Genomic DNA, 143,075 nt, shown 5'->3' with positions numbered 1-143,075 from the left:
GATAAGAGTAGTTACCTTTTTTCCAAGCTGCCATCATCCTTTGTGACACACCCAGGGGAGAGGAGAACAGAACTAAAAGGAGTGTTTCAGGAAGGTTTGTGGGAATGGTCCTGATTTATATTAACTGATAGAAGAGATGCGGAGCATGCTAGCTCCCTAATAACCTTTGCTGTGTCCAGAGCTCCCAGCAGCATCTGGCTCTCAGGGAAGTGAGTATCCTAAAGGGGAACGGCCTTCACATCACTCCCTCAGAATTTAAAGGGAGACATAAAAATTAAAGTTACATTCTGGCTGACTATCTGGGGGGAAGTAGAATGGAGATTGGTTGAATTATAAGAGTAATATCTTTTTTTTTAAGCCAAACAATATAAAAGTAGAAAATGACAGTCCCCCCTGCTCCTTGTCCCCCCAGTGTTCACTGTTGCCACTTTGGTGCCTCCCAGATGTTTATCTCTCCTCAGACATATCCACACTTTCATATAAAAACATTTTTTAAAATACAATGACCGTATTTTTCACATTGTTCTGAAAATTGTTTTCCCCACTGTGCATCAGGATGTCAACCATGAAAGCACATATAAAGCTGCTTTATTGTTTTTAGTGGCTGCATAAGTCGAAAAGTAGAGTGTATGGAAATTTACATAATCAATTTTCAATTGATCATTTAAGTGATTTCCATTTTTTAATCATTATAGGGGGTGTTTTACTTAACATATATTTAAAAAGTTTTTTGGTACAATATACACAATATTTGCTTCCCCCGTGGCTCAGCTAGTAAAGAACCTGCGTGCTAGTGCAGGAGATGCAAGAGACATGGGTTCAATCCCTGGGTGGGGAAGATCCCTTGGAGAAGGAAATGGCAACCCACTCCAGTATTCTTGCCTGGAAAATTCTATGGACAGAGGAGCCTGGTGGGCCACAGTCCATGGGGTCACAGAATCAGATATGATTGAGTGCATGTACACGCGCACACACACACAATATTTACCATCTAAACCATTTTTGTACATGGTAGTGTTACCATATACCTTGCATTTATGCTAGTGTTTCTGCCAGATACGTGCTTAGAAATGAAAATACTGGGTTCAAAGGATATGTGCATTTCAAATTTTGATCTTTGTTTATTGGTGGAAGGTTTTTAAAATTAAAATATAACTTAACATAATTGGTTGAATATTATAAAGGAAAACAAAACCCCCAACCTCCTAAGCTATAAATTTTAGGTCTTTGGAACTGAGTCCATTGTCAAAGGCCTATAGATAGGCTTCAGGAATTCTGTGATATTCCGTGAACTATGCAGAATGGGGTACCAGTTCATAAGTTTCCTTTTCCAGGAGAGGGGCCATAACTTTTTATCAGATTCTCAGCACATTCTGTGACCCATTTAACAACCACTGCCTTAAATCAATATCTAATTTTTCAAATCAATAAATGTTTTTTAAATACCTACAAGCTGCCTAGGACTGTACTAAGTTTTACATGCTGTACGAAAGACATAGCAGATATTCATCCTATTTAAGATACTTTTTAAAAACTGTGAGATAAGGCATAGGACAGCTGGAGGACAGTTCTAAATTAGCATCTAAGTGGATAAATAGAATGTGTCTTGTTCAAAGCCATTAGAGAAATGGGAAGTAAGAAATGGGTCATTTGTGGAGAAGGAAATGGCAACCCACTCCAGTATTCCTGCCTGGAAAAGTCCATGGACAGAGGAGCCTGGCTGGCTGCAGTCCACGGGGTTACATGACTGAGCATGTGTGCATGAGGGTGGAGGGTCACGGGTTGGTAGCAATAAACTGGTAGAACTAAAAAAAAAAAAAAAAAGAAATGGGTCATTTGGTGACTGCTGTTAATGCAGAGGTTTTTGTGGATGACCAAGCAGGAACCATGGCTTTTTTTTTGGTTTAAGTTTATTTTCTTACTTATTTTCATATTTATTTATTTGCCTACATCTGGTCTTAGTTGCAGCATGTGGGATCTAGTTCCTTGACCAGGATTTGAACCCAGGGCCCCAGCATTGGCAGCACAGAGTCTTAGCCCCTGGACCACCAGGGAAGTCCCAGGAACCATGGCTTTTTAGTGTCCCTTGTACCTGGCTCAGGGCCTAGAACATAATAGGTGCTTTAGTAAATGCTTAAATGAACAAGTGAATGGAGTAAAGGGAGTTATAAGCTTGGTAACAAGGTTAGTGGAGAGGGGTCCAAAAGAATAGGATACATAAGAGAGAATTTCTTTTAAAAAGAAGCACCACCGCTTTGGAGCTAGAGCTGGCAGGGATTGGAAAGGGGCATTTTAAAAACAATATTTATTTCTTTACCTCTGGCTGGGTGTTGGGTCTTAGTTTCAGCATGGAGGGGAGGTCTTGGTTGCAGCGTGCAGGCTTCTCTCTGGTGGAGGCGTGGGCTCAGTAGTCGCAGCGCACAGGCCTAGTTGCCCCAAGGCATGTGCGAGCTTATCTTAGTTTCCTGAGCAGGGATCGAACCCGAGTCCCCTGCATTGGAAGGTGGATTCTGAACCACGGGACCAGCAGAGAATCCCTGGGAAGGGGTATTTTGAAGAATAGAAAGAAATAAACAGGATAGTTCCTTGAGGGCTTTTATACTGAGGAATTTATTTTGATTCAGGTGTCAGTAGTAAGTCATTGTGACCTAGTGACAAAAGGATTTTTCAAGAATTAACCAGTGAGCAGGGTAGTTGGAAGCACGGAGGCCAGCCAGGACTGTTGTAATTCAGATAAGAAGGGAAGAGAAAGAATTAAATTCAGATGTTGTTGAGAAGTCATTAGCAGTCTGTGGTGTTGACTGAATGTTGGAAGGTGGAAGTGAAGAGTTAAGAGACCAAAGTCAGGTCCCAAATCTCTGAGCTTAGAAACCAGGAGGATATTTGTACCATCTGTAGAAACTGAGGGGCTTCCCAGGTGGCTCAGTGGTAAAGAATCTGCCTGCAGTGTGGGAGATGTGGGTTTGATCCCTGGGTCAGGAAGATCCTCTGGAGATGGAAATAACAACCCACTCCAGTATTTTTGTCTGGAAAATTCCATGGACAGAGGGGCCTGGCGGGTTACAGTCATGGGATCACAAAGAGTTGGACACGACGGAGCGACTGAGCACGCCTGCACGTAGACACTGTAAAGTTGAGAAGATGAGTCAGTTCGGAGAGATGGAAGAGATACATGCAGGTTGGGACTGAAATATCTTGACAACAAAGAGGAGGTGTGCTGTAGGCAGTTCAAGGTGGAGTTGGATTTCATGGATAAGGGTTTTAAAGGAAATGGTTTCTCTCACAGCTGACCTGACTCACCTTCGGTTCTACCTTCCCCTAGATCAAAAACATCCTGCTCTCTTTCCTCTTCTCCATTAAAGTCCAACACATTCTTCCATCCCCAGCTCAGATTCTGTCCTCTGTGCGTAGCTGTCCCTGACCACATTTGCTGGATAAGTTCTCTCGTGGTTCCAAACTCCTCAGACATCGTTCTTGCTCCCCTCATTGTTAATTAGACCTTTGGTGCACACAGGACTCAGCTGTGGAGGACAGCAGGCTGTTGCTATTGTTGAGTCTGACTAAAGAGTACATTGGAATTCTTCATACTTTCTACTTCTTTTGTGTGTTTGAAAGTTTCATAATAAAAAATAAAACAAAGAAAAAAACTAAAAAGTTGCCAAGCTGAGATTCAAGCTTGGACTATGGGACTCCAGAGGCTATGATCATAATGTTGTTATTGCCTTCTTGGAATCTGTTAACCACACCGACACACAGCAATCAAAATCAATCACAGAGTAAAATCAAACACAAGAGTAATTTTATAGAAGTACTAATAATTTTAAAAAACCAAACACTTAAAAAAAAATCAGCTCTATTGTAACTGTGTTTGAAGGATTTTTCAGTGTGGGCTTGGCTGAGTGAGGCCTCTGAAAAAGAAAGTCCAGCAAATTCTCCAGTTTCTTGGCAAAGTTTCCTCAGTTTTGTTGCTCTGATCACTTTATAGAACTGTATTAAAAATTAGGGTGGTCATTCTTTTTTTCTTCAACGTTTTATTTTATATTGGAGTACAGCTGATTAACACTGTTGTGACAGTTTCAGGTGGACAGCATAGGGACCCAGCCATGCATATACATGTATTCGTTCTCCTGCAAACTCCCCTCCTATGCAGGCTGAGGGCAGTCATTCTTGAACATGTTGGTTGCCCATTTGGTGTACACGGATGTCTCTAGAACTGTATACTGGGGAAGTTTCCATGGTGACTTGGGCCTCAGAGGAGTACGCTGCCGCTAAATGGTTGTAAAAAGCCATGCTGGTCCCTGCTGTGATGGAGGGATAATTTATAATAAGGAAGGTTATAAAAATGAGGTCATGAGTGAGGCCTTAATAAGTTTGTGGTTGGTTGCCTATACTTTGAATCCTCATAGCATCTCGGCAAGGTAATTTATCGTCATTTTATAGAGAAGAGAAACCAAATGTCTGAGAGGTTAAATAGCTCACTTGAGTCATGTATCTATAATCAGTGTCAGAACTGGTATCATCCAACTCCAGGACCTACCATCTTTCTGTCTTGCTGTGTGTAATAGGGGCGGTTGCATGTAAGGTTTGAGGCCGAATTGTATTCCTGGCTGGAAGGGTAGATTGGAAGGCATCAGCTTATAAGGCAGCTGAGGTTATGGGAGTGGTTGAGGATTCAAGGGAGACTGTGAGGAAAGACTGATGAAAACTGAGGACAGACCCTGGGTTGGGTTCCTGAGGAGGGGGTTCAAGTCCTCCACTTTTGCAGAGCAGACTCTTTACTTTTTTGTGGCCATGCTGAGTCTTAGCTCCCAGACCAAGGATTGAACCTACACCTCCGGCAGTGGAAGTATAGCACCTTAACCACTGCCAGGGAGCTCTAGAACAGACTTTTGCAGTGAACATTGGCTATTTGTATCTTTCTTTAAAGATTGATTTATGTATTTTATTTTTTCGGCTGCAGAGGGGCTTCCTATCGCTCCAGTGGCTTGTCTTGTTGCAGAGCACAGGCTCTGGGCAAACGGCATGTGGGCTCTTCCTGGATGAGGGATTCAACCTGTGACCCGTCTCGACAGGCAGATTCTTAACCACCGGACTGCCAGGGAAACTTGAACATTGGTTATTTGTAATCTTAAATGTTATTTCTTGTGAACTCTGGCTTTGATTGCTTTGGTGACCCAATTTTGTCTGTTGGAGGTAGCTCTCAGTTCCTGACCTGGAGGTGGTGTGTTGTCTTTGCAGATTACCTAAAACGAGATCTATGGATGATCTTCTTTCTGCCTGTGACACAAGCAGCCCCCTGACGCGCACATCCAGTGACCCCAACCTGAATAACCACTGTCAGGAGGCCAGAGCAGGCCTGGAGCCCTGGCATGGCAATCCCGAGGCATCGCAGACTGCCTTCGTGGAGTCTGGGGCCGGAGGTCCCCAGCAGGCTATAGGGGAGATGGCGGGTCCTCCCTCGCTGCCCAGCAGCCAGAAAGACTACTTGAGCAATAAACCTTTCAAGAGTCACAGAAACGGTTCTCCAGGTTACAAACCGCTTGGTGCCACAGTGCCCCAGGAAACGAAGAGCAGCACTTCTGAGCCTGAGACCAAAGCCCTCACAGAGACTCAGGCCCCAGCTCCAGGCCCTCCTGCCCAGGACGAGCTGGATAGGACTTCGGATGGCACAGAGGAGCCACCTGAACGCTGTCCTGAAAAAGCAGCTATCCACACACTCTCTAAAGTCGTCTCGGACAAGCGTGAAGGAACCGGTGACTTTCCTGAGTCCTCCCAGAACCCCCTCCCAGGGGCCCTCCAGCAGGCCCAGCTGGACTCTCTGCTGGGCATGCCCTCCAGACGTGCCCCAGATCATGGTCTGGGCACCCTCTGCAACCCACCGAGTGCTACCTGCCAAACTCCTCCAAACCCCAGTGCTTACGTTCCCAACCAGGACCCCCCGGGGTGTGCAGCAAGTGTCGCCCACCAGGAACCGCCTAGTTCTGTGCTAGATACGATTCACGGGGAGGAAGACACAGGCAAGAGAGGGAATCATAAGAACGGGCAGTTACTGGAGAACCCCCGCTTGGGAAAAGTGCCATTGGAATTGGCCCGAAAGCCGATTTCTCAGAGCCAGATCAGTGAGTTCTCTTTCTTAGGGTCCAACTGGGACAGCTTCCATGGGATGGTGACTTCACTCCCCAGTGGGGAGACCACCCCTCGACGGCTGCTTTCCTACGGCTGTTGTAGCAAGAGGGCGAGCAGTAAGCAGACGCGGGCACCGGGGCCCTGCTTTGGGGGCCAGTGGGCTCAGAGAGAAGGGGTGAAGTCGCCGGTCTGTTCTAGTCATTCCAATGGACACTGTACTGGTCCAGGTGGAAAAAACAACCGGATGTGGCTGTCCGGTCACCCAAAGCAGGTCCCCAGCATGAAGCCTGTCGCCCTGAGCTGCCCTTCTCCAGTGCCTCCCCTCTACCTGGACGACGATGGACTCCCCTTCCCCACGGATGTGATCCAGCACAGGTTACGGCAGATCGAAGCAGGGTACAAGCAGGAGGTGGAGCAGCTCCGCCGACAGGTGCGTGAGCTTCAGATGAGGCTGGATATCCGCCACTGCTGCGCCCCTCCAGCGGAGCCCCCCATGGACTATGAGGACGACTTTGTAAGTACTCACGGCCTGCCCCCATCCAGCCTTTCACCCGCCCCACAGCCATTCACTGGGTACTTGCTGCGTGCCACTGAGTTAGGGGGTGGGCTGTAGGATGAGAGACCTTGCTCTGCTCTCAGGGAGCTCACAGTCTATTGGGAGAGTCAAGCCCACCATTAGAAGGCTGTTCTTAAGTGACATGATGGTCGGAAGCGTCAGGTATCAGGGGCCATAGGGGAGTCAAAGGTCAGGGAAGGCTCTCCTAAGAAGATAGTGCTTGAGCCGAGTGCTGAAGGATGGGTCACTTTTAGCCACACAGACAGTGAAAAAGGAACCCCATTTCCAGAAGCATGGAGGTATTCCAGGGGGTGTAGCTTGAATAAAGAGGTGTATGTGTTTGCACATGTGCATGCATGTGTGCACACTTGTGCTGGGACTGTGAGGGAGGGAGTTAGTAGTGTGGTGGGAGGTGACATTGGGAAGTGGGAAGGGATTAGAAAGCTCAGCTTGAGAGCTCGTTTTGTGTGGATTCTACCTTCAGGGCAGTAAAAGTTTTGGCTAGTGAGTCGTAGGATCAGAGTACTGCCCCAGAGGGACTTCCCTGGTGGTCCAGTGGTTAAGATTCTGAGTTCCTAGTGCAGGGGGCCTGGATTACATCCCTGGTCAGGAAACTAAGGGCATGGCTTGTCCCCCTCCAAAAAAAAAAAGAGTGCTGAAAAGAGTACTACCCTAGCACCAGTGTGTCAAGTGGATGAAGCAGTTGAAAACCAGGGAGGCTGGTTAGGACCTCTTGGAATAAGCCAGGTGAGAGATGACGAGGCACAGCAATCCTCAGGGAGCTTCTTGGAAGAAGCTCTAGAACATTCCCAATTGCCTGCTGCATACTTCTCTGCTGGTGGGATGGTCAGGGCTAACAACTTATTTCTTACTGTTTAGAGTGATGGTTTAGAACAGGAGTCAGCGGATTTGTTTGGTAAAGGGCCAGATAGTAAATAATTTAGGCCCTGAGAGACGTATCGTCTCTTTACAGCTACTAGGCTCTTCTGTCAAAGCGCAGAAGCAGCCATAATGACCATATGTTAATGAATTGAGTGTGGCTGTCTTCCAGAGAAACCTGACTTACAGAAGCAGGCAGTGGGCCAGTTTGGCCTGTGGGCCAGAGCTTGCAAACTCCTGGTTTAGAATGTAACAGGAGAAATATTCTTTCCATACTGTGATGCAGCATGTTGGTCAAGAGCATGGGTCTGAAGCCAGAATGCTAGGTCCAAATCCCACATTTACTGCCTATCAGCTCTTAATTCTCTCTGTGGCTTAATTTCCTTGTTTGTAAAAGTGGGGATAATAATAGCATACATTTATAAGATTGTCAGGAATTAAATAAGTTCCTGCATGTGATCGGAGAAGGCAATGGCACCCCACTCCAGTACTCTTGCCTGGAAAATCCCATGAGCGGCGGAGCCTGGTAGGCTGCAGTCCATGGGGTCGCTAAGAGTCAGACACGGCTGAGCGCCTTCACTTTCACTTTTCACTTTCATGCATTGGAGAAGGAAATGGCAACCCACTCCAGTACTCTTGCCTGGAGAATCCCAGGGATGGGGGAGCCTGGTTGGCTTCCATCTATGGGATTGCACAGAGTTGGACACGACTGAAGTGAGTTAGCAGCCTGCATGTGATGTACTTAGAAACGGTGCTTGACACATAGTGAACAATAAATGTTAGAGATGATGAAGGCGCTGGTGGTAATGCCTTGGCTTTTTCTTTAGACGTGTTTGAAGGAGTCAGATGGCAGTGATACAGAAGATTTTGGCTCTGATCACAGTGACGACTGCCTTTCAGAAGCAAGCTGGGAACCTGTTGATAAGAAAGAGACTGAGGTATGTCCAGGCAAATACGTGGCAGGTCCTTCTGCAACGTAGGGAGTTTTCATAATTTTCAGAGACTAGTCACATGTTCTCCCCCAGTTGACTCTCTGTAGGCAAGTAGTAGCCACCTAGACCTTGTCCTTTTCTTCCAGGATGCTTTCCTTGCTGCAGTGTTGCTGGAATTTTTCCTTTTGCCCTCTGTTAGGTGACTCGCTGGGTTCCAGACCACATGGCATCACATTGCTATAATTGTGACTGTGAATTCTGGTTGGCCAAACGCAGACACCATTGCAGGTAACGTGTTTTGTGTGATTCAGTAGGGCTTGAAAGCCATAGAGAGGGACGTAGATACGAACTAAATTGAGTTAATCTGATAACGGAGATACCTTTATAGGAACTAGTTTTGTTTTTTCCCAACTTTTCTTTTTATTTACTCATGTAAGGCCTTTTAGAGTATGATTCATTCCCAGTATGTCGGCATCTCTGATGAACTCTTCCTTCTTCATGCTTTGGCAGAAATTGTGGAAATGTATTTTGTGCTGGCTGCTGCCACCTGAAGTTGCCCATTCCTGATCAACAACTCTATGACCCAGTTCTCGTCTGTAACTCATGTTACGAACATATCCAAGTATCTCGGGCCAGGGAACTCATGAGCCAACATCTGAAGAAACCCATTGCTACAGCTTCCAGTTGAATGCCAGAGGAGAAGACCTGTCCAGTTTTAGCAGGTTTGAAGGGAGGATGTGCTTCAGGTGTAGTTTTTGAAGGTTCCTTGGTGTGGCTCATGAAATCACAGAGCTCAAAGATACAGTCTTGAGAAATCCTCCTTGGTACCATGAGACTGGAGCAGAGGAATTCCAATCTGGCGGGAGTCCTCTCCTGGTGAGACTCTCACCTTGGGAGTAATGGTCCTGATCCAGACCCAGAGTCTGGAAGCTTAACGTTGAGTTGGTGACTCCAGTTTCTTTCTCCTGGGGTCACAGGATGATGATTTCATAGATACTGCCTGGTGATGTGTGCCCTAAACAGCAATAGAAAGGCATATGTATAACCAAACTCCAAGTGATAACCAGATCCATCTCTCCTCCACCTTGAAAAAAGCGGATTATAGTATATAAGATAGGAATTCCTATCCTATTTGAAATGAACTATACCCTGTACCTCTGTGCTCTGTGTCTGTGCATGAAGGCTCAGTCTTTAGAGGCACTCCCTCTAGTTGCATTAGTTCTGTCTTTCTGTGGAGTTTGGTTTTAAAGACCGGTCCAGCTAGTGGAGGTTTTGCTGTATTTTTCACTTGGCTCATCAGCCAGCATCAGTGAACATTCAGTTTAGGGGGACAGTTTTAGGGAGTGAGACAGACCTTTTCGGGAGCAGAGAAAACTCTGCTGATGTTCAGTTCTGGCAGACATCAGTTATTTGAGCTGTGAAGGCAGTAGTCTTTGTTACTCAGTGGCAGCTCTGGAGGTAAGCACTGTGAAGAATGAGAAGGGAAAAGCAGAAATTATCCTTGTGAAATATTTGCTGATTGTGCCCTACCCTTTGCACCTGACTTTTCCTAGTTGTCCTGGTGCTAACACAGGAGCTACACCTTGATCCTCTCCTGGCATGAAAATAAAACAATGGTTTTTTTTTTTTTGGGAGGGGGGGTCTTTGTTCCATTGCCCACTTCCCACATGTTGTCTTTCCCTTGGCTGCTGCCTCCTCTGGGTCACACTGCTTCTTATCCTGAACACTTGACATGTTGAGGGTAGAATTTTGCGTTTGGTTTTTACCTCCTAGAATATGCTGTTTGGTATGTGAGGGTTTCAGTACAAATGCTGCTGTCTATTTCTGTGCACTTAACAATGGAACCCAAACAGAAGAGAATAAAGCCTTGATACCAAAATTGGGAGAAAAAATGTGTCCATTTGGACCAAACATTGTTTTTGTTTTGTTTGTTTTCATCTTAGTATGTACCAGTGGCACTTAACCAAAAGATACAGTGATATTAGCCATGTGCAGTGGTTAGGACAGATACAGTCTCCTTGACTTATAATGAAACCACTAGGATTTCCTTATACGTTTTCCTTGATTCATTGGTGTAGAAAAGGTAAATTACACTTAGGCTCAGCCTGTTTTAAAACGATGGTAGCTGTCTAACTGCTACTTGTTCATGTTGCTTCCTGGAAAAAACATTTTTCCTTTGAAAATACTTAGGATCTGCATTTAGAACAAGAAATGTTATTTGTCCTGACCTTTTCTTCAGCCCTACAGAGAAGCATCTGTGCTTTTTATACTTGCCATGGATGTAACCTAAAAAGTTTTGGTGTATCTAGGTCAGTCTAGCAGAACTTTTTTCGTTTAAATGGAGTTGAATAATGGAGAATTTGTGTCTGGGAAATTCCTGAATTCATTGAAAAAGTAACAAACTATTCCTTGTCTCCAATACGTAAAATAAGCATTTTCTCAGTCATTACAATTTACTGCCAGTTGTGAGTGGCTTTTTAATTAACTCGACTTTCATTGCACTTCGATTGGTGACATTTGAGGAGACTGTATCTGTCTACTTTGAATGGCTGTTTTGAGGGACTGTCCCATCAATGAACATACTGCATGGCCTTGGAGAGAGACTCTGGGCTCTTGGCTCAGATGTATTCATCAAATACTCCTTTCAGAGCTCTTGTGGGTGTAAGTGACATGATGTGGCCAAAAATCCAAACTGTGCAGTTGCGTTGTGACAAACATGCAATGTGCTGTAAAAACTCAATACAATTTAAATAAAATCTCTATATTAGTGCTGCTTTGTTGGGTCTTTTTCTTCATTTTTAACTTCTAAGAAAACTTAACACTCATTTTTTTCTTTTGACCCTGAGAAAGGACTGAAACATTACTCCATCTCCCAGCTATTTCCATGTTTAAAATGGCCCTCTCTTTTTTATCAGCACAGCTCCTGCTGTATTGTCATTTATTGATCAGATAGGCCGTTTTCCTTATGGATACTATTGAATTTGGTTCCGTCTGATGTAAGCTTTATTTCTCTTTGTCTAAAAGTTCACCAGCTGCTTGATCAGTCACACAGGATTATACTTATCTTTGCCCCGTTCCCTCCTCATAGGCTCCTGTTTTCTTTCCACCTTGGGTAAATGGTCTTGAGCAAAGCATTGGCTGAAGAGAGTATATTTCAGAACAGATAAAATGCCACTCTTTTCAATTTGTGCACTCAGGGTATCGCCGTTTTTATTTGGAGAGACAATCAATTCAACTGTTAGGACTAATAAGAGCATAGAATGTGTTTTTGAGAATGCCCGGATTTGTTATCACCCACTTCACACTTCCTGAATTCTAAAGCCCCACAGCCCCGCTGCCGGTAGCGGTGAAGTACACAGGTCTCCGCATTCCGCCGCGGATACCCCAGCGGATCTCTCTGCAGTACGGGACACCGGCCCGCGGGCCCCGGGCCCCAGCGCCTCCGGCTCCCTCGGGAGGCCGCCGAGCGAGCGTACCTTCTCCGTGGTGCACGTGGCGCGGGTGTAAGGGGCGGGTCGGCTCGCGCCAAGTGCTGCCGCGCAGCGGCAACTCGAGGCCCCATTGGCCGCGCTGGCAGGCGCCGCGGGGGGGCTCGTGCGCCAACGGTCCCCGGGTCCGCGACGGCGGGGTGCTGGTTGGAGGGGGCAGGGCAGAGCGAAGGCCGCGGAGGGGGGAGGGGGGAGATCGAGAACGGGGTGGGAGAGCCAGGCTCGGCGGGGCGAGGCCCAGGGCCCGGGCGGGGCGATGGAGGAGGCGCTGCTCTCCACCCCCATCAATCCCAACAACTTCCCCGCCAAGCTGTGGCGGCTGGTGAACAGTCCCCGGTACCGCTCGATCCGCTGGGACGGCCGTGGTGAGGGGCTGCTCATCGACCAGCCGCTCTTCGAGGCCGAGCTGCTCAGCCCGCCCGGGGCGGGGGCCGGGGGCGGCGGGGCCGGGGGCGCCGGCGGCGGGGGCGGCGTCGGGGGCGCCGGGGCCGAGCCCGAGCTCTTCAAAACCACCAACTTCACCAGCTTCATCCGCCAGCTCAACCTCTACGGCTTCCGCAAGGTGGTGCTGGGCGGGCCGGGCGCGGCGGGGCCCGGGCCGGGGCCTGGGGGCGGCGGGCCGGCGGGCGACGGGCCGCTCCACCACTTCCACAGCCCGCACTTCCGCCGCGACCAGCCGCAGCTGCTCGTGCACCTCAAGAGGCTCACCAGCGCCAACAAGGCCAAGCTGGCGGCCGGCCTGGAGGTGCCCTGCCGCCCGCCCAACCGCTTCCAGAGGCTCCTCATCACGTCGGCCTCGGCCTCTGCCTCCACCTCCCCGCTGCAGCACCAGGAGCCGCCGCTGCCGCCCTCGGGGCCCCGGCCGGAGCCACAGGGTGAGTCCCGTCCCTCCTGCTCTGTCCTCGGCCAGCGGCGGGGCGCTCGGCCGTGAGGGGGCAACTGCCACGCCCGCGGGCATTTCCTTGGTGGTGTCAGGGAAGCGCCCGGGAGCCGCTGTCAGCCGTGCTTACCGAGAAGTCGGCGCGGCACTGGCATCACCCCCCTTCCCGCCAGCACCTCTCCTGGACGGGGCCCATGGACGATGAGGCCCTTCTGTGTCCACTGGCGGTCACGGGGACCTCCGCGTTAGGCTGGCTTTCTTGAGTCTTCTCGGAACCCTCGTGGGCTCCAAACCTCTATCGCCAGGTATCTTCTCGAGACCCGGTCTTTTCACAGCGAACACCTAAAAATAAGTAGGCCTTTGTTGAAGCCCTGGGTCTGGAAGAAACAGAACTGGCTCCTGCGTTCTGATAGGAAGCAGAACAGAGTTCCTCTACAGGGTGAGGATATGGCAAAGGTCAAGGTGGGAAGGAACAGTCGCAGCCGAGAGAATGTAGAACAGTTATGCTAGCCCAGGGAAAGTGGTGATCAAGGTACCTTGAGTGAGTGTCTGTCCTTGATGAGCCATGCCGTCTTCCACCCATTGACACATCTAAGAAATCTTGGAAGAAGTGTTCTCACAGTGATCATATTTTAGGTTCCGGAGTAATGTGTAGAACCGTAGGCGTTGTTTATATAACTTGAAAGCAAAAATATAATAATATATTTTCCTGTTTTTACCAGGTATTGCTCATAGGTAGAATGAATTGGCTAAACAGTTCTTTCATAGTAGCTGATTAGACCCAATGCTTATTTAAGGTGTAATGGTTAGACACAGGTAAAACCAAATTTGTGTGTGTACAAATGTCCAGTTTTGGTTTAAAATGCTATTATAAAGCTCATGTTTACAACCTTGGAATTTTTCACTGTTGGCTTCAGTCTTTCAGTTTTGAAAGAAGTTTCTATGTGTAAGTCTGTATTTTGTTGCTGTTCAGTTGCTCAGTTGTGTCAGACTCTTTGTGACCCCATGGACTGCAGCCTGCCAGGCTTCTCTGTCCTTCACCATCTCCCAGAGCTTGCTCAAACTCATTGAGTCTGAGATGCCATCCAACCATCTTGTCCTCTGTCATCCTCTTCTCCTGCATTCAGTCTTTTCCAGCATCAGTCTTTTCTAATGAGTCAGCTCTTTGCATCAGGTGGGCCAAAGTATTGGAGCTTCAGCATCAGTCCTTCCCATGAATATTCAGGATTGATTTCCTTTAGGACTGACTGGTTCTTGCAGTCCAAAGGACTCTCAAGAGTCTTCTCCCACACCATAGTTCAAAAGCATCAATTCTTCGGTGCTCAGCCTTCTTCACAGTCCAACTCTCACATCCATACATAACAGCTGGAAAAACCATAGCATTTGACTACACAGATCTTTGTTGGCAAAGTAATGTCTCTGCTTTTTAATATGCTGTCTAGGTTGGTCATAGCTTTTCTTCCAAGGAGCAAGCATCTTTTAATTTAATGGCTGCAGTCACCATCTGCAGTGATTTTGGAGCTCAAGAAAAATAAAGTCTGTCACTGTTTACATTGTTTCCTTCTCTATTTGCCAGGAAGTGATGGGACCAGATGCCATGATCTTAGTTTTCTGAATGTTGGGTTTTAAGCCAGCTTTTTCACTCTTTTCTTTCACCTTCATTAAGAGGCCCTTTAGTTCTTCTTCGCTTTCTGCCATGCTGCTAAGTCACTTCAGTTGTGTCCAACTCTGTGTGACCCCGTAGACGGCAGCTCACCAGGCTCCCCCATCCCTGGGATTCTCCAGGCAAGAACACTGGAGTGGGTTGCCATTTCCTTCTCCAATGCATGAAAGTGAACAGTGAAAGTGAAGTCGTTCAGTCATGTCTGACTCTTAGCAACCCCAAGGACTGCAGCCTACCAGGCTCCTCCATCCATGGGATTTTCCAGGCAAGAGTACCGGAGTGGGGTGCCATTGCATAAGTATGATGTAATCTGCATATCTGAAATTATTGATATCTCTCCCAGCAATCTTGATTCCAGCTTGTGCTTCATCCAGCCCAGCATTTCACATGATGTACTCTGCATATAAGTTAAATAAGCAGGGTGACAATATACAGCCTTGACGTACTCCTTTCCCAATTTGGAACCAGTCTCAATTTGTTCCGTGTCTGGTTCTAAACAGTTGCTTCTTGACCTGTATACAGGTTTCTCAGGAGGCAGGTCAGGTCGTCTGGTATTCCCATCTCTTGAAAAATTTCCCACAGTTTGTTGTGATTCACACAGTCAAAGGCTTTAGCATAATCAATGAAGCAGAAGTAGATGTTTTTCTGAAATTCTCTTTCTTTTTCTATGATCCAGTGATTGTTGGCAATTTGATCTCTGGTTCTTCTGCCTTTTCTAAATCCAGCTTGAACATCTAGAAGTTCTCGGTTCATGTATTGTGTTGAAGCCTAGCTTGGAGAATTTTGAGCATTACTTTGCTGGCATGTGAGATGAGTGCAATTGTGCGATAGTTTGTACATTCTCTGGCACTGCCTTTCTTTGGGATTGGAATGAAAACACCTTTTCTGGTCCTGTGGCCACTGCTGAGTTTTCCAAATTTGCTGGCATATTGAGTGCAGCACTTTCACAGCATCATCTTTTAGGATTTGAAATAGCTTAACTGGAATTTCATCACCTCCACTAGCTTTGTTTGTAGCGATGCTTCTTAAGGCTGACTTGACTTTGCACACCACGATGTTTGGCTCTAGGTGAGTGATCACACCATCGTGGTTATCTGTATCATTAAGATCTTTTTTGTATAGTTTTTCTGTGTGTGCTTGTCACCTCTTCTTAATATCTTCTGCTCTGTTAGGTCCATACCATTTCTGTCCTTTATTATTGCCCATCTTTGCTTGCAAGTCTATGTTTACTCAAACTTAAAAAACTCTCTGTGATAGAAAAGTACTTTGACTTTTAAAACTATTTTCAACTGGATTTCTAATACCCTCCCCCTTCTTCCAGGAAGGTGAGGGTGGCAATATTTCCTTTCCTTGTTTAAAGAGTGGGTGATGTGTAGCAGCATACCAAGAAAGCAACAGGATATGATTATGAGAATTCATTCTTTACCTTCAACCAGGAGAGTAATAGAGACGTTTTCATCGTGTTAACAAGAGATTTAACAGAAAAGTGTCTGGCTTACTTTTCACTTATGGGAAAATTTTAAATATACAAATAAAAGTAACACTGTGTTCAGTTTAATGTAAGCCCAGGGTTAGGAATGAGCAATCTTCATTTGGAATTTAGAAGATGGATTAGGTTGTGTATCTATGGAGTTTAGAAGATAAGGGATTAGGTTAGAGTTCTAGGAACTAGTTGGAAAAGTAGCAGTGGCATAGGAATGTTCTAAAGGAATTCTAAAGGAATATTAAGCCACTTACTTCCATGTGATGTCCATTGATTTTTGTGGGGAATCAAATGGAGAAAGGCAGTGGATACAATACCTTGTCATTCATTTAGATACTTGTTTTTTCAGATTGTGTATCTGGTGGGCATAAGGAGAAAAGACTGAAAATGTGTTCTTGGGAAAAACAGGATCACTACTTCAAAGAAAGAAACACACATGCATACATAGAGACCAATTCTTGCTCACTTTTTCCTCTTCTCCGATTTCTTTTTTCCCTGCCCTATCCTACACCTAGTTGTAAGTATAGAGTTCATTTCAGTTGAAGAAGCACAGGGGCTATGTAGAATCTGATTTTTCTCACTTATAATTCAGTTGGTCAGCATTTTAAAGATTACTTGTTGAAAAACATAAATGTAATTCATACTTTTTTGGTATAGCTAATACATAAGTTCATATTATCTCCATTATCATAGTTTTCATACATTTCATACATCCTGCCTGTTGGTATGTATAGAAAATATGTCAGGTGTGGATTGTCCACAACATAGACTTGGTTCATTAGGAAATTGTGTTACTGACTTGGGTGGAATGTAATTCTAAGTTTAAGAATACAGGTCCAACTTTGTTTTGCTTTATCTCCATGTTCTAAGTCCTTGGTTCTCTTTTGGCTCACTAATTTTTATTCTGCTTAATTCTTGATTATATGCCTGACTATACTGCTCCTTCTTCATTTCCTTTTTGTGTTCTGTGTTCTACTGCAGCTTCTGATTTAAATACTTCTCTTTTGCAGTAGAATCCTCTGTGTTAGGACCTGGTTCTTTTACCCAGGTCCATTGAGCCAGTTGTCCTGTTCACCTTCTGAGAATGTTGTTCAGTTGGTAAGGCGCGTCTGACTCTGAGACTCTGGACTGCAACATGCCAGACTTCCCTGTCCTTCACTGTCTCCCAGAGTTTGCTCAAACTCATGTCCATTGAGTCAGTGATGCCATCCAACCGTCTTATCCTCTGTCACCCCTCTGTTGCTGCTGCTGCTGCTAAGTCGCTTTAGTCGTGTCTGACTCTGTGTGACCCCATAGACGGCAGCCCACCAGGCTCCTCTGTCCCTGGGATTCTCCAGGCAAGAATACTGGAGTGGGTTGCCATTTCCTTTCCAATGCATAAAAGTGAAAGTGAAGTCGCTCAGTCGTGTCCGACTCTTAGCAACCCCATGGACTGCAGCCCACCAGGCTCCTCCGCCCATGGAATTTTCCAGGCAAGAGTACTGAAGTGGGGTGCCATCACCTTCTCCGTCACCCCTCTGTACTTGATAAGAAATGTGAGGGTCACATGTTTTTCCTGTTTTTGTTTGCCCGCTATTGTTATCTTGTTTTTATTGGCAGTTTATTTCATAATATTTGTTAAAGCTTTCTAAACTAACTCTCAAGAACCAAGTTTTGGGAAAGAGGCAAGTTCTCTCCTGGGGACTGACTAGCTCAGATTCACTTTTACAGATGGAATAGAAAGAACAACAGAAATTCAGCCTACCTTACATTTTTAGGATCCTGGATTTAAGCTTTGCCAAATATATGTCTTAGATGTCCTAAAGACATGTAGGTGATGTTCTATAAAGTTGGTAGACTAGAACCCTGCGAAGTAACCTCTAACAGAAGAATAAGAGCTGGACGTGTTTTAGTTCTTAATTAAAAATGAAAACAAATGTCCTTCTAATTTGTGTCCTGTGTCCTTACATTAGCAGTATCTAAAATATTTAAATATTTGGGCATCACTCAGAATTTATCATAGTAGAAGTAGAAATGTATTTTAATTCAGATCTAAATTTGAATTTGAGAAATCAGGGTAGAGTATTCTTTAATTATCTATTGTTATTGACAGTCTGAAAATTCATCAACAATTTAACCTTAAAGAGGGTAAAGAAGGGTTAGTGAGCTATTTGACACTCTAGCAATATAAAGTTTTATCATCCAAGAAAGAAAAAAAAAACAAACAAGTGATGGGCAGTTTGGGACCTCACAAACAAAAAATTTTTCTTTAAGTCTTAAAGCAAAGAACTGTCAGTGGTAGTTCAAAGTGTGTATACATGTGTTTGCTAGTCAGCATAAAAACTATTTTGTATTTTAAAAGTAGTTTTTAAAAGGTGTATCATTTAAATACATTTAATCTTCTGAAGGAGAAGTTTTTTTGTCCATTAGATTTTTTTCTCCATTAGCTCTTGATTTCCAGAATTGTTTTTTGTTTTCTTATTTTAACTTTTTACTTGATATTGGAGTATAGCCAATTACCAATGTTGTGACAGTTTCAGCAAATAGCAAAGAGACTCAGTCTACATGTATCCATTTGCCTCTAAACTCCCTTAGCATCCAGATTGCCACCTAACATTGAACAGAGTTCCCTGTGCTACAGAATAGGTCCTTATTGGTTATCCATTTTGTGTGTACACGTCTGCCCCAAACTCCTATATTTGTTTATTTTTGGCATTAATGCTTTATTCTTTTTAAATTTTAAGGGTTTATTTGAGCAAAATCAATTTGAATCAGGCAGCACCAAAACAGAAGTGATTATGAGCACTTCTTAATGCTTCATTCTTTAGAAGAAATCAAACATTATAGGAATACTAGAACAAAAGATGTATAACATTTAAATATTTGGAAAAGTAGGTGAGTGCCATCTTTAGCAGATGAGTAGCACGTAAATTAGACTTTCCCTCTGTTTTATAGATTATAGGTATAGTTTATATATATATTTTATTTATATAGATATAGTTTTATAGATATAGCTTAATACAACAAAAACAAATTGAAAAGCCTTTGTGAACCACAAAATTTAATAGGTAAAATCCTTCCTAGGAATAAATTAGACTAGCTTTATCTTCAAGAACCACAGTCTTTAAAATAAGTTCAGCTTGCAACTTTTATATTTTCCTTTTCTTCATTATGTAGTATTGCTCTTTCTCTCTCTTCCTCATCTCCACTGATTAATTCCTTTCAACCTTGCAAGATAAGAAAAAGCAAATATAGGAATCTGTTGTCTTGAGTGTGTGGATTTTTAACAGACTCTCTAGGTGATTCAAATGTAAATCAATGTTTGAGAGCCATTGATATCTAGGAAGGGACTAGAGATACTCTGAAGAAAAAGAGACCATGGAAAATTTTTGATTCAGGAATGACCAAGTCAGAGTTTCCAAGCTTGACTTTTCTGCAAAGATTGTTACTAAATTTTTTTTAAAAATTGAAAGGGAGCATGAAATTTCTTACATGAAATTTCTTTTTCTGGGATAATTTTTATTTTTTCCATACTTATATCTTTCATGAATATGGTTGAGTGCTTATTTTTGTACCTATTATTAAGATACCTAAATGATTTAAAAGACCAAATGGAATTTCTAAAACTTCTAGGAAGTACTGATAGTTTATAGATTGGGAAAATCTGGGTCAGTCGGTTGAGGTGACAGGTAAGATGACATTTAACCTTTGATTTAATTTGATTTAATGTTAGAGTTTGGCCACTTTGTCTCTTATCACAATCATATTAACAACCAAACAAAATTTGTTTGATTATTTTTTCAGCATTGTATTTGTAATTTCATGTTGTGTATTCTGAACTTGTTTTTACCAATAAATTTCTGTTGTGTTGAGAATGGCTGGAAACTCAGCATATTCACAAGTGAAGAGTAGTGTATGTTTTGTGACTTTTGGTTTACTACATCTGGTGGTGTAATATAAAATTAGTAAATGTGCTCTTCCTCTTTTATGCAGGACCAGTGGCTGTAGGACAATTTCACCGGTCGTTCCGGCGAGATAGTTTGTCTCCTTACTCCTACGTATCGACTTCATCCCACAACCACAGTACTTTTCCTCTGAAAGGTTTAGATCGGACCCCGATCCCTCCTAGAACATGGCAGAACTCTCTTGGAATGCACCCAGGACAAGTGGAAACGTCTCCTACTTTTTCAGATAAAGGGGTTCCATTTCCTGTACTACAGAGGTTTCCAACTGAGGTTACGTATACCCTGCAGCCCAGTGCCACATCTGTACACGTTCAGCAAGGTCCTCAAACAATGGTCAGCTCCTCCCAAAAATATAGTAACTACACACCCTCAGCGCAGTACTCCCAAGCCTACTATCCAACAGGTATGAGAAATTCAAATTCAGTGGTTTCTTTTAAGGTACTTGATAATGAGAACTTATATTTTTTTAAATGCATTTTTGTATGCCTAAACAAAAATAGGAATGTACACCTAAGAAATGTCAAAGATTTCTCATGAATACTCATTTTTTTAACAATATGTGAAATTTCATTATGTTCTTAAAGGCTGTGAAAATTGTTGGAGCATAGAAGTGTATATTTTAGTGAAACTTTGGTATCCTCAAAATATGTTCTGGTAAGACTTAGTACACCAGATCTTGGTATAACACTGTTCTTGGTGTAGTAGTTTTTTTGGGTTTTTTCCTTTTAGAAAAAAACTACTTATATTACATATTGTTTATTTTTTAGTTATATAGCTGAGACTACCTCATAATGAAATAATCTTAGTATCTCAGTAATGAAGTTTAATATAAGAGCCTACTCACCATCTCTTAAGACTAAATTATATTCTTTTAATAAAAATGTAATGGTGTGGTTTGGCAGTGCAATCCCTGCAGGGTTAATCTCAGCCAGCGAACAGCTGGGAGTAGCTGAGAGAAGAGCCTGACAATGACAGCTGACCTAGAGCTCCGCCAAGGGCGTGGAAGACCTGCCAGTAGAGCTCAGGCCACTCATTGGGAATCCATGTGATAGTGACCATCCATTTAGCTTCTTGGGGCCAGGGGATGTTTTTGCGGGGATACATTTTTGCAGAATGATAATGTTACCATTTAATTAAAAACAATTTATTGTTTTGCAGAAGCACCATAGAGGTGATATGTGTTTTCATTATTGTTTACACAGAGTGATGAAATGGGGCAATAGAAAAAAGTCAAGGGTCAAGGCTTTCAGAAAAGACCAGGAAGAGAAAAAAGGGGGCAGTCCTTTGCCCTTTGAATTAAGAGTGTAGGCATATTAATTAAGTACAGCTGGAAGCAGTCTCCAGAGGTATTTTTGTTAGACCACTTTTCCCAGGCAGGCTGAAATCAAAAACTAAAATGAGTGGGAGGCATGTAAATTAGATAAGGGGGTTAAATGATTGGTTGTCTTTTAAAAGCTATAAATTTGAAAACTGTTCCGTTTATAATAATGCTGGTAATATGCAACCATTTTTATTTATTATTGGCTCATTGCATTCTACCTAAATACAGACAGTAAAAGGGATTGCTTTATTTTCTCAAAGCACTTAAGTTCAATAATATTAAAATAATAAAACCAGAGGTTAAATTAGATTGAATTCTATAGATTTTTGGAGCTGCTACTGTTTTGGTGGATGGAGAAGGATAAGGGGAAGAAATTATATGGAGTAAGATGATATAGCACTTTAATTGTTTGCCTACTAGAAATTTTAAAAATCTTTTTTTTAACCTTATATATAAAAAAAGTGGAGACCTAATTCTCTTTTTTTCAGACTTTCAGCTAATTCTTTGAAGAACAAAAATATCTGGGTGATCTTGAAAGCTAGAAGATGACATTTTATGTTATATATCTTATGTATAGCAACAAATAGTGTCAGATCTTTCCTGAGGGATTTTTAATCAATATTTTGATAAATTAGGCATTTCTATCTAAATTATAATTTGGCTGCATTCCATAAATGCATAGAGTATATATATATGAGAGAGACAGTCTATATTTTTCTTATACTTGCTTTACGTTCTATAGCCCATCAACTGGACAACACCCCCGTCTCTCTTCCTTTTAGCAATGAATGTTTCTCTTTCTTTTCCTAACCTCCCTTAAACGCCCCTCCTCTACACTTCTAAAGACTCAAAAACTGGGGAGTTGAAATTTAGGAGGACTACAAGAGAGAGAGAAATGTGCTTGGCCTTCTAACTTGGAATTTTGGAGAAATTTTCCTATGTACATATTAGATATGGTGCTTAGGTTCCATATTACGATTAGTGCTGCAGTTAAGGTACGGATGGTTATAGTCTGGCTTAGGAGCCAAACTAGCCTGTATGATGATGTTTCTACGGGAAAATGTATTCCAAGTTCCGAACAATCCTCTTAGAAACTCCTAGTTCTAAATTTTATGAGAACTAGTTGTATGATATTAGAAAATACTACAAATTTGTTATAGAAGTACTATTTGTTAAATTATTATAATTTAGGATCTGTGTCATTTCAAAAATATTTTGTGTTAGCTTGGATTTAAATTTATAAATAAACTTATTAATTTTATAATTACATTGAAAATTGTCTCCAGGAGTCCAAGATAAGGACTAGGAAAGAGACACATTAAAAGAAGAAGTGCTGCTGATGTTTTGATAGTATAGAGTGCATATGAAATAGAATCTTGTATTATCTGAATTTTTGTTTTGTCTTCTTTGATATGGATGATTGAAATTACTGTGAAGGTTCTGAGGTTATGAGAAAAAGAAAGAAATCTCATGATTTCATAATGAATTCTAATATATAGAGTAGTTCTATGATGTAATGTAGGAAAATTGCTTTGAACATTCTGAAGTACTATAGAAATAAAAAGTTGTATTGTTAAATATGAAAGACCTTCTATGGAAGGGAAAGAAAATGCCAAAGAAATAAGTGTACAAGTACTTAATTCCTCCAAATCTTAGGTGAAGGAGGCAAGACATAGTGAGCAGTTTAACCAATATTTAGTGAATACCTGTTTGTGAAGGGCTTTACAAATGACTTTACCAAAGTTAAGTAAAATACTACTCTCAGAGGCAGGATAATAATCACTCTCAATCCAGCTTTCCAAATCCTAATAAAGTAACTAATTTTGGAATAATGATCATACTTGAATCCTTTCAAAGTGAATTATATGACTTGAGATTTGGATCAAATTTTAGTAAAAAAACAATACTCAACTTCATTTAAAAATCAGTTATATTGAAAATAAACTTGGATCTGGTCTTCATGTGGTATAACCAGTAAAATTTGTGTTTTGTAATATTTCATAAATTATTTCTCTAGTAAAGCCAAACTTTGAGACTAAAAAACTGCTCTCAAGACTGACTCATAAATGGACTCACATGAGTTGTTTCTCACATTTGCCCTTCCTCTCTTGAGGCATCTGTTTTCTTTGCCCTGCTCGTTTACATTTTTTCCACTCTTAACCGCTTCTTCAAAGGCAAAGTGTTATAAGTCCAGCATCAGTGGACTCTTTTTAGTCTTGCCCTATCTTGAATTCAGTTTTCTTCTTTAATGCTGTTTTCAGGGTGCTACTATAATTTAATTTCCCTTTTTTATAAAAAAACTTTATTTTAGACCTTTTTGTTTTGCTCATTCTGTATGTATTTGAACATACAAAAGAATATTAGTATATTCATATTTATATACAGAATCCTGTATTGAGGAATTGTTTTCCTTTGACTCATGTTGTAATGCTGAACTGATTCAAAGTTAACTTTGACTTTTTGCCCAAGTTAAGTTTTAAGCTCAAAGCAGTGATTGGTGATTTGTAGCTGCCCTTTGTCTCGTATATTTGTGTAGCAGTCACTGTGACCAGGTACTATGCTGAGTGCTTTCCAAATATTAATTCATTTAATCCTCAAAACAACTTTATAAGATAGGGAATGTAGTTATCCTCATTTCATAGATTAGAAGCTGAAGCACAGCTCAGCACAGGCAGGGCTAGGAAACAAATCTAGGCAAATTCTCTCGAGTTCATTCCTTCGGCCATTGTGTTCTGCTTGTTGCTGCCGGCCTGCTTGTAATACAGAGAGGACGTTTGTTTGTTTTGTTTTTCTTCTGAGAGACTTTTTCCTGGTATACCTCTTCCCCAGAGTTAGTTCCTTCTAGATAGGGTAGGTGACAGATACTGGTCAGGGGGACCTCGCCTTCTGTGCTACCGACGGCAGGGTACTGACCCTGGGCTGTTGACTCTCTGCTCCAGCAGAGAGACAGACACCATCCAGCTGCTAGAGTGGGACATTCAGTCTGCAGCTGTGTCTAATTCATTTCTGTATCCCCCTGCACCTGGTGTAGTGCTTGGCCATAATGGGCTCTCAGTAAATATTTATTGAGTAAACGAAGTAATTTTAGCCTCAGCTTTGCAGTTAGTCATATGATGGACATTGTGACATTCTGTGGATTATTTCATGTCACTCGGTTTCAATTTCCCTTTCCAAAAAGTGGCAGTAATAATTTGGGTCTGGGATTAAATGAATTAATGTATAGAATTTGAATAGACTTCAAAATTTAAAACACTTAAAAACTTTATATTTACATATAAAGGATAACATATTTTAAAAGCTGTATTTCAGATGAGGCTAGCTACTAACACTTTAAAGGCTGACTGAAGTGATTTAAAAGAACATACCCTTCTCACGAAGGTGCATGTGTTTTATTATTTTCTGAACTGACTCTTGGGCAAAGAAGGTTGATGATTACTGTTTTGAAGTACATTAAATTTTAAACATTTGATCTTTAGGCTTTTCATTCTACATAATGTACATAAACAAGTATAGAATATGAAGTTATAAGAACTTTCTGATGCTCTGGGAGCCTGTATTGTCAGTTTCTCTGGAAAGGTCTGAGTTTGTTCTTATGGAGAGAGGGACTTGGCGTAGATACATTAGGAGGATTTTTAAGTAAAAGCACAATTATATTTTATTTTCATTGCAGTAAAATACATATAGGATTGACCATTTTAGCCATTTTTAAGTGTATAGCTCTGTGGCATTAAATACATTCACATTGTTGTACTAGCATCACCACCATCCTTTTCTAGAACTTTTTCGTCTTTCCCCAGCTGAAACTCTGTACCCAGTAAACACTAACTTCACATTGCCCTCTCGCCGTCTTGTGGCGACTGCCGTCCTGCTCTCTGTCTTGAAGAATCTGCTAACTCTAGGAACCTCATGTGAGGGCAGTTGCGTATTTGTCCTTTTGTGATTGGCATCTTTCACTTATTCCGAGTCATTGATATAGTGGGATGAGTCAAATCTCCTTCCGTTAAATGCTGAATGATTTTCTGAAACTTCATATGCATGGACCACATTTTGTCAGTTGGCCTGTTGATAGACGCTGGGTTGCTTCTACCTTTTGGCTATTGGTGCTCTGAACTTGGTTCTACAATAATATGTTCTGCTTTCACTTCTTTTGGTTATAGACTCGAATACCATTTCTTTACCTCACTGTAGATGAGATGTTGGGGTTCTGGTTGCTGTCGTAACTTACCTTGAAATTAACTTTACTATTAGGATATTTTTCCTTTTAAGTATTTCTTTGCTGTTGATACTGTACTATTCCAGAGTAGCTTCAAGTCCAAAACATTTTATTTTTATTTATTTATTTTTAAAAACGTTTAAATTATAAATATGAATTACCTACATTGGATAAAGTATATGAACTTGTTTTCCTAACCTATAGTGGATGTGAAAATTTTTACCTTTAGATAAATTTTTAGTAATCTATTTTTTACCATAAAAGATGTCATCAACTCTTATATATGAAATAGAAATTGTTCACTATTTCCAGCTTTTTATTCATTCAGTGCCTTAAATGAACACTGCCTTCAGAAAGATACTGAAGGATCTTTATGGAGATGAATGTGTCTTCATAGTGATAAACTCAGTTTTAGAAGTGTTAGTACTTTCACAGTGCTTTCCTAATACACACTGGATTAATTTTTCATGTATGAAGCACACAGTTATATTTTTATAACTAGATTTTCATATCCAGTGAACTTATTAATACTTTACTTTGTTGTGTTTTGTTGGCTGTATGAGGTGGGACTGCTCTGGTAAGGAACTAGCCATTGAGGGGTCTTTGGATTAGCTGTTCACCTCCCTGTCTTCATGCAGGCACCTTTCTACTTCCCATTTGTAACTGGACACTTTAAAGGACAGTCACTGCTTTGCTGTTTCCTTAGATACCAAGTCAGCTATCAACTATATATTAATATATTCTTGACTTGTATGTTATATTTTATTGCTGTATATTATATGTTATTTTTTCAAGAAACTTATTTTAAGGTACACTTTAACAGCTATTCAAAATATGTAAACTGTGGCATCAGATTGATTATAGCACTATCAGAAAAATAAAGCTAATACCTTTCATTGATTTATTTGTAACAAAACACTTTTATGGTGCCCTGATGGGTGAAAAGATCCCTTGGAGGAGGAAATGGCAACTCACTCCAGCATTCTTGCCTGGAAAATTCCATGGACAGAGGAGCCTGAGGAGCTGCTGTCTGTGGATTCACAAAGAGTCCAACATGACTGAGCACACACACACGCGATAGGGGGAAATCTTACTGAGTCCTTTCTGCCACTAGGGGGCTGTTTTTCTTAGCTGTTAAAACTGGAAAAAGATCCCAGTTTTTTTCAGTTTCAGCAATCCCTGCAGACCCCTCCTTAGCTTTTTGGATTTAACTTATTTCCCAGGGTATTTATGCTTTTAAATATTCTGGGAAACCAAATTCCAATCCAAAAATTTTTTATTGTGTATTTGAATAATCTCAAAGGATATGGGAAGTGACAGCTGCTTGAATTTTATATGGCCATCCTAGTAATATCTGGCTTTTTTAACCACTGGAATTGTTAAAATTATGTAATTCAGAAAACATCAACCCTTATGTTCTTACTTGAACTAGAATTCTATCCATTATTTTTTTATTTCCATGTGTAAAATTTAATGCCTTAAAATGCACATGTATAATAAAATATTTCTCTTATACCTTTATGAACTTCTGACATTTTAAAAATCCATAGTCAGTAATGGATAAAAGGGAAGCATTTTGATGAATTTTTGCAATTGTTAGACTAATTTATTTCAAAGATTATAGAATGAGATTATTCAGTAATTTTACTACTGTATTCAGAATATGAGAAATGTGGACCAAAAATGTTGCCACCTGTAAATAAAGATACCTTAAAAATATTCCACAAGTGGAGTTCTAGTCAAATTAAAGTATTACATCTTAGGAAGAAAGATTAAGGAAATATCATGATACATTAAAGAGCATGTACTTTGCAGTTTGATGATTGCCTCTGCCACTATGAGCTTTGTGAACCTTCAGCACATTTTTTAACATCCCTGAGCTTTAATTTCCTGATTTTTGTAATGTTAATATCTCATTCAGTTGTTTGGATTAAATGAGGCAATACATGTTAAAGGACCTTGGACTGTGCCTGGAATATGTTAGGTGCTCAGTAAATCTCATACTCTCTTTAATCCAAAGGTGTGATGTTATAACTGATTCTCATTCGTTCTGGAGATTCTCTCTCTGGAAAAGAGGAGACTCAACCAATTATTAAGGCTGCATCTGTAAGTATGGGGACTTCCCTGGTAGCTCAGCTGGTAAAGAATTTGCCTGCAATGCAGGAGACCCCAGTTTGATTCCTGAGTTGGGAAGATCTGCTGGAGAAGGGATATGCTACCCACTCCAGTATTCTTGGGCTTCCCTGGTGGCTCAGCTGGTAAAGAATCCTTCTGGAGTGTGGGAGACTTGGGTTTGATCTGTGAGTTGGGAAGATCCCTGAAGATCTCCTGGAGAAGGGAATGGCTACCCACTCCAGTATTCTGGCCTGGAGAATTTTGTGGACTATTCCATGGGGTCACAAAGAGTGGGACACGACTGAGTGACTTTAACTTCACTGTAAGTATGACTATACCAGTACAAAGAATTCAATCTTTTCAAGGTATCCTAACTATAAAGAGGAAGTTTGGAAAATGTATTTCCTTAGCTTAAATCATTAGCTATTTGTATACTGATTGCTTACTGTACGCCAGTGTTGTTTTTAGTAGGTACTGTTATTATTCCTATTCTATTAATAATAGGATACAGAAATGGAAGCCCAAAGGGATTAACCTTACTCCAGTTTATGTTCTTGTTGTTTAGTCACTAAGTTGTGTCTGACTCTTTTTCAACCCCGTGGACTGTAGCCCGCCAGGCTCCGCTGTCCTTGGGATTTCCCAGGCAAGAATACTGGAGTGGGTTGCCGTTTTTTTCTCCAGGGTGTCTTCTTGACCCAGGGATTGAATCTGCATCTCCTGCGTTGGTAGGCAGGTTCTTTACCACTGAGTCACCGGGGAAGCCTCAGGTTTATGTAGCTAGGCTCCAAAGGCAGACAGTCTAGCTCTAGGTCTGAATTCCTAACCACTTGGCTAAATGAATAAAACACTTTTTTCCATAGATTTAACTGGATGCATTGTATATACAGTAGGAGTGTTTGGAGAGTTTTTATACTTATTTTATACTTAAAAGCACACCTTCCTCCAAATGTTTGTTACTATTAAAATGATTGAAATAATTATTTTAGAATTTTGAATATGTTCTGATATTTTCAATAAAAGGAAATTACTACTTTCAGTAAGAATAGACTTTTGATTAGAAATGTAGCAAAATATTTAGGTGCTGAAGGATTCATTTATAAAAGTAGAAATGACCCTTTCAACTGACTTTTAGTATTGCTTTATTACTGTTTGTTTTCAACAAATAATGGCACCTCGTTGGACTAAATATATTGCACCCACAAAGGGAAAGTTTTTGCTCCAGGTTGAAAGAGAGGTGCGCCTTGAAGGCCGTGGGGCCGCACGTGGGTTGATAGCTCTCTGTGTCTGTCTGTTGCAGCTGTGCTGCAGTGCTGCTCGCCTCCCACCCGCATGGACGCGCTCAGTAGCTGTGTCACGCCGCCTGCCGCCTCCTACGCACACTGCAGCTACTTTCAGGTAAGAGGCTGGGAGCCATGGACAGTCTCTGCATCAGGAACAGTACGGTTGACCAGTTGACCATGCAGAGTTTCAGCGTGTAGTTTTATCTTAATGAGTAGCCAGAGGTAAGCTGTGGATTATGGCCTCAGTTTTTCTCAATTCTAAAAAAAAAAAAGAGTTGATGTAACTGTTAGGCACACTAGCCACATGTAGGCTATTTAAATAGAAATTAATTAAAATTAAATAAAATTTAAAAATCGTTCCTCAAGTCACTAGCCACATTTCAGATGCTTAATAGTTTTGTATGGCTAGGGGCTACCGAATTTTATAGCGCACAGAACGTTTTCATTATTGCTGACAGTTAGTTGAAACAGTGTTGTTCAACTGTCAGCAGTGGTAAAACTGACTACCGTGGTAAAATAATTCATTTTTCCAGGTAAGCGCTAAAAGTATATAAATCACCAAATGACAGATCCTTCCAAGATAGCACAGATAATTACTTTTTTTTTTTTAAGGAGAAAGGGAAAATGATGTAAAAAATGAGAAACCCCTGTGTTGTAAACACCACACTTCAATCATTTTCTCATTATTTATTAGGAAGCAATTTATTTGATTGAAATGTTGTAGACTACCAGTTTTAGGATAAAATTAAATCCTGTTTGTATTTTTATGTTGCAGTTGCTTAAAGATGGAATTGTTTTCCTTTGATATCATGTAATCATGATAGTTTCCATTCTTAAGAAAATAACTTATTAGTGGCATTCCAGTACTCAAAAGAACATTCCTTTTTTCCTTTTTTTAATTTAGAAAATATACATTGGAAGTCAAATTATAATCAGATTGTTGTTTGGAGAGCACAGAATCCAATGAAGGGGTCTTAGATGGACATATTTAATGGCAGATATCATCAAGCATGTTAGTCTCGCTGTTTCATTTTCACTGGAAGGACATGTCTGTCTCACAAATTAGATGATCTTATCTGTAGATTCAGGGATTCTCTCCCCTGGGTTATACTAGAGATACTCTGTTGGTGTTTTTTGATTATATTTATGTTTTAAATTTGTTAAAAGATAAGACAGCCTTCTTCAGCGATCAATGCAAAGAAATAGAGGAAAACACAGAATGGGAAAGACTAGAGATCTCTTCAAGAAAATCAGAGATACCAAAGGAACATTTCATGCAAAGATGAGCTCGATAAAGGACAGAAATGGTATGGACCTAACAGAAGCAGAAGATATTAAGAAGAGATGGCAAGAATACACAGAAGAACTGTACAAAAAAGATCTTCACGACCCAGATAATCACGATGGTGTGATTACTCACCTAGAGCCAGACATCCTGGAATGTGAAGTCAAGTGGGCTTTAGAAAGCATCACTACGAACAAAGCTAGTGGAGGTGATGGAATTCCAGTTGAGCTATTCCAAATCCTGAAAGATGATGCTGTGAAAGTGCTGCACTCAATATGCCAGCTAATTTGGAAAACTCAGCAGTGGCCATAGGACTGGAAAAGGTCAGTTTTCATTCCAATCCCAGAGAAAGGCAATGCCAAAGAATGCTCAAACTACAGCACAATTGCACTCATCTCACACGCTAGTAAAGTAATGCTCAAAATTCTCCAAGCCAGGCTTCAGCAATATGTGAACCGTGAACTTCCTGATGTTCAAGCTGGTTTTAGAAAAGGCAGAGGAACCAGAGATCAAATTGCCAACATCTGCTGGATCATCAAAAAAGCAAGAGAGGTCCAGAAAAACATCTATTTCTGCTTTATTGACTATGCCAAAGCCTTTGACTGTGTGGATCACAATAAACTGTGGAAAATTCTGAAAGAGATGGGAATACCAGACCACCTGACCTGCCTCTTGAGAAATTTGTATGCAGGTCAGGAAGCAACAGTTAGAACTGGACATGGAACAACACACTGGTTCCAAATAGGAAAAGGAGTTCGTCAAGGCTGTATATTGTCACCCTGTTTATTTAACTTCTATGCAGAGTACATCATGAGAAACGCTGGACTGGAAGAAATGCCAGGAGAAATATCAATAACCTCAGATATGCAGATGACACCATCCTTATGGCAGAAAGTGAAGAGGAACTCAAAAGCCTCTTGAGGAAAGTGAAAGTGGGGAGTGAAAAAGTTGGCTTAAAGCTCAACATTCAGAAAACGAAGATCATGGCATCCGGTCCCACCACTTCATGGGAAATAGATGGGGAAACAGTGGAAACAGTGTCAGACTTTATTTTTCTGGGCTCCAAAATCACTGCAGATGGTGACTGCAGCCATGAAATTAAAAGACGCTTACTCCTTGGAAGGAAAGTTATGACCAACCTAGATAGCATATTCAAAAGCAGACATTACTTTTCCAACAAAGGTTCGTCTAGTCAAGGCTATGGTTTTTCCTGTGGTCATGTATGGATGTGAGAGTTGGACTGTGAAGAAGGCTGAGCACCGAAGAATTGATGCTTTTGAATTGTGGTGTTGGAGAAGACTCTTGAGAGTCCCTTGGACTGCAAGGAGATCCAGCCAGTCCATTCTGAAGGAGATCAGCCCTGGGATTTCTTTGGAAGGAATGATGCTAAAGCTGAAACTCCAGTACTTTGGCCACCTCACGCGAAGAGTTGATTCATTGGAAAAGACCCTGATGCTGGGAGGGATTGGGGGCAGAAGGAGAAGGGGACGACAGAGGATGAGATGGCTAGATGGCATCACTGACTCGATGGACATGAGTCTGGGTGAACTCCGGGAGTTGGTGATGGACAGGGAGGCCTGGCGTGCTGCGATTCACGGGGTCGCAAAGAATTGGACACGACTGATCGACTGATCTGATCTGATCTGATGTTTTAAATAAGTCATTTAAAACATCTTTAAAGACTTTTTCTTACTGCAAAGGCAATACATGTTGATTGTAGGAAAACAGAGATAAGTAGACATAAAAGGTTTATTTAAAAAACATTTTTAAATTATGTATTTATTTATTTTTGGGTATGGTGGATCCTCACTGCTTGCTTTGCTCTGACTTTCTCTACTGTGACAAGTGGGGGCTACTCTTCCTTATGGTTCAAGGGCTTCCCATTGCTGTACTCTCTCCTGTTGCGGAGGACAGGCTCTGTGCTCCTGGGCTTCAGGAGTTGCAGCACTCGGGCTCAGTACTCATGCCATGTGGGCTTTAGTTGCCCTGCAACATGTCGAATCTTCCTGGACCAGGGATAGAACCCATGTCCCCTGCACTGGCAGGTAGATTCTTATCTACTGCATCACCAGGGAAGTCTGACATAAAATTTTTAAATGGAAAAAAGGGAAGTGTTTCAGATGCTGTTCTGGAAATAATTGAGTTAAGTTTTGTTGGATTGTAGATGTGGTGACTGTGCATGAATGATCCGTATATTGTAATGGTTAACAGCAAGAATTCTGGAGTCAGGCAAACCTAGGTTTGAAAGCTGGCTCTGTTAGTTATTTCATTGTGACTTTGAATAAATTATAAAGTTTCTCTGAACTTCAGTTCCACTATTTGGAAATGGAGATTATCACATTTCATTGACCTCTTATGAGGATTAAATGAAATAATGTACAGAAAGCACTTTGTGTATGCCTGGCACATAGTAAGAACTCAATAAATGGCATACAGCTGTAGTACAGTAGCTAGATGTTTAAGCCATTTAGATTTATGTTATTTTGGCATTAGTGGCCTTCGAATTATTGATACAATCTTTGTAGGGTGTTTGGCGACATTGACTCACTACCTATTTTATTCAATTTTAACTCTTCCGTATCTTGTGTTTATAACCTGATACAGTCAACAAACAATTATTGAATACCTACTCTGCAAAGCTCTGCATTTGGCAACAACTCATTACATGTTTTGTTTAATCATTACTTCAGAATTCTGTGTTCATAGCTTGAGGTTGTTTTTCATCAGATGTAATTGTGCATAATACTGTGTATAAGAGAATACATCTTGAAGATACCAGTCTAAAAGTGACAGCTATTTTAATCAATTGTTTTAGTATTAAAATAATCTCAACAAGGGACATTCGATATTCCATCCATTTTTTCCCCAGATTATTTGGAACGGAATATCGGTATCTCCCCCTGAATCTATTGAAGCATTGGCGGACTTGTGAGCAGCCTGTGTTTATTTCCTTACTACATTCCTAAAACAGTGTATGTTTTTGTCTGTTAACCTTTCCGAAAGACTTTGATACATAGACATTTTATCAGCAAATAGGTATTTGGATACTGTAGCTTTTTTTAGATTTTGTATACTTTAACCCTGAGAAGTTTTGGTCCATTCCAATATTAAAACTTAGCATAGTGGTTGACGTATAGTAGCTCGTGTGCTAATGCTAACAATAGAGTTAAAGGTACCACTGCCAAAAACTTGACTGGCATTCAAGTTTTCTTAGTGAACTTTAAGATTAATTTGTTTATGTTTAGCATTCATCAGTGTAAATGTTTTTGCTTTCCTCCTTAATCTCATATTTGATTTTCTATCCAAAGAATCCTATTTTCTCTTTTCCCAGAATCCTCCAATGCAGTCTTCCTATCCAGTTGAATTTCTGCCTTCTAATTGGCCTTGCAGTGCTACTGATGAAAATAAAAAGACAGAAGTAAACCTAGAGGCTGTTTTTCAGATAGTAGATGAGTTGCATTCCTCCCCTAAATTGGAGATGGTCAAGGTGGAGCCTGTTGAGAATCAGTGCTCAACATCCCAGTCTAATAGAAGCCAACATATCCTAGCTAATTCAAACAACAGCAATCCATCTTCCACAAGTCAGGCTAGCCAGCTGGAGCCACTTACTCCTGTAGGCTCAGATATTACATCTTTTGTGGTCGGAACAGAACAGGCAATTACCAGCTCTCTACCACAGTCACCTGAGTACATCTATACCATCCACCCAGCTCAGCCTGTTGAAAATACTACAATGCAAGAGTCTGCAATCAACCAGCAAGCTCACATCAAACTGAAGGAGCAGCTAAGTCATAATCCAGCTGCATCTTCAGTAGTATTTGTTCAGGAAGGGCTACCATTCAGCACACACCAGGTAAGAGGCAAAGAAAAATTCCTAGTAATGTTCAGAGGTACCTGGTGCTTCTTGCTAAGGACTGTTGTAGTGGGGACCCTGTCCCAGTTTTATCTGGGTTTAATACGAGTTTATTATGCTTTCCAGAAGGATCATGTCCCAGTGATTCTGCACAAAGCATTTCAGAAAGAAGTAACCTTAACTGTCAGGCTTGCTCTCACTATGTTATGGTTTGAATGAGCGTGTGGTATAAGACTTATCAATATTTTCATGTTAAAAACATCCTTTGAGTTTCGCTTCCAAATTTAATTTGAATGGACTAGGTGTGCCTGCCTGATTAAATTCCACTTCTCAGATGGATGGTTTATCTCATAGATAACATCAGGACTTTCCTGGCCATTTGTAGCATGGAGGTAAGGAGATGGTTGGAAGTATTTTCATACTTTGTTACAACATTACTGAATTCTAATTTGATTTGAGAGCATACTGTGTGTGAATTTCCTTGCTAATATTCTCATTCCTAAAGCGGAATTCTGACTCTGGTTTGAGAGATATATTCTGAAGGTAGAGACTAGTCCTTGATCACTGCTAGCTTATGACCAGAAAATGAATAAACTCGCATTCTAAAAAATAAAAGTATATCCAAATTAAAATCACTTTTGTGATTTTTTTTTCTCAGTCCTAGTCTGATATATATATGTTTTTCATTTTGGATTTTTTTCTTTAATGGAGTTGAAAATGTCTTCATTTTTAGAGGTTCACAAGATAATTTTTTGGCAGTTGTGTGTGTATCTTGGTCACACCATGTGGCTCATGGGGTTTTAGTTCCCTAACCAGGGATTGAACCTGGGCCCTCAGGAGTGTGAGCATGGAGTCCTAACCTCTGGACAGTGAGTGAAGTCACCTGGGCAGTTTTTTTTTAATGCATTCTTTTCTGGCTAACTTAAGGGTCAAATGTCTTAAGGTTTCTATCAACTCATTGTCCTTTTTGAGCCCAAACATTGAGACCCAGAGTACTATGTATTAAAATAATATTATACATTCAGTATACCAAAGATAGGCCCTTTGTGTTTCAAATATGCCTGTGAAAAGACCGTGAAATGTGTCTTTATTCCTTCATGGTCACATCCAAAATAGATTTCATATTTTAAAATTGCATTCACACAGTTTCTTTAAAAAAAATTTGGATATCACAGCTTTTGAAAGCTGTATTTTGAACTTCTAGCCCTACTTCATTATATAGTTTTAGTTTAAAATAAATTCATTAATAAATAGAATATTTCAGAAATTGGTCAACTTGACAAAGGGATTAGGTATTCTGAAGAAAACATAGGAACTCCAAGAAAGAAATCTATGTATCATAAGCAAGACAGATCTAGATTTTGAATTTTGAAAGCTTTATTAAGACAAAACAAAATTAGTAGAATAAAGTATTCACAGCCCCTCTGACATCATCCAACAGGATCATACCTAGGGCCATTCCAGTATCACCAAGAGAGGAAATCTGATGGAAGAGATGTTAGAATGGGAAAAGATAGTGATATTAACTAGTTATAAATTGTGTGTGTGAATTTTATTAAAAAAATGAAACTTCATGGTGAATCTTCCTCTGGTCATAAGTAAATATTTTAGCTCCATAGGCATTTCAGTGGTTTCTGTATGGGGAAATATATGTCTTACTACCAAAGATTCAGATTAGCTTAGCAAAATTGGATAGTATCATTCATAAATATTAAAAAGATCATGTTTGTTGGATCATTATTCTATAATACAACTCCTCTGATAAAGTGTCTTAACTTTTAGTAGCTGTTTGGGGAAAATTTGGAATAATGAGTGGTTTTAATATTTTAGATGGATGCCAGTATAAAATGCCAGACCAGTCCACCTGAGAATATCTTGCCTTCAGAACAAATGGGATTCCTTATTTCAGAAATGGGGCCTGCTAGCAAGCCTAGTAAAGACATGAGTTTATCCACTCCAGCGAGATACAGAGAGCGAAGAAGCAACTCACAGCAAGGAAAGTCCCCTGGTAAGGATTGTTGTGCTCTGGAATGCTCACAGTAGAATCATAGTGTGGAATTAATTTCTGAATGCTCTTCATTTATTATTCATAATTATACTTATCACATTGCTGTTTAATATAACTGTAATTTTAACTGTTTTTTCTTAATCATCCCTGTAAAGTACAAATTATATTTCAGTATTGCATGTAAAAATATGAGCTTTTGAAAAGAGAACATAGTAAGTAAAAGCAAAAGAATTTGGATTACTTAACTAGGAGAATGCAAGGATGAAAGACAATTTAATAACTGCTTCAGATGCCAAAGACTGTAATTACAGAAGTACTTGTTCTTTTATTAGCAAAGTATAGTACAAAAGGGCATGTTCTTAAATTGTGGCAAGAAAAAATTAGATGGACATTAAAGATATTACCCTGAGCATATTATAAAGTATGACTCTCTATCAGTGGGATTTTTCTTGTGGTTTGTAGGAGCCCAGAGTTGGTGATTGTTTTAGTACAGTTGGTGTTACTCTTTCTAGAGGTATAGACAGAATCTTTTTTTTTTTAATATAAATTTATTTATTGTAATTGGAGGTCAGAATCTTTTTTAAGAAAATAGTGACATCTAACAAAACATGTTTCTTACATGATCCAAAACCAAGTCATCAAATTCTTCAGTAGACAATGTGAATATTATTAAATTATATGCACGTCAGAGGTGTGCAATTCAGTGAATTAAGCAATCCGGTCAAACAGTCATTTTAACCTATAAAAATCGGAAGAATCTTGGGAACTTCTGGAGAATTTTCCCCAAAAGTAAGCTAATAGTAATATGATCGAGGTATTGTTTAGACTCACAGGGTTCTTTCTGCAAAGTGCCATTTAGACCATGTCTCCCTGTTCATACTCTATGCTGAATGCAGGGTAGGCAAGGTGTGAGCTAAGAGGTTGGAAGAAAACTGAAGGAGCTGTAGGAACTGCAGCTATTTCTTCTCTCCTGGCTGGTACAGCAGCCATAGCAGCAGACATAACATAACCTCCCTCAAGGGCTTTCCAGGTGGAACTTACATATGCTTACAGAACAAAAGTAGTCCATGGCCAAGCAAGTACCTCATGATACACATGCTCGGTGCTATCCAACTCTTTGCGACCCCATGGACTGTACAGTCCACGGAATTCTCCAGGCCAGAATACTGGAGTGGATAGCCTTTCCCTTCTCCAGGGGATCTTCTCAACCCAGGGACTGAACCCAGGTCTCCCGCATTGCAGGCTGAGCCACAAGAGAAGCCCCATAAATGATCTCAGTTGTTACATAATCATTATTCATGAAACGTGGGGTGAGAGAGAGCGTGAGGAGAGAGAGCATGACCACCACCATCTTGGCTTATTTGCTCTTTCCCTACTGACCAAAAACTATCTGGACCACTTGTCTTATTTGGTAAACTTAACTTGTACAGTTGCTTTTAGTTGGGTATATGATCCAATCTGTAATCAGAGTTTAAGATTTCTTACCACTGAAGATGTTCAAAACAATGGCATGGACTTTAAAGGCAATTTCGAAAAGGACAGTAGTGAATATTCACTGCATGCTCATTTTTATGTCATACTACAAACTTGATGAAAGTGGTATTGTCATCTACTTAAAGATCAGGACACTTAAGCTTGAAGAGGATAGGGAACTTGTTCAAGATCACATTAATTTAGCTAATATTCTGCTCACAGTCCTTCTGTTGACTGTGTCCTTTGATGCACAGAAGTTTGTAAGTTTGACATTCTCCCGTGTGTCTAATTTTGCTTTTGTTGCCTGTGTTTTTGGTATCGTATCCAAGAAACCATTGCCAAGCCCAGTATGATACAGTTTTTCCACTGTGTTTTCCTTCAGATGTTTTATAGTTTTAGGTCTCATATTTAGGTCTTTAATCCATTTTGAGTTAATATTTGTAGATGATGTAAGATAAGGTTCCACCTTGGTTCTCTTGCATATGGACATCCAGTTTTCCCAGCACATTTGTTGCAGAGACCTTTCCCCATTGAGTGTTTTTGGCATCCTTGTTCAAGGTGATTGACCATATGTATGAGGATTTATCTCAGGCCTCTATTCCAGTCCATTGGTCTGTTTTTCTGTGTTTATGCCAGTACCATATGATCTCTGTTTAACTATTCAGTTCTGCTGTTGTAGCACTAAAGCAGTCATAAATAATACATAAGTGAATGGTTGTGGCTATATTTCAGTAAAACTTTGTTTACAAAAAACAGATGCTGGGCCCAGTTTGACCTAGAGGTTGTAATTTGCCAAGCCCTGAGTTAGACTAACAGCTTATTTCTGAACAACAGCAATGGAAGCCAGAAGGAGTAGAGTCATATTTTAAATATACTAAAAGAAATCTGGAGTCCTGGAAATCTCTACCCAGCAAAAAGATTCTTCAATGATGAAGGCAAAAATGAAGACATTTTCAGATAAACACAAAATCAAGAGCATGCACCACAGCAGATAAACATTAAAGAAAGTTCTGCAGGGTGTTCTTCAGTAAGAAGAAAACAAGGAGACATATTGTAGTTTCCAGGATAATCACCAACATAATAGAAACAATCCAAAAAAAAAAAAAAAAGGCAGGAAAGGAGGAAGAAAGAAATGAAAAATAAGGAAAAGAGAAAACAAGTAATAAAGTGGTTGACCCAAATTCAACCAGTACAACTATTATATACATAAATGGTCTTTGATGTCAAAGGCAGAGATTGCTAGAGTAGATTAAAGGGGAAACTTCTACTGTAGGCTGACTACAGGAGACATGTATTGAAAGTAAGTGGATAGAAAAAGAACATGCAAACAGAAAGTATGAGGTGGCTGGTATGATTATTCTTAAATATCAGATAAAACAGACCTTAAGACCTAGAGTGTTCAAAAGAGGGCCACTTCATAATGATGAACAGTTTATCAGGGAGGTAGGACAAAGAATGTTTGAACTATCACATACTTGTGCTCATTTCACATGCGAGCAAGGTAATGCTCCAAATCCTTCAAGCCAAGGGCCACTTCATAATGATGAACAGTTTATCAGGGAGGTAGGACAAAGAATGTTCAAACTACCACATACTTGCGTTCATTTCACATGCTACCAAGGTAATGCTCCAAATCCTTCAAGCCAAGGCTTCAACAGTACATGAACCAAGAACTTCCAGATGTTCAAGCTGGATTTAGAAAAGGCAGAGGAACCAGAGATCAAATTGCCAACATCGGCTGGATCGTAGAAAAAGTAAGGGAATTCCAGAAAAACATCTGCTTCATTGACTATGCTAAAGCCTTCAACTGTGTGGATCACAACCAACTGTGGAAAATACTTAAAGAGATGGGAATATCAGACCACCTTACCTGCCTCCTGAGAAACCTGTATGCAGGTCAAGAAGCAGTAGTTAGAACTGGACTTGGAACAATGGATTGGTTCCAAATTGGAAACGGAGTAAATCAAGGCTGTATATTGTCACCCTGCGTTTTTAACTTACATGCAGAGTGCATCATGTGAAATGCCACCGTGGATGCATCCCAAGCTATAATTACGATTGCTGGGAGAAATATCAGTAACCTTAGATATGCAGATGATTCCTAATAGCAGAAAGTGAAGAGGAAATAAAGAGCCTCTTGATGAAGGTGAAAGAGGAGAGTGAAAAAGCTGGCTTAAATCTCAACATTCAAAAAACTAAGATCATGGCATCTGGTCCCATCACTTCATGTCAAATAGATGGGGAAAAATGGAAACAGTGACAGACTTTTCTTGGGCTCCAAAATCACTATGGACAGTGACTGCAGCCATGAAATTAAAAGACGCTTGCTCCTTGGAAGAAAAGCTGTGACAAACTAGATAGTATATTAAAAAGCAGAAGCATCACTTTGCCGGCAAATGTCCATATTGTCAGAACTATAGTTTTTCCAGTAGTCATATACAGATGTGAGCGTTGGACTATAAAGAAGGCTGATTGTCGAAGAATTGATATTTTTGAACTGTGGTGCCGGAGAAGACTCTTGAGAGTCCCTTGGACTGCAAGGAGATCAAACCAGTTGATCCTAAAGGAAATGAACCCTGAATATTCCCTGGAAGGACTGATGCTCCTTACTCCTACACTTTGATGCAAAGAGCCAACTCAGTGGAAAAGACCCTGCTGCTGGGAAAGATTGAGGGCATGAGGACAAGGGGATGACAGAGGATGAGATGGTTGGATGGCATCATCGACTCAATGGACATGGGTTTGAACAGACTCTGGGAGATAGTGAAGGACAGAGAAGCCTGGTGTGCTGCAGTCCATGGGGTCACAAAGAGTCGGATTTGACTAAGTGACTGAAAAACAGCAACACACCAATTATAAATGTGTTTTGTGTAATAATGGAGCTTCAAAATACATGAAACAAAATAACAAAATTTAAAGAGAGAAACAGACAATTCCTCAATGTACTAGGATATTTTAATACTTTTATATGAGCAGTTGATAGAATAACCAGACAAAATATCAGTTAAAGACAAAGAGGATATGAACAAGGTAACCACCTTGATCTAATTGGCATGTTTGGACACTGAGCGTCCAGTGCTTGCAGAGTATATACATTGTTCTCAAGTGCATACGGTACATTTACCAGATAGGTCATTCACTGGGCCATAAGACAAGTCTCAATACATTGAAAAGAATTGAAGTCATACAAAGTGTATTTTCTGAATATAACAGATTAAATTAGAAATTAATAACAAATTAGGAAAAGATCAAATATCTGGAAATAAAGTAGCATACTTCTAAATAATTTGTGAGTCAAAGACAAAATCACAAGAAAAATTAGAAAATATTTTTAATTGAGTGACAATCAAAATACAATATCCGAGTTTGTGGGATGCAGCTAAAGCAGTGTTAGAATGAAACATACAGCTTTAAAGGCTAATAGAAAATAAGTAAGACCTAAAATCAATGACCTGAGGTTTTACCATATGAAACTAGAAAAAGAAGAGGAAAATAAACCCAAAGTAAATGTTAAAAATAAAAGCAGAGGGAATTCCCTGGTGGTCCAGTGGTTAGTACTCAGAACTTTGGACTTTCCAAAGGACACTCCAAGGGTGTGGGTTCTATCCCTAGTCCAGGATCCCTAGAACTAAGATCCCACAAGCCACACAACACAGCCAAAAATAAATAAATTAAAAGTAGAAGTCAGTGATATAGAAGACAGACAATTGAGAAGACTAACAAATGTAAAACTAGCTCTTTGAAAAGATCGAAAATTTTGACAAACTCTTAGCTAGACTGATCCCCTGAGATTACAAACAGAACACAAATCATAACTATTAAGAATGAAAAAGAGACTAATACCTCAGAATCTATGAATGGTAAAATGATAATAAGAGAATACCACGGACAGCCTTATGTCAATGAACACAGCTACATAAATGGAATAGACACGTTTCTTAAAAAATACAACTTGACAGAATTCACACAAGAAGACCCGATGAATAGCCCTACATCTTTCTTTTAAAGAAGTTGGTTATCAAATATTTTCCTCACAAGAAGAAAGGAAATTACAGACTAATAATCTGCATGAATATATGTGCAAAAATAATTAACAAAATATTATTAGTAAATTGACTCCAACAATGTGTAAAAATAATGATGGACAAACCAAATAGAATTTGTCTCAAGAATGCAAGACTTGATTGTATTTCAAATGTTAAATGATGTTATTCATCATATTAACAGAATAAAGGAGAAAAACTATGACAGTTTCAGTAGATGCAAGGAACACACTTGACAGACTTCAGCACACTTTAGTAATAAAAATCTCTCAACAACATAGGGATAGTGGAAACTTTTTCAAACCGATAGAGAAACATCTATAAAATCTGTATAGAAAGGATCATGATCAATAGTGAAAGACTAAGCTGTTTACCCCTGAGATTGGGGACAAGGCAAGGATGCCCACTTTTATGACTTGTATTCAATATTGTACCCATGGACCTAGCCATTGCAATAGGCAATAAAAAGAAGTAAAAGATGTATAGATGGGAAAGGGAGAAGTGAAACCGTATTTGCAGATGATATGGTTACTTATGTTAAAAATCTGAGGAATGTAGCAAAACTACTAGAACAAATAAATGAATTAGCAAGGTTATGTCTTACTTAGCAGGCCATATAGTTAATATGCAGACACAATTCCTTCTTTATAAATTAGCACACAACTGGAAAATGAAATTTTAAAAAATCAAACAGTTACAATAGGACCAAAATCAAAAGATACCTAGGTATATACTGAACAAAAGATGTCTAAGACCTCGACACTGAAAGCTACAAATTTTGCTGAAAGGAATTAATAAAAATTAATTAAAGAAATACAAAGATGTGCCATGTTCATGAATTTAAGAACAGCCAGTGTTGTTAAAGTGACAGTTCTCCCCAAATTGATCTGTAAACTCAATGCAATCCTAATCAGAATTCTAGTAGACACTTTTTCTTTAATGACAAGCTGATTCTAAAATTTAAAAGAAAATTCTAAGGACACAGATTAACCAAAGCAAGTTTTAAAAATAAAAAGTTGGAGGAGGCTTTACCAGACTTACCATCCTGAATCATTAGGATGATCAAAAAAGCAAGAGAGTTCCAGAAAAACATCTACTTCTGCTTTATTGACTACGCCAAAGCCTTTGACTGTGTGGATCGCATCAAACTGTGGAAAATTCTTAAAAGAGATGGGAATACCAGCCCACCTTACCTGCCTCATGAGAAATCTGTATGCAGGTCAAGAAGCAACAGTTAGAACCGGACACAGAACAACAGACAGGTTCCAGATAGTACATCTAGGCTGTATATTGTCACCCTGATTATTTAACTTATATGCAGAATACATCATGCGAGATGCCTGGCTGGATGAAAGCACAAGCTGGAATCAAGATTGCCGGAAGAAATAACAATAACCTCAGATACGCAAATGACAGCACATTTATGGCAGAAAGAGAAGAAGAACTAAAGAGCCTCTTGATGAAAGTGAAAGAGGAGAGTGAAAACATGGACTTAAAACTTAACGTTCAGAAAACTAAGATCATGGCATCTGGTCCCATCATTTCATGGCAAGTAGATGGGGAAACAGCGAGAGACTTTATTCTTTTGGGCTTCAAAATCACTGCAGGTTTTGACTGCAGCCATGAAATTAAAAGACGCTTACTCCTTGGAAGAAAAGCTATGGCCAACCTAGACAGCATGTTAAAAAGCAGAGACATTACTTTGCCGACAAAGGTCCATCTAGTCAAAGCTATGGTTTTTCCAGTAGTCATGTATGGATGTGAGAGTTGGACTATAAAGCTGAGTGCCAAAGAATTGATGCTTTTGAACTGTGGAGTTGGAGAAGACTCTTGAGAGACCCTTGGACTGCAAGGAGGTCCAACCAGTCAATCCTAAAGGAGATCGGTCCTGGGTATTCATTGGAAGGACTGATGTTGAAGCTGAAACTCCAATACTTTGGCCACCTGATGTGAAGAACTGACTCATTAGAAAAGACCCTGATGCTGGGAAGGATTGAAGGCAGGAGGACAAGGGGACAATAGAGGATGAGACGGTTGGATGACATCTCTGACTCAATAGACATGAGTTTGAGCAAGCTCTGGGAGTTGGGGATGGACGGGGAAACCTGGTGTGTTGCAGTCCATGGGGTTGCAAAGAGTCAGACACAACTGAGTGATTGAACTGAACTGAACTGAAGACTTGCCATAAAGCAATAATAATCAAAATAGTTTGGTATTGGTGAAAAGGGAGGCAATCAGATGAATGAAACAAAATAGGAAGTCCAGAAATAGATCCACACCTATGTGGTCAATTGAGTTTCAACAAAGGTGCTAAGGCAGTGCAATGGGGAAAGGAAAGTGTTTCCAACAAAATTAACGTTGACGCATACCTCACACCTCACACAAAAATTAACTAACTTAAAAAAAAAAGAATAAAGAAACATGCTTTACAGACCTAAATTTAAAACCTACAGCTATAAAACATCTTGGGAAAAAAGAAAGACAAACTTTGCTTTGGGCAAAAATTTCTTAGGACACAAAATATATGGTCAATAAAGAAAAAATTGGTAAATTGGATTTCATCAAAATTTAAAACTTTTGCTCTTTGAAAGATATCTTTCAGAAAATGAAAAGGCAGGCCAAAAACTAGCAGAAAATATTGACAACACATATATCAAAACAAAGATAGTATCTCGAATGTGAAAAGAACTCTTAAGGTGAGGCGACAACAGGAGGAGACATTCTTCAAAAGAAGATATACAGATGACCAGTAAGCACATGAATAGATGTTTAATCATCAGGGAAGTCAGATTAAAACTCCAATGAGAGAGACTTCCTTGGTGTCTAATGACTAAGACTCCAAGCTCCTACTGCAGGGGGCCCAGGTTTGATCCCTGGTCAAGGAACTAGATCTCATATACCACAACTAAGAGTTTGAATGCCACACCTAAAGATCCAGCATGCCGCAGTGAAAACTGAAGATCCATTTTGCAGCAACTAAGACCAGGTGCAGTCAAATATTACAACCCAGGGATCCCCTGGAGAAGGGAATGGCAACCCACTGCACTATTCTTGCCTGGAGAATTCCATGGACAGAGGAGCCTGGCGGACTCCAGTCCATAGAGTTGCAGAGTCAGACAGGACTGAGCAACTAAGCGCACATACACAGAGAGCCCTAGAAACTACTGCAGATGTCCATTAAAAAGTGAACAGATAGATTATAGTATATCCATGCTATCGAGTACTTTTCAGCAATCAAAAGGAACACATTATTGATACACACAAATCATTATGTTGCAGTGGTGCTGGGGAATATGCATGTTTTTGAAGCAATCCAGTTTTTGTTGCCTGCTTCTGCTAGAGTGGACCTAAAGGGTCTGAGGATTACTTCAGAGGCTGAACAATCACACATTTTAACAGGCCAGGCTTTTTATACCTCTGGCATTTTAATTCTTTCGAAAGAACTTGGAAGACTTTTGTTTCTCTTTGGTCGTTCCAAGTGTGTGTTAGACTTCTCATCTAGGTAGTTTTTAAGCCTGAAAAGTCTGGTATTTGATTTACTGTTTGCACTTTGCCCATCCTCTTCCCTCAACCTAATGGCACTTTATATTGAGATATCTGAAAAGATGGGTTTGATTGGAAAGATAACACTTTTTTTTTAAGATAAGACTCTTAATCTGATTTTCGTCATAGTCAGAAGTACTTGAGAAAAGCTTAGAGGTACCTCTTACTACTGTTTCAAGTTGGGATATTACAGCAAACCTCACATTACTGAACGCTAGTCAGTTGGTGACCAACCACAGGCAGAGGAATATTTTCTTGCGTCTCTACTTGCATGCCAGCTACCTCTAGCTAGAGTTTATCTTTTTGGGCTTTGCTGAATGTGTCAGGAAACAGCCAACACATTGTGAATGTTTTCAGCCTTTCCCCTTCTGGTTACATACCCATTGGCATGTGGTCTGCTTTCCAGGGTGTCACAGGCAATGATTTTACCAAGTGTTTTGATGTGGATTACAGAGATCACCAACATTCTAGCCCACTGTGTCTCAACCACCTGCCTTCTGACTGCTGAGCTAGAATCACATATTTTTATTTGAATTACAAGCAGCACCTCACTGTAGATTCCAAATTCCATATTAGTCCACGTATGAATTAGGCTACTGTAAAAAGCAAAATACCAGTGTCTTAAACAATTTAGAAGTTGATTTTCTTGCTCATGTTACAGTCTGAGAGTAAGCTGTCCAGAGGTGCTGTGGCAGCTTCACTTCTCTGCTGGCCCTCAGGTGTTACACGGTTAAAGACGGCTCATCACTTTGCCCTCATCAGCCAGCAGATTGCTATAAACATCCCTTTCTTTTATGAGCATAATCATGGCTACACCACATCAGTTTGACTAGAACTTGGTCACCTGGTTGAACAGGCTGCAGGGGAGCTTGGAAATATGATCTTTAGCTGGGGGTTATTTGCCTTTTTAAAAGAAGAATAAATATTAGGAGACAACCAGAAGTCTCTGTTTTATGGACTTTGAGAAAATATTTACAACACGAAATATAGAACATTGTATTCATAATACATAAAAGCTTCTACAACTAGAAGAATGCAATCCAATAAAAAGAAATAAAGTTATATTAATGTGTAATTCAGTTGAAGAGATACAATTGACCAGTAAGTGTATAGAAGGATGTTGAACCAATTCAGCAAAATCAGTAATGAGAGAAATGCAAGTACTAAATCAACCAAAAACATTTATTTTTCAATCTGATTGACAAAACTTGAACTATTGATAATATCCAGGTTTGACAAAGATGTAGGATACACTGTTTGATAATTGGAATGTAAATTTGTAGAGCCTTTTGGAGGGCAGTTTGGCATGGTCTGTAAATAACTAAAGTCCTCATATGCTTTGACTTAGAAACTCTACTCCTAGGAATCTTTCTTATAAAGTTCAGTATAGTGTGTTATTTATAGTAACAAACATTTGGCAAAAAGCATAAATGCCTGACAATGGAGAACTAGACAAACTGTGGTAAATTCATGTAATGAAATACTATGTAATCATTTAACAAAATAAAGTAGGTTGATATGTTTTTACTTGGAAAGATAGTGTTCACAGTATGTTAAGTGAATGAAGCAAGTTACAGTACAACGTGTCTAGTACAACTTGCTTTCTAGAAAGGGAAAAAGAAAAATACATACTGTAAAATTATATTAAAAAGTCTGAAATGAATAAAACTGATACATGTAACAGTGGTTACCTCTGAGGAAGTAAAATAGGAGGTGTAGAAAGGTTTTTTTTACTTTTTAATTTGTGTATGAGTATACATAATGGTGGGATTATGGGAAAATCAATCTTTTTGTATTTTTCTAGTTTTTTAAAATTGAAAAAAATTTAATATAGTTTAAATACTGTAAAGAGTTTCTTTATACTTTATAGTATGAATTTAAAAAGCTTCAAAATGATAGAAGAGATCAATTTAAAAAGTGTTTTGAAAAAAATTTTTATATGCCAAATATTAATGTGACTTTTGAGATTTAGATATGATTGACTCAAGCTAACCTTATCCCACACCAAAAATTCTTTTTCAGGATTTCTGAGAACTTCCAGGGCTTACAATGGCTTTTAGTTTTGAGTTTCTGCTTTTGTTTAATTCTCAGTTCATCAGTTTCTCACCGCTTGCTCCTTGCCGGACCACGTGTGGAGTCAGCCCCCTAGCTTTGATTGCCCCCTCCACCCGCCACCCCGCCCACCACTGCTCTGCCCGCAACCCCCAGCAGTTACGTAAGGTATTCATATGTGTTGCACACTGTTCTGATTTGATGGAGTAGAAAGGGTTTGCATTTAAAATATTGCAAATAATTTAAAATGGAACGTTAACTATTCTTTTTAAAAGACCTTCAGTTACTTTACCAGTCTTTCATCTTTGCTTGTTACTAGTCGATGTGGACTCCTGCCATATTATCCTCTTTCCTTGTACTGGGACCATAGCTTCTCTTCTCTGATATCCTTTTTTTTTTTTTTTCTGTTCTATCAGTTCAGTTCAGTTCAGTCGCTCAGTTGTGTCCAACTCTTTGCGACCGCATGAATTACAGCATGTCAGGCCTCCCTATCCATCACCAACTCCCAGAGTTCGCTCAAATTCATGTCCATTGAGTCGGTGATGCCATCCAGACATCTCATCCTCTGTCGTCCCTTCTCCTCCTGCTCCCAATCCCTCCCAGCATCAGAGTCTTTTCCAATGAGTCAACTCTTCACATGAGGTGGCCAAAGTATTTGAGTTTCAGCTTCAGCATCAGTCCTTCCAAAGAACACCCAGGACTGATCTCCTTTTGAATGGACTGGCTGGATCTCCTTGCAGTCCAAGGGACTCTCAAGAGTCTTCTCCAACACCACAGTTCAGAAGCATCAATTCTTCGGTGCTCAGCTTTCTTTACAGTCCAACTCTCACATCCGTACATGACCACAGGAAAAACCATAGCCTTGACTAGACGGACCTTTGTTGGCAAAGTAATGTCTCTGCTTTTGAATATGCTATATAGGTTGGTCATAACTTTCCTTCCAAGGAGTAAGCGTCTTTTAATTTCATGGCTGCAGTCACCATCTGCAGTGATTTTGGAGCCCCCAAAAATAAAGTCTGACATTGTTTCCACTGTTTCCCCATCTATTTCCCATGAAGTGATGAGACCAGATGCCATGATCTTAGTTTTCTGAATGTTGAGCTTTAAGCCAACTTTTTCACTCTCCTCTTTAACTTTCATCAAGAGGCTTTTGAGTTCCTCTTCACTTTCTGCCATAAGGGTGGTGTCATCTGCATATCTGAGGTTATTGATATTTCTCCCGGCAATCTTGATTTCAGCTTGTGCTTCTTCCAGCCCAGCGTTTCTCATGATGTACGCTGCATATAAGTTAAATAAGCAGGGTGACAATATACAGCCTTGACATACTCCTTTTCCTATTTGGAACCAGTCTGTTGTTCCATGTCCAGTTCTAACTGTTGCTTCCTGACAGGTGGTCTGGTATTCCCATCTCTTGAAGAATTTTCCGCAGTTTATTGTGATCCACACAGTCAAAGGCTTTGGCATAGTCAATAAAGCAGAAATAGATGTTTTTCTGGACCTCTCTTGCTTTTTCGATGATCCAGCGGATGTTGGCAATTTGATCTCTGGTTCCTCTGCCTTTTCTAAAACCAGCTTGAACATCTGAAAGTTCATGGTTCACGTATTGGTGAAGCCTTGCTTGGATAATTTTGAGCATTACGTTACTAGCGTGTGAGATGAGTAGGCCCTTAATTCTGTGTCATAGGCAGAGAAGGTTAGGTGTCCGTTTCCTAATGAGGCCTCGAGACCTCATCTTGCCCAGCGAAAACAGGATATATTGTCAAGATATATTCTTCAACAGACAGTTACCTCCCCAGGAGGGACTCTGGTACCTGCTGTTAAAATAATAATTTCCTCTCTTTCCCTCCATAATATGGTTGTAACTGATAAGGTAGTTAGCATATTATTTGTTTTAACTCTTATGTCCTCACCCCCTCACCCCACCCCCCACCCCACCCCAACCCTGCCTCCATTCCTCAGTAAAGCCTAATTCTTTGGTCAGTGGTGTTGATAGGTGAGTGTTAATTGACCTTGGCTTCCTGCCGTGAAACAGAGGAGTTGTGAAATGTTGATATTATTATGACATCTAATGACACTTTCATGTTATTAGGGGCAGGGAGCAAATGACATGCTTCAACTAGAACATCCATGATAAAACGTTGGCTTTTAGAAAAAATATTTTTTTTAAAAAATGTATTTATTGGCTGCTGGGTCTTAGTTGCTACCTACAGGACCCTCAGTCTTCATTGTGTCACGTGGGATCTTTAGTTGCAGCACATGGGACCTAGTTCCCTGACCAGGGATAAAACCCAGGCCCCCTGCATTGGTAACATGGAGTCTTAGCCACTGGACCACCAGGGAAGTTCCAGGAATTAGCTTTTGTAATGCAAATATAGGGAGAAATAGTTGCAAATTATTCTTCCTTGATAGAACTTAGTCTAACAAACAGTTGGGCTATAAGAACATTGGTACATATAAGGTCCTATGGCATTAAAAGATTTTAACCACATTCAGTGTAAGATTTACATATTGTTAGAGGCTGTACAATACAGTCAACAGGAAGAAAGCTTCTGATATTAGAAAAAACTAAATTAAAATCCGGACTGTTTACTGAGCCTCAGTTTGATCTGTAAAATGAGGATAATAAGAAGACATATGTTTATATAAAACATATAACTGGCTTAGTATGGTGCCTGATATATAGAAAATACATGGTAGCAATAGAATTTTAGCAAAATTGTTATTTTCATAATAGTTATTACTTTGATGTTTATTACTGTCAAATATTTTTCAAAATGAATGGTCTCATTTTAAATTCATGAGAGCTCTTAGTGTTCTTGGCAGCCCAGTAATATTTCCCTAGTCAGTACACTCCCCATTTTCCAAAGCCACTGTATCATATCATCTCCGCTCCAACTTCCAACACAACTCCTCTCTTTTCATTCTCAGCTTTGAGCTTGTTTCTTGTTTTACTGAGAAAATAGAAGCAGCTAGAAGAGAACTTTCATATCTCTCCACCAACAAATCTGTCAGTCTACCACTGTGTAACTCTACACTTTGCCTTTCTTCCTTTTATAATGGGAAAAGGCCAATCCTTCCATTTGTGTACAAAATCCCCTTCTGTGTCTCACAGACTTAGCCCTGAACAGTTATCCTCCCCTTACTCTTCAATAATCACGTTTTACCTTTTATATTAGATAATTCCCGTTAGCATACACCATGCCATCACACAGGTTCTGTGTTAAAAGTAATTCCTCTCACTTTCCCTTCATTCATATTTTCGTCTAGCTACTACATTTTTTCCTCTACCCCCTAGAGAAAAGCTCCTTGAAAGCATATCCTTATCTCAACCAGATTTTCTAATCGGGTTTTCATTCCTGCTACTCAGCTGAAACTGCTCTTATCAAAGTTTTCTATTACTGCCATGGTGCCAAATCCAGTGGTCTGTTCTCCGTCCCCTGCACCTCGGCAGCATTGAACCGACAACCTCAGCCTTCAGTTGGCTTCTGGAATATCACCCTTTCCTGGATTTTCTTCAGTTTCACTGGCCACTCTGTAGTTTATTTTACTAAATCTTCTTTGTCTGCCCTCACTTCTAAATATTGATGAATCCCAGAGCTCAATTCTTGGACCTCTTTTCTTCTCTCTCTAGTCAGTTCCTAGGTTATATCAACAAGTCTCATTGCTTTTATCGTCTTCATAGTGCTGACTCCTAAATTTATATCTTAAGTCTCAATCTTCTCTGAACTCCAAATGTGCATACCTTTTTTTCCCATGCTACCTCTTCATTTGTATGTCCAGTAGTGTCCCAAATACATTGTAACTCCTTTCCCCAGTTTTACTTATTTCAGGAAATAGTACTTCTAGCTACCTCTAGTCAACCAAAAGTCTTGAAGTCTTCCTTGACTCTCTTTGTTCACATCCCATGCATCAGCAAATTCTATCAGCTCTATCTCAGTGCAGATCCAGAATCTGACCACTTACCACCTTTACATGCTGTCACCATGGTCCAAGCCGCTGCATCTCTTGCCTAATCTTTCTTCTTCCACTGTGTGCTCCTACAGTTTTTGTTTTTGTTTTTTTTTTTCTCCACACAGCAATCAGAGTGATCCTCTTAAAATTATTTCCCTGCTTCAATTTTTCCAGTGGTTTTCTTTCACATTTAGAGGAAAATGTAAAAATTCATACTATGATTTTGGCAACTGCTCTGACTTTATCTCCTACCACCTTCTATCTCCCTCATCTGTTCCAGCCACAGCAGCCTCTTCACTATTCTCTGAACACACCAAGCATGGTCCTGCCTTCCTATTTGGTCTTATCCCTCCCCGAAATTTTTCTTTACCCAGGTAGTCACATGGCTTTCTCATTACATTCAGTTCTCTACTCAAATGCCAGGTCATCGTGGGAACCTTCTTGATTATCCTGTCTGTAATAGGTACCCTATTCCCCGTGGCCTGCCCTCCCTCAGTCCCTATTCTTTATTGATCTTCGTTTGTCTTCTATAGTGCTCATCACTACGTGACATTTTATATTATTTTTCTCTCCCTCTGAAGGTAAGCTCCATGAGGACAAGAATTCTGTTGTGTTCATCTCCAGCCCCTGCAGGATTGCCTGTGGCACTCAGCGTTTATGCACCATTTGATCTTACTCATATGCTTAAAAGATCCTGGGAAAAAATGATCTTTAAAAAAATCGTGGTAAAATACACAAAACAAAGTTCAGTATCTTAACTATTTTTTAAGTGTGTAGTTCAGTGGCCTGCAGTCCATTCATACTGTTCTGTATCATCTCCACCATCTATCTCCAGAACTCTTTTCATTTTGTAAAACCGAAACTCTGATTATTAAACAATTCTTGTTTTTCTTCTCACCTGCCAGCACCTGGAAAACCTATCTTACCTTCTGTCTCTATGAACAGTCTTTAATTAGCCACCAAAAGATAAGTTTTGAACATCTGAGGAGTCAGTCACCCCATAGGTTGCTTTTAATGAGTGCTTTTTAATAACTTCCTAGGGTCAGTCCAGTGCTAGGGACTCTAGGGATACGGAAGTAGTGTCCTCTGCAGTTCTATTCTGCTGGAACTAAGAACTGCACGTGTCTTACTAAAGGTAAACGTTCTGCATCTCGTTATTGTGCTCTGACAGTGAAAACTGAGATATGTGTGGTTATAAGTTAGTTTTTATAGCCATTTCCTGCTTTCCTCTCCTTTCTGTCCCATCATTTCAAACTGATAGGAAAGTATACATTTTTAGGGGAAATTCACATAACATAAAGTAACCACTTTAAAGTGAAAGGTTCTGTCATTTAGGACGTTCACAGTGTCGGTGCACTGTCTGTCTGGATCCAAGACTTGGCATCACTCCAAAAGAAAACCCCGTTCCTTAAGCAGCTGCCCTCCGTTCCCTCCTCTCCGAAGCCCTTGGCAACCACCAGTCTGTGTTCTGTCTCTATGGATTTACCTATTCTGGATAGTTTGTATAAACGAAATCATAGGATATATGACCTTTTGTGTCTGTTAGGTTGGGACAAAAGTTATTGCGGTTTTGGACTATGAATTTTAAATCATTATAACTAGGCTCAGACACATCTTTGTTAATCAAAACAGGAGCCATTATAATCAACACATTTTGGCCAATGAAGAATAAAACTGTTTATTCCTGGAGTGTAAAAATCCATGCTTCAGGATTTGACGAACTCTTGGAAAATATTTTCTACCTCCTGCTGATTGTGGAAGCGTTATACCTGCAAATGTGGTTGAGATGGTTGAAGTGGTAGTTGGCTGGCAAGAGGTCAGGTGAATATGGTGGTTGAGGCAAAACTTTGTAGCCCCATTAATTTAACTGGGGAAGTGTTGGTTGTGCAACATGTGGTTGGGCATTGTTGTGGAGAAGAATTGGGCCCTTTCTGTTGACCAGTGCCAGCTGCAGGTGTTGCAATTTTCAGTGCGTCTCATCGATTTGCTGAGCATACTTCTCAGATGTAATGATTTCACTGGGATTCAGGAAGCTGTATGGAGCAGACCAGCAGCAGACCACCAAACAGTGACTCTGACCCTTTTTTTTGGTGCAAGCTTGGCTTTGGGAAGTGCTTTGGAGCTTCTTGGTCCAGACATTGACCTGATCATTGCTGGTTGTTGTATAAAATCCACTTTGCATCACACGTCATAATTCAATTGAAAAATGGTTCACTGTTGTTGGGTAGAATAAGAGAAGACGGCACTTCAAAATGACAGTATTTTTTATTTTTGGTTAGCTTATGAGGCATCTACTTAGTGAACTTTTTCAACTTTCCAATTTGCTTCAAATGCCAGATGACTGTAGAATGGTTGACATCCATTTCTTTGGCAACTTCTCATATAGTTGTAAGAGCATCCGCTTTGATGAAGGCTCTCAGTTGGTCGTTGTCAACTTCCGATGGCCTGTCCACTGTGCTCCTCAGCTTCGAGGCACTCATCTCCTCTGCAGAACTTCTTGAACCACCACTGCACTGTATGTGTGTGAGCAGTTTCTGAGCCAAATGCACTGTTGAGATTGCAAGTTGTCTCTGCTGCTTTACTACCCATTTTGGATTCAAACAAAAAATGCTCAAATTTGCTTTTTGTCTAACATCATTTCTCTAATCTGAAATGAGTATAAAATAAACAGCAAGTAATGTCATAAGCAAAAAAACATAAAGTGAGAAATGTGCATTTAAATGATGTGTAATATAACCACATTTATTTAGGAATGTATCCCAATATCAAAAGGCACAGTTCAGCAGTGCAAAACGACAATTATTTTTTCACCAACCTAATAGTTTATTTTACTTAGCATGATGTTTTCAAGGTTCATCCACAAGGTAATGTGTATCAGATCTTCATTCCTTCTTATGGCTAAACAATATTATTAATACATTATATGTATATATATGACAGTTTTTTATCCATTCATCTCCCGATGGGCATTTGGGCTTTTTCTACTTTTTGCTTATTGTGAATAGTGCTGCTATAAACATTGTGCATATATTTAAATATCTTCTTTCAATCCTTTTGGGAGTATACCTAGGAGTGAAATTGCTGGGTCATATGGTATTTCTGTGATCATATGGAATCAAGATTGCCGGGAGAAATATCAGTAACCTAACCCTTATGGCAGAAAGCGAAGAAGAATCAAAGAGCCTCTTGATGAAGTGAAAGAAGAGAATAAAAAAGCTGGCTTAAAACTCAACATTCAAAAAATGAAGATCATGGCATCTGGTCCTGTCACTTCTTGGCAAATAGATGGGGAAACAATGGAAGCAGTGACAGACTTTATTTTCTTGGGCTCCAAAATCACTGCAGATGGTGATTGCAGCCATGAAATTAAAAGACGCTCCTTGGAAGAAAAGCTATGACCAACCTAGACAGCATATTAAAAAGCAGAGACCTTACTTTGCCAACAAAGGTCCATCTAGTCAAAGCTATGGTTTTTCCAGTAGTCGTGTATGGATGTGAGAATTGGACCATAAAGAAAGCTGAGTGCCAAAAAATTGATGCTTTTGAACTGTGGTGTTGGAGAAGACTCTTGAGAGTCCCTTGGACTGCAAGGAGATCAAACCAGTCAATCCTACAGGAAATCAATCCTGAATATACATTGGAAGGACTGATGCTGAAACTGAAACTCTAGTATTTTGGCCACCTGATGCGAAGAACTGGCTCATTGGAAAAGACCCTGATGCTGGGAAAGATTGAAGGCAAGAGGAGAAGGGGACACAGAAGGATGAGATGGTTGGATGACATCTCCAACTCAATGGACATGAGTTTGAGTAAACTCTGGGAGTTGGTGATAGACAGGGAAGCCTGGTTTGTTGCAGTCCATGGGGGCACAAAGAGTCGGACACAGCTGAGCGACTGAACTGAACTAAATTGATGGTATTTCTATGTTTAACTATTGAGGAATTGCCAAACTATTTTTAATAATGGCTGAACCATTTTACATCCCCACCAGCAATGTACCAGAGTCCTCATTTCTCCACATCTTCCCTAACACTTGTTATTTTTCACTTTTTATCATCACTATAGTCATCCTAAGTAGATTTATCTGTCTTATTGTAGTTTTAATTCCATTTCCCTCATGATTGATGATGTTAAGCATCTTTTCATGTGCTTGTTGGCCATTTGTAGATCTTCTTTGGAGAAAAAGATATTTTTGACAACTGAATAATAATACTCCATTTGATGAAATATTCTCCTGTTTTGGTTAAATTTCTCTGGATTAAAGCCCTAGTGTGTGCTGTTAGGGCAGTAGTCAGTAAACTAGCCAGTGGACCAAATCTAGCTCACTACTTGTTTTTATATGGCCTGCAAGCTAAGCATGTAGCCTACTCTGTGTCTTACTCCATTCTGCTGCTATAATAAAAATACCATAGACTAGATGGCTTATAAGGGATTCCCAGGTGGCTCAGTGGAAAAGAGTCTACCTGTTGATGCAGGAGATGCAAGTTCAATCCCTGGATTGGGAAGATCCCCCTGGAGTAGGAAAAGGCAACCGAGTCCAGAATTCTTGCCAGGGAAGTCCCATGAATAGAAGAACCTGGCAGGCTACAGGCCATGGGGTCGCAAAGAGTTGGACACAACTGAGCACACACACACCAGGTGGCTTATAAATAACAGTCTGTGTGTGTGTGTGTGTGTGTGTTTCCTCACAGCCTCAGAGGCTGGGAAGTCGAAGATCAAGGTGCCAACAGATTCAGTGTCTGCTGAGAGTCTGCTTCCTGGCTCATAGCCTGCCTTCTTGCTGTGTCCTCACGTGGCAGAAGGGGCAGAGGAGCTCTCTGGGTCTCTTTTATAAAGGACTCTAATATCATTCATAAGAGCTCTACCATCAGAACTTAATCACCTCCCCAAAGTCCTGTTTTCTAACACCATCCTATTGGGGGTTAGGTTTTAATATCAATACAAGAATTTTGAGGAGATACAAACATTCAGTCTTTTGCACCCTGCATTAGAAAGTCCTAATTCTTAGCTTCTAATTTTTTCACAGCCCTGATCACTGATGGCCAGAGAAGCCCTTAAGAATCAAGAGGGGTCCTTGGTTTGTTCCTGGGTTTCAGCATCCTCCAAAAAAAAAAAGTCAGTAGATACTTGTGGGGAACACTCAAAATGAACTATAGTATTCAGTTTAGTTCTCATAGATGACTAAGTATTTTTTATTTCAGTAGATATTAAATTCCAAGTTTAAAGTATTATTGATAGGAACTAAAAGTAAAATTTCTAAAGTATCACTTGAATTTCAATTGTAAGTATCATTAAGAGTATCTTCCCTCAGTGAAGTTCCAGCTTTCACATTATTTATGGTAAAAATAAGAAAGTTTATTAAAATCATCTCTGAAGACTTCTTTGGCCCCAAATTCTGAAGTACTGTGATGCCAACATTAACTGTTAGGATGTCATTATGTTGCTTAGTAGCCCACTGAACTGTGGCATCCTGTATCTCAGAACTTAATCTGAGACTGAACTGAGACTGAATCTGAGACCCTTCTGTAACTGAACTGTTTTGAAAATGTATCTTCTCACACTTTTTCTTTGACTTTTTTTTTCCAAGTAACAGGTGTCAAGTTGATGAGGTGTCCCAATTGTACTGATTTCAGTAGATGTGCATTTTATTAGGAGGAGGCTGTTAACGACAGTCATTGCCACGCCTTGTGTAGGCCGTCTGAACACGTGTTGACTTAAGAAAATACCATTCAGATTAAAAAAAAAATCAAGTACTGAAAATTAGACTCAATAATGCTCGTCCAGTTTCTACACTGATTCTGTGCGACCCCATAGATGGCAGCCCACTGGGCTCCCCCGTCCCTGGGATTCTCCAGGCAAGAACACTGGAGTGGGTTGCCATTTCCTTCTCCAGTGCATGAAAGTGAAGTCGCTCAGTCCTGTCGGACTCTTCGAGACCCCATGGACTGCAGCCTTCCAGGCTCCTCCATCCATGGGATTTTCCAGGCACGAGTACTGGAGTAGGGTGCCATTTCCTTCTCCAACAATCAAATTACCCTAAACCAAATACACCCAGATATTAGTCTTGTTGTAGAAGCTACACTGTCTTATGTTTTGATAGGTTACTTTATAGTTAAGGGAAATTGAACGTTTAAGAGCAAAGTTCAGTCCATTCCTGAAGAAAGGACTTCTCATTTTTCTATAGCTATTGCAGGATTCTGGATGAGATTTCATTAAGGTAATAGCCCCCAAGCCCTAGAGAGTGCTCTTAGTAGGAATTTGCATTTCCAGGGAATTCCCTGGCAGTCCAGTGGTTAGGACTCTGTGCTTTTATTGCTGAGAACCTGGGTACCATCCCTGATGGGGGAAGTAAAATCCTGTGAGATGCAGTCAAAAAAAATTCCCAAATGAGTAGATGCAATACTCCTGTCCCTGGAGGCCTCTTGGCTCTCAGATCAACTCAGCTGCTTTGATTCTCAAATATTTACTTCTCTGATGAGTATAGAAGATTCTTGAATAAAGTCCTAGAAACCTCTAGTAGCATCAGACTAGTTTCTGTCTTTTTGCATTTTTATTGGTCTCTATGCTCTTCATTCCTTGATTGGCAGCTTTGTTAATGAAGGAAGCTCACCTTAATAATAAAATTATCAGGTTTAGATACTTGTTATTAGAAGCTATGTGCCAAATTGGAGACTTGGGCAGCCCCAAATTGGGGACTGTGTGCCAGCAAATTTGAAAAACTCTGCAGTGGCCACAGGACTGGAAAAGGTCAGTTTTCATTCCAGTCCCAAATAAAGGCAATGCCAAAGAATATTCAGACTACCGCACAATTGCGCTAATTTCACATGCTAGCAAAGTAATGCTCAAAATTCTCCAAGCTAGGCTTCAATAGTATGTGACTGAAAACTTCCAGATGTGCAAGCTGGATTTAGAAAAAGCAGAGGAACCAGAGATCAAATTGCCAACATCCGCTGGATCATGAAAAAGCAAGAGAGTTCCAGAAAAACATCTGCTTCATTGACTACACTAAAGCTTTCGACTGTGTGGATCACAACCAGCTGTGGAAAATTCTTGAAGAGATGGGAATACCAGACCACCTGACCTGCCTCCTGAAAAACCTGCATGCAGGTCAAGAAGCAACAGTTAGAACTGGACATGGAACAATGGACTGGTTCCAAACTGGGAAGGGAATACATCAAGGCTATATATTGTCACCCTGCTTATTTAACTTACATGCAGAGTACATCATGCTAAATGCTTGGCTGGATGAAGCAGAGCTGGAATCAAAGATTGCCGGGAGAAATATCAGTAACCTCAGGTATGCAGATAACACCACCCTTATGGCAGAAAGCGAAGAAGAGCTAAAGAGCCCTTGATGAAGGTGAAAGAGGAGAGTGAAAAACTGGCTTAAAACTCAACATTCAGAAAGCGAAGATCATGGCATCCAGTCCCATCACTTCATGGCAAAAGGATGAGGAAACAATGGAAACAGTGAGAGACTTTATTTTTTTGAGCTTCAAAATCACTGCAGATGGTGATGCAGTCATGAAATTAAAAGATATTTGCTCCTTGAAGGAAAAGCTATGACAGACCTAGACAGCATATTAAGAAGCAGAGACCTTACTTTGCCAACAAAGGTCCGTCTAGTCAAAGCTGTGGTTTTTCCAGTAGTCATGTATGGATGTGAGAGTCGGACCATAAAGAAGGCTGAGCATTGAAGAATTGATACTTTTGAACTATGGTGTTGGAGAAAACTCTTGAGAATCCCTTGGACTGCAGGGAGATCAAACTGGTCAATCCTAAAGGAAATCAGTCCTGAATATTCATTGGTAGGACTGATGCTGAAGCTGAAGCTCCCTTACTTGTGCCACCTGATGCAAAGAGCTGACTCATTAGAAAAGACCCTGATGCTGGGAAAGACTGAAGGCGGAAGGAGAAGGGGATGACAGAGGATGAGATGGTTGGATGGCAACACTGACTCAAGGGACGTGAGTTTGAGCAAGCTCTGGGAGGTGGTGAAGGACAGGGAAGCCTGGCGTGATGCAGTCCATGGGGTTGCAGAGTCAGACATGACTGAGCAACTGAACAACAACAAATCCCAGTCATTAAGGCTAAGAGGGTTTGTTGCTCACACTACATAACTCATTCTGAGGCTGTTATAGAGCCATACCGGCTATTGTTACTTTATTTTTTTAAAACTTATTTTGGGATATTGCCAATTAACAATGTTGTGATAGTTTTAGGTGGGCAACGAAGGGACTCGGCCATACCTATACCATACATGTATCTGTTCTCCCCCAAACTCCCCTCCCATCCAGGCTGACGTATAACATTGAGCACAGTTCCCTGGGCTACACAGTAGGACCTTGTTGGTTATCCACTGAGCTATTGTTACTTTAAACATGCCTATCTGTGATGTGCTCTTGTTCATTATTTGAACCTATCAGTAGGATAAAGTTTTTAATAAATGACAGTTGTCTACTGAAAAAAAGAGGATTTGTTGTTGTTCTTCAGTCTACCTCCCCATAAGAGGTCTGCAGTTGTTTTATAGTCTTAAGCCTTGTTTTATAGTCTTTCCCTTTGTCACCGATTCAGTGGACATGAACTTGGGCAAACTCCGGGAGATGGTGAGGGAGAGGGAGGCCTGGCCTGCTGCAGTCCACGGGGTCACAAAGAGTTGAACACAACTTGGCACCTGAACAACAACAACAGCCTTTGTCATTATCGAGAATTCCTGCTCTGCTTTCAGAAGAGGGCTGCGGTTAGGTCGGTTCATATTCCAAAATCTTGTTTTAGTATTTTCTATTACTACATGCCCTGTCCTCCTTATTCTGATGTGGAGTTGAAGTGTTTAGAGAATGATCATACTTACATATTACTCATTCTGTATCCTTTGATCAGCTTTTTAAAATTCTGATGCCTAGGTTGCACTCTGTACCAATTAAATCAGAATGTATGGGGTAGAAGCCCTAAATCGCAATTTTTTTTTTTTTAAAGATCCCCGGGTGATTCCAGTTTGCAGCAAGATTTAGAAACCATTGGCTTTAGGAATCATCTAGTGTAGAGGTTCTTTCAGTCATCTCTCTGTTACTCAGGATTAATTAGATGACCATATAACTGCATTTCAGTTACTTGAAAAAAAGATGTTCTATAAATTAAGATATAACTGTAGTCATTATCCCTGTTACTTAGACTGTAAAGAAGCCATTTTTGGAAAAAAAAAAAAAGCCATTTTTGTGGTAAAATATATATAACATAAAATTTACCTTTTTAACTGTTTTAAGTGTACAGTTGAGGGGCGTTAAGTACATTCACATTATATACCACCACCACCACCATCCATCTCCAGAACTTTTCTTGTCTTCCCAAACTGAAACTCCATATCCATTACATCCTTCCCTGAAGCCCCTGGCAACCACCATTCTACTTTTATTTCTATGAATTTGACTACTTCATATGAGTAGAATTGTACAATATTTGTCCTTTTGTGACTATTTCATGTTGTAGATCATTCATGTTGAAGACTCATTCATGGAGCATGTGTCATAATTTCCTTCCTTTTTAAGGCTAAATAATACCCCTTTGTATATATCTACCACACTTGTTTTCCCATTCATCCATCGATGGACTCCTGGATTACTTTCACCTTTTGGCTATTGTAAATAATGCTGCCATGGTCATAGATATACAAGAAGCCCATTTTAAGTGATAACTTGATGTCTGTTCTTCTGCAAGATGCTTATCTGGATAAATTGCATGTTCTTAATGCAGGAGACCTGGGTTCGATCCCTGGGTTGGGAAAATCCCCTGGAGAAAGGAAAGGCTACCCACTCCAGTATTCTGGCCTGGAGAATTCCATGGAATGTAAAGTCCATGGGGTCACAAAGAGTCGGACACAACTGAGCAACTTGCACTTACACTTTCTTTTTTTAACTAATTTTTTTTTTTGGCTGCAAGGCACAGCATGCAGGATCTTAGTTCCCCAACCAGGGATCGAACCGATGCCCCCTGCAGTGGAAGCGTGGAGCTCTTAACCACCAGATTGCCAGTGAATTTCGAAATTGCTTGTTCTTCATGGATAGGTTGTACTCCTGTTCACCAGATGAGCTAGTACTTTTCTTTAGTAATTGATCTTCCTTTTACAAAAGAGGGCAAAAATTAAGTACTGTTCCAAATGCTCTCTAGATTTTCTCAAAGGTGGTGATAGAATTATTGTCTCTCATCTCTCCTGCTCAGGCTGTTGATCAGTCCCACAGAAGTTGTGTTTTACAAATATTGTAACAGAAGTCTCTGTATGTCTAGTAGGAAATTAAGGATTCATTCTGTGTAGTTTAGTTTAACTCCAGAATGCTACTAGGACAAGATTGTAAGCTTAAAAATCAACCTTAAAAAGGCTCGCAGGTCATGTTATTCTGAGTGAGAGAGTGAGTGAGTGAAAGTCACTCAGTCGTGTCCAACTCTTTGCGACTCCATGGACTACAGTCCATGGAATTCTCCAGGTCAGAATACTGGAGTGGGTAGTCTTTCCTTTCTCCTGGGGATCTTCCCAACCCAGGGATGGAACCCAGGTTTCCCTCATTGCAGGTGGATTCTTTTCCAGCTGAGCCACAAGGGAAGCCATGCTATTCTACAAGTTGTAAACTAATTAGATTGAATCTAGAAGCCACGTTTGTTCAGTTGCTTAGTCTTGTCCAACTCTTTGTGACCCCATGGACTGTAGCCCACCAGGCTCCTCTGTCCATGGGATTCTCCAGGCATGAGTACTGGAGTGGGTTGCTATTCGTTTTTTCAAGGGATCTTCCTGACCCAGGGATGGAACCCATGTCTCCTGCTGCTGCTGCGTTGGCAGGCGGCTTTTTTTTTTTTACCACTGAGCCACCTGGGAAGCCTGGAAGTCACATTGGTTACTGAGGCTGTTTAACTCTGTTTCTATACATAGCCTTAGCTTTTTTTGTTATAGAACCTAGTACCTGAGCTGAGAGCTCACTTCTTTACTTCTTCCCATTCTTAATGAACCCAATTTTTGTCTCTTGACCTCCTTGAAGGTTATTTTTTTTTACAGACAGTTCAGATAGACACTTTTATAAGCAAATCAGCTGCATTAGTCAATAGGTAGAAATTTTATGGAGGCAATCAACTTTGGAAAGGTAGTGTTTACTTAATTTAACATTGTTTTTCGTAAGGCATTACTTCATAATCCTGGAACCTATTTTTATAACATTGAAGAAATGAATTTTCATATGTGTGTTTGTTGTACTTTGATCTTTTTTACACTTTTTCTTAATTTTATACTTACAATAAAAGTCAGTTGAAATGAAAAAAGGCTTAGTGACATCACTAAAAGGAGAGACATTTTAAACTTTGTTAGTCTCTTTGGGTTAATGACTGAGCTGCATCTGTGCTTTAGAGGTACAGAAATGCCCTAAAAATTGAGAATCTGATGAGATAATGTAATTTTAGAGCCCATTTTACAGGTGAAACATGGCAGCTTATTCTTCTTGTTGAAAGCCTTGTCTGTCGAACTCTACAATTTGAGAAACAGCGTAAACAAACCTTTTTTTTCTTTCTAGATCTTCATCTGCTGGTGGATGTTGCCTGCAAGCAGGAACACTTTCCAAAGGAGGAAGAATTAAGAGAGTGAGGAATGGATGACAAATGTGACATTGTGCACTAGCTGTGGCTGGAGGCAGACTAGCCTTGCACGTGACACACTGTTGGGATTTTTTTCAGTTCTGTTAAGGAAAAAAAAGTATTTTTGTTTTGTTAATTGAGAATTTTGTTAATTGAGAATTGGAATTTGATATTTACTACAGCTGTTCCGTTCAGATTGTTCACCTTGACAAACTACACGACATCTAGCAGTCTTTTGTTTGTTTGTTTGCTGCCCAGATCCCTTTCAAATGAAAAGTCCTGGCCTTCTGTTACAGTCAAGAAGCACCTAAAAACAGCTGCGTGTACGGTCCCGGAGAGTAGTCTGTGTGTGGGTGTGCTGATTTGTCGTCTTGCCACTTTGAAACAGTAGTCAGTGCAGCTCCACTGGGGAGTTGAGTCTATCTGTTTCAAATCGCAGTGTGATCCTTTTAGAGAAGAGTGTGAGAAGCAAAGCCATGTGAGGTCACCAAGATCACAGGTCTAAATGGGTCAGGAATTCGAGGGAGGAAACTCTGGGGAAGAGTTAATTTTCTAAATGATTAACCAGGAAATGCTCTCACTTCCTCACCCGGCGTTCTGTTTCAAGAGCAAGGCATCTGGACTTGGACCATCCATCACACTTAACAGCCCCTTATTCTTTTCTATTAATGGGAACTTTCTTCTATTTTCATATCTTTCTTTAATTTTAATGATACAGTATCATAAATGGTAAGGTTTTGTTAATGTATCACTTGTTTAATATATCTTCTAAAGGAAAGTATTTTAACTTGTTTAATATAATTGTATTTATAAATGCTGGTAGATTTCAAGTTTTAAAGCTTTATATTTTTATTTATATTGTGGGTAGAAGGATAAAGGATGCCTGTGTAATATTTTTATTTTTAAAGGGGAATGTACAATGTGTGAGCAAAACCATTAAGAGATTTAACACAGTGTTTATACTTACATTCAGTAAGTATAAATTCTCAGCTGTAAAAGATACTGTGTGCAAATTTTGGGACTAACTGATTAGTAGTTACCTAACAGAAGCTATACCTTTAACAGTTTATGTATGGTTTAAGCTTCTGAGAGAAGTTTGGATAGTGGGATAGACTTAACATTTTTATCTCATCCCCTCTTTAGGATCCTAAATTCGAATAGTAGAATTGTGGAACTGGTTTTTAGGAGAGGTATCTTGGATATCCAGTTTCTGTGGTTGATCCCTCACTTGCTCATCCAATGACAGCAAGAAGCTTTCTGATTTTAAAGTTGACTAGAACTTTCTTACTGGATTCTGCCTCAGTTTTCCTTATAAGCACTGCAGAAACAAAAGGGAAGCCTAGGAATGTGAAACTAGTGAGAAAGGAAAGGCACATAGTGATATGTGACGTAAATACTCTTTCAGCCATGGTGGGTGTAACAGTACATTTTTTAAATTGCGTTGTGCCTTCCCATTGATGTCAAACCCTGGAAGTATTACAGACATAGTAGTATTTTAGAAAAGGATGAGCTCTGTTTTGGTCTGCAGTGACTCACTTTAGATATGAAAATAGGTTCTGAAAAGTGACCTCTTTGGTCTATCTGATTAGACTAGTCCATGTCGATGTGATGAACATTTATTTATCTTTATCAGCAAGGTTTAAAAGATGAATGGATTATCAAGACTCCTACATCTTTTGGTCAGACTCTGTATTTTGGTAGAGTATGTGAAGAGGAGACCCAGTTTCTAAATGAAGGAACTTTGCCTTTTTTCTGTGATGTTGAAAAAGCTGATAAGTAAAATATCACTAAGTAAGTGATATTCCTTCCCTCAACTATGCCTTTCTTGGCTTCATATATGTTGAAAGAGATAATATCTTTTGAGGAACATGTGTCAAGCAGGAACCTTGACATGGATTTGGTTTGAGTTGTTTTAAGGCTTAATTAATGAAATGCCTTTATCAGCTTTCCAAACTGTTTTTTTATATATTGATACAACACATCGGGGAGCTGGATCTCCTGCTATACTCACATGCCTGCTACTCATCAGCTAAAGCTATCATTACTGTCTTGGAAAAGTGGCAAAAGATAACATAAAATCTCTGTGTAAATTAGTCAGTAGGGTCTGATACAGGCTAACAAGGTTCCTGACTAGCACCTCAGTATTTCAGCACCTTATACACAAAAAATTTCAGTCAGTCAACAATAAAGTGAGTGTTTCAACTAGACTTGTTGTCTTGCTTGTTTTTACTATTGAATTGGTGATCAATAGAAACCTCATTCATTATGACTAGTCATCATATTAGTAAAGTTCAAAAGGAAATGCGCTCTGTTTTTCAAAGAATCCGACTTAAAAAGTCCTGAGTTTTCTTCATTCACACTTGAATAGAGATTGAATCATTAAAATGCCATTGAGGATAAGGACGGTTCTTAGACATGCTTTTAGAAACCTAGGTTTGGGGAAAGAACCAAAGTCTTCAGTAACTTTAGTCAGTGCAGATGTGAAGGTAGGTCGTGAAGGGTGATCTGTCTCCTGTGGAAGGTTGGTGGTAGATGTCAGTGTGGGCACTTCATTACTGCAGTGATGCCATCTTTATGGAAGTTGAAACTGCTCAGGGAAGACTCCAAAACTTTGAAGCCAGAGAATAATTTCTCTTGTTTATCAATTCTGCTGACTTTTCTTGTCAATACTGTGTATTTAATAAGCACAATATATCAGTGAACTAAGCCCTGTAGAGCTGTTTGGTTTGATCCTGAGTAACTCGAGGTACCCAGCCTCATGATATCTATTATCGTTCTCAGATCTCAGGGTTTCCTCAAGAGAGAGCAACCACATCTGTATTTTTTTCCTTTCAACTAAGTATCCGTATTAGGCCTTTTAGGTTGGGTATCTTAATTCCTTTGCAGGTTTCAAGCAGGAATAGGCGAGACAAAAACAATCAGTAGGTTACTGTTTGTTTAAAGTTTAAAGATGTTTTTGCATACATCAGATATGTAATAAAATATATTTAAAATTTTTTGTTATACTTTTATATGGAATACATAAAAACATAAAACCATAGCAGACTTTAAAAAAATTATCTCCAGAAGAATTAGACCTATTTCTATTTTTTAGGAAAGGAGCTATAAAAGGTCTATATTTGTATTATGTTCTTATGGTCCAACCAATAAAGAAAAAGTGCTAAATTAAGAATTTACTTTAGAATTTATCTCTCAGCTCTAGGTGTTATTAGGCCTAAAATGCCAAAACTATACCCATAAACTCTCTTTAAAAATTTATTAAATTTTTAATTGAAATATAATTGAATTACAATGTGTTAGTTTCAGTGTGCAACAAAATGACTCAGATACACATATATATATATACACACACACATTTTTTTTCAGATTCTTTTCTATTATCGTTTATTCCAAGATACTGAAAATAGTTCCCTGTACTATATAATAGGTGTTTGTTATATAGTAGTTTGTATCTGCTAAGCCCAACCTCCTAATTTACTCCCTTCCAGCACTTTCCCCTTTGGTAACCGTAGGTTTGTTTCCATGTCTGTGAGTCTCTCTCTGTTTTGCAGATAAGTTCATCTGTGTCATTGTAGATTCCAGATACAAGTGATAGCGTATGATGTTTGTCTTTGGCTTGCCTCACTTAGTATGATAATCTCTAGGTCCATCTGTGTTGCTGTAAATGGCATTATTTCATTCTTTTTTATTGGCTGAGTAATATTCCATTGTATAAATGTACCACATCTTTATCCATTTATCTGTTGATGGACATTCAGGTTGCTTCCATGTCTTGGCTATTGCAAATGGTACTGCTGTGAACACTGGGGTAAATGTATCTTTTCAAATTAAACTGTAAACCCTCTTTAGGGATAAAATTCTCAAGGTGACTAGGTCACTCATACCTTTTGCCTTCAGAGGCATTGTCATTTAATCTTGACAACCAAGCTACAATGCAGTTATTATTCTCCACATTTTCCAGGTGATCAATTTGCACAATTCTTTTGTGCATGTTAGAAATTGTTTTAAATTTTATGTGCTTCTTACCACAATTTAAAATGTACTTTTTACCACAATAAGCATGTAGCATAAATCTTAACCTTTTTTAAGTGTAATGTTAATCATATTCACATCATTGTTCATTTGTACAGTTTGGAAAGATTATTGGCATCAGGTTAAAAATAAAATGTCTGGCCACAGTCAAATACAATCTGGTCATTTTGAAAATTCAAATTTTAGAAACATACATCAGAAACGTTTGCATTCTTTCTAAAGATAATGTTACTAGAAGGGTTATGGTTCACAAATGTGGTAAAAGTTACTTGTTGCTATTGTTGTTGCTAAGTCACTTCAGTCGTGTCCGACTCTGTGTGACCCCATAGATGGCAGCCCACCAGGCTCCCCTGTCCCTGGGATTCTCCAGGCAAGAACACTGGAGTGGGTTGCCATTTCCTTCTCCAATGCATGAAAGTGAAAAGTGAAAGGGAAGTTGCTCAGTTGTGTTTGACTCTTCGTGACCCCATGGACTGCAGCCTACCAGGCTCCTCCATCCATGGGATTTTCCAGGTAAGAGTACTGGAGTGGGGTGCCATCGCCTTCTCCGGGTAAAAGTTACCAGAAGGATTATTTTTCACAAATGTGGTAAGTAACCAAAAACTAGTTTTCTTTTTGTCTACACCCTTCTTATTAAGCATATATATTTACCCCTTTACTTGTATTTATGATATAGACTTACTTTCAGTTTCACATTGAAGGCCCAGGTCTGATCCATAGTATTATTTCACATCCCAGGGATGTAAGAAGAAAATAACAGATTCCAGCCCTCTGACATCACCTAATGTAAAAGCCTGGTACAGGCACAGTTTAGAAAAGAGCTACTGAATTTAAATTTGCAGGAGCTGAAGCAAAACTTCATAAAATGGACAGAATTCTTGCCAGGGTAGCTGACTTAAAACAGCAATAAATCAGTGAGTGAGAACTACAGCACAGGATCACATTATTCTGGCTTTGTGGCCTTTATAGACACTAAAACCCGGAAGAGCAGACATCACTTTGAACTTATATTTGCAAAACGTTGTGTCCATTATTTTATCTTATGGGTTTCCTTTTTTTTTTTTTTGGTCTTTATTTCCTCATCCCGCCATCTCTGTCTCTTGGGTGCAGAATCTGCTTACCTATCTGTTCAAGTGGCCTTGATTTACGTGTGGGAACTTGCTTACTCAAAGAAAGGTATTGAGGACTGAACTGGGTGCAGTTTGGCCGTGGCTCAATAGAGGGAGTTGGGGAGCCGAGAGAAGAGCGAGCTCAGGAACGTGTCTGGCGAAGTGTGCGCGCACCGTGCCCCAGGCAGCCAGGAGGAGGGGGCGGGACGGGGCGGCTGCCTCTGGCTGCTCCACCCTCACTGTGTCAGCAGGTAGAGAGCGTGATTGCAGTCCCAGGGGAGGGAGTCCGAGCTAGAACACCAATTACAAACCACAGGCTTCCTGCTCTAGGGAGTTGATCCAGAATTGTCTTTCTGGAAGGGAAGCACTTGAATCCTTCCGAACTTTCCAAGTCTATCCATGATTCAGAGACCTTGCCTTCTCCCTTTGGGATTGTCTGTGTTCCTGGTAGTGAATTGTTGCTGATGTATTTGCTTTGCTCTTTCAAGATCTCATCATTTTTATATGCTGTTTGGGGAGAAAAAGGACTTTTGTTAGAAAGGAGATTTCAGAAATGGTTTTGGATCCTCTCTAAGTGTTTTTAGAATTCTTTGGGGACAGTAGCTCTAACCTTGGAGTAAGTTTCTGCCTTTGACCTGCATGGATTATTTTTTCAGGCTGCGGAATTTCTCGGCTCCTACCTGCAGTGTGGGGCACTTGGTTTGGTTGCAGAGTAAGAAGGTGGAAGAATGAACTGTACTTGGTTAAGCAGTTGAAACCTTTTCTTGAGCAGGATCTATAAAAGCATAATTGAATTTGTTTCACCCCCGTGGATTCCAGTGGGCCCGACAGCACAACAGGTTTGCAGATTTCTTTTGAAATTCTTTTTTTTTCTCCCTCTGCCTCAGCGAAAGAAAGGAATCTATATAACAGGTTCATATTCAATTGCTTGGCTTTTCAGCACTTATTCTGAAGACTTAATAAGATTTTTTAACTTGACCTCTGAACACAGTGGGCTTTGTGGTTGAAGTGCATTTATATTTACTTAAGGGTGCACATTTTGAAATCTTAGAATAAGATTTTGTTTGTACAAAGACCCAAATTCTCAAGTGCGCCTAGAAATAGCACAGATCTACTCTACTCAGGATTATTTTTACTTTTTCAGGGCATTCTACTTAGAGCCTGTAGACTAATCACCTCCTCACTCCCCCTATCTTTTATTCCCTACCCCCTCAAGGAATTTGAAAACGTGTTAGGAATAGTCCTTTGTTTTACTATGAACCCAGAAAATTACAGATTATAAGATCTGGATAATAAAGTAGTTTCCAAAAGCATCTCATGGGAAATCACAGTGCTTGGCATTCTCAAGTAGGAGAATAAAAGGAGGAATCCCTAAGATAGAAAGGAAAATAAAGATAGAAATATGAATTTCAACCGGAAAAGATAATTGGAAAGCCAACCTTTTCAAATATTCTTCGAATTATGAAAATTGGAAAAGATTGTGATGCTCAGATTTATCCTGTGAATATGTGAAGACATAAATTAGCACCTAACTTACTGGCAAATCTAGGTAGAAAATTTAAAACTCATAGTATATTTAAGTTCATGAAAAGTGTTATAGGTTCAGTGGGCCTGGAACTTTGGCTACACTGAAATAGAGTTTAATGTTGAAACTTTTATGAATACATGTAGCATCTTTGGCCATCTCTCAAGGTGTGGTCTGAAATATTGTTCCCTCTCCTTCCCCTTAAAAAAGAAGCTCTGTGATCTTTAGTCTTTTACCATTGACAAGTTTTGTAACTTAAAGGGGCCACCTCTTCATTTTCTGAGCTGGAGTTTTTCACTCTCACCTTTGATGCATGGCCTTGGTCGTTTACTTTGCCTTGTTTTGTTCATTAACATTGGGTTTAGTGGCTCGAGGACTTGTTGCATATGGAAGACCAGCACCAGGTGATCTGACATAATAAAAATTCAGGATGTGACATTCAACCTCAAGCAACACTGAAAATTCCAAAGAGAAGTGCGGTATCTTAACTAATCGTAGTGAAGATGGGAGAAAACGACATACCTGAAGCAGAAGTAGGCTGACAATAACCTTCTTGCCTGCTTGAGCAGGAATACCACCTGTCCTTGGGAATATACTTTAGAGAAAGGAAGGGCCAAAACTACGACTCGGCTTTCTGAAACGGACGCAGAAGTTTCTTTTCCTCCATTTGTCTGGATTTGAGAACCTGCGTTTGGTCTTAGCTACTGGAAGCAGTATGTATGGCCGAAGTGCATCGCTGCAGCTGGTAGCATGAGTGGTGGCCACCAGCTACAGCTGGCTGCCCTCTGGCCCTGGCTGCTGATGGCTACCCTGCAGGCAGGATTTGGACGCACGGGACTGGTACTGGCAGCAGCGGTGGAGTCTGAAAGATCAGCTGAGCAGAAGGCTATTATCAGAGTGATCCCCTTGAAAATGGACCCCACAGGAAAACTGAATCTCACTTTGGAAGGCGTGTTTGCTGGTGTTGCTGAAATAACTCCAGCAGAAGGAAAATTAATGCAGGTAAGGATGACTTTTATTATTTTTCACTTTCCATCTGTTTGAAATATACCTTCCTTGTTTTGTCTTCCAAATCGAATTCCACAGAAGGGCTCTGCTGCCTGGCTTTCTATTTGTTTCATCTTGTTAAACATGTTACTTATTGACATTCTAAAGCAAATTCTGAGTTTATACTCTAGAAGAAACGTAAATGCTGTATTTTATAAGATCATCTGCTTATTTTTAACTCTGGTATTACACTATATTACATAATAAGACCTTTCTTTGCAAGTGATATATTCTGGACACTTTTTTTTTTTTTTTAATAGATGAAATATATGGGCTTGTATTTAATTAACTCAAAGAGTGTACTTATATCCTGTTTTAGATTTGAGGTGAGCACTAAGGTTGATTTTGATGGTCAGCAGCATCCTGATGTTCTAGAATGCCTTTGGAGCATATTTGATCACTGTGTCACTTTTAAAAATCAGTCAAGCTTGAATGCTACGGTTGGCCTTATACCATGTGTGGCCCCCTATTGCTAAGCCCCAAATGGAGAGGATTGGATTACAAAATGGACACAAGCTGTAAACCTGCCTCCTGACCACTTTAGACTTGTCTACACTTAATTTTATTATTTTCAAAAATTTTAAATTTAACATCTGTGTTTTATTGACCCACGGAGTTTTTCAGACAGTTTCTTAGGCTTTGCAGTTGTGAATTTTGCCTATAACTCATTCATAGCCTGCTCTATATGTGTTTAATTTATGAACTGACTGAGGCCATAGCATTTCATAGATGAATTGCTCATACCCCCTACCCCCACCCTCCAAATGTAGAGCCTGGAGGGCTCTGCCTTTTTAATGTGGCATTTTAGTATCTTATTCTATAAAATTATATTACTTATTGATTAAAATTCATTTTATCAAAGGACATTTCTTGCTGTAGCTCTCGGTCACAGGTGAAAATGTTGTTAAATCAAGCTCAGATTTTTATTGCGTGATATGAACAGAACCAAAATATAGTATAAATTTAAATTTTGGTCCACCCAAAGGGAAAAGCTGAGAAAATTTAACAAATTATAGAACTCTCTTTGCCCAACACAGAGTTTTATGTATATCTTAGTGGCTTTTCACGATCACTTCTTGGGCAATGTTTTGAAGCTGGGATAAGTGAAGTGGAAGAAGAATTGGGTGAAAAGGAAGGCTCTGCTATTTAGATAAATAGACAGGCAAAAAGAATGTATCTGGAAAAAATAGTGTAAGAATTTTTGGAAAGGAGTCTATTTAATTTGAACTTTAGGACAGACTTAGGAATATCTAAACGTTGAAACAATAAATCATTTTGAATACAAACTTCCTTCCTGACTTTGCCTGGTTAATACCCTGAAGCATGAGGTATGTACTCCATTTTCATTTCTTGCCCTAAGTAATTTCAGGATGGAATCATATTCTGGTAGCTCTGAGGCGTTGGAAGCTGTACTAAACTTTGTGCCTTATTAATATCCTGTGGCAGCATGTTCAATGGGTTAATTATATGCTGCGTTAAATAGTGTCCTCTTTTATTTTAAATTTTTTGTCTTCTATTATAATACATCTCTACGTAAAGTTTCTGTATATTCATAAAGGAAAAGGTATGTAAGAGATATTAGCTGGCATTCTCTTTGCAATTTATTACTTTGTCAATCTTTATCATGTCTTCTCCTATTTTGCCCTTTTTCTCATACTGGTAAGTGTTGCTTAATCCTTTTTTTCCACATATTAACTTTGAGTCTACCATTGTCCTTTAAGTATTGCTTCTTCACTTTGTGAAGAACGAATTTCATTGTTATTTAGCAGGACCTTTCCAGGCTTTCCAGTAGATAGTTGGCATCATTGGCAATTTTCAGTCTTTTCTTCGCCTTTTCTCTCCGTGCAAGCTTCTTCTATGTCAGGGTCAATAATAAATTTATATACTAGCTTAGTATTAATCTTTGGAGATTTTCAGTATTGGTCCTGGTTTATTGTCTATTAATCAAGTTTTAATCCACAATAATTACTAAATTTTCTTAATAATCTCTAATGAGAGACTTAAAAACTTTTGAATGAGATGCATCAGTTCTTTTTTATCCACTATTTGATTAACTCTTTCAAAGAAGTCTAGCGTGTTAGGGACACATGGTGTACACTTCTAGAATCCATGCTGTTTGTTCCTTATCAGATTATACTGCAACACAGGTTTACTCAACTGTGGTTAACCAAGCCTTCCACTCAGCTCAAGTTCTGTTTAAATGTCCTAGAGCTGTGCTTTGCTGCACTTTAGCTTTCTTGGTGGATATCTGTCCCCTGGTGTCACAAATCCAAAGACAGTTTTCTCTGTTGGCGTTGCAGAATTTTGGATAATTCTATATATCCTTCTACCTATGAATTATTCTAGCTGCCTGTTAAGCTTGATTATCTTCAAAGATACAGTTAAGGCTTTGTAAAATTGGGCATGCAGTGCATTGGGAAATGTGAAATTATGAGGACAATGATTTAAAAAAATACTGATGACTGCGTTATTGTGGTTTCTGTAATTTCCAGAAGTTTCCTAATATCTGACATGTCTTTACATTTTGTTCAGTTATTTCAGTGTATGTACTATTTCATAAGGACCAAATTAACTGGATTTTCATTTGTATTACAATTTGAATTTTCCTTAAACAAAGAGAAACATCTGTGACAGCGTGCCCCAGATATTATTATTATTCTGTTTAATAATAAAATAGACCACAGAACTTTTTCCTAAAATTATTTTGTCTGTCTCAGCTTCATCTGATGACTATATATACAAGACCAGGTCTTGGTGAATTTTTGTCCTGATTCTTATTCCTCAGTTTTCTCTTTACCAAGAGTTATATCCATTGTACAGTATATGTTCAGAGTCTTAAATGATAATATTCTCTTTAAAGTACTATAAGAAAGTCAAAATAAAAGAGGAAATGTTGCCTTGCCATATTTCTTTCATTTCTCAAATCGTCTCTTGTCCGTTTGAAAACTCCCATCTGAGTCTTGACCAAATTATATTGTTTTCCTTCCTATTTGGCCCAAGAGCTGCTTCTCTGCACAACCGTATTATTTCAAATCCCTGTGCGGGTTTGCCATTGTCTTTAAAGTGTCTACTTCTTAGCTTTCCTCTATATTTGCCAAAATCGTGTCTCTCCCTCTTCTGATTTCCTGCTCCTTTTTAAATCTGTTTCCCATTTAATGTTTATATTTAGGATAACCTTCTACCACTCTTCCATCTCAGTATTTCCCTAACTAGCCATCAAAAATCCAGGTCCAAAAAAATATTTTTTTTATAATTACAAGTAATGATGGATGTTAACTAAACTTATTGTGGGGATCATTTCACAATATATATGTATGTCAAATCTTATTATACACCTGAAAATAATACAGTGTTATATATCAATTATATCTCAAAGAAAAAGCAGAATGTGGGGGACACACACACACACAAATTCATGTCAAGGAAACTAATTACTTGGCAGTGTGATAAAGACACTGGGAGTGATTACACTATTATTGTTATTGTTTCGACCATTCTTTCGAATATACTCTTTTTTTCTCCTGGTTTATACAACTGTAGAAGGAAAATGAGCTGGAGTTTACACGCTGTCCCATTGTCCAGCTTTCTGGTTTGTTAACCTCTTATCAACATTTGTTTATATTATTTCTTAGTGATATTGTTGCTACCACTTCTAAAAATGATTACAGTCCTGTTTTCTTTCTCCATTCTTGCTCTTTATTAATAAACGTGACTTAGAGGGACACCCCAAAATTCATTTTCCTTCTCCTCAAAGCAGAAGCCCAAGAGGATCTTAGTGTAGTGCAGGAGAGGTCACTGATTCTTTCACCATCACATTCTTCCTGCTCAGCTGGTTGTCCTGGATTTTCTTAGACTCCAGGTTAAAGTTATGATCAAGATTAGAATGTGCTGCCCTGAGGCTTCAGACCTACAATGGAAGCTGTGGTAGTGCAGCATTTGGCCAGCAGCAGTGAACACCTCCTGCACAAATTCCCCCTTGCGTGGTGTCTCTGCTTGCCCCTCCATTTACCTATTAGTCAACACATAGTTATCCTATCTTTGCATTCTCGCTTTATTTATAGTCAGGGCCTGAAGTGAACGTTTTGGGGAGGAAGAGGAAACTTCATAGTTTAAGTTTTGGCCAAAGCCAGAGAGACAATGCTGTATAGCAAACTTGCAGTTGACAAAGTGATTAAACTGTAACTAAAGGGACTTGACTTTTAGCTCCAATCCTGCCACTAAGTAGTTGGGTGACAAGATAGTTTTTTACCTTTCTAGGCTTTAGATTTGCGTCTGCATAACTGAACTTTAACGTGCCATGCACTTTACATGTATTAGCTCACTGAATCTTCATTATACCTTCAAGAGAGAAATACAGTCCTTTTTTTTTTTTAAGACTAGGGCAGATGTTTTTTAATTGTGTTTTTAACTGAAGTAGAGTTAATGTACAATATTGTATAAGTCACAGGGCTTCCCTCGTAGCTCAGTCGGTAAAGAGTCTACCTGCAATGCAGGAGACCCGGGTTCAATTCCTGGGTCGGGAAGATGCCCTAGAGAAGGAAATGGCAACCCACCCCAGTATTCTGGCCTGAAGAACCCCATGAACAGAGGAGCCTGGCAGGCTACAGTCTATGGGGTTGCAAGAGTCAGACACGACTAAGCGCACACTGGACAGCATATAAGTTACGAATATACAATATAGTGATTCACAATTATTGAAGGTATGACTCCATTTATAGTTATTATAAAATATTGGCTATATTCCCTGTGTTGTACAATATGTCCTTGTAGCTTATTTTATACGTAATACTGGTACCTCCTACTCTTCCAGCCCTGTATTGCCGCTCCTCCTCCCTGCCCCCACTGGGAGAGCCACTAGTTCGTTCTCTGTGAGTCTGCTTCTTTTTTTGTTGTTGTTATATTCACTAGTTGTTGTATTTTTTAGATTCCACATATAAGTGATATCATACAGTAGACATACAGTACTTTTATTTTCACATATTATAGGTAAAGAAACGGAGGATCAAAGTGAGTCTCAAGCTATTTGCCAAAGTCTAAAAGTAAGTGGCACAGCTGGAGCTTGAACCCCAGAGCTCATGCTTTCCTCACTCTAAAATTTTGTACATCTAAAATGCTGCAGATGAACACCAGGGTAGGCCTTATATAAATGATGAATTTATTTCCAGAACAGAAGAGAATGCAGATGATGAGTACTGTTCTCTGCAGTTAATCCAAACTGTATGTATTTCTTCTATTTCTCTTCATTTGTGCTTAATTTACAAAGACATTTGTAAATCAGAATGTTATTTACTTGGTATATCTGTTTTAGTGTAACAATTATCATTACCTTTCTCTTCATTTTATAACAGTAAGTTATCTCACATAGGAACATGAAATAATAAACTTTGACGTAGCATGCATCCAACTGTCATTGCTCAAGTCAGAGCTTCTTGGAAGCAGAGATTTCAAAGATTTTGTAGCTTTGAGGCCAGCCTTTAAAAGAAGTATAACTATTTGAAGTACAGTCAACTCTCAGTTATTTATGTTAGTGGGGGGTGCAGAAAATTCAGTTAATTTATAGTTGACTTTGGAATGTAGTCAGAAGTATACCATCGGATGTAAACCCTCTGTGCACACAAGCAGGCTGAGGTGCTTGCCTCCTGGGATCCCAGCTTGACTTGGCTTTGTTGTCAGAAGCGTGGCACCCGGAAGAGAGAAGGAAGCTGCAGATATTTTTATTGATAGTTTTTCAGGTTAAGGAGATATCTCATGTAAAAGTACCCATCAGACAGATTTGTATAAATAATCATTCTGTACTTCATGTGGAAATCCCGCAGAATTGTTGTAAGTTCAAATTCATTAATCTGTCTGGTTGTAGGAAGCAATGAATGAGCTGTGCCCTTGGTTATTGCCCCTATCAGGCTATTTAGTGTCCTTTGAGCTGATTCCAGGGGTAGGCATTTCCTTGGTTTTTGTGGTAAACGGTGTGTGTGTGTGTGTGTTGTAATTTTCTTTATCTACAAATTAGTCATAGTTAACTTTTTACACAGTTTTAAAGATATCCCTGAGGCTCAAGGTTTTGTTTTTGTTTTCAATAAAAAAAAACCTTTACATTTTATCCACTGAGAAGTATTTATTGGAACTTTTATGTGCTTCCCCCTCTCCCTTGCTGCTGCTGCTGCTGCTAAGTCGCTTCAGTCGTGCCCGACTCTGTGCAACCCCACAGATGGCAGCCCACCAGGCTCACCCGTCCCTCGGATTCTCCAGGCAAGAACACTGGAGTGGGTTGCCATTTCCTTCTCCAACAGAGGAAAAGGTGTTATAAATGAGCAATGTACTATTATAAATGTTCTGTCAGGAACCAGAATTGATAGCAGGGTATTGTTGTTAGAGAAGTGTATGATGATATTCCATCAAATTTCTGTAGTGATTTTCTTCCCAGGAGCTTAAAATGATTCACAAATACTTGCAAACCAAATACAGGTGATACTCCATTTTGTAGAAAAGGAAACTTAATGACAGAGAAAGCAAGTTAATTATCTTAGAACAAAGTCACACAGAAATAAATGGACCCTGTGTACTTTGCAGGAGATAGATGAATAGTCCACTTTTTAAGTTATCCAAGGATGTGCTTTTCTCAGGGAAATCCTCAAAAGCTAAAATTCTGTCAATGGTTGAGATGTGGGATATGGTCCCAATATCCTCTATTGGGACCTGTGTTGCTCGATTTGGTGATTCAGCTATTGGTGAAGCAGGGTGCCAACTTTATGTCTCAGAAGCCCTCTGAGCTGACTCTGTGACCTGCATTCATTGTTTCATTGAGAATTGTTGGAGTTGGAGCCAGAGTTTTTACAATGAGCTGTTGAGGGCCTGCAGGATCTGGCCTGGCACCTGCACCTCTTGCCTCCTCACCCCTCACTCTGCTCCAGTCGCTGTGACCTTGTTGTCCTTCAGCTAAGCCAGGCCTGCTCCCACCTCAGGGCCTTTCCACTTCCTCATCCCACTTACATCCCAAACACTTTCTTCTCTTAGTCCCTCAAACGTCCGCCCCAAGTGTCAAATACACCTTCTTGGTGAGGCCTTCCTGGGCCTGTTCTGAGGGAGTCTTCCTGTTCCCCCAGGGCTCCTCTTCTCCGCCCCTGCTTTGCTTTGCTTTGTAAACTTCCTGCAGTGTGGCACACTTTTATGCTGTCTCCCCTCAGGAGGCTGTGAGCTCTGTGAAAGCAGGGCTTTCATCTCTCAGTTCAGAGCTGTGTTTTGGGGAACAGGGCTTTAGTGTACTTGGTGCTTTTCCCATAGGAGTAACTCAATAAATATTTATTGAATGAATATAAGGAACATTATGGTGGTGCCGAGTGGCTGTGATTGGTCAGAGATCACTCTAGGATGAAACAGACTTATTTATCTCATCACATTTTTTAAGTACATTTTTTGAAGTCGATTATTGTGAGTGCTTTGGGCTTGATAGAGCATGCTGCACTCTGTTCTCTCTCTGACTTATCACTGACAGCATACTGTCTCCTTGATGGTCATTTTCAAACTGTAAACATGACTTTAAACGATTTGTTTGGTATAATCAATATCCTTTACACAGCACTTACTTAGTTTTAATAACTAGCCCAATCCCTACTTTTTAGGAAATTGTCATTTTCCAAGAAAAATGTCTTGGGGTACTGATGTAAAATCTGTGATTATAAGATGGTGTGTGCATGTGTGCTGTGCTCAGTCATGTCTGATTCTTTGTGACCCCCCTGGGGTGTAGCCCACCAGGCTCCTCTGTCCATGGAATTTTCCAGGCAAGAAGAATACTGGAGTGGGCTATTATTTCCTCCTCCAGGGCATCTTCCCAACCCAAGGATCTTGAACCCATGTCTTCTGCATTAGCAGGCAGATTCTTTACCACTGAACCACCTGGGAAACCCAATTATAAGATATTAGCATGCATCCGAAGGACCTTACCTTCTTAGTCCTTGGGGCTTGTGAATCCCAATTCTGATCTTGAGATACCCTAACACAGTGGCTTTCAATCTTTTTTTTTGGAGGGGGGGGTCACTGGCCCCTTTGAAAATGTGATGGAAGTTATTGACCATATGTACTTAATGTACAATTTTGCATAAAATCCCAGTGGAGAGAATCTCTGAGACACATGTAAGAATCTAAAGATTCTAGGTCAAGAGCTGTTATCCTAGAATAATCCCAGTTATTTCAGAAATGAAACCAAATTCTCAAAACTAACTTACCTTGAGTTTATTTATTTATTTATTTATTTTTTTAAATTTATTTATTTGGCTGCGCCGGGTCTTAGTTGCAGCATGAGGACTCTTAGTCATGGCATGTGGGACCTAGTTCCCTGGCCAGGGAATGAACCTGGGCCCCCTGCATTGGGAGTGCAGAGTCTTAGCCACTAGACCACCTGGGAAGTCCCTTTGAGTTTAGTTAATTTGAAAAGTCTTTGTCTACATTAATAGAAGTCAGACAGACAACAGTATTACGGTGCAGTTATAAGAAGGTTGGCCTGACCTAAGATGACCTTAGATACAAAAATTGGTATCTGACAAAGACTGCTTGTGTGTAGTTAAGGAATTGTGCTCTCCAAATATTAAGTGAAACTGCATCAAGAAATGCCTGTGTGTGTATGTATGTGTGTGCTAAGTCCCTTCAGTCAGGTCCGACTCTTTGCGACCCCATGGACTGTAGCCTGCCAGGCTCCCCCCGGTCTGTGGGAATTTCCAGGCAAGAGTGCTGGAGTGGGGTGCCATTTCCTTACAACCCTTCATCATGGTGGTTTCACTCAAAGACACATAAGAATAAAAGATATCTTACTAATTTGTTTTGATATAAGCAGAACAGTTGTGGCCCTGGGTGCCTGTTTGGTCCCTGAAGTCAGAGAACAGAGGCTGTAAAACCAGCCAACTTTGGTGACTTTTCCACACCTGTTTGTCTTCTGTCCTTTAAGCCCCATTGCTTTTCCTGAGGTAGGAGGCCTTGGGCCCTTCAGTTTCTGTTTGCTATAACGGAAAACTTTGAATCTCTTTAAAAAACATTCATTATTTCTTGCATGTTTGTTTTTAAATAACAGATAAGCTACTTTACATACTCTTCTTTTTATCTGGCTTCTAAACATTACAGTTCATTTTCTTTTGATATTTTTAAATATATTTAATGTATTAGAGTTTGTATTTAATTTCAAATTCAGAAACACCAAAATAATCAAAGTGATTTAAATTAGGGTTTTTAAAATGGTAAACACAAAGTCTCACATTTTTCCTGGAGATAGGAAATTATCTTATTTAGATATTATGATCCTGAATCTGAAGCAGTGATCTTTCTTTGGGATGGCGATATAACTATCTTCAAGACCCCTGTTTGTTTTTTAAAAATCTAGAGCACTTCTATTATGATGGAAATCAACCATATATTACTGTAATTTTAAATAGCATAGTCAGTTACCATTACCTATCAATTTTGTGCATGCTAATATATCAAAAGGGTACTATTATGCATAACTAACTGATGATAATTGATAATTGAGAAACTCTGTTGCTTTATTTCTGTAAAATAATTTGGAGAAGACTGAAGACCTTATGTTTTGTGCCTACTAATCTTGCTGTTTCCTAAAAAATGATCATAGATTTCCATTCTTTTTTCTCCTGCTTTCTACAGTATTACAAGTTATCCATTCTTAAAAAGAAATCTTTCACATGCTTCCAGTTTTGAGTTCTTTCGCTGTTATATCTTCTGCTTAGAATCATATTGGCTAATCTAACTTTAAAAATCTTGTGGCCAAATTCTTTTTAAATTTTGTGAAGGACTTTATTGGCCTTTTACTGAAATTAGTTCCTATTCAGTTTTCCTTACCTGGGATAAAATACAGTTCTGGGTGGGAGGGCAGAGGAATAGCCCCCATTTGAAATTAAAATATAATCATCAGATTTCAAGTTAGAAAAAAACCTAATGCAATCATTTCATTTTACAGAGGAAGAAATAAACTCAGATTAGTGCTTTGCCAGTCAAAGGACTGCCAATCTACTGCCATATCTTACTGGCCAGCATTTTTAGCACACCTTATTTATGTATTTTAAACTTCTTTGGGTCATTGTGGGAAGATTAAAAAGCAGATGTTGGCAGAGATCTTCTCCCTGAACATTCCATGAAGAAGATATTATGGAGTGCCGTAGGGTCTCTTTCGTCTTTGATCCCTAGTCAACTCGAAGGCATACTTAAAAACAAGTGGACAGAAAAACCCCTTGCTGCACTCAGCATTGCTTTACCCGTGTCTGTGCATACAGGAAGTTATGCCAGGGAGTCACTGCGCCAGGCGGCCTTTTGTCCTGGGTTGTGTTTTCAAAGCAACAGAGGCTCTTTATGAACTCCAGGCCAAGATCCTTATTGAGAGTGGGGACTGCCCTGGAGTCTCTCCATGTCTTATACTTGGGGTCTCTACTGTGGGGTCTTCCCTTCCATACTCTGTGGCAGGTCCTATGGGAATACCAAGGCCAGCCCCCTTGCCTAGACCGACTGAGGAGATACAGCTTTAACAGTGGAAAGCAGTGTGTGCTGAACGCCAAACAAGAAGTGCAGGCATAAATGCCATGATAGTGCCAGTTTTCATCTTCTCAGGAGGCATTCAAATGACTGTGGTGATTCTGTCTCGAGGTCCTCTATGATTGGAGAAAAAGTAAACAAAAAACGTAAAATTTTAATCCAGGCAACTTCAAGTAGTTGAAATCTAGAGGACAGTTACAGCCCAAACAGTCATACCTTCTAATTTTCACTTTTATCAGTTAAGTATAGGTTATAATATTGCCTGTATAAATATTCCTGTATGTATAATACTCATCAGTAACATTTTCTTTAGAGGTCCAAATAACTAAACACAATGGCTTTCTTTTCAAATCGCAAACTGGCTTTCTAAAATGAGAAGTTTCTGTTAAATTGTAGTAAAATTAAATAAAAAATTTTAGCTTTAAACAGAGTTCAACACATTGGGAATTCTGTTTGAATTGATGATCTCATTGGCTCATTTTAAATCTTCATAAACTGCACAAAAGAAAAAATAAACACTAGGACTATATAGAAGGTGAGAAATATTTTTAAAATTAATTGGAGGAAAAATATTTGAATATCATCTATATTTAGAAAACTTAGAAAAAAGCCTTTAATGCCAAGGCTTTTATTATCATCATTGACTTTAGTCAATATTAACTGTTATTCTCATTCTCTTGGTTTTAGTGTAATTTACCTGTCCGCTATGACAAAAACATTAGGTTATTCTCTACTGTGAACTTAGTAAACTGTATTGTATACATCATATATTTTTATTGTTGTCAGAGATTATTTGAAATTTAGTTGTCTCCCTTAGGACATAGGTTCACAGGTGCCTTGTGACCATTTAAAAGATAAAGGCAAGTCATTTAACCTTTCATCTGTTGGGTTCGGGTTGGTGGGGTAAGTAAATAACCTTTAAGTTTCTTTCTAGCTCTAGACATTTAGAGGTTATACTTATTTCAGAAGTAGACTTATTAAACAAAAGGGCATGTAATTTGCTTATTTTTTTCCCCTTGAGATAAGATTTATTTGGTAGGTGGTCACAGATTTTTTTGGTCCCCAAAAATTCTGACCAAATTCCTTAGAGTCACACAACCAATTAGCAGCCAAACTAAGGTCTAGGCTCAGTTGCACTTTAGTCCTTCGGCCGTATCCTGTGTTTGCACTCAGTTAACACACAGAGAAAGGATGTTTTTGGGGGGAGTTTTAAAATACGTGTAGTAGATTGAGGACCCCTATTCTAAATCTTTCATCAAGGCTCTCCCAGTGACCAAACCACACTGACATCAATGACTGGCTTATGTCTAAGTGAATGTGACCAAACCTTTGGAAAGGCTTGAAAAGGCCAGAGAGAGCCCAGAACCATGGTAGTAAAAGGAAGATTATGAACCTGCTCCTAAAATAATTTGTAAAGTTGAATTATTATAAGTAAGCTGACTAGTTAGACTAATTTCAGAATAGCTGATGGGTGTTCCTGTGTGGAGTTGGGGGTTAGAGCGTTAGTGTGTGAGCATATGGAGGCATTTGGAAGGAGTGGAAGTGGGGCCATCTGATTAGTAACTGTGCCTTGTTATTAAACCGTGACTTTCTGCATTGTGTGTCCCCAGAGTTGGAAAACTTCCGCTGGCAAAAATAAAGAGAAGGGCTGCCGTGCTGTTGCTGAGGGCCCTACAGTAGACACAAAAGCGCCTTCTCAGAGGCCAGCAGCGGAGGCGGCTTGTACAGGCAGGCCCGTTCCTCTCAAAGACTGGGAATCAGATTCTTTCCCCAGGGGGTTTCCAACTAGTTTGCACTTCAGAAAAATCTTTTCTTTCTCCTGCTGTTCACGCCCTGCAAAGAATTTTCTTCCAACCAAAGAAATTGTTTTCTAATCAAAGATTCTTGTCCTTAGTTGTTGGACATCAAAGAAAGTTTGGAGGAGACTGGGGGATTATGTGAGTGCCTAGAGTTTATTTTGAATGCAAACTTGCAACATTAGCAAGTTTCCCAAAGAATATACTCATTTAAGGGCTGGGAGAGAGCCTAATATAACCGAGGCTCTGTTTTCCCTTGGTTGGATGTAAGGTACCCCGGTAAGATACAAATGAGCTGAGCAGCTCTGTCAGGACTTAACTCCTGTATGTTTGGTTTTTGACGTTCTTAGCAAGGGGAAAGGTACCTTTATTCCACCTACCCTTTTAAAATCTGGTATTAGGGAACATCAGAAACTACTGATAACCTCGAAACAAAACCCCCTCTTTTTTAACCTTCAGTACTTCAACTCTTAACTTCTCCCAGGACGGTTGATGATATCACCAGTGTTGGGAGCCGCATTCCCTGCATTCCCCCACTGCCTCCGAGGTGTTGATGATGTCATTTTCTCCCACAAAGGAAACCCTCAGCACCCCAGGGCCTGAACTCAGGTCTTGGCAGGTAAATGAAGGAGGAACTTAAACTGTTGGGTTGAGTCAGGCGTAAAAAGGCACGACCATGTTAAGCACCAGCTTCGTAGTCTCATCTCTGGGGCCTGACTAGGGAGAATTTATCATTTAGGGAAAATTAAGACTGTAACTTTAAGAAATTATTTTCTGGGTAAGAACAATGATTCACTTGATATTTTGGTTCTTGCGCTTAGGGACATTTATAGGGTATTGTTCTCAGATTATGGCTCCTTAAATATCCTTCTCTCGAATCCACGAATTTTTTCCAGTTTTTCTGGAACCCATTTGCAGATTATCTTAACTTTTCTTCTAACAACAACAAAAACAAGAATTAGGAAAAATAAAGTGGTGGATCAAGCAGATTTAGGCAGAATTATGCCCTGGGTAAAGTACATTCTTGTTATTTTACTCTTGGCTCTGTGGATATGAACAGAAAAGAATATTGCTCTAGAAGATTTCCAATCTCTTTCTATTCCTTCCTTGCAACCACAAAGTAGTGGTTGGAAATAGAATTCCAGGAACACCAAAAATGCTCTCAGTTTCAGTAGTGGCAGCTACAGTGCCCCCACAGGGTTCTCTGGGCATTCCTCCTTGGGGCCTTCTTGTGGCCTCCTCGTGGTTAGGAGCCTACATCATCAATCACAAAGGCTTGCCCTGAAGACAGACCTGCTAAAAATGTCAGTTATCTGTCCTTGCCATCAGAAACAGTTCTTTATATTTTACTCTGTTCTGAACTAACATGCTATAGTTTTCTTTCTTTTTTTTTTTTTAAGAGAGAAATACAGCCTCTTTGATGGACTCATTAACTGACCATTCTCACAAAACTTTAAGTACACTAGTTTATAGTACTAGGAAACTCAGTCAGAATGGGTGGGGTAAGCAGGATTTACCAAAGGTTTTTATTCTACTCGGTAGTGCTAACTTGCCTGTGTTACTCCTATGCAGATATTAGATTGTAATTTTGAGGGGTTTTATTTCATTTACTTATTTTTGATTGTTGTAAGACTTTTTTAAATGCTTATGTATTTGGCTGCAGCACATGGGATCTTGAGTTGCAGTATGTGAACGACCAGGGATTGAACTCTAGCACCTGCCACGCTGGGAGCGTGGAGTCCCAGCTAGTGGACCACCGGGAGGTCCCAAGACTTTATTTAATTAGGAGCTTTAGGTTTGGTCTTCTCTGGTGGCTCAGGCCTAAAGAATCCATCTACAATGCAGGAGACCTGGGTTCAATCACTGGGTTGGGAAGATCCCCTGGAGGAGGGCATGACCACCCACTTCACGATTCCAGAAGAGCCTGGTGGGCTACAGTCCATGGGGTTGCGAAGAGTCAGACATGACTGAGCAGCTAAGCACGGCACGGCCCAGGAGTTTTAGGTCACAGCGAAACTGAGAGGAAGGTGTCTATCAACCATACACCCCTGCTTTCCATGCTCGCAGAGCCTCCTCCATTATCAGCATCCTCCGTGAGAGCGGCACGTTTCTCACAGTCGATGAACCCACACATCGGTGTCACCTGCAGTCCATGGTTTATATAGGGTTCACACTATATTGGTTTGAGGTTTTTTAAACACTAAGAATATATGGAGAAAATTCACTGAAATGTGTGTCCCTTTAGCTTATATACAGAAATAACTTGAAATATAAGGGAAGCACCCAACCTGCAGCAGACCCTTCATTTTCGTCATGTCATTTCTTCCCGAGTTGATGTATGATTGAACCACATTAATGTTATTATAGAAAATGCCGTTTTTCAGGCAGTATCAGTCTTCAAGGTATGGAACAGGATTTGGTGTTTTGTTTCCATTTTTATTGTTTTGTTTTCTAAAGGGATGTTTGAATTGGAGCCTGTCTGGCAGGATTCCATACGTCTACCAAAACACCTGTCCTGGCAGAGACAATGGAATCAAAAGTCAAGTTCTTTATGACTGCACCTGCCTTGTAAATGCTGCCAGAAGTTCTGATTTTCTCCTGTTGCCAACCTCTACCCAGAAACTACAGTAGCTGACACCCAAACAGTGGGTGCATACACCCCAACTTGGGACTTGGATGTTCCGGTTCAGGAAGACTAATGCTAGTTCTCCCATTGACCTCTAAGGTAGTCTTTGCACAGCATTCAGTGGTTACTGTTACAAATGGAGGAGATGTAACTCCCTGGTCCACTTGGTTTTCAAGATTTTTGTGAGGGTTGATTAATGATGATGAATCACTTGGTAATTTATCATTTGGAAGTTCTCTTGTGCAGTTATACACCTAGGAAGCATGAAGGAAGGTATGATCTACCCGAAAGGTAGCAGGCGCGTGTCTCTAAAGTCAGAACGCCAGGCAGCATTTCCAGGAGTGAGGAGTCGCCATTGTCCCTGCTGCTTTTTCTTTTTCCCAGAAATGTAAATTACCCCGTGGGCCACCTGTTGAATGCTCCCTGATTAGGCAGTTGTTGTGGAAGCAATCCAACTCCCTTGATGAGGACTTTTCTCCTTTTGAATTATCAGAGCATTTCTTGGGTTCCCTTAGGGTAGAGTTACTTCATTATCTTCTAACTTTATGTATAACTGGAGACCTTCTGGCCTAAGTGCATAATTTCTATCACCAATCAGGTAATTGAAGTTAATTACGCCCACCAAATAGTGCTCTTTGCACAGTATCCACATATGATGATATAATATGATAATAAGGCATAAAGTACATTCTAAAATGAGTGGCAGCATCCTAGAGTGAAAAGGGCTCTCAGTAATCCTGTGTTCAGTCTCAGCTCTGGTCCTTCTAAGCTTTGTGACCTTAAGGAAACTTGCTTAACCTCTTTGAGTCTGTGTCTTCATGAGTAAAATGGGGATAATAGTAATAAATAGCCTGCCTACTTGAAATGAAATAATATATGAGAATTGTCTTTGAAGATTGCAAATGTAAGGTACTATTATCAATAGTAATTTGACGTGAACTATTTCTTATTCACCTAATTACTGTAAGAAATATTAAGTTTGAGGGTTATTGATTTGGGCTCATTTGACCTGTTTGAATTCAATTGGCATTATCCCGAAGTAACTAAGCAAGACCATTTGTGTTTTTTATGCAGCTAAGAAGACTAAGCTTTAGATTAAAAATTTTGTGGGCCAAAGAGCTGATTAAATTAACCATAATAGTAACAGATAGCCATGGTGACTTAGAGAGTGACTGATAATGTGGAGGTTCTAGGGTGGGAACCGAAGTTCTGTAACTGCCTTCCTTGTGCCCTGGTGAATCACGTGTCCTCCCTGGACCTTTGCACACTGCTAAGCCCATTACCATCCCGTGGTCAGTGAGGTGATAATCACGGACACGGCGTACAGCAGCTACTGTCTTACATTTTTACTTCTCAGAGTCAGAGGATCCTAGAACCGTATTACACATCACTTTTACATTTTCATTTTTGAACTTTTTAGAGTATTGTTTTAATGACTGCTACCCTGGAACGGCTGCTCAGATTGCTGGAGGTTCAGCTGTCCAGCTTTGCAGCAGTTTCCCAAGGGCTGGAAGAAAAGGAGTTCAGATTATCAAGGGAACCAATTCACCCAGATCTTCATACGTGCGCTGTGCTGGTCTCAACATGCAGGTCTCTGAAGCTCAGCAGATGAGGTTCTATAGCCTGCTTGGAAGTTATCCCACAAGTCCCTGTGACTCCCAGCCCCCCATCTGAGAAGTACTGGATCAAAATGAGAGTAAGCAGTTTCAGACGTAGCAACTGTCAAGTACTTGTGGTCTGGAAATCATTTTCAGGTAAAGATCATCATTGAGCCATCTCAGGGACTAATATTATGCAGTATGGAAAATCTGTATTCCATCCTGTAACTTTACCAATTTGAAACCTCCCCCACAAATAGGTAAATAATGGGATAAGTGTAATTATGGGTTTTCTCATCTTTTCTACTTACCTGTTCGCTGTTATGATTAAATACACATAGCTTCTAACTCTTTTAGAAACAAACTCACTTACCATTATTATCCTTTCAACACTTGCATGGTATTATAATCCCTTTCAATTGCAGTGTGACATAGTGGGAGTCCGGAGGCCAGTGTGTTTGGGGGATGATGGAAAGAGGCAAATGTTTTCTCTTCTATTGGTTTTGGGAAGCATCCTTCTCTGAAGGTACTTCTTGGGGAAAACTTTTCTTCTCAAGGCCTAGTAAAGATTAGTGAGAGATGTCTGCAAAGCGTTTGAAGCTCTTTGAAATAAAGTCATGGATAAACACTCAGTATCACTGTTATTATCATTAAAAAGGAGAGCCCAGCATGTGATGTTTTGGGTCAGTTCCAGCGGTCTTGTTTGATGTTCTTAGTTCCTTTTTTGACCTTTACCTCTTGATATCTTTATACATTTATTGAGGCTGTTGGACAAAGTCTTGAGATCCTAAGCAATATGGTGTGTTAAGAATGAATGAACTGCTAGCCTCCATTTTTTAAAATGTGTTTAAAATGAACAGTAGAGATTTCTATTTTGGACACCTGTTATTCAAGTTTGACAATCTTGGTAGCAAACTTAATACCTCATACTTTGATTTTTTTTTTTTTTAATTTCCAGTTCTATTCTTTACCTTAGAACCAGAGTTTTAAAGGAAATTTTTCATTAAATAGAATAAACACCAAATTAACTAGGTTTTTTTTCTATTCTTTGCTTATGAATTAGAGATAAAAGAATAAATCAGATATAAAAGATCTAAAAAACAAATACTATAAGAACTTCTGGAAATAATATAAATACTTTCTAGGGATCATGTACATTCCAATGTCCTGTACATCAGAATGTAAATTATTTCATGCTAAAAATGACCATAATGATATCCTTCTAGTGTTACAAGATATCAAAGATACTAAATAAAGGCTAAATTATGCTCAGGATAGTGTACTTAAATGGGAAAGTGTACCATTAGACTTCATTTCATTTATTTAGGCTGCACCATGGCTTAAGGATCTTAGTTCCCCAACCAGGGATTGAACCTGGGCCCTGACAGGGAAGTCCCAGTACCCACACATTTGAGAAAAGGTTTCAGAATTTCTCTGGTGGCTCAAGTGGTAAAGAATCCACCTGCCAGTGCAGGAGACAGGTTCGATCCCTGGTCTGGGAAGATACCCACATGCCATGGAGCAAGGAAGCCTGTGCACCACAACGGCTGCGCTCACACCTAGAGCCAGGAACTGCAGCACTGAGCCCACGTGCTCTAGGACCTGAGCTCCGCTGCAGGCGAAGCCCACACACCGCAGCTGGAGAGCGGCCCCGCTCGCGGCAGCTGGAGAAAAACCTGTGCAGCAACCAAGACCCAGCACAGCCCCAGAGAAGTAAATTTTGTAAAAATTTAAATTAAAAAAAAAAAAAACATGAAAGGGTTTCATTAGTATGAATTGAATTTAAAAGGACTTCCTTCAGGTCTTCGGAGGGTTGAATAAATCACAAACTTTTATTTTGTGCCTTCTATCTTCAAGAACTTGTGCTAGTCAGAATATCCTGTTTCCTGATTGACAGTTCTTTTTGAGAACTGAGTAGAATGATCAATTATTATCTCTTTTTTTTAAATGCTGCTAATCCTTTTTTATTTTTTGAGTTTGTGGGGTTTGTATGTTTTGTAAAGTGGACACATTCTTCATAACTCTAGTTAATTAGTTAATGAATTATTTTTTAAAATACTTATTCTACAGTCAAGTTTGCTTATACACGCATATATTTTTCCCCCTCTAGTTTTTCAGTTGAGTTTTTTTTTCTTTTTTAGTCCCCACCCTAATTTCAGCATCTCTGCATAGACAGGTTTTTTTTTTTCCCTAAGCTTAGATGTCACCAAATAAATGTAAAGATGGAAAAAGAATTGAGATTTCCATCAGAACCAAAGGAACTCAACAGAAATTGAAGATGAGGATGGTGTTTGTTAACCACTAATAGAAAATTATTTGAAATTAACATCATCTTTAGCTGTATGTAAAAACAACCACCCTGAATCTACTATGCTAATATATGTGTTTGTATGATACACTGAAAATGACTGTGTATTTTCAGTCCTTTAGGGAAAACTCCTTCCTTTAAGCAAACCTAGGATCAGTGTCTGAAAACAGCTGCCTTTGGAGACCCTGCAGCCAAATTAATCACCTGGCCTTTGAGAAATTTTGCATATTGAGAAGATGGTCACATCTGAATGGATACATTTAGTACACTCTCCCCGCCCCCCACCCCTTTCTCTTTCCTGAAATCCCTTCTTCCACTTAAGATTTTAGTTAATATCACTTAGCAGCAAACAATCAGGTCTAATCTCTCCACAAATAGACCTCCTTCTCTGTTTCAGCCTTGTCTCAGATTCAGTGTGTGGGAGCTAAGTTTCTAAGTCTTGCTCCCTCATCTCACCCAGGTTGCATTGGCTGTCTTGCTCCTTAAAAATTTTAACCTACATGATGGTCCTTCTGTTTCCTTTCCCTCATTTGCATCTCATAGCCACTAAAAAAAAAAAATCTGTGCCCACTGTCAGATCAAATGTCTCTTCTCACTATGGAAAGTTGTCACTTCTGTTTCCTCCATATTACGTTGGTCTTACTCAGTTGGCATTCCGATGAGCAGGTCTGCTCCCTCCCGTGTCATGTGCTGCACGAGGTTCACTGTATGTGCTCAGGGGATGTCAGCAAACACCCACCGCTTTGTTGAACACATCAGCGTGCTGCTGCCGTGGTTCACCTGGAGACTGCTTTCTGCAGGCTGCATCAACAGGCGACAGCATCCCAGATGGCATGCTGACAGCTGTGCCTTCCCATCAGAAAAGGACCCTTTTTCCCTCCCTATCAAATGAAAGCTTAGATTTTAGAGAAAATTACAAAATACAGAAAATGAGAGAAAAGAACTGAAATCACAGCATCTGCGGTTTTCTCTATCCTTAATGGTTAGGCAGCTTCCTGGAGGATTTTATTGTAATAGGTTGAGGAAATGTTTATAGTCATCCCTTTGCAGTTGTTTAGAACGTAATTTCTAAGCAGAAGTTCCTGTATCATCTAGAAAACTTTTAGCGAGGGAAACCACATTTCTTTTCTTTCTCAAGCTGCAAAACCAGTCTGTTTTTTTTTTTTTTTTTTTTGAGTATAACACTTGATCTTTATGATGAAAGACTTAAGTTACATGATCTTCCTTGCAAAAGGATGTTTCTCAGATTTTTGTGTTTTATGGCTTTCTAATTTCACTGCCATGGTCGATTTGCTTATCAGGGAACTGTGACTATAGGAGTTCAAGGGTACATGGCAATAAACTGTCCCTCGAAATAAGGAATAATTTCACAGCTATTGCTATGATAGTGGGTTTGGATGCGTCTTACCATGGGTCCAGATCTCTGGAATAATTGAGTCATGTGTATATTTAAAGTTAGGGAACTTACCATAACATCCTGTTTAATATTTGCCAGTTTTGCTAGGTACCAAGGCAAAGAGGTTGTAGTAGTATTCTCATGAAGAAGGAAATCAGTATTTCTTATCTATTTTCCATATATTGTTAATCTGTCCAAACAAACCTACTATATGGAAACCTGATACGGAACATTGTTTTCCTCTTGATATACTTGCCTACTCAGCGCCAGGCCCCACTTTGGAGAACCCTATGGCAGAGTTTCAGCTCTCTAGATAAGGCAGAATATCTGTAAAAGAGCTGAACCATTGAGCCTCCATAGATATTTCGAAACCCTGAAGGTGAGAGGATTTGGAAGATGAACAGGTGCCATTTCCTTAAAGAGCCCTAAAGTTCAAAGATGCAGCTGGCATTGTGGAGCCAGTGTATCAGCAGCGGCCCAGTCGCTGGAACGGTAACTGTCGCCCCATGGTCTTCCGTTGTTATCCTCGAAGGTATTCATCTAGGTGGCCCTTGCCCTTCCCTGTGAATCACTTCCTCAAGTTCTTCTATCCTTTCGCAGCCCTGCTTTGAACTTCCTGTGTATTAATCTCCCTTACAAAGTAAGTGCCCTAAGCCGGGGGTAGTAAATGCTCCAGATAGACTCTCAGCCACAACTCTGTGAAGAGGATTGCCCAACTGTCGTTTTCTGCATTTAAAAACTGTGAAAGAAAAGTTCTTTCTCACTTGATTTCTTCTGTTTCCCTAATAATTTTCTAATGATTGTCTCTCCATTTGTATAATATCCAGTGCATTACTTTTTTTTCCTTCTAACTGATGTCAAGTCATTTTTAACCACCAGTATAGGGAAAGACTGGAGACGTGTTCTGTTCCCTTTTGGAGGCTGTTTTTCTCAAAGTGTTTGGGGCTAGATTCTTTGGGATCGTCTGGAATTTCTTCATAAAATTCACCATCAATGGAGAGGTTTTATTTTTGTAGTTTTACTCAAACTTACTCCTGATGCATTTTTTCCCTACAGTTTCAGTGCACCCAAGATTAAAATTTGTATTTTAAAACTTAACATGAACTCTAATCTTTCCCTAGGAGAAAAGGGTACCCTCACTAGGTAGGAGTCCAGAGAATGTTGGAAACACTACAACAATATCCGCTTGTGTTTCTTCTCAAGGGACGGTGTGAGTAAATGCTCGTTTCTGTTGCAGAAAGTATAAAACATTAGAATGAATCTCAAAAATCAGTCAGTTTCCTGACCTACACTGTAATCAAAATAGCAATGTCAAGTTCATCTCCACCTCAAAGTAGATAGTCTGAAGAACTGTCTTTGAACATGAAGGGCTATCTCCCACTACACAGTGTGGGTCACTCACTGTTCCGTAACAGCAGCATCACCAGCAAGTTAGGACGGGAGAAGAAAACAACCATGGCCAACGGAAGCAGCAAAGGAATTCAAGGAAGCACCATGTAATACTGATCTCATACGTTATTATCGTACACACACGGATAGAAGAGCATGAATTGCATCCACTGTCCCCAGGGTTTTTTGTGAAAGCATTTTGTGATATTATACAGTATCTGTTCCCTCGACATCAGACCAGGTATGGAAATTAAAAAGCCATAAATCTAACCCTGCCTTAGAGTTTGAAAATAGGTATTCCCCTTTGAGAGACTTGTAGTAATAATTTTGGAGTAAATATGCAACTATCTTACATATTGGCTTATATTCAGACTTATAGGTCTCCGTTTCCTCTGCTTGCAAATGTATTCAGAGGCCAATAGGTACTTAATAAAGAAATAGTCAAAGTTTCTACTCTTCTCCTTTGAAGTCTATAAGTTAGCATATAATCAAAGATAATTAGACTCAATGTTCCCTCAATAGTTCCTTTTACTATTTTCTGACCCCAGAAAGCTTTTTTGGCGTTATTGGTGCTAGGTCTGTTTCCCCATCATAAGCTGGCTGGTTTCCCATTTAAGTCACGATTAATACTCATACTGAAACTCATTTGTATCTGTGTAAAAAACATTTTCACAGTGTTCAAACAGATGCCAGTCTCTTGGGAGTTACCCTAATGAAGAGGGTCACCTTTAGCTTCCAAGTTTATTTACTATCATTTTTGAAGTCTCTCATCCTATCTTATTCTCAAGGTGATATTCTTTTTCAACTTATACATTGCTCTCAGAAAAAAGAAAAAGAAAATACAACATACTGTCCCCCCTCCTGCGTCTGCTACCCCCCAATAATAAACCCAGCCTTGCAGGGCTGCCGTCCCCCAGGTTTCTGTGCGTGTGGCAGTAGCCTTGCAGGGCTGCCGTCCCCCAGGTTTCTGTGCGTGTGGCAGTGCGGATTTCTGCTTCACTCCAGGTCTAGGTGACCCACCCCCATCATCCTCTAGCTGTCAGCCGTGAAGACTCCTGCCTACACCTCCTGAACTGCTTCGAAAAGAATCTGGTTCTTCTGACCCCAGAGCTGACCTTGACCCTTCCCCAGCCCCGCGCCATCCTGGAGCTTGGGCCCTCAGTGCCTGCTTCATGCTCGGTACTCTGATTTTCTTACTCAGGCCCCAAGAGAGAGAGCACATTCTGAACACTCCTCCTTTTGTGTCGGCATCCCTGTGAGGTGATTTGGAAGGACTCCAGTCAGGCATGCAAGGGCTCTTTTGATACTATCTGATGGGTGGGTAACAAATTCGGGCGCCTGGCCAAGGTACACATTGCCTGTAATCGTTAACTCAGTCTGTAAACAGTTCAAACGGCACCGAGAGGCCGTCAGTTATTATATTAGAAGAAGCCTTTCATCTCTCTTGCTCAGAAGCCAGGCGTCCAGCGTTGGCCCTACAGTGGCCACTGGAGCCCGGAATTCTCTGCACAGCCACCAAGGCCAAAGCCACTGGGGATGGACACTGGAGGCTGCTCCAGTGACCACCTTTCAAGCTTTCAGCACTAGAGCAGCAACTAAACCATTCATTTCCTTTTGTTCTACACCTGAATGATGCTGGAAGGACAAAAGAAAAAAAGAGGCGAAAAAACCCCGCAGAAAACCCTTCACCGGGAATAAAATAGTGAGGAAGGAATTATATTATCTGGGATCAGAAATTTATTTTTCAGCTCAATTTTTTAAATCCACATTCATGTTTTGAAAGCTTTATAACTAACTAACCATTGACCTTTTTATTACCCCTTTACTCCAAACTGATTTTTTTTTAAAAATATATTTATTCATTTGGCTGCACTGGGTCTTAGTTGAAGCTTGCGGGATCTCCCTGACCAGAGATTGAACCTGGGCCCCTGCACTGGGAGTGTGGAGTCTTAGCCACTGGACCACCAAGGAAGTCCCTCCAGACAGATTCGCAGTTTGGTCTTCAGTGGACCTCATGCCTCCAGTTAAGTTTTAAAGTTATTCAGTGTTACTAGATCCCAAGTGCAAGCCATAGTGCTGAGCCCAAAGGAGCATGAAAATTACAAGCATTCCTGCCCTCAAGGTGCTTACCGACTGAGACTTGAAGATGATACCAGACATATACTAGAGGTAAATACCAGTGCTGAGCGTGGTGTACACCGAGTCTCTACTGGTGTTCATAGCAGTGTGAACAAGGCTGATCCAGGAAACTCCTTTCCAATTCTGTGAGGAAACTGTTTTCAGTTCTTAAAAAAAATTAACCTCTTTCCCTTCATCTTCTCATCCATTGACTTTTTTGCTGTTTTCATTAAATTGCATATTTATGCTAGGCACACACTGAGTGCTTTAGGTATTTAGTGAATGAAATCACTAAGCCTCTTTTAGAATTATTCTGATAAGTAGAATTTTACAGACGTGGAAATACGGACTTGTCTTCCTATTGAGCATTCTGGTATTACAAGACAGCTGGAAAACCGAAAACCAAGCGCAGCTTATTCTAAGCATCTTCATTACAGAGGCACCTTTATTGATGAGTGTATTTTAAGTTTTTCAGATTAGTTGTGAGGTTGCTATTGCTGAAGCAGTTTGTTCCGTATGTGTGCATCCTCTCCAGCCTAGCAGTTCTCTTTCTAGATATGGATCAAGAATGTGTGTGCTCAATTGCTCCAGTCCTGTCCAACTCTTTGCAACTTCATGGCCTGTAGATGGCCAGGCTCCTCTGTCCATAGGGTTCTCCAGGCAAGAATACTGGAGTGGGTTGCCATGCCCTCCTCCAGGGGATCTTGCTGACCCAGGGATGGAACCCGAGTCTCTTAAGTCTCCAGCATTGGCATGCAGGTTCTTTACCACTAATGCCACCTGGGAAGCCCATGTTCCACAAAGCATAGGAGCAAAATTTAGATTAGGCCACAGATGTTAAGTAAACATGTGAAATAAAATCCTACACTCCTCGTAATCACGGGTGAGCATCAAAGCCACAGGTTATGCCCCCTTACACCAGAATCCCAACTATAAAGCAGCTGTATTCTTTTCCTCTACAAAGCAATGTCTTAACACTTGCCCTGCTTAACTTCAACTGAAGGAAAGTGATAGAGCCCAAGATATTCTTCCAGAGGTAAAAGGGTATTCAGGGGTGGAGGGGGCGGCCTTATATAATTAACTTGACTGGGGTCCTCATGATTTGTTAGTTAGAAAGTTCTCATCTCATGCCTCTTACTTTCTTTGTTCCGTTTTCCATTTTGCTCAGCTTTCTGGGTCACCTTCTTATCCCCTTTTCATATTTTGGACTTGGGGTTTGCCTCTGTCCTACCACCCAAGTTTTTGATTCTGAATGCAGCTTTAGAAGAGCGTGGATAAAAGAAAAGAGAGGGCATGCCTTGAGGATGTGCACGCTTGTACTCCATCCTGGGCTCAGCTTCTGATTCACCAGCCTGCCGAGGACGAATTCCAGTAAATCCTTTCTTTTACCTAGGTCGACAGTATTTTCAAAGACGCTCTGTCTTAAAGAAATTAAGTCCTTTAGAAGAAAAAAGGCACTAGAGCAAACAAAATCAAGTTTCTTTACCATTTGCTCAGCATTGTTATTTGTTCATGGTAAACAGTGGTTATTTGAAAGGGTGTGTTAAATCACATTTGTACAGTAGAATTGTAGAAATACAAAATGTATAAGGCACTTCTACGAGGAAGCGTTGAGGCACACTATCTGATCCACTCAGTTCAATGCCTTGGTGAGTTCTGAGGTCATTTACAGGTTTAATATGATGGCGAATCATAGAGGAAGCCCCTGCTCTCTCCACCTGACTAGAGCCTGTCTTTTGGGAAATGACCTTAAATTCTGGCTCCCCAGCCTCCTTCCTTTCCTTGGACCTGTTAGTAAAGAAACTTCCTCAAGTTATTTGGCCCCTTGAGGTCAGTGGTTCACAAAATTTAATAAGTAGCAGAATCAGTTTTAGAGAGCTTCCTAAAACTCAGATGGCTGGGCTCTATCCCTGAGTTTCTTATACAGTGTGTCGGAGGTGAGCCCTGAAAATTTGCACTTTTTGAACAAATTCCCGGCTGATAGTGATGTTGCTGGGTCTTAGGGACCACATTTTGAGATCAAGTGTGCTGAGGTTACTGCCTGTTTTATAACCATGATGACTTTAACAGAGATTGACCATCTTCACAGGGCCAGAACATCCAGCTTGTGTTGAAGTGACTGAGGCTTTACTCTCTGAAAGCGAACACTTAGTTATGAGAGATTTTGTCCTCCTTGCAGAGATTAAGAGTGGCCTGAAGGCTGGGTCACTTACCTGCAGGCATCAGGCAGATGGCTTACCAACTCTTCTAAGCAGCAGGTTGCAGATACCAGGTGGGGAGTGTGCTTTTGGAAAATCTACTAGCTGGACTGCAGAACTAATAATATGACATAAGGGGAATAAAACCTATGCTTTTTTTTTAGGTCCATGGATTTTTATAACACTTTAATTTTTATAACTTTTTATTTTGTATTGGGGTATAGCTGATGAACAGTGTCATGATAGTTTCAGATGAACAGTGAAGGGACTCAGCCATATGTATACATGTATCCATTCTCCCCCAAACTCCCCTCCCATCCAGGCTGCCACATAACATTGAGCAGAGTTTCACGTGCTAATACAGTAGGTTAAAACCAATGCTTTTGATTAGTTTCTTTGTCATCCTCAATGAAAAGATTCCAAGGTTGCCTTGCCTTTCGGAACTCTCATTTTTCTTCTTTCCACTTCCCTGATCTACAGGACCCCTCAGGTTTGACATTTGATCATCTTAGAAGCTAAGTCATTCAAGTTTCACTGTAGCATAGCAGCCTACACAGCGTCTGCCCTTGTGGATTTTTTGTGGGTGGACCTACTCAAGGGAACCAACAACCACAAGCTCTACTTTTAATAGGATTTATTTATGCAGTCATTTTAACCTTAAGTGTTTTCATGCATTAAATTGAACATTTAATATGTTACATCAATACTACTATATCTGAAGATACAAACAGTGTTTGGCAAGTTTGTATTAATAGCTCCGGGCCTGTCTTTTCACTCAGACTCCAGGTTTTATTTCAAATTGCTATATAGGATTTGAATGTTCATCTCAGATTTGTCATTCACAAGACCAAATTAAATTTTCCCTGCTCAAAATTAACTTCTTTCCCCAATATGCCTCTTCTGGTTGATGCAACATTTTGCCCCAGTTCTCTAGGCTTAGGGACTTTTAACTCCTTCACCTCTGTAGTTCAATCTGTCAGCAAGTACTCTCAACACTTGGGTCACAATCTCTGTGATTCATCCCTTTGCCTTTTAACCATTACCACCAGAGTTCAGGCTCTCATCATGCCAATAATAGGTTACTGGAACAGATCTTATTGGTTTTCCCACCACTAGTTTTCTTTTCATTCCACTGCAGTTTTTACTCTGATACTAAATTGTTGTGCTTAGAGTATTCTTTTGATCGCGAGCCCCCCTTGCTTCAGGATTGAGCATGATTCCTTTTTCACAGATGGCCAGCAGGGTCTAATTCTTGCCTTGTCAGTCGTGGCCTTTGCAAGCAGACCTTACCTCAGCTATCCAAACTGTCTCTGCAGACCTCTTTTTTTTTCAAGTCATCACATCATGTACCTTGAAGACCTGAGAAAAACTGGTCAAGAACCCTACTTTTCCTCTCACTTGGGCCTTGTTTTTCTCTCAAGGTCATAGATGGGAAATTTCCCAAATCCATTTGACAGATGCCTATAGACGTGTCTTTTTGTTGTTGGTATGTCTTTGTTTTTGGCCATGCAGCTTGCAGGATCTTAGTTCCCCAACCAGGGATCGAACCCATGCCCCCTGCAGTGAAAACACAGAGTCTTCACCACTGTACTGCCAGGGAGGTCCCTGACAGATGCCTGTGGACCAGATGCCACTTGTTTTACTCTTGCAGTTATTTCTCTCCTATTTAAATCCTGTCAACCTTAATAGTACGGAGAAGGCAATGACACCCTACTCCAGTACTTTTGCCTAGAAAATCCCATGGATGGAGGAGCCTGGTAGGCTGCAGTCCATGGGGTCGCGAAGAGTGGGACACGACTGAGCGACTTCACTTTCACTTTTCACTTTCATGCATTGGAGAAGGAAATGGCAACCTACTCCAGTGTTCTTGCCTGGAGAATCCCAGGGATGGGGAAGCCTGGTGGACTGCCGTCTATGGGGTCACACAGAGTCAGACATGACTGAAGCAACTTAGCAGCAGCAGTAGCAGCAACCTTAAGAGTTAGCTTAAGATCTGTCTCCTCCATAAAACTCATAGGACTTACTGGCTGTACTGTGCCATGTCTGCAATGCAGGAGACCTGAGTTCAGTCCCTGGGTTGGGAAGATCCCCTGGAGAAGGAAATGACAACCCACTCTAGTGTTCTTGCCCGGAGAATCCCATGGACAGAGGAGCCTGGGAGGCTACAATCCATGGGGTTGCAAAGAGTCAGGCATGACTGGGCAACTAACACTTACCTAGCATACCATGTGTCACTTGCTAATAAATCGTTTTGTACCACCGTTTAGTTTGTGTGTTATCTCCCGATAAAACTGTAACTCCTGGGAAGGACCTCACACAATTTTAAGAGGGAGATACTTGCCAACTAAGAGGCCATATTATAGCCCCTTCCTGAAGTATCCATGGGGAGAATCTCCACACATCCCCGTTTAGCATCCTACTCAATAGTAACATCATGTGACTCTGTATCTTGACAAGGAACACTGGGGAGCTGTTTATCTTCCCTGTTATAAATGGTTTGGGGGGAAATTGTAGCAGTTGCTATTTTAGGCAGAAAGATGTCTCCAGAAACAGGCTTGATAAAGTCCAGGCTAAGGATAAATTTAGTGACAGACAGCAACTCTGTGAGTTAAGAATTTGGCTAGGAAGGGAGTTCAGCCTCTGAAGCATCTCAGGTAGGTGTGGGCTTAGCAATGAGATACGCTGCCACTTTCTGAGGTACGCCTACCTAAAGCAAAAGCGTGGCCTGGTGCCTGGGTGCCTGATGACTCCTGCACCGTAAGAACTCATTTATAGTCATCCGCACAGAGGTACCCACCCGAACAAACACTAAGAAGAAGCTAAGGAAAGTGCCCAAGATCTCAGTATAGTCACTGAGTCAACAGCGATATCAGATAAGGTGCTTTTTTTATGGGGGGAGGTGTGGTGGGGGAAGAGCACCGATGCACCTGTGGTTGGTGATTCAGAAACTTGGTGCCACATTATATGGCACCATGAAGCCACCTTATGTTCCTGCCACCCCATGGTGGCTGATGTCGTATAATTACCCATTTGTAACCAAGCCAAGAGGAAATGGACTGGATGAAAGCCAGAGTGAGGCATAGTTACCTCTTAGCTGAGCCACATTCGGAACCTATGAAGCTGGATGGCTTTTCAGGACTCCTTTCTGTACCAGTGAAGTGATTGTCATTGTCAACCTAGTAATGGTTGATTTTTAGAGGTATTATGCATTTTTGCTTGACTCTGAAGATAAATATATGTTCGCATTTGGGGCTTCCCTGGTAGGTCAGCTGGTGAAGAATCCGCCTGCAATGTAGGAGACCCTGGTTCGATTCCTGGGTTGGGAAGATCCTCTGGAGAAGGGATAGGCTACCTACTCCAGTATTCATGGGCTTCCCTGGTGGCTCAGATGGTAAACAATCCGCCTACAATGGAGGAGTCCTGGGTTGGGAAGATCCCCTGGAGGAGGGCATGGCAACCCACTCCAGTATTCTTGCCTGGAGAATCCCATGGACAGAGGAGCCTGGTGGGCTACACAGTCCATGGGGTCACAAAGAGTTAGACATGACTGAGCTACTAAATACACATATGTTCTCATTTAAATATATTCAAATGAGGGATTTCCCTGGTAATCCAGTGGTTAAGATTCTGTGCTTCCAATGCAGGAGGTGCAGATTCAATCCGCAGTTGGAGAACTAAGATCCCACGTGCTGCATGGCCAAAAAATTAAAAATGAATAAATGTGTTCAAATGGGCCCCCATGGTTCACACAAGTTGCCAAATTATGATATCTCAAGCAGGAACAGGGTCTAGACAATTCCTGTTGGCTGAACTAGGACTGAACTTAATCCTAGACTGACTCAGCTTCTCTGTTAGAGTTGTTTGAAATTTTGATATCCCGCCAGAGACTGTTTCTAAAGAGTTCTCAGTGTGAAGTATGAATCACAAATGAATGGAGTCTCGGGAGACCAAAAGCTCAAGCTTTCAGTTTTAATTCAGCACACATTTATTGATTGCCTGTTAGGGCACTGTGTTATATATGGGGATATAAAGAAACCCCTGACCTCAATGTGGTAGATGAGAATACAAATTTATGCTGAAGATGTAAAGTGCCTCAATAAATACAAACAAGTCAATTGGGACATTTCAGATGAAGAAGAGAGTCTTCATGAAAGAGGTGGCATGTACATTTGTCCTTGAAGGATAAGTAGGATGTTTGAAAGTGACAGGATAGAAGCAAGAGGCATTCCAAGAGGATATAAGAGGTGAGTGAGTAACACGATTTGGTTTGGACAAGTGGTATAGTATGTTTAGAAGGGAAGTGGAGATAAAGCTGAAAAGGAAGAGGCAAAGAGGAAGGAATTAGTACTTTTTGAGTACCTACTGTGTGCAGAAATGGTTGCTACTTTAATTACATTCATTTCATTTAATCTCTGCAATGATCTTGGGTAGGTGGTAGTACCCACATTTTTTTTACCCGCAAGGAAACCAAGACTCAAGAGATTAGGCCACCCTTCAAAGTCACACACATCTTGTATGTGACTGAGTTGAGATATGAAACCAAGTTGTCTGATTGCAGAGCCAGTGTACAGCCCTGATTTAATAGGCTGAGTTTGAGTTTAATTCAGAAGGCAGAGAAGAATCATTATGGTATTTGAATAGGACAGTGATATGATCAGGGCTATCTTTAGGAGACTGTATAGTGACTTAGAATAGGGAGACATTGGAGACCAGTGAGAAGTTTATTGTAATTGTTCAGACCCCAGAGACATAGAGAAGGTAGGTTTCCAACTATGAGTTTGAGTGATTGGATACAGTGACTCTGAGGTGCTCAGGCTGGATCTCTAGGAAAATGATGGTGCCATTAACAAAAATGGGTATATTAAGAGGGCTTACTGGTTTAGGGTGGAGTAGAGGGTACCAGTAAGATGATTAAGAAATAATGTCAAACAGGCCTTTGGAAGTGCCTGAGAATTTGACTTTGGAAGCAAATTTTGGAATTATCATTGAAGATATTGGAATGATAAGAACGCTATAGAGCTGTAATAGAAATCAGAGAATATATCCTTATATTTAAACGAGCAGAAGAAGAGAAGAAAAAGAGGCAACAAATGAGGGGCCCTAGGAGAAGTCGCGTTATGTCACGAACAGCAAGTGAAGAAGGGTGCCAAGAATGGGCATCCAACAAATGAGAAGGAATTTAGAGATATCTGTCTCCCTCCAGCCTCAGTCCTTTTCCTTAGGAACCAACTGGCGCCACTGGGCTCAGACACGTCCGCGCCCACCACCCCACATTCAGTCAAGAGAATTGTCTGTTAAAGACGTGTTTGCTAGTCACAGTTTTGATTGAAGCTAGTGAAAGCTCTCAGTTTTTGTGCTACCAAAATAAAGTAAAAAAATTCAAGTCTTGCCCTAAATCGTTGGAGGTTTAGTTCCCAAGAAAGTTCTTACAATTTTGATGCTTCTGTTCTTTTACTCTGTGATGCTTCCTGTGGTCAATCCAGTCTCCTTTCATTATACATGAAATTCACACCTGAAATTCAGGATTCCTGCTTGCAAGCCCAATATGCATTGCGTTGTGTCTTCAACCTAATTTGTTGAAATGGGTGGTAGTAATAAAGGAGAATAAAATAGCTAATTGAAGGATTATAAAGCACTTTGCTAATATAAAATGTAACATCAAAGCTGAATAATAGTCTTAATTTAGGTTGAAGGGTTTGATTAGCAGAGTAAAAATAAAAAGGACAAAGGGTAGTGTTGCTTTGTACCTTGGTAATCAGTGTACAAATCAGAAGTGCTCCTATTGATCCTCACTGCCCTATGAACTCTCAACCCAGGAATCTGGCTCACCTCCCTAACTAAGAACTTCCCTCACCCACTCAGTCTGATGATGGTACCTCCCCGCATCTCCTGACAAATGCAAACAGGACTTGTGTTCAGCAGAGCTAACTTGATAACTGAGAGGGTTCCTCTTCCGTTTATCAGCACTTTGATTATATTTTGGTATCTCTTACCATTTGCACTTAGCAAGAAAAATAAAGAGGTTTGGGCAATTATGAGGTAACAAAGAACTTATAGTTCTCAAAGAGCAAGTCAGGAGATGTTGGAATATTTGAACACACAGTCACATTTGGTGTGAGGCAGCCTCATGCCGTGTCTTCAGGGCCAGCATAGACTGGACAGCTGATCGGGCTCCCGGGAACCTGAAACGAAGGCAAGTGGGCGGTGAAAGCAAATGGCCCCTCAACTACAGTCTTTACGTTTTGGGCTTCAGATACATCAACTTTGTAGGGTATAAAGAAAAGAGAGGGACTTCCCTGGTGGGCCAGTGGTTACGATTTCGCCTTCCAAAGCAGACGGCACAGGTTCAATCCCTGGTCTGGGAGCTCAGATCCCACACGCCTTGTGGCCAAAAAACTAAAAACATAGAACAGTAGCAGTATTGTAACAAATTCAGTAAAGACTTTAAAAATGGTCCACATTTTAAAATGTCTTTAAGAAAATAGAGAAAAAAATATAATTCATCCCTCATTCCACTAAAGGTAAGATAAAAGAAACCACTCAGAAAAAACATGGAATACTGTTGAGAGTAAGTCAACTCTGAATTTTCCATGCAGATCACTGGTCCAAGTTCTTGTAAAATCTTAGTAGAGACTAAAGCCACCAGAGATACTCAGCCAACACTGTGGGCTAAAGCCAATGGGAGGCAAAACTTTGAGTCATTTCTGGAGGGGTGATAAATAATAGAATTGTTTTTAATAGTCTCTAAACGGCTCCTGCCCTGAAACAGCTTCCGGTCAGATCTAGGGCACAGACCAAAGGACCCGAAGTGACGGGATCACCTAAAGTGACATAGTGAGAGTAACAGTCTCCACGTTCATGTCATGTGCTCCCTGCATGTATGTGCTGTGCTCTGTGGATTTACTTACCCTGTGTATTGCTTCACAGATGGCTTTGGGATTCCTGTACATGAGTGAGTGTATACATGGCTATAGATCTACTGTCAGATTTTAGTCTTTTGAGAGCAGAATCTAGTCCCTTTTTTGGGGTGAGGCAATGCATTAAGGACCATGCTCATTTCTGCACATTGATACTGAAGAAAGACAATAAATAAGAGTACCTGGGGATGGGTTATTAGCAGAAAGTTCTTCCTAAAATAAGTGATTTTGTTCAGGGTTATAGAGATTTAAGCATCATATAAAAGGGAAAGAAGAGAACTATCCCCTGCTTAGAGGTCAAAATACAATAAAACTGGCTTTAAAATGTAAACTTACAGGGAATATACAGAAGGTTTCTAAAGAGAAAGCAGAAATATGAAAATAATCATATCCTGATCAAATGACAAGGCAACCACCAAACTTATTTATCTCAAATATGGTAATTAGAACAGATAATTCAACATGCATTTTTCTTAACATCTAGCATGTACAAGTCCTTCTTACTTGAAGGAGCTCAGGGTTGACTTTACAGGAAGTGAAGTAGTTTCGTCGAACATCTCTTAAGAACCAGGTGTTCTCCTGGAGGAAAATTGGAGAGAGGGCGGGTCACAGGGGAACACTGATACAACTAATTGTAAGAGGTAACTGTCATTTAAGAATTTTGAATATATCACTTCAGGACACTCCACGTGTGTGTTAGTCACTCAGTCACGTCCCACTCTTTGTGACCCCCTGGATGGCCCACCAGGCTCCTCTGTCCTTGGAACTCTCCAGGAAAGAATACTGGAGTGGGTAGCAAGGCCCTTCTTCAGGGGATCTTCCCAACCCAGGCCTCCTGCATTGCAGGCAGATTCTTTACTATCTGAGACAGCAGGGAAGCCCAGGAGACTCTACGGGAGAAAGTAATTGGGGGGACTGAAGGCTGGTGAGAGCGTTAGAGAAGGGCCCTGTTGGGCTGGGCTGCAAGGTCAAGGATAAAAAGGGTGGGGAGCTGTAGGACTTAGATCTCGGAGCCTCTGGCTCACAGGAGAATGGGAGGTGCCACTTGGGTTTTTTTTGTAGAGCCAAGGAGATAGGGGAAAGGTTCACGGGAAGAGAAAGTAAAAGGAATTTATTAGCGAACCAAACTGCTTTCCCATATTATACACTTCCTGTAAAAGGTTTCTTAAAGCAAAGACAGTGTTTTTCTGGTCTCATTCTCTTTCATGTCTAGAACTCTGCTATAAGAAGCCATTTCGATATCTTACTTTATAGTTCCTAGGAGCTCAAGAGATGCTATTAGGAATTACTGAAGTATTCAGAGAATGGAAGTACCAACTGGCACCAATGCCAAGATGTTCAGGCTCCATCCATAGAAATGCCGAGCCCAAGTGAAATGCCAGTGAAATGCCGAGCCCAAAATGGTAGTCTCTCCTAGGCGCTCATGATACCCTCTCTCACTTTTTCTTTTATCCCCTGCCTAGAAGGCTGCACTGTGGGTGGGAATAAAAATCGACTCTCCCATTGCATCCAGGCAGCTGCCAGCAGTCTGTTTGCCTTGTTCTTTGCTGGCAAATCATTAAACAGTGCCCCCAGAGCAGGCCTCTTCCCCAGGGCCACCCTGTGGACGGGGGTTCAGAGCTGTGGCCAAAGGACGGTCAGCAGGCAGGCTGGAGCGCTCGGGCTGTCTCCAACACAAGCCTCCCCCGGCTGCTGCCTCTTCTGAACAGAAGCCTCTTTGGCCTGATCTCAAACCCCAGTGGCTTTCGAGGAGAGACTCTGGGCATCTGTGTTGGCTGTGGCCTGAACCATTGTGTCCTCCTCCTCCTGATGTAATTTCTCAAGGCAGCTACCCCTGTATTTCCTCTGCTGTTTCTTTATATTGAAGCACAGGGCCCATAATCCATATTTTTTTCCACTTTGCAATGTAAATGGAACAGGCTGTGACTGCCCAGGATCTGGGGATTGGGATTAGCCAAGCATACTCCCTAGCTTCACTTCATCCCCACTCACAGTATGGCCATTAAAACTGGGCAGAGGGACTTCCCTGGTGGCCCACTGCCTTCCAACGCAAGGGGTTGTTCAGTCCCTGCTCTGAGAGCTAAGATCCCACCTGCCACTTGGCCAAAACACCGAAACATAAAACAGAAGCAGTGTTGTGACAGATTCAATAAAGACAAAAAAACAACAACCACAACAAAACAACCTGGGCATGGATTTGGTGACCTGGCCCACTTGAATACAATTTTTTGTTGAGTCACTCAGTTGTGTCCGACTCTTTGCCACCCCATGGACTGCAGCACACCAGGCTTCCCTGTCCTTCACTATCTCCCGGGGTTTGCTCAAACTCGTATCTGTTGAGTTGATGATGCCATCCAACCGTTTCATCCTCTGATGCCCCCTTCTCCTCCTGCCTTCAATCTTTCCCAGCATCAGGACCTTTTCCAATGAGTCAGCTCTTTATATCAGGTAGCCAAAGTATTGGAACAATATAGTATTGAATACAATATCCACCCTCAGAGGGCCTCCAAGCCAGTCGTGGAAGACAGCAGTGTGAAGCAGAGTTTGCAGGGCAGCTGGAAGTCCCTACAACCTCTGAGCAGAAAAACACGAAAAGTGTGTGTGAAACGGCCAGATTTATGTAGCCATTTCACACACTTGCACTGAAATCACTGAACTTAGCAATGCTTGAGTAGCCCTGCTGATATTCCTGATACACCGATGGCATATTTAAGTGAGTAATCTGACTTCCTCAAATTTCATGTCTTTGGTCTTTTTTAAAAATTTTTTCCACAGGGACTGTTTGGTTTTAGTCTTTGGCCTTTGCAGCATTAAAATCTGAATCTAAATAATTACTTAAACACGGCCTGCTTCCAGCAGGTTTCTAAATTCCTTCCATCTCTGGCATGCATTTGGCTAGAACAGAAAAGCAAAGTAATAAAGCAGACTGTGTCAAGGCTGTTTGCAGACAGCACATTGGGTTAAGTGTGAGAGTTCAGTGAACTTTCACGTGTGGGAAGAGTGAAGGCCGGGCCTGGGAAGGGCCCTGACCAAAGCCTCTTTAGACCCTTATCCTGGAAGTATGTGGAGCAGGTATTAAACCCTTGTGATGCTGCCACCCATGTCCAGACCTCAGCCGTCCTGCAGGGACTCTTTGAACAAGACCTGGCTAAATGAGGGGTCTCGGTGCCTCCTACAGGATGGAGGTCAGTGTGGGCATCAAAATCTCCCACGACAGTGGTCATTAGCTGAGCAGCAAAATGCAGCTGACATGTCAGATCTCTTGGTAGGATTGTTAGCATTTGAGGCCAGGTAAATTCGTCCCCTGGTGGAGGGAGAGACTCCAAACCACATGACCAAGGTGTCTTCTAAGGTCTTGACATTCGTGGGCCTCAGAGCCTTAGTATTCTATTTCCGAGCCTTCCTTCCAAAACACACTAAAATGATGTAACTAAAATGACATTTGATGGGCTCCTCCCTCTCATTTGCTCCCAACATCATGCGTAGCTTCTTGGTGCCCCTGTAACTAGAGGTCCTTCTGGACTGAGTCAGGACAAACTGTTTCTCTATGGGAATATGATGGACAAACACTCTACCTCTTGAGGGGCTTCCCTGGTGGTCCAGGGTTAGGACCCCACCTTCCAGTGCAGGGGGCGCGGGTTTGATCCCTAGTCAGGGAACTAAGCCCCGCACATCATGGGGTACAGCCAAAAATTTTTAAAAACCTCTACCTTATGGTGGTTGCGGTTTTTCTCCTTTCTGATTTCCACCAAATAAGGTTTCTTCTCTGATATCAGCTTATTTCAAAATCAACTCAGATAGTCCTTTCTTCTTTCTCCGCCCTTTCTTCTTCCTTCCTTCCTGCTTAATCTGTAAGATATATTTTAGAAATTATAGTTTGGGGAGTTCCCTGGTGGTCCAGTGGCTAAGACTGTGCACTCCCAATTTAGGGGACCTGGGTTCGATCCCCGATCAGGAAACTAGGTCCCACATGCCGCAACTAAGACTTGGTGCAGTCAAAATAAATAAACAGATTTTTTTAAAAATTACACTTCGTATCTATGTAATATGTGTAACTTTTTAAAATGTGTGCACGTGTCATTTTAAAATTCCAGAAAGATAGAGCAACACTTAATATTATACCTCCTCCTTGTATGTATTTTATTAAAAGAAATTACAGATAGGTGGTGATAACCTTGGCTTTTCAGGTGATGCAGTGGTAAAGAATCTGCCTGCTCATGCAAGAGATGCAGGTTTGATCCCTGGGTTGGGGAGATCATGTGGAGAAAGGAATGGCTATCCACTCCTGTATTCTTGCCTGGAAAATTCCATGGACGGAGGAGCCTGGTGGGCTACAGTCCATGGGGTTGCAAAAGTGGGACACGACTGAGCAACTGAGCATGAGCGTGCATGACCCTGTGAACCACAAGGATGCCAGGCAGAGGGTGGGGTCAGGAAATGCCCACCATAGGACCATCGTAGGGTAAAGGAGTCCAGTCACATCATGGAGCTTGGACACGATCTGAGACAAGGGGAGGTAACTTTTTTACTTGAAGAATGAAGACTGTAATGTGGGAGGAGAGAGTGAGAGAGGTGGCAGTCTGCCTGAATGTCCATTATCTGGGTCTGAGCTTGTGTGACCTCTAATTTCAGGACACACCTTTCTCATCCTAGACAAACATGGACGATTCATTGGGAAAGCATCTCTGAGCAGCGTCTGGGTCTGACTTTCTTGTTGTGGCTAGGAGAGATGAGATAAGCCCTAGAGGGGAAGAAGAAAGCTAAGACTGCTGGGCAGAGAGAGCCTAGGCCCAGAGGGAAAAGGAGCAGACGGCTCCTGTCTTGTTGTTAAGAATGATTCAAGTTGGAAAATTCTAGAAATGTAGATCCTGAAGCCTTCCGTCCACGCATTCTAGTACTCAGTTGATGTTTGTTATACCACACAGAATACTTCCCAACACATAGACCTGGAGGCGAAATGGTATAATATTCAGGGAACTGGGGTTGAATTTAGGAGACTTCAGCCTCTTTTAACTCCCTTATGTAACCATGGGCCGTCTGGAGCATGAGGCTCACATTCCTTGTCTGTGTAAAGCAACTTTTAAAGGCACCGTACAGGTCTGAACCAGGCTCAACTGTTAGCAATTCACATCTCTTTTATAAACTGTATGGCAACTGGATTCAAGTTTAGTTTTATTCATTCTTTCGCCAAATATGAAGGGCCTGTTTTTCTTGCTGTTCAGTTGCTAAGTCGTGTCTGACTCTTGCATGGACTGCAACACACCAGGCCCCCCTGTCCTTCACGATCTCCCGGAGTTTGCTCAAACTCATGTCCATTGATTAGGTGACTGCCAGGCTCCTCTGTCCATGGAATTCTCCAGGCAAGAATACTGGAGTGAGTAGCCATTCTTTTCTCCAGCGGATCTTCCTGACCCAGGGATCAGACCTGGGTCTCCTGCATTGCAGGTGAATTCTTTACCATCTGAGCCACCAGGGAAGCCCACCAAGAGCTACCAGATGCAGAGCCCCAGACTGGACCCTCAGCGAGCTCAGCTCCTCACTTCAGACTGCCCCTGCCTTCTGCTGGAAGCTGGCAGGTCCTTTCGTCTCTTCTCTTATCAGCCCTCTTACTCACCAGCACCCCTGCCCCCAGGAAGTTTTCTCTGGATCAAGCAAGAGATACTGGAGGCCTCTATCATCCCTCCTGTCTCTGCTAGTCCCTTTCCATCAAGGGTATGCTTCTGTTTCTCTCCTCCCACCAACGTTATTTTCTTTCATACCTTTAAAAAAAAATCACACAATCAAGTAGGAATACATTTTCCTTGTAAAAGCATTTTAACAAATAGATAAAAGGAAACTCCTCTTGACAATCCTCCAGCCTCCCAAGTTAACTGATTAGGAAACTCAGCCACCCCAAAGAGGCAGAGATGTAGTCTAAGGATGGATGGAAATGCAGTCTAGAAGTTTCCAAATCCTAAACAATTCCCGTTAGGATCTACCCTGTAGAGGTGAGCATTGCCCTCTTTAAATAACGGGCAAGATGCCCACACTGGCCCTCAGAGACTACAGCAGCAGCAGCAGCAACTCCAGGCCAGTCTGCTTTTCCCAACGCCCAGCTCCAGGGGCGTGACTTTATGATGCTCCTGGGTCCTGTCGCCAGAGATAAAAGTCAGGTAGTTCCAAGTTCAGGTAATGGAGGTTGCACGGGAGACAATGATTATAAAATCTGAAAAGAGGAAATGGGGAGAAGGTGCCTTTGATGCCTGGCCAATGTTCCTGATTACAAAGGCAAAATTGTAGCAGGCAGTAAAGTTACCCGTCCAAGGCCTGGGTGAAGGTCTGTGACTGGACTCAGAGAATAAGAGATGATTGCGGCTGAGCTGGGCAGGGACGAGGGCGGCTGGGGAACGGGAGACAGCAGAGAATTGCTTGCAAGAGCACACACCCTGAGAGGAGGAGATGCCGCGGATTAAATAAGACCCGCGTCAAGTTCGGGGCTCAGTTGAGCCCTGGAATGCCCTTTGTGAGGAGGTAATGAGATCACATGAGAAGGAGGCGGGCTGAGAACTGGAAGAGCTTGTTCAGTGGGGTTGGAGGGCTGAGCCCAGGAGGGAAGTGACCGTGGATAACGAGCTGTCCCAGACTGGGCTGAGGGGAACACTGGCATTCAGAGCTGCTGTGACGACCGCCAGGGAGAAGCTGTCAGAACAGGCTTTGTCCCTTCCGAGAATAAGAAGGCATTTTACTAGTGCGGATGCAACGGTGTCAATAAAAATAACGACCATTTAATGAGCACTTATTGGGACAAGCCTGATAATCCAGGCGCTAAGACTTGGTACTTGCAATGCAGGGGAACTAAACCCCGCATGCCACAACTAAGAGTTTGTATACTTCAACTATAGATCCTGCAGGCTGCAAATAAGACGTGGTGCAGCCAAATAAATACATACATACAAGTAAATATTTTAAAAAATAGTAATGAGCACTTAGTGAGTGTTGGGAGGCTCCGTGCTAGGCACTTAGGGCCATTGTCTCCAGACTTCATGATAATCAGGAGGCAGTTTTTATTCCATTCTGAACGTGAAGAATGGGAAGTTCAAGAAAGCTAAGAGACAACCTACCCCAGGTCACACAGCTAAATGATGAAGTCAGAAAATGAACCTAAAGGCTGGGAAGGGAATGGAAAAATCAGAACAAATAAGGTGGTGGAAGACAGAAACATACAGACCAGAGCAGGAAATACAGCGCACACCAGCAAAGACCTACGCCCTTACCTCGGTGCTTAAAGTGTGTGTGCAGAGTTGAGTTCTCAGCCGGAGTGGCCTGGACCCTATGGAAGAAGTCCTTGTAATTTGCTCCTCTCATAGCAGTGTCTGGAATTGGGCATTGGGTCTCCCGGCCTTTCAGCAAGTAGTCCTTAAGCTGGCTTGGGTTCTAGGAGCCCTCCCAGCCACACCATCCCCAGGTCCTGCAAGCCCATTTCTCTTGGTCCTCTCCTGATATCACTGACCAGACGGGGGGGCCAATGTGGAAATCGTGTTTACATCTGCGTTATTAGGAGACATTGCTTCCCAAGGAGGCGGATGCATTTAGATCTGCTTTTTTCTCAGGCGCCCTCTTCCCAGCTGAAGATTCCCTGGAGGAGAGGGTAAAAACAGCCCCAGTGTTATACCCCGGGGTGTAAGACCAACCCTGCCTTGCTAGGGAGTTGAATGACCTTTTCTTGGCTTTTGTTTTTAAACTGAGAATGCGCACTTGAGAAACTCTCATTGTAAAGGACTCCATACATAAGCACAGTCAGCATGATTTTCATACCGCAGATATGACTCTGCAAGAAATACCATGGTACTTTATTTTTTTCAAATGGAATTCCTGATTTAAAGGTCCTATCCCATTTTGCAGGAGACCCAGGTTCGAACCCTGGGTTGGGAAGATCCCCTGGAGATGGGTATGTCAACCCTCTCCAGTATCCTTGCCTGGAAAATCCCATGGACAGAGGAGCTTGGGGGGCTACAGTCCATGGGGTCGCAAAGAGTCAGACATGACTGAAGCGACTGAGCATCCCCCTCACAGAGCAGCCAAAACTGAGATAACTAATACTTTTTAGTTGTCCACACTGGTCGCCACCAATGTGACCACTGTCTGAGCACAAGTGTTCCCTTGGAATCCAGGTGGGCACAGCATCTTTGCCAGGGTTGAGCCTCCAGGGTCCCTCCTTCTGGGGCACAGACTGTAGATTCCCAGCACGTGGCACTCTCCAGGCCCCTCCCCATCCTCCAGATTCTGGGGACTCTGACTACCCGCTACCCCCACCCAGCTCCGCAGACAGACTCCTTTCTGCCCTCAGGATACTTCCTTGTCCTCAGTGACTTCTGTCCACAGTCTTTCTCCAAAGTCAGGACGAGAGACCTTTAGCAACTTTTGCTTTTGGTAAATGCCCCCCAAGGCAAGGAAATAGAACACAAGGCTCTCTTCTTGGAATGAGGGGAGAGAAAAGACAGGAACAGTATATAAATAGCTCTCATTCTTTATTCTTCCACAACAACACAAAATAAAACTCAAATTAATATCTTTTGCACATTGTCCTATGATTGAAGTACTCAGAGAAAAACACCAAAATCTCTTCTCCATCTCCTCTCTAATTCCTCTCCTAAAGCCATGGTTATCAGGATTTTGGTACATCGTGCTATCTTCATAGGTTACTGTCAGTTATCTGATTGTAGGCATTCAATATTTAATTTTAAAACCTATGTAGCAGGGACTTCCCTGCTGGTTCAGTGGCTAAGACTCTGAGCTCCCAATACAGGGGACCTGGGTTTGATCCCTGGTCAAGGAACTAGATCCCACATGCCATAATGAAAAGATCCCGAATGCCAATACTAAGACCCGGCACAGCCAAATAAATACTTTCTGAAAAGAAATAAATAAAACCTATGTAGCAGGCACTGGAGGGGCAGTGGAGGTCTGTCACAGGCTGTGGGAGGGAGGGAGGGAAGTGAGTAGATAACTAAAATACCCTGGGGTAAGTCTCTGTGTGTGTGCTTAGACGCTCAGTTGTGTCTGACTCTTTGTGACCCCATGGACTATAGCCTGCCAGGCTCCTCTGTCCATGGGATTCTCCAGACAAGAATACTGGAGTGGGTTGCCATGCTCTCCTGCAAGGGATCATCCCCACCCTGGGACAGAACTTGCATCTCCTGCATTGGCAGGCCAGGGTAAGCCTAGGCCTGGGGAATTACAGTACTCTTAGGGCCTATGGACAGAGGAGCCTGGCAGGCTGCAGTCCGTAGGATTGCAAAGAGTCGGACACCTAAGTCGGACACAGTGACTTAGCACACACATAAGGGCTCCGAGGAGGGTCTCCAACCTACCTTGACAAAACAGCAACACCAAAGTTTTTGAAGACATGAAACAAGTTCTTTCTGGAGCATGGGCTGCTAGTGCGGAGAGGTGTTGGAAGGGTGGTAAGCCATGAGGAGGCATGAAGGCTTGAAGTGGAGTGGGCAGAACCTTTTAAGCTGTGTTTATAAGTGCAGACTTTATTCTAAGAGCTATGAGGAGCCTTTTTAGCTCCTAGAGAGAAAGAGTGAGTGAAAGTGAAAGTCGCTCAGTCATGTCTGACTCTTTGCAACCCCAAGGACTATACACTCCGTGGAATTCTCCAGGCAAGAATACTGGAGTGGATAGCCTTTCCCTTCTCCAGGGGATCTTCCCAACCCAGGGATCGAACCCAGGTCTCCCGCATTGCAGGCAGATTCTTTACCAGCCACAACGGAAGCCCAGGAATACTGGAGTGGGTAGCCTATCCCTTCGCCAGAGAATCTTCCTGATCCAGGAATCAAACCAGGGTCTTCTGCATTGCAGGTGGGTTCTTTACCAACTGAGGTGTCAGGGAAGCCCAGAGAGGAAGAGAGATGCCCACATTAGACTACTTTGGCTTCAGTATAGGGAACTAACTGAGTGGGGTGGGTTGACCCCAGTTAAGTGGTTAAATTGGATGGTGGCTTGTGTTAGAATTAGTATGGGAATGGCAGAAAGAGGACAAAGAATAGAAATGTTTAGGAGATAGAATTACTAGAATTTGATGACTGGGGACTTCCTTGGTGGTCCAGAGGTTAAGAATCTGCCTTGCAACGCAGGGCACAGCTTCAATCCCTGGTCCGGGAACTAAGATCTGCATGCCTCATGTGCCCCAGTGAAGAGACAATGTGCTGCAACCAAGTCCGGACACAGCCAAATAAATCAACATTAAGAAAAGAGTTTGGTGATCAGTTGTTGGAGGTGGTGGTAGGAGATGAAGGAGCTCAGAGGAGACTAGGAAGTCATCTAACTTGAGTAATAGGTGGATGGTGGTTCCAGTCCCTCAAATAGGGAACACTGGAGGGGTAGTTTTGAGGCATAAAATGATTAGTTTAATGGTGAAATGCTGAGTTTGAGGTGTCTCATTTAAGGTTCTTCCGGAGAAGGCAATGGCACCCCACTCCAGTACTCTTGCCTGGAAAATCCCATGGACAGAGGAGCCCGGTAGGCTGCAGTCCATGGGATTGCTAAGAGTCGGACACGACTGAGTGACTTCAGTTTCACTTTTCACTTTCATGCGTTGGAGAAGGAAATGGCAACCCACTCCAGTGTTCTTGCCTGGAGAATCCCAGGGACGGGGGAGCCTGGTAGGCTGCCGTCTATGGGGTCACACAGAGTTGGACAAGACTGAAGTGACTTAGCATAGCATAGCATAGCATTTAAAGTTCTTCAGGGCAGAAATGCCCAGGCCCCTCTTGAGGGTCTGGAACTCAAGAGAGGTCTGGGCTGCACTTATGTAATTAACCACCTCATTGTGGAAATCAAAGTCGAGGGTTTGGCTGGGGTCACCCAGGGGGACCATAGAGCACTCTTCACTAAAAGAGAGCCTGGAATATTCCTGGAAGTTCAGGGACTTGTGTTTGGGTCGTATGCTTTAGCAATGTATAATTAGGAAGGCAGATTTTCTTGGTTATGAATTAGGGGAAGGTACCATGTTTTCAGTCAAATGAAGACTGTTCTTTTTTTTTAACTTCATCTTACTTCTTTCTATCTCTCTAATGGTCTGCTCTCAGCTATGTAATCCTGGGCATGTTCCTTAACTGTTCTGTGCTTCTGTTTCCTCATTTTTAAAATGGAGATGATTTTAGGGTTGTTAGGAGGATAAAAAGAATACACAAAAGTGGTTAGGACACGGGTCCACCGTGCTTGCTCAACACAGGTGAACTCTCATCGTCATCCTCATCATTGGATGGACAACGGCAGACTCACTGTGTGTTTCCTTTCTTTTTTCTTTTTACTTTGTTTACGGCCGCGCTGGGTCTTCGTTGCCGCGGGCTGGCTCTCTCTAGTTGCGGCAAGCAGGCCTACTCTGTAGGAGCCTTGTGCCGCGCTGGCTGCTCACTGCAGTGGCTTCTCTTGTTGCAGAGCGTGGGCTCAGTAGTTGCGGCACATGGCTTAGTTGCCCTGTGGCATGTGGAATCTCCCAGGACTAGGGATAGAAGCCTTGTCCCCTGGATTCCTAATGCCTGGACCAGCCCGAAGTCCAACTATGTGTCTCATTTGGAGTGGAGTCAGGCAGAGCTGGGTTCTAATCTAATCAGGATTTCCCTGAGCCTCAAGCTTCTTCCTCCAAGTGGGGGTGAGCACACCTACCTGGTAGTGAGATAACATCTGCAGACTCTGGCAAGCCAAAGGCGTTTACTGATGGCTCATTTCCTCCGTCTCCTCCTTCTGTAGCTGTTAGTTCAGGACAAGGGAAGCCTGGTGACACTGTACCATATTTCCCCTCCATCTCAGCACCTTCTGTTGAGCGCTCTAGGCGAGGGCATGTTGGTTCCCACCCCTGCAAGAAGACCTGGGGGCAGTGTGGTGGTTACATTTTCGCAAATCCTTCTCCAAAGACTGCTCCTCTCCAAAGTGACTTTCTCCTGTCCCCCTTGACCTCTGGTCAGGGAGAAGCATCTTGGAGTCATCTTGAGAAAGTTGGACTAGCCGTACCACCTACGTGGTAGGTAAGATCCTACATGCATGCCCTGCGTGCTTGCTCAGTTGCTTCAGTCATGTCCAACTCTTCCCATCCCCATGGACTGCAGCCCGCCAGGCTCCTCAGTCCATGGTTTCTTCGGTTTGCAGTCCCTCCCAACCCTCAGCACAGGCTGCTTCCTCTGCCACGAAGCCACCCTCCCCCTTGTTGTAGGTCCACTGGGTGAACACACATCATTAAGTCCCCAAAGGAGCACAAGTCACTCTGCCCTCCCCCGTGGGATTGTAGGTCCCCATCCCCAGGCCCTCCAGGGGGCCCTTGAAGGAACCTGCATCATTACAGCACAGTACTCTTGTATTCTGAGCTTCTTTGAGGCAAAGAGCCTACCGTATTCATTGTTGACTCCTCCTCCATTCATTGAACAGTGCCTGGCACCAGGAGGGCCTTCGGTGTTGGTAAAATGAAGAAATGAATGAGCAGATGGACAGACTAGCAGAGCTTGTTGAGATGGGGCTACAGCTTCACTACAGCCCCCAACTTTATGCCCCAGACCATTTCTGGGGGCTGGGGGATATAGAAACTTTCTCACACACTAAATCTTGATCACCACCGGCCTGATAGTCCTTAATTTCTGGCAGCAAGAATGGAACTCACTCCTCTCTCAACATCCCCTGCTCAGAGATTTTTATTCACAGGGATACAATTCAAAGTGAGCTAGTGCATACTTACTGAGAACCTACTATGTTCAGGCGGCTGCAGTGACACAGTATGAGTGCTTTCAAAAAGTGATTGTGCTTTTAAATCCAGATTGGCATTATCATGTTCATAAACATCTTCATAAATTCAAATTTGTCTCTGGTTCCTGTGACCAAATTCTCTCTGGCTCTTCCTGGAAGTCCTTTAGACTTCAACAGCAGGAGCCAGGGAATCATGGGCAACTCCCTAGAAAGAAGTCCCATTCTTGACAGGATACGTTCGGTTTCTACCATGTGGGAATCCCTGGCCCATAGCATTATGCTTTGCTCTCACAGTACTCTGGGAAAATTAGGTTTGAGTGGGTATTAGAATCACCCTGAAGGAGGGACTTCCCTGGAAGTCCAGGGAAGTTTGGTTAAGACTCACACTTCCAAGGCAGAGGTAGCAGGTTCAATCACTGGCTGAGGAACCTGCATGCCATGTGTGCGTGCTCAAGTGCTTCAGTCGTGGCTGACTCTTTGTGGCCCCATGGACTGTAGCCCGCCAGGCTCCTCCGTCCGTGAGATTCTCCAGCCAAGACTACTGGAGTGGGTTGCCCTACCTTCCTCCAGGGAATCTTCCCAACCCAGGGATTAAACCTGCGTCTCCTGCATTGCAGGCGGCTGAGCCACCGGAAAAGCCCTGCGTGCCATGAGGTGTGGCCAAAAAAAAAAAAAAAAAGTCACCCTGAAGAAGAAGAGAGTGTGCAGATGGGCAGTTTCATCCCTTTGGCGTGGGGACCTGTAGTCTCTGTTCGGCCTGTTGGCCTGCTTCCTCTGAGTCACTGCTCTGCACCAGCCAGGCTGGAGGCCCCAGGTCTTGGCTGGACCTGCCATACCCTCAGAACAGGTGGGCAGAGCAGGCTGCATCCTCCTATCCACTCTTCCAGGTTACAGGATGAGCTCCTAGGAATTGTGCTTCCAGGAATTTGGCTAAGAGACTTAACTCTTAGCCAGACCTTATCCCCAAACAGTTCTCCTCTCTATCAGCAACCTGCTTACTCCCAGGATAGGCAAAGGGGGATGTTGAGGGGAGCAAGATAGCACCCAGTGAGAAGACCCAAACCACAGGAGCGATGGGCATCTCCATGGCAACAGCTGCCGTAGGGACAGGAGGCACCAGCGGTGCCCAGCACTGCCCTTGGAGAGCAAGGGAGGAAGGCAAGATTCTGAGTGCACTGAGAGAGGCTCTGCACCTGGGGTCTTGGAGCAGAATTAGGAGGTGGGAGAGGCTAGGGCCAGGAGGGCCCTTTGCAGCTGACCCATTTGGAAAAGCAGGGCTTGAGGGTTGCTGGAGCAGCTTTGCAACAGGCTTTTCACTTAGGTGCCCGTTTTGGACAGCCCTCACTCATGTGTGCCCCCACCTCCGAGCATCCTTGGTCCGGGGGGTCCTAGCTTGCTGTGAGACCATCTGATAGGAAGCCTCCTCTATTGTGGCACCAAGAGGCCTGCCAGGCCCCTGTGAGAACAGTGAGGAAGTGCCCGGCTCTCCCAGCTGTGCCTTCTGCTCCCTAGAACCTCCTAACCTGTCTCTCTCCTTCTCCCTGCAGTCTCACCCCCTATACCTGTGCAACGCCAGTGATGACGACAATCTGGAGCCTGGGTTCATCAGCATCGTCAAGCTGGAGAGTCCCCAACGGGCCCCCCGCCCCTGCCTGTCACTGGCCAGCAAGGTAGAGTCACCCTTGACTCCCACACACTCTTCACCCAGCTCTGGGCTGTGAGAGGTCCTGTGCTTGTTGTCTACTCGTTTCTCGAGAGGGATATGCTCAGCTGAGGTTTTTATAGCCCATGACGGGTCTAAGAGACGTGGAAATGCAACCCCCCGTCCTTTCCCCACCAACCATGTAGCAGCAGAACCTCCTGGAGTCACCTAGGGCTTGGACCCTATCCTGCCTCCTCCCTGGCATGTGGACATTCCGACACCCTGCCCCCTGCCCAGCATCAGTGCCAAGAAGGGGTCAGCCAGAGGGCTCTTCCATCTTTCGGATATACTCACTGAGCACCATGCAAAGAGAGCAGAAACAGAAGCCAGTGCCCCTTAAAATACTGTTCCTCTGAGATTGCAGAGTGGTGGGATGCACTTCCATGGGGCGCCCCTGGCTGGAGCTGGCAGCCGCTGCCACCTGTCCACTGTCACGGGCTCTCTGGCTGGCACGCTGCCCACCGGCCTGCCACCTCATGGACCCGCACACATCTGCGGTCACAACCCCTACTTTCACATCAGTGACTGTTTTCTTTGTGCTGATATGAGGGTGGGACCCAGCATAGATACTTCTTGCATATTAATTCTCATTTACGTTCCACAACAATCAGGAAAACTAGACATTGTTATCCTCTATTTGATGTAGAAGACAAGTGAGGGTCAGAAAACTTGAGTAACTTGCCAGAGGACGTAGTGAGCAAGGGGCGGAGCTGAGATTTGAACCAAGCCTCGTCCAGTTCTCAGCCCCGCGTTTTTAATCCCTGGCACAGGGATTATTGCCTCCTGTTCTGGATGGGAAAACGGAAGCTCTGTGGCACAATTCTCATGCTGACACAAGCCAGAGTGTAGCTAGGTTGTGGGCGGCTCGGTCAGGCAGACTTCGGGGCGGGGGTCCTGCTCCCAGGGTGGAGGTGAGAGAGGAGGGTGACAGCCCCACCCTGTGGGCCTTCTCCTTGTGCTCAAGCCCGGGCCCTCCCGGGGGGGTTCGTGGTCCTCCTGAGGGCTGTTTCCTGGGCCAGGAGTCTCAAGGGAAGAGCCTGGGTTCTTTGCTGATTCCCCAGGGGAATCAGTGGGCAGAGTGTGGTGCCCACGGATGGGTGAAGATATTCTCTGGTTATGCTGATGCCGAAGGGGCTCCCGGGGAGGGGGAGATGGGGGTCAGGACCCACCAGAGGCACTGGAGAGTGTGGTGTGTCTGCAGGACGGTGCAGGGCCTTGCTGGCAGCAGCGTTTTGTTAGGCTGAAGCTGCCCTGCTTCTGGCTATTTCATTTCCATCGCTTGACAAAGTATGCCAAATATCACTCATTGTTCATTTGGTAAATGACTGCCTGCTGTCAGGTAGGGGAATGTGAGCAGGGGGTCGGGGGATGGACGGATGGGGAGGACGGGTTCTGAGACGCCCTGCTGTCCCTTTGAAGCAGAGAGTGACTTCACATGCACGTGGACACTCAGCAATCCGTCAGGATGCGCCCACGTAGGACAGGGGGCTTCCTGTCGCCCTTAGACGACTAAGTTTCTGTAGGAGACATGAGCCATGTGCAGAGACGCTGGGTCATGAGGGACATCGGTTGGTGCTCTCTGAAGTACTTAAGTAACCTGGTTGGGCCTTTGTTTCCACTCCCATAAAATGGGACTTTGATTTCCTACCCCGGTGACCAAGGTGAGGTTGAAAGTAGTGTCTGTCAAGTGCCAAGTAGTGCCTAAGCTAAATCAAATGCAAAACCAACAGCTCAGGAGAAGCACCTTGACCTCCCAATATTTTAAACATCACACAGGCTTAACTGAACTCTTCAGTGTGGTTTTTTTTTTGTTTTTTTTTTTGCTTTTGGTTGGAATTCTATCAGTTCCATATGTTAATACAAGTTTTCTCATAGGAAAATGAATTGTGCCTAAGAAATGCAGTGTGCGACCCCATAGACGGCAGCCCACCAGGCTCCGCCGTCCCTGGGATTCTCCAGGCAAGAACACTGGAGTGGGTTGCCATTTCCTTCTCCAATGCATGAAAGTGAAAAGTCAAAGTGAAGTCACTTAGTCGTCCGACTCTTAGCGACCCCATGGACTGCGGCCCACCAGGCTCCTCCGTCCATGGGATTTTCCAGGCAAGAGTACTGGAGTGGGGTGCCATCGCCTTCTCCGTAGCTTGGTTAAACATATTTAAAACTAGGGTCATGGGAGGAATAGGGGAAAGGTGGCTCTTTGGTGAGGAAATTTGAAAACCACTGACCTCCATCAGCTCTGCATTGGTGTATCAGTTAGTGTCGGGGGTGCCGTCACGATCCCGAGAACTGGGGCTCGGGAGCCAGGCAGCCCTGTGCCTGGAGCCCGGTGTCTCCACTGCCCTCAGTGTGACTTGAACATTTCAGCTCTTGGAGCCTCCGTTTCCCGTCTGTAAAAGAGGAATAATGATGGGGCTGATGTCATGTAGTAGTTAGGAGGGGTGGAAGAGACAGTGCAGATGGAAGCTCTTGCCCTGTGCCTAGCACACAGCGATCACCCAACAAATGATTGCAGCGGTCACTGTGGCCCTGGTCATCGGCGTCTTTCTCCTGTGCTGGTTATCAAGGTTGGTCTTTCTCTCTCACTGTCCTCGCTCTGTCTCTGAAACCCTCACTGTAGTTCTTCTGGACTTTCATTCTTGTTAGCACCACCACCTTCCTCCTCCTGCCCAGTCACCGAGATTGGTTTCTTCTTATTTAATATTTTTTTGGCCATGCCTCACGGCATGTGTGATCTTAGTTCCCCAGCCAGGGATCAATTTGGAGCCCCCTGCGCTGGAAGTGTGGGGTCTTCACTACTGGACCACCGGGGAAGTCCCCGTCTCTGTTTCTCTGTTAGCACCCTTGTGATTCCCCAGGCCCTTACCACCCTGTGCCTGGACCGGAACAGTGGCTTTTGGCCTGGTGGAAGGAGCTGGCTCTAGAGACAAAAAGATGGATATAAGCCCCGCTTCTTTTACGATAGAGACCACCCCCTGGTAACCAGGTACTCAGAAGGCTGAAATCCTGGGTGGGAATTCTGCTTCCACTGCTTATCAGCTGTGTGACCCTGGACAAGTTGTTCAGTCTCTCTGAGCCTCAGTTTCCTCAATTCAGAAGTGGGGCTGGTGACTGTCTTATAGAGTTGTTGTGAGGAGCAAATGAAATCACGCACGCAAATCACATGATAATAGCTAATACGATAATAACACTTACGGAACACTTACTCTGTGCCAGGCACTTATTATAAGGCTTTACATGGATTAAATTATATAGCCCTCAAAACAACCCTATGAAGTAGGTTCAATTATTACCCCTAGTTTATAGAAAGGAAAACTGTGGCACAGAGCAGTTAAATGACTTGCCCAAAGTTTCACAGCTAATAACTGATAGCAGATTCAGTCTGGGCAGAGTGGATCTCAATAAAGGTGTTATCCCTTCTACTTCCTCCTACTCTCACTTTCAAGCCGAGATGAAGCCCACCTCTTCTACTGAATCTGTTCTGGCTGACTCAGCCCAGCTAGGCCACTGAGAGCAGAAGCCCTCACCTCCAGGCATGCTCCCAGGGTCTCTGGCCATGCTTTCACACCAGACTTCATGAAAGGGCCTTGTCCAGGGCTGGGGTGGGAGCGGGGAAGCCAAGGGTCCTTCTTACCCCCAGTCCCACCCTCAACCTCAACTCACTTTTATCTCTTTTGTGTTGAAGATTTGTCAATGTGTGCGTGCATGTGTGTGTGTGAGTGTGTGTGTGTGTGTGTGTGTGTGTGTGTGTGTGTGTGTGGTGGTGGGGAAGATGGAGCAAAGGGCTTTCTGCAGTGAAAAAAGGTTTGGAAATGACTGGTCTGTTTCATTTATTTGTACTCTAGAATGTTATCAGCATTATAATTTTACATATATGCCTTGTCTCCACAGCTAGATTATGAGTTGTTCTGGAGGGCTTGGCCTTCCCCGGCTTGGTGTCCTGGGCACAGTGGGTGCTCAGTCAGTGATGAGGGGGAGATCCACAGTGATGTTTCTGGAGAGGAAGATCTAAGGTGCGGGGCAGTGCAGAGCGTAGACGTGCCCGAGTCCTGGGACACACTGGCCTCCCTGCTCTAGGCAATGGGCAGCCTGCTTGCTGCTCTTAGAAGGCCGGCTGCCTCTGCAGCTCCCAGAGAGGCCTCTGGGATGTCTTTCTAAAGCTTATCTATCTTGAGGGCCTGCCCATCCTCTCTCTTCCAGGTTCTCGTCTCTGAAGAAGTGCTTCTCTTCCTCCCTCCCTCTTGCTCGGGTGCAGCAGGGCAGCATGGGTAGTCCCCCGAGGGGACAGCCATCTGGCCCTATATGTTGCTTTTTGATTCCTAGAATTCTGGACATGGACACCCACTGCCTGAAAGTCCTGTTTGTTTTCCCTGTTGGCCAACCCTCTCTCTTTGATCACTTTTACAACTTTGTAATTATGGGCTGTATTCGGCTGGGGTGTTTGAACATCAGGGTAATTACCTTCCACTGTTCCTACCCCAACCCTTCAAAGAGAGAGGGGTGGGGAAGTCAGAACATCTCTAGAGGAAGAAGTCTGTGCCCTTCCCTCCTGCTCTTCCCGGCTCGGCTGGGTTCAAGGTCTCACCCTGGGGATGAGAAGCAGAAGGCCTTGGTGGCACTGAGGATCCAGGAGTCTCAGTTCTGTGACTGCTGGGGTGACCCCCACCCCACCTCTTGGCCCGTTTATGGACTAGGAGATTAGCAGGAGTCCTTCTCCTATTCCCCTGGGGTAGCTCCCATGCTGTGGTTTGGAGGCCTCTGAAGATTGGACAACTTTTTTTTTTTTAATTTGGTTGGCCACCTTCACAGCATGTGGGATCTTAGTCCCTTAACCAGGGATGGAATCCACGCCCCTTGCATTAAAAGAGCAGAGTCTTAACCACTGGACCACAAGGGAAGTCCCTGGACCACTTTTATTTTTTTTCCCTGGGGTCACCTAGATGGCCTAGGGGGTCTCCTAGGGGAGACTTCCAGCGCATAAGCTTAAAGAGGAGGATGAAAGCTGTGAGCTCTCCGCCTCTTTAGCAGTTCGCACAGGGACAGCCTGGCGAGCCTGGGCCTGGGCGCTGGTGGAGGGCCCGGCCCAGCTCCGCAGGGAAGGAGTAAGGGAAGGGGGAAGTTGTCCTCCAGACCGAAAAAGCCCCGCTTGAGTGTCTCCACCAGCCTCCCGGGGCGTCCCTGCCTGTTCTGAGGGGCCCCTACGGCTGCCCGGGGAGTGGGGAGCAGGGAGCAGCAGCCGTGCCCCCGGCCGGCCCTGCGGGAGACCTGTTCGGAGACCTGCCCTGACAGGCTCTCCCGGGAAGGGAAGCCGAGATCAAAGCGCTGGGGGTGTGAGCGAGTGAGTAAGCCCGGCGCGGGCTCCTCTTCCTGCCTCCACCGTGTGTGGAGCGGTTAACTCCTTCAGCGCCTGCAGGAAGGCCCCGGCCCCGAGGCCCCAGCCCCAGGCCCTCAGCAGGCCCCGGGCCCCCGAGGCCCCAGGCCTGCGGCCTGGAGGGCGTGTGCGCCCGAGGGAGGCCGCAGAGGGCTCCGTCTGCCGGTCCTCTGCCCGCGCGCCCCAACCGCAGCCTCAGCTCTCAGCTCTCGCGTCTTCCTGCACCCCCAGAGCCCCTCGACTCCCGCTTCTGGTTCTCTCTCTGGCTTCTGGTTCTCTCTCTGGCTCTGCCATCTGCTTGTCTGCTCGCCCGCTTGGCTCGACTCTGGGAGCTTGGCGAGCGCGCCTGTGGCGTCCTTGTGGGAACAGCCCCTTGGGTGCCTCCCCAGCCCAGGCTCTGTCGCCCCCCTCAGGGAGGGGTGAAGGGCAGAAAGCACCGGCCGGGGGCCTCCAGTAAGGCCCTGAACTGGAGCCGAGGGGTAGTTGGCCAACTGGACAGCGGCGGGGAGACAGAGATGGGCTGAGCCCGGGGCTGTCCTTGACGCCGGGGGAGAGCAGCGCCCCGGGCTCCTGGATCGGCCTGCGGAGGCGAGGGGATGCCCTGCACCCTCCTCTTCTCGGGCAAGGCTGGACCCTGGAAAGCCCAGTTCTGTTCGGAAGGAGCTCTCCGCCTTTCTGAACAGGGGACCGGTCACCCCCAACGCCCCGGGTTGGGGGACTGCGATCACTCCCTGCTCTCGGTTCTCACCCTTCTTAGCAAAGGCAGACTAGAGGTACCTCCATGGCAGGGCCATCTTACTTGTCCCCAGGCCTGGAGCCTAGTCCACCCCCTAGCACCTACTGAATCCTGTTAAGGGTTTGCTCCCTTACAAAGGAAGGACTGAATGTGATCCTTGAAGGCAGTGGCCCTGGGTGAGCTCAGGGCGGGGCAGGGAGACCCTAACCACACTGACCCCTTGCATGTGTTAGAGGTGAGCGTGCAGAGGTGTGGGGTGCGCCTTAGGCAGGGGTGGATGTGTGAGGGGGTGAGGCTGGGGTGTGGACGGGCTGTGTCTGACCCTCGCCAGACCTCTGCTGTGTGTCTCTGCAGGCCCGGATGGCGGGGGAGCGGGGCGCCAGCGCCGTCCTCTTTGACATCACGGAGGATCGCGCTGCTGCTGAGCAGGTACCCTGGATGAGGGGTGCTTGAGGAGGGGGCTGGAGGGAGGAAGAGAGAGGTGCTGCAGGAGCAGAAGTCAGGACACAGCCGCCCTCGTGGGCACTTCCTCTCCTGCAGCTGCAGCAGCCTTTGGGGCTGACGTGGCCTGTGGTGTTGATCTGGGGTCACGATGCCGAGAAGCTGATGGAGTTTGTGTACAAGAACCGAAAGGCCCACGTGAGGATTGAGCTGAAGGAGCCCCCGACCTGGGTAAGCGGGCCAGGTCTCCAGCCCTGGCCCCAGCACCTGCAATCACTACCCCCTTTCCCTGTGTGACTGTCACCGAAAGCCCTCAGACTCCTGGAGCGCAAGAGACCTTAGAAGCCCCCCAGGCCAACTCTATCCCCTTTCTTCCCCACTCTGGGCTGCATCTTCAGGATGAACAGATTGGGCCGGCTGAGTTCTGAAGTGGTTTTTCAGCATCTTGGTTTCATGGAACACAGTAGCAGAGCCAGAATGAACCCCTGGGCCCCCTGACGCCTGGCTGGTATTTCTCCACCCACTGGGAAGTTCCCACCTTGCAGAGGGGTTGCTGTCCCCTTTTCCCCAAGCATACAGACCTTGAGATCGTACCTCTCACAATTGGCATCTGGAGGACCCTCCCCAGTGAGTGTCTGTGGGCAGAAAGGGACCACCTAACCCCACCTGCGACCTTACCCCCTCTTGGAGACTCAAGGGGCCCCCCTGTTCTCTGTGTGTCTCCTGTGTTTCTCCCGAGTTGGCCTCTCTCCTTCTACAGGTGTGACCCTTTCTCTCTCTGCTCACTCCCCCAGCCAGATTACGATGTATGGATCCTCCTGACGGTGGTGGGCATCATCTTTGTGGTCATCCTGGCCTTGGTGCTGCGTATCCGGTGCCGCCCTCGCCACAGCAGGCCGGTGAGCAGGGTGGGCTTCCTGGTGGAGGTGGGCAAGCGCATGTGTGGGGGAGGGTGGGGAGCAGGAAGGGAAAAAGTAAGGAAAGAAGGTGCCCTTATGCCCATGAAACAGTTTACATCAACCCCCCTTCTGTCCCCTCCCCCACTCCCTGCTTGCAAATGACTTCGTTAATTTCCAGCAGTCTCTCCGCACAGGTGTCCTCATTTGTTCATTCATTCAACAACACATTCAACAAATAGAGAGCTCCTGTTATGTGTCAGGCACGTTCCAGGTGTTGGGGCTCCTGCAGTGAGCAAAAGACAAAAGCTCTCTCCCCTCAGGGAGCTTTCATTCTAGTGGAAATAGACAACAAAATAAGTAAAATATAGAATACCTTAGATGGTGGTAAGTCCAGGGAGAAAAATAAAAAAGGGGAAGGAATGCAAAGGGAGCAGCATTAGTTTTTAAAAGCAAGGCCAAGGAAGGCCTCATTGAGAGGATGACTTTACAGGAAAGACCCTCAGTGGGTGAGGGGGTGATGCGTGCAGATGCCTGGAGAGAACGTGATTGAGGTGAGAAATCAGGACACTGCAAGCCCTTGAGACAGAAGTGTACCTGGTATGTCTGAGGATCAGCACGAAGGCATGCGGTGGAATACAGTGGGTAAGAGGGCAGGGCAGGAGGTGAGGACAGAGTTCATGGGGGCCCAGTGGTATTGGACTGTCTAGGCTGTTGTCATGAGTTTTTTTTTTTTTTCCACTCTGGATGAAATGGGAACCATGGGATGGTTTTGAGCAGAACTAGAGCCATGATCTGACTTAACTTTTAACACGATCACTCATGCCACTGAGGTGAGACCAGATTACAGGGCAGCAAGGCTGGAGACAGAGCAACCAGCACAGAGGCTATTACCAGATTCCAGGTGACAGTAATCGTAGCTTGGCTCAGGGAGGAGTCAAAGTGATGAGAATTAGATTCTCCCTATACTTTGAAGGCAAAGCCAACAGGTTTTCTTTTTCTTTCTTTCTTTGAAATAAGAGAGTTAGTAGTACTACTTTAGTAAACTAAAAAGGAAAATGCAAAACCTATAACTTTGGAAGAAAAGTTATGACCAACCTAGATAGCATATTCAAAAGCAGAGACATTACTTTGCCAATAAAGGTCCATCTAGTCAAGGCTATGGTTTTTCCAGTGGTCATGTATGGATGTGAGAGTTGGACTGTGAAGAAAGCTGAGTGCCGAAGAATTGATGCTTTTGAACTGTGGTGTTGGAGAAGACTCTTGAGAGTCCCTCGGACTGCAAGGAGATCCAACCAGTCCATCCTAAAGGAGATCAGTCCTGGGTGTTCATTGGAAGGACTGGTGCTGAAGCTGAAACAGCAATACTTTGGCCACCTCATGCAAAGAGTTGACTCATTGGAAAAGACCCTGATGCTGGGAAGGATTGGGGGCAGGAGGAGAAGGGGACAATAGAGGATGAGATGGCTGGATGGCATCACCGACTCGAAGGACATGAGTTTGGGTGAACTCTGGGAGTTGATGGACAGGGAGGCCTGGCGTGCTGGGATTCATGGGGTCGCAAAGAGTTGGACATGACTGAGCGACTGAACTGAACTGATAACCCATTCAAGAATCGGAGACTCTTATTGTAGTTAATGAATCTATTTGATAAAAAGATTAACTGAGTGTATTTGGTGCCAGGATTAGGAAGACTCCATCCACCCTAATGGATCATAACATTGTACAACACAGCCTTCCCTTCTATAGATTTCCATAAAACGGGTCCACCACACCCACAGTTACTCCCCTGGTGTTCAAAAACACAAGATCCCAAGTGCCCATCAGATGGCAGCATTCCAGCCAATCCAGATCCCCCTTAGCATTCCTTAACAAGTGATCAAAACCATCAAAGTCTTACCACCAGCTATTACCCATGCCCAAAGCATCCTTACTCCACGGTATGAATGGATCTTCCTCCATAGGGATTTTCTTCCACTCTAACAGTAAAGTTCTAAATTGGCAAAATATTATTAGGAGAAACAGTTAACTCCTGGAACCATCACTTCTATAGAACCTCAGGGCCAACAGGTCTTCTAATGGATTGATCGTGGAGGAATCAGTTGAGAATAGTTAAGAATGACACCGTTATTTTTGGCCTGAGCGGTTAAAAGAACAATTGCCATTTACTGAGGGGAGGAGGACTGGGGAAGGACAAGTGTGTGGTTGAGGTGATTCATGGCATTAGGGGTGTGGGGCTTGTGAAGTTGGACGTGCCTATTAGATATTCAAGATGCCATGTCAAGGCGGGGCAGTTGGGAGAAAAGTTCCTCTCCTGGGTCATCAAGGGAAGGAAAGGTAATAGTACGCATGGGGGAATGGGATGAAATGCTTACAGGGCCGTGGAAGGACTCTGAGAGTACAAACTCCCTGGGTGGTCCAGTGGTCGTGTGATCTAACTGCGTGACAGGGACCTGAGCACAGGCCAGGGTGCAGGGGGAGGAGCCCTGGTCCCATTCTGGCCCACTGTTCTCCTCAGGACCCCCTTCAGCAGCGAACAGCCTGGGCCATCAGCCAGCTGGCCACCAGGAGTTACCGGGCCGGCTGCCGGGGCGCCCGGAAGGAGTGGCCAGACTCTGGGAGCAGCTGCAGCTCCGCCCCGGTGTGCGCCATCTGCCTGGAGGAGTTCTCCGAGGGCCAGGTGAGGCCAGGCTGGAGAGGGAGGTGGGTGAGGCTAGTGTGGGCATCCGGTCTGCATCTGTGTCCTGTGTATTCTTCACGGACAACCCTGAAGTTTGGTCATTTTCCTGGTTTTCCAGGGAAAGAGAACTTCTGTTTGTTGAGTGTGTACCACATGCCAAGCTCTGCAGTGAGTGCTCTAGAGGCATCTGTCACCCTCTTGACAGTGAGGGGTCGGGGTGGATTAGTTTTTTAGCCTCATTTTACAGCAGAAAACTGTTCAGAAACTTGCCCAAGGTCATATGCAGTGGCAAAAGTCTAGATTCTCTTGATACCAAAGCCCATACTTTTTCTGTTGTGCTAGGAGGTCTTTGAAAGCAGGTGTTGGCAATAAAGGAGAGGCCAAGAACTTCTCTGGTGGTCCAGTGGTTAAGAAACCTCCTGCCAATGCAGGGGACATGGGTTCAATCCCTAGTCTGGGAAGATTCCACATGCCACGGGTTCAACTAAGCCCACTCCACAGCTTCTAAAGTTTGTATGCCCTAAGGGCCAGTGCTCTGCAACAAGAGAAGCCACTGCGAGAAGCCAGTGTACCGCAACAGGGGAGTAGCCCCTGCTCACCATGACTAGAGAAAGCCCGAAAGCAGCAACGAAGACCTGCTGCTGCTGCTAAGTCGCTTCAGTCCTGTCCGACTCTGTGCGACCCCATGGACTGCAGCCCACCAGGCTCCTCCATCCATGGGATTTTCCGGGCAACAGTACTGGAGTGGGGTGCCACTGCCTTCTCCGAACGAAGACCTAGTGCAGCCCATATTAAACAAATGAATTTTTAAAAGGGGAGGGCTGAGGGAGTCAGGGATGCCCTGCTTCCTAGCCACTGCTGTAGCTGCCGTCAACTTTGGCTCTGACCCTTTGTTTTCTCCAGGAGCTCCGGGTCATTTCCTGCCTCCATGAGTTCCATCGTACCTGTGTGGACCCCTGGCTGCATCAGCATCGCACTTGCCCCCTCTGCATGTTCAACATCGTAGGTAGGAGGTGGGCCAAGGGCTCCCCTGTGTGCAGGCAGATGGGTAGAGAAGGGGCTTCCTTCTGGGCAAATGTTTTGCCTTGAAGTGGAGCAGAAGGCAGGACTGACTCAGATGTTCTCTAAGCTGTGCCCTTGGGACTTCCGTCGTGGTCCAGTAGTTAAAAATCTACCTTGTAATGCAGGGGATGTGGGTTTGATCCCTGGTCAGGGAACTAAGATCGTACACGCTTCAGGGCAACTAAGAAACATAAACCCAAGCACTGCAATGAAGATCCAGTGCAGCCAAAACAACAACAGCAGTTAATAAAATTTTTAAAAATAGAAGTTGTGCACTGGTTGAGGGTACCTCCCCTGAGCCGGGCAGACAGCTTTTCTGTGTATTTTCATGACAGCTTTGTTGATTCTAAATCAGGCCGGTGGGTATATTTACTACTCCACTTTTCTGGCAATAAAGTATCCTATTCTAACAAAACCAGGATATTATGACCATAGTCTAAAAGATGAAAGGGAAGTATCTGGAGGAAAGAGAGCCTTTTTATAATTCACCCAAAAGTGCAGTGTGGGCTCCGGTGGACCTGGGTGAAAGTCCCCAAAGGACCGTTGATGGGAGGAGCCGTGCTCAGCGGAACCCCCTAGGGGACAGCTGATGGGACGGGGCAAGGGCGTCCCGGGGTGCAGGCAGGTTAGGAGCATCCTGGGTGCTGCAGACTCTGACGGAGCTTGTGGGCGACTGCAGGCCGAAGATGTGCAATAGAGCCCCATTTTCCTGAATGCACCCTCCTTCGGCCGGTGGAGTCAAACACCTATGCTCTTGGTTCTTTCTTCCAGAGGGAGATTCGCTTTCACAGTCCCTGGGACCCTCTCGAGCTTACCAGGAACCGGGCCGGAGGCTACACCTCATTCGCCAGCACCCCGGCCACGCGCACTACCACTTGCCCGCCGCCTACCTGTTGGGCCCTTCCCGGAGCGCCGTGGCTCGGCCCACCCGGCCCGGCCCCTTCCTCCCGTCCCAGGAGCCAGGCGTGGGCGCGCGGCACCACCGCCAACCCAGAACCACACACCCCCGGGCTCCGGGCGAGCCCCAGCGCCTGGCGGTGGCCCCGCGCCCCTACGCGCCGGGCTGGGGCCTGAGCCACCTCCGCTGCACCTCCCAGCACCCTGCCACCTGCCCCGCGCCCCCTCGCCGGACCAGGCCCCACGACAGCAGCGGGTCCGGAGAGAGCTACCGCACAGAACGCAGCGGCTACCTGGCGGATGGGCCAGCCAGCGACTCCAGTTCGGGGCCCTGCCACGGCTCTTCGAGCGACTCCGTGGTTAACTGCACGGACGTCAGCCTGCAGGGCATCCACGGCAGCAGCTCCACCTTCCGCAGCTCCCTGAGCAGTGACTTCGACCCCCTGGTCTACTGCAGCCCCGAAGGGGAGCCCCCGGGGAAGGCGGCTCAGCCTAGCATGGCCTCCCGGCCCCGTTCTCTGGACTCAGTGGTGCCCGTGGGGGAAACGCAGGTTTCCAGCCACGTCCACTACCACCGCCACCGGCACCACCACTACAGAAGACGCTTCCGGTGGCACGGCAGGAAGGCTGATCCCGAAACTGCAGTCCCCCCATCCAGGCCTGCCGTTCCTCGGACACAGCTCCAGCCGGAGCCGCCTTCGCCCGATCTGCACGCGACCAGGTGCAGCCCAGCAGCCCTTTCAGGGCAGCCCCCCGCCCCGCAGCGGCCCCGGGCCCTCACGGAGCCAGCCCCCGGGCCACCCGACGCCTCCAGCTCCAGCCCCGCAGCCAGCAGCCTCTTCCACTTGCAGAAATCCAGCCTTTCTGTCCGACACCCACAGAGGAGACGGCGAGGGGGACCCCTGGAGCCCACCCCAGCCTCTCGATCCCAGGACTTGACTACCCACCCAACTTGCCAGATTTTCCCCCATTATGGCCCAAGCCTGGCACACCCTTGGTCCCCAGAGGCCCACCCACTGTTCTTCGGCCATCCAGGCCTGGAGAGGAGGCTGCTACCAGAAGCCCCAGGCCCTACATACCCGAGTTCCCAGCCAGTGTGGTTGTGTCTGACTCCACGCCAGCCCCTCGGACCACACCCATCTGGGGAGGGGCCTTCCGCATGGAGTTCTGGCAACCCGGAGGGCAGGCCATGCCCTTATCCACACTGCCAGGTGCTACCAGCCCAGCCTGGTGAGTTCTCAGGGGAAGTGGGCCTGGTGGGGAGAGGAGACTGGAGCTGGATATGGAGTTATCCAAGGGGCTGATGGAAGCTGAGAAGGGCCCCACGGGGTGACATTTCAAATACTGGACAAATACTGGCGTAGGGTGGGATGCTGGCTTGAATGGTCTGGCTCTGCCAGCTGTTAATCCTTCAGTTGCCAGATTGTAGGGAGGTCTAGGTGAGGTCCGAGTGTGGCTGAGACATCAGAAAACACTTGGAGTGGTTTGCGGCAGCAACTCAAACACAAGTGTTTCTTTTTGTTCGTTTGTTTTAATAATTTATCTATTTTGGCTGTACTGGGACTCTGTTGCTACATGTGGGCTCTCTCGACTTGCTGCAAGCAGGGGCTGCTCTTCATTGCCGTGCGGGCTGCTCTCATTGTGGAGCACCGACTTAGCTGCCCCCTGGCATGTGGGATCTTCCCAGACCAGGGATCGAACCCGTGTTCTAAACCACTAGTCCACAAGGGAAATCCAAACACAAGTGTTTCAATATTTTAAAAATTGGTACAGCTATACCAATGCATACAGCTCAATATTAGTTGTAAATACAAAGGAAGCCAAGAAGAGTATGGACAGATAGTTACTGAAAAACATAATTCCAGGCTATATGAGATCTTATAGGAGATACAACTAGAGATAACCATATTTCTGGGCTTCCCTGGTGGCTCAGATGGTAAAGAATCTGCCTGCATTGTGGGAGACCTGGATACGATTCCTGGGTTGAGAAGATCCCTTGGAGACGGGAAGGGCAACCCACTCCAGTACTCTTGCCTGGAGAATTCCATAGACAGAGGAGGCTGGTGGACTACAGTCCATGGGGTTGCAAAGAGTCAGACATGACTGACTGACTAACACACACACACACACATACATATTTCTGGGCTATATGAGAAGAGTTATATGAATGATAGAGGAAAAGTGGAGAGAGATCACAGGTGGTTTCCAGCAGCCCTGTGATTTTTTCCTTTCCCCTGGGTTAAAGGAACTAAAGGAACTAGGGCTTCCCTTCTGTGTACCTTTGTTGATAAGACCAACATTATTCTCTTGGGGACTCCATGCATCCCTGTTACTGTATTGCAGCCAGTGGTGAGAATATAGATCCTCAATTTTAACTTGGTGTTTATTTGCTCAAATCCTCCCCTTCCTCTTCCCGGTCCCCCAACTCCAGTTCTTCTCCATCTTTTCCTATTGTGTGGATGACAGTATTCTTTGCCATTGCTAGGAGGATGCCTCCGCCCCTAAAGGGGCCCCGAAAGTCCTGAACTGTAAGATTTCAGGGTCTAGGAATTCCACAGGCAGGACCTGGGAGCTGCTGTCATCCATTCATTCATTTCTTCCTCCCATTTTTCTTTCTGCATTATACGCATGCTATGTGCTAGGTCCCAGACTCTTAGGACATGGAACTTGTCAACCAGGAGACCCAGGTCTGTGGAGAGACGGGCATGTAAACCGTTATCATATAGAAAAGGGTTGTCCCCATAGGGCCACGTGACGTAGACTTTGACCCTGTGTTTGATGGCGCCAATGTGGATCCTGTCACGTGTATACTTTCGCTGCTGCCACTGCCAGACCCACCAGCTCCTCTCTCTCCTAAACTCATAACTGGTTTCAGTGCCTCTCTTTCCCCTGCCTTTGAGATCCAGTCCACCCCCAGGGTCTGTTAACCGTATCTCTACCCGCTTTACCATATTCTTTTCCAGTACTGCTGATCCCTGCCCATGTCTTAGGTGCAGCCTAAAGATCAAGGTGGGAGCCTCCTGGGTCCTTCCTTCCCTCTCACAGGGCCATGGAGAACAGCCACAGAGCATCAGTGTCCTGTGCTGTCGAGCCATGCAGCACAGTGACCCTGCTCACCTCCCCTCCCTTCTGTGGCCAGCATCCTCCTCAAATACACTGTTCAGAAATCTTCAAGTGTTCTGTTTTGCTCAGGGTAAAGAAAAATCCAAACTGGTTTGACCTTCAAGGCTCTAGTACCAGCTAGCCCCCATCTGCCTTCCCAACCTTATTTTCCACTCTTCGCCTTTCCTTCCCCTGCTCCAAGCTTTAGCCAAACTAGGTAAACACTTCCTGCAGTTTCTGCAGCCCAGAATATTCTGCTGCCTTCCTGTTCCCATAGATGGAATTCTTCCCTACTCCTGCAGGACCAGCTCGTGTATCTCCACTTTCAGGAAGCCCTTCCTGACGCTCCACTTAAGACATGGTCTCTCTCCTTCCTTGATTCATCTCTTATAAGCCCAGTCTGGCCCCACTGGCATAATTACTAAACGCACAGCTCTCCTACAAGGTTGCCAGGGCCCTGCTTAGTCTTTTTGTCTTCTATTTGGCACAAGGTTGCAGGCCAGATCCACTAGTGCTTAATAAATATTCATTGGGTGAATGAATGAATAGTAAGTGTTGGTAACACACTGGTTGCTATATATGTATCTTACTCTGGATTTGTTTTTCTCTCCCCTGTGTCCCAACGGGAGTCGCTCTCAGTTTTCAATCTAATCACCCCTTCTGGACCCATTCCCTGCTCTTGCCTCTCTCTTACAGGTAGAACAAGCAAGAGGCTGGCCTGACCCTCAGTGACCTCTCTCCTCCCCTCTCTCTAAACGCAGGCACAGAAGAGGAGCTGGAGGAGCTGTGTGAACAGGCCGTGTGAGATGTTCAGTCCTGGCTCCAACCAAGAGAGCTCGCCGGATGACTCGGGGCCCTACCTGGCACAGAGTCCTGCTCCTCAGAAAAGAAAGGACTTCAGAAAACAACCCCCCCCCCTTTTCTGGGCCATATTCCTGGAGCCAGTGGCAGAGGGTGGTGATGGTGGGTGGCAGGTGTCCTCTCCTGCTCCCAGCTCCAGACCTTGTCGGCAGAACCACCTGTGTCCAGCCAGGCAACCAGCTCCCACTGGTGTAGGTGGGCTCCCTTGCAGGCTGCGCCTTTCTGAGAGCAGGAAGCTAGGCATGGGTAGACAGGTGTGATAAAGGTGGTGCTCCTTCCCCAGCCTGAGCACTTCTCCTTCATCCCAGGCCTCATGTTCATACCAGCAAATGGGTTCAGCCAAATGAATGAACCCTGCTCACCTCCTTCCTGAAGACAGTCTTGCACAACAGCTTTGACTTCCCTTCGTAAGGCTGCTGCATCAATGGCAACCCTGGTTCTTATCGTTTTCCTTCTTTGCAAAGAGATGATGGGCTTTGCAGCTGCACCAGGCAGGGCCTGCCCTGGTGCACAAGGAGTTTTCCCTCCTTGTCCATATTTGTCAGCTTCTCTATATTCAGTCAGAGGAGAAGCCAGGGTGTGCAGTCCCTGAGGTGGTGCAGCACCTTGAAGAACCTGGGTTGAAGCCTCTGATCTTCAGGCTCCCTTGTTGTTCCAGCAGCTCCAGTCCCTCTGGGGGAGCGTGGTGGGGGTAGTGGGAAGGGGCTCACTCTTCCTTGGAGATCGCTTAGCTGAAAATCCCAAAGGACATGGAAGATGAGGATTTCTGCGGGACTTTATTTAGGAAGAGGGAGGAGGAGATGAAGGTAGAAAAGGCTGAATTCCAGCTGAACAAGGAATCTTCCTCTGGGTGCTTCCTCTCAGAGCAGGGAGAGGGAACGGGGGAGAACACGGGAGAAGCAGTCTGGGGCCCTTGAGATTAGATGGCCCAGAGGCCCAGCTTCCCAGTATAAGCCACGCAGGTCAGATACACAGTGCGGAGTAGGGTCAGAGAAGGAAGTCTGGCCCGGGGCAGCTGGTCCCAAGTGGGCAAGAGCTGAGGGGCCTCCTCGGGGCGATGTTCGCCCTAGAGCAGCTGGACCACCGCTGGCCCCCTCAGGCGTTATCCCATTTGGAATGTGAATGCGGGAACAGAGTGGGCACAGCACCCACCTGGAGATCCTCTTCCCTCAGAGTCAGTGGGGAACTAGCACCTAGGCAACCCACGTGGGTATTTATATCTGAACAGGCAGAAAGACGCTTGAATCAGGCACTATGATGAGAAATGTATTTATTTGCTAATATATTTATCCATAAACTTGATCTGGTCTCATGGTTTTCTTCTGTCATGACTGTCACTCGGGGTAACAACTTCATCTACGTGGGCAAAAATATTCCTGATATCAGAGGCTAGGCTCTGATTTATGAAAGAACAGAGTAGCATGGTGGTCTCGGCAACAAGAACTGGCTGGTAAGCCCCTAAAAGCATTGTTCAGTGAGATCAGGGAGAGAGAAAGTGTGACTGGATTCTCCTTGTGGTTCAGTGTGCCATTTGTACTATTACTGTATGTTTACTTCACACTCTATAATGCTTCAGGGACTTTCTTTGTGACCCTGCAAAACACTGTTGCCTCACTTTTCCACTCATGAAATGCGCCCACTTCACAGAGTTGTTGGAGATCTCCCCTGGGACAAACAGGGTGAAGTGTGTTTCAAAGTAGAGAGTATGCAGTGATAAAGAACATCCTAACCCCAGTCCCAGCGCCCATCTGAACACAACACGGGACGGGCCCCAGGCACAGACCGGCCTTGAAGAAGCTCCGTTTCCATTCAGGAGGCCTGGTTGGGAAGATAGAGCAGCGGGGCCTGAAACCATCTATACCCCACAGTTCCAGTCTAGATAAACACAGATGAACGTCCTCTGCCTACTCGTGGGACTACCGTGAAGCTCAAGGGAGCTGGTGCTACGTGGGTATGGAGATTTCCATAGAGCCTGCAGGGGCTTATCCTCTTCTCACAAAAAGCGTTTTCCCTTCCTGCTTCATCGGGAAAGGTTTGGTAGAGGTGGGGGTTGTCTGGTGCCAGTTTTGAACCAGACAGCAAGGCATTTGTGCACCCTATAGGAAACAACACGATCTGAAGTAGAGGAACTGGATCTAAACGCTAAAAGCTGCACAAAGCGTAAATTATCAGTTGGAACGAGGAAACTTACATAAAGAGTTCTTAGAAATAAATACTCATTTTTTTTTTCGGAAGTCGGCTCACAAAACAGCATTCCTGTGGACGCAAAGGGAAACCCAATCACTCGCTGGCAGGAAACCCGATCACTTGCTGGTAGGAAACTCGATCACTCGCAGGTAGGAAACCCAATCACGCTCTGGCCTTTAGGAAACCCAATCACGCTCTCGCTGCTAGGAAGGAGGGGGGCGGTCCCTGAACTTCTCATCTCCGCTGAGATAATCCAGAGGGAGACAGTGGACTCTCTGGCCCTCCACTCTTAAGACAGGAAGACAAAAAAACACCTCAGCTGTCATCCGGGACGCTCCAGGGGACCAGCGGTCCAGGTCAGACCTTCCGGCCCGCGGCGTGCTCCCGCGCAGGCGCCAACCGTGCCGCCCCGCCCCTCGGGCCCCGCCCACACGCTCGATGGCTGCGCACTCTCGCCCCCGCGCCTGCCCAGGTGCCTCTCGGCCGGCCCCGCCTCCTGGCGGGAGAAACCATATCAAAGGCGGGGGACGGGGGCGGGGCCGCCGCGCCGGAAGGGGAAGTCTGAGGCAGAGGAAGTGCAGGTATTCTGGGTAATTTTTACTATTTATCCGCAGGGAGAGGTGATTGTGGCTCATTCCTTCGTTGATCTTCGTTGCGAGAGGATGGCCCTGGAGACGGTGCCGAAGGATCTGCGGCATCTGCGGGCGTGTCTGCTGTGTTCGCTGGTCAAGGTGTCTGTCGGGGACCTGGTTGTACTGGCTGACGGGAGACCAATCTGGGGGAAAGAGGGCGGAACAGATGTGAGGGAACAGTGAAAAAGAAAGTCGGATCCAGGGCCCGGAGGGTGGCAGAGTGTGGGAAGGAGCAGGAGGCCATCGTTTACTTCAGCAGGGACACTGCTAGGTTGTGCAGCCGTGGGCAGGGGCCTCTCACATGCCTTTGCAACTTCAGCTTTCAGCAGAGGCGTAACTATAACAAGAAAAGGGGTGTGAGAGTGGAACTTAGGCAAGGGGCTGTAGGAATGGTGGGTGGGGGGCATGATGAGACGGCCAACATAGGGAGCTTTGTGCTTCAGCAGGCAGAAGTATGGAAAAGTGTTTTTTCTTTTGGCTCAGCTTTCTTTTTTTTTTTTCCTCTCCCAAGACTATAGACCAGTTTGAATATGATGGCTGTGACAATTGTGATGCATACCTTCAGATGAAGGGTAACCGAGAGATGGTTTATGACTGCACCAGCTCTTCTTTTGATGGGTAAGCCCTTTGGATTGCTACATTCATTCTTTATATTACCCCCACCCCACAAAGTAAATTTGGACAGACTGTTGAGACTCAATATGAGTTGGTCTCAGTTATTTTGAGACATACTAGTGCTGTGCTGTCCAGTACATTTTGAACATACTGGTTTAAAGGAACTATATTACTGAAGTTAATTTAGTTTTTGTCGTTACTCCTTTAACATGGCTATAGAAACTTTAAAAACGAATTGTGTGGCTTTCATTATATTTCCACTGGACAGTTCTTCACTAGACTATTAGGGAATTTCTGGTAGGAATTGTATTTGTCTCGTGCACTGTCAACCTGGCATAGGGCCTTAATATATGTTTATTAAATGCAGGAGGATCTTTTTTGAAAATGAAGGGTAAATTTTGGCCCCAAAGCTGATACTTTTAGATATGTCTAAGAGGACCTATGAGAAAAAGTTTTCACTTAGTGAGATTATCCAGTGGGGGCAGGGGAATGAGAGAAACCTAAGTTGGATGGGTCTCAGTTTTCCTTCCCTAAGGGAGGAGCCAGGAGGCAGTATTCTTTGGGGTTAAGGAGGGCCTGTTAAGTTTCTTTTGGTCTCTAGGCCAATGAAGGGTTTATACATGAACTGGGCCCAAACCCGTGCTTGCTAAAACTACTTCAAGGTGGGCCCACTTCATTCTTCTTTGTTTTCCTTTAAGGGAGAGTAAAGGATTGGGCAGAAAAGATGTTTCATGGAACCTTTACTTTGTACATGTATAGACATGCAGGTACACGCTTAGATACTCCAGTTCTTTTGTTTGTTTGTTAGCACATCTCATTTCTTCTCCTCCCAGCCCCTGGCAATCACCATTTAACGTTCCTGTGAATTTGATTACTCTAGGTACCTCATATAAGTGGAATCATACAACATTTGTCTTTTTGTGATTCGCTTATTTCACGTAGCATGATGTCTTCAAGGTTTATCCATGTTCTAGCATGTGTCAGGATTTCCTTTTTAAGTGTAATGCTATCCCTTTTTAGGTATATACCAAATTTTAATTATCTGTGTATCTATCGATGGACACTTGGATTGCTTCTACCTTTTGGCTGTTAGGAATAATGCTGCCATGAATATGGGTTTACAAATACCTCTTTGAGTCCCTGCTTTCTTCCACTTCTTTGGGGGTATATGTCCAGAAGTAGAATTGCTGGGTTATTCTGTTGAACATTTTGAGACGCTGCTGTACTGTTTTCTGTAGCAGCAGTTTTACGTTGCCACCAGCAGAGTACAAGGGTTCCAGTTTCTCCACATCTTTGTCCTCACCTGTTGCTTTGTTTTTGTTTTGTTTTTGGTAATAGGAATCCTATTGGGTGTGATGTGGTTATCTTATTGTGGTTTTGATTTGCATTTCCTTAATGGTTAGTGAGGTTGAGCATCTTTTCGTATCTTTATTGGCCATTTATATATCTTCTTTGGTAAAATGTCTCTTCAAGTTTTTTACCCATTTTTGATCTTTTGTTATTGAGTTGTAGGAGTTATTTATGTATTTTGGTGCATATTAAGATTTGAAGAATAAGTATATCCAAGGCTAAAGAAGATTAGAGGAGGGCTTGATAAAGTCAGCCAGAAGTGGAGGAGATAAGCATATGAATCAGGCTCTTAATAAAGAAAAGAAGTATAGGATTTTTGAGGAGGTCAAGGTGATAAAAAAGAAAGGGATTGACTTGGGCAAAGGAATGGAGTCGGTAAAGCAGGGTATGTTTGGAGAGTGGTGGGGATTCTGATTAGATTAAATCATCAGATTGGATTAACAGGCACTGTGAGGCTGGAAGAATAGATTTTGAAGGACAGAAGGACAGAGGAAAATACACATTTGGTCATGAGAACAGCCTGTGTACATGCCTACCCCAGATTGGTCTGCCAGGCCAGAGTGGGCCTTACCCTACTTGCCACCTCTAGAGATGAGGTCAGTTCCACTCAAAGCATATGACTGCGAATATAGGATTTGGATGGGGAGGGAGGCTTCCTAAGTAAGAATCCAAGATTGTTAGCAAGAGAAGGAGAAGTGGCTACTGAGGAGGCAGTCAACAAACATCAGTGCAGGTCTGTCCCAGGAGGCAGTCAGTAAATAATCTGATTGAATGAGGGGGGTGACAGAAATGACCTCTGTAGCTTCTGAAAGCACCTGAAGCTTACCTGTCATGCTCAGTAGCAGGCTTCTGGCCCTTTCTGTGGCCTGTGCTCTGGGTTTACAGCTACCCTGGGAGGAATGATTAGGATAGTAAGGAGAGCTAATGTTTATTTAGCATCTACTCTGTGCTAGGGCTCTTTCGTGTATTAGCTCACCCTTTTAATTTCATCTTAAGTTCTGAGGGAGCTCTTCATATGCAAGTCAGGCTGGACAGCTCATTAGAGGCAGAGCTTGATTAAATCTAACTTGTTTCTACTAAGGGGACCTACTGTTTAGACTCAGCCTCCCCTTTGCCCTGGGCCCCAGCCTTCAGTGGTCGTGCTGGTTGTAATCAGCCATCTACCTCGAAAGCTGTCCCACCCCCTGGGGCATCAGTCTTTTCAGGGGGGGTGAGTGATGACTGACCTGTGACTGGGGCCAGGGAGTTAAGCCCGAGCACTCTCAGTACTAGCTCTTGAGTCAGTTCCTTCCCAGCACTGGAACTGTGCAGAGTCTTCCTTGCTTCCTGGTAGAAGCTCATTTCTTGGCTTTTCCTGAGGTTTCCTCTCCCAGAACTGCTGTGCTAGCTGGGAACGAGGTGAAGGTGGGCATGGGGCCCGGGGTGGGCTGGGCAGTGCCCTCAGCCTCGCTTTCTCCAGTGGAGGCGGCTCAGGCTGACTCTGTTTCTTTCCCTTTCCTAGAATCATCGCGATGATGAGTCCAGAGGACAGCTGGGTCTCCAAGTGGCAGCGAGTCAGTAAGTGTCTCCCTTTGTCTTTATCCTGGCCTAGATGTATTGTCTGGGCTGGGTTGGGGGAGCCTTCAATCAACGGGTAAGTGGCCCCAGAGTGAGAAAGATGGGGTCGGAGGAAAGCCACGAAAAGTGTCCTGTGCCCTGTCATTTAAAGCTTGTAGCCAAAAGAAGCAACTGCTGTTCTCTTAGAGTTGCAGCATTTCTTTGATTTTTAGCTTAAGGTTGTGTGTGGTCTTTTGTCGTAACTGACTCTTAACCGCAGTCTCTTCTTCTCTTTCAGGTAACTTTAAGCCAGGCGTGTATGCAGTGTCGGTCACTGGTCGCCTGCCCCAAGGTAATAATAATTATAGTAACAGCCCTTGTTCATTTATTGTGCCAGGCTTTATGGAAGTTTCTCATGTGAATTAATGCCAGTGCTCATGACTCTCTGAGGGAACCAAAGCTTCAGAGAGGTTAAATAACTTGTCCAAGATCCCCCAGTTGGTAAGGAGCCAGAATTTCCACCCAGGCATTCTGGCTCCGGAACCCTTGCTTTTGACAGCTACAGTGTGTCTCCCGTTGTCTTCCTGTTCTTACTAAGTCATTGACAAGCATGTGCCTGGGTCATCAAGGGGGTGACACTCCAGCCACGCAGTTCTGATGAGCAGTCCAGAAATCCAAGTTTGCCTAGATCGTACCACTCCGTCCCCTCACCATGTGGGAGCCAGGGGACCCTCCTTGTCTTCTGACTCTTCTCCCCTCACAGAGCTGTTTCTCTTCCCACTGCAGGAATCGTACGGGAGCTGAAGAGTCGAGGCGTGGCCTACAAGTCCAGAGACACGGCCATAAAGACCTAGGAAGGCGCATGGCTGCCAGCATCTTGCCTCCTCATCTCTGCCGCCGTTTGTTTTCTGTCATGGAGCTAAATGGGCAGAACTTGAAACACATCCCGCCCTCCGATATTAAGACTCGGCTGACTCAACAGATCAGCCCAATGTGTCCTTGGGCCATTTTTACCCTCTTTGGACTACTGTGGGGGGTGGGTAGAGACTGAGTTCCATGGGGAGTAGGATGCTAGTTTTCCTACCTACAGCCCAGGGCTGCACCCTTGCTCATAGGCAGGACTCTGGGTCAGATGGCAATAAACATGAACCCCTAGAAATGTTCTCAAGCCCACAGCAGAAGCCTTCTTGCCCTCTTTCCCTTAGCTGGGCGCAGTAAGAACGCACTGCCCAGTAGGCATCTTCCCAGAGCAGCAGAGCCCTTCTGCTCTTCGCGATCCGTCTCTGAGCCTCCAGGGTTGTAGCCTTTCAAACGTGCTTCCCTGGGTCTCGGAAGGTCTGCTGTCCTGAGTCTAGGCAGCCGTATCAGCCTGGTATCCTGGTGTCTGTGGTTGCCGCCTTCTGCCCTCTAGACCTGGCACAGCAGGTATCCCTTAAAATCCTGAGGGCAAATAGTACTTGTGCAAGTATTATTTGCCCTTGGCCACGTTTAATACCTTTTTTCTCTTCTTTGTTCATTTCTTCCTATACTTCAGGCGCACCAGTGGCACCCGTGACCTCCCCCTGCCCACCTTCCCAATGTCCCCCTAATTGGAGACCCTCAGGTTACTGTTGGGTCCTGCTCTGGTTAGTTCGGGCCTCCCCAGGAGGTGGGCCTCTCCTTTTGTCTCTGGCCTAGTAGGGGTTCTTGAGTCACGTCATGCTACTGGCCAAGGTGAATTATTTGTTTTAGAATTAAATATTTATCATAAATTCTCATCTATTTAAATTTCTGTAATAAATCCTGTTAGTGTCCCCATTTTTGTTGTTACTGTTGTCATTTATTTGGCTTCTCCAGGTCTTAATTGTGACATGTGGGATCTAGTTCCCTGACCAGGGTTTGAACCCAGGCCCGCTGCATTGAGAGCATGAAGTCGTAGCCACACGACCACCCGGGAAGTCCCAGGGTCCTCATTTTTATTTCCCTAAGTTTCTTGCTCCCCATCTGTTCAGAACGAAAGTGATTACATTTCATTTACTTCACGATTTTTGTGATTATGAAAATAAAGTGATGTGAAAATTCTGTAACTTCAGTTTTATAAAAGGTAACATTCACTCTTTTATTAGCCATTCTTAAATATATATCCACAACATGTGTGAAAGTCACTCAGTTATGTCAACTCGGCAACCCCATGGACTGTAGCCTGCCAGGATCCTCTGTCCATGGAATTCTCCGGACAAGAATACTGGAGTGGGTAGCCTTTCCCTTCTCCAGGGGATCTTCCCAACCCAGGGATCGAACCCAGGTCTGCATTGCAGGCGGATTCTTGACCATCTGAGCTGTATACAGTCAACCAAAGTAGCGGGGAGTACTGTGTGAGGGCTGGCACGGAGGCTGAGCTCTGACTCAGGAGCCAAGGGGCCTGCACTGGGGCTGTGTCTCTTAGCCACCTGGTGTTGCTAGTGAGTCAGTGTCTCTCTCTTACCTGTGACCTGGAGTGTGTGGGAGGGCGGGGAGACGCTGCCTCACCAGTGACCCTCCGCATCCCTTGTGCTCTCTCAGGCCCAGGGAAGGAAGCTGGGCGCGACCCGGCTGCTCACGTCGTCCGCCCCAGGTCCTCTTCCATCTGGAACCATTTTCTCTGATGCCTTCGAGCTCAGGGAGTGTTCCGTTAACTCCAATCCCAGCTGAGTTTTTCTAGGACTTCCCCAGCCCAGCAAGCTGACGGAGCTCCAGGGGTAGTGGTTTCTGTTCTTCGGTTTCAGTCTGAAAGGGGCCTTGGGAAGCAGCCCCACCAGGCCGGAGCTGACATGTCCTGCAGGGAAGAAGTGGGTTTTACCAACAGTGCCCGGGCCGTGCAGCCAACGCCCCACTTTCACTGGCGTTCTCAGAAAGTCCCTTGGAAATCCCCCGGCAGCCGTCCTGCGTGTCTGACCCGGACGTAGCTGTTCTGTGAGAATGGAAACAGTTGGGGGGGGGGGTGGGGCAAGGGGAGCTGTGCACAAATAACCGCACTCACGCTGCCTCAGC

At 43.2% G+C, this 143,075-nt stretch overlaps 4 protein-coding genes and 1 non-coding gene across 10 annotated transcripts in view; 4 read left to right on the top strand and 1 right to left on the bottom strand.

The window, feature by feature from the left end:
* The window catches only part of MTMR4 (myotubularin related protein 4), a 24,897-nt gene extending 13,631 nt beyond the window's left edge, over nucleotides 1-11,266 (top strand). For 3 of the 5 annotated variants that reach the window (XM_027516722.1, XM_027516724.1, XM_027516723.1), the window contains exons 16-19: nucleotides 5,239-6,640; nucleotides 8,389-8,499; nucleotides 8,693-8,781; nucleotides 9,004-9,181. In XM_027516722.1, coding sequence (XP_027372523.1) covers nucleotides 5,239-6,640; nucleotides 8,389-8,499; nucleotides 8,693-8,781; nucleotides 9,004-9,181 — 1,780 coding nt within the window. Of the gene's footprint in view, nucleotides 1-5,238; nucleotides 6,641-8,388; nucleotides 8,500-8,692; nucleotides 8,782-9,003 lie in introns of all 5 variants that reach the window. The other 2 variants (XM_027516720.1, XM_027516721.1) reach the window with 2 other exon arrangements.
* Nucleotides 11,267-12,237: 971 nt separating this feature from the next.
* HSF5 (heat shock transcription factor 5) lies at nucleotides 12,238-65,973 on the top strand. The gene is made up of 6 exons (XM_027518623.1): nucleotides 12,238-12,856; nucleotides 19,980-20,354; nucleotides 28,898-28,995; nucleotides 33,497-34,018; nucleotides 35,849-36,026; nucleotides 62,638-65,973. The coding sequence occupies exons 1-6, from the start codon at nucleotides 12,238-12,240 to the stop codon at nucleotides 62,706-62,708; spliced, it is 1,863 nt and encodes a 620-aa protein (XP_027374424.1). The 3' UTR covers nucleotides 62,709-65,973.
* Nucleotides 65,974-67,230: 1,257 nt separating this feature from the next.
* Nucleotides 67,231-135,048, top strand: RNF43 (ring finger protein 43). Of its 2 annotated transcripts, XM_027516790.1 has the most exons (10): nucleotides 67,231-68,678; nucleotides 69,730-70,366; nucleotides 117,549-117,671; nucleotides 124,162-124,236; nucleotides 124,348-124,479; nucleotides 125,043-125,147; nucleotides 127,663-127,824; nucleotides 128,728-128,830; nucleotides 129,658-131,013; nucleotides 133,647-135,048. In XM_027516790.1, exons 2-10 carry the CDS (start codon nucleotides 70,115-70,117, stop codon nucleotides 133,688-133,690), a joined length of 2,352 nt encoding a protein of 783 aa, XP_027372591.1. In that variant the 5' UTR covers nucleotides 67,231-68,678; nucleotides 69,730-70,114; the 3' UTR covers nucleotides 133,691-135,048. The 2 variants fall into 2 exon arrangements, with proteins under 2 accessions (XP_027372591.1, XP_027372590.1); XM_027516789.1 differs by having other exon boundaries at nucleotides 67,231-70,366.
* TRNAG-CCC lies at nucleotides 78,737-78,809 on the bottom strand. Its single transcript has one exon. It is a non-coding gene; the product is annotated as a tRNA-Gly (tRNA).
* A 1,451-nt stretch (nucleotides 135,049-136,499) lies between the features above and the next one.
* SUPT4H1 (SPT4 homolog, DSIF elongation factor subunit) lies at nucleotides 136,500-142,127 on the top strand. The gene is made up of 5 exons (XM_027516791.1): nucleotides 136,500-136,664; nucleotides 137,077-137,183; nucleotides 140,032-140,087; nucleotides 140,365-140,418; nucleotides 140,853-142,127. The coding sequence occupies exons 1-5, from the start codon at nucleotides 136,596-136,598 to the stop codon at nucleotides 140,918-140,920; spliced, it is 354 nt and encodes a 117-aa protein (XP_027372592.1). The 5' UTR covers nucleotides 136,500-136,595; the 3' UTR covers nucleotides 140,921-142,127.
* The last annotated feature ends 948 nt before the right edge of the window (nucleotides 142,128-143,075 follow it).

Source organism: Bos indicus x Bos taurus, chromosome 19 (assembly GCF_003369695.1).
Source record: "Bos indicus x Bos taurus breed Angus x Brahman F1 hybrid chromosome 19, Bos_hybrid_MaternalHap_v2.0, whole genome shotgun sequence".
Classification (NCBI taxonomy): domain Eukaryota; kingdom Metazoa; phylum Chordata; class Mammalia; order Artiodactyla; family Bovidae; genus Bos; species Bos indicus x Bos taurus.
Note: the sequence above shows the minus strand (reverse complement) of the source record. Positions and strands in the feature narration are given on the sequence as shown.

Bases quoted from the DNA above. Each gene is read 5' to 3' on its own strand.
- SUPT4H1 (XM_027516791.1), top strand. From the start codon at position 136,596: ATGGCCCTGGAGACGGTGCCGAAGGATCTGCGGCATCTGCGGGCGTGT. The intron at 137,184-140,031 runs GTAAGCCCTTTG...TCCCTTTCCTAG, and splicing joins ACCAGCTCTTCTTTTGATGG to AATCATCGCGATGATGAGTC. The intron at 140,419-140,852 runs GTAATAATAATT...TTCCCACTGCAG, and splicing joins CACTGGTCGCCTGCCCCAAG to GAATCGTACGGGAGCTGAAG.
- HSF5 (XM_027518623.1), top strand. From the start codon at position 12,238: ATGGAGGAGGCGCTGCTCTCCACCCCCATCAATCCCAACAACTTCCCC. The intron at 20,355-28,897 runs GTATGAGAAATT...TGTCTGTTGCAG, and splicing joins CCAAGCCTACTATCCAACAG to CTGTGCTGCAGTGCTGCTCG. The intron at 34,019-35,848 runs GTAAGAGGCAAA...TTAATATTTTAG, and splicing joins TACCATTCAGCACACACCAG to ATGGATGCCAGTATAAAATG.
- RNF43 (XM_027516790.1), top strand. From the start codon at position 70,115: ATGAGTGGTGGCCACCAGCTACAGCTGGCTGCCCTCTGGCCCTGGCTG. The intron at 127,825-128,727 runs GTGAGGCCAGGC...TGTTTTCTCCAG, and splicing joins AGGAGTTCTCCGAGGGCCAG to GAGCTCCGGGTCATTTCCTG. The intron at 128,831-129,657 runs GTAGGAGGTGGG...TCTTTCTTCCAG, and splicing joins CTGCATGTTCAACATCGTAG to AGGGAGATTCGCTTTCACAG.